Below are 144,179 nucleotides of genomic sequence, written 5' to 3'. Positions count from 1 at the left end.
AGGTGTAAAAAATATGATTAAAACTACAACAATCATTCATGGAAATGAACAACTAGCACACAAGTATATATTGTTTCAACTACACTCTTGGAAATAATAGACTAATTGAAATATTTATCAGCAAGGTACCGTAGACTAGCACTGAATGCATTCTAAGCATGTTCTTATTAGGCCATTCTCCAAAATAATGTTGCAGCAGTGTTCAACTCGAAGTCCAAGACACAATTAACAGGTGTGATATGCTTTTTCTACAAACAGACAGTTGAACTCAATAAACAGTATCTAAATTAAATGCCAATTAAAGCATTTCATGTTCTTGTCTGCTATTGGTTGCCTGCATATTGCAATGTGGGCAAAGTCCCCAGGGATCAGACAGCTCCAGAATCTTAAGATCAGTCTCATAGACCCATAAAATGTTTAGTAACAGTACCCAGTGCTGACCAGAGTAAAATGTCTTTGTGATATACAGTCTTTTATTACCACAAAAAAGGAAAAGTGCTCTGACATGCTTGTGTCTGCTGTCAATGAATAAGACTATGAAGAGGGAAGCCCACACAGTAGACACCTACTGGGCCTTTAAACACTACAGATCCGCTGAACACCCAAACTGCGTGACGTCACAGACCTGTGCGAGCTGGGACACACAATATGCGAATACAATCAGATCCGAAAGAGTTTTGCAATCTAACCGCACCAAACTCCGAACGAATCAAATCACTAGCGGAACGCTAAATACATTAATACTATATTTAAAAACACGAATGAAACTCCTTAGTTACAGGGAATGGATAAGAGTAAATATTTCAAGATAAAAAGATAACAATACCGCTCGGGTATGAGCTTGCTTGCGTGTCTCCCAATTCACACAGGCTTCACCGGTGAAAACAACTCTCGAACACAGCCAGATGCGTGTTATTTAAAGAGCCGCTTGGGTATCAATCAGTCGCTCATTGCGGCCCACAGCGGCCGCACGCATACTTGTAATCAATAAACCACTCAGTGATTCCCAACCCAGACAGGAAAGACAGGTAGGAGATAATTTCAACCTAAAACAATCACGATTACCTTAGCGGGTTTCAGCGGTATATCAATCATTTTCGTTGGGGATGTAGATTCTATAAACGCTTACGATAAACAATTATTCACACTCCCATTACATTTATCTTGTGTTGTAATCAGTACAGTTAATATTTTATTGGTGGTTGTTTCATTTCAGTTTACTGAGACGTGTACTGTACATGGCTACCATAACAGGGAACAAATAGTCTTCCAAACTGTGTTTGACGTACATCTCAACTATAACATGCAACTATAACGTTTTCATGCATCTCTCAGAGAACCCGTATTGACCAACGGCATACTTTCTTGACAGACAGTCACGTAACTTAGCCTTACATAATGGAAGTACACAAAGGGGCTGTCAAAGGATGCACTTGAAATGAGGCTTTTATCCAGGTATTATCCACAAGCTGGTCTGGACAACTGCGGCAAAGAGCTCAAAGAAAATCCCCCAGCTGTTGTGGCAAATCCTGGTGTTAGAACTTTGCTGATTAAGTGACAAATTTATTCATAGTGTGAGAAAAATACAGATGGCACCTCCACTGTGCCTTTGCTGTGCTGCTCATCACATCAATGATGCAATGTGTGAGCTGGATTCACCGGAGCAAATGAGAAACGTGTCAGCTTTCACAGCCAGGAGATGTCAAAGAGCAGGGTGGCTAATTTACCTTTTTAATGCAGATAGGAGGAATTGTCCCTGATCTTGCATTGACTCGGGAGATTTCAAAGCCAACTGGCATTTTGGCAGTTACTAGATTTTTAAAATCAATTTATTGTTGTTTTCTATGTAAATCCTCAGAGGTGAGGTTGTAATGATGGTCATTTAATTCCTCAAACTGTTTTTGTTGGCTGTTTTGGAACAGGATTAAAAACAAGTGTTGCTAACTTGTCTTTTGTCTTTGCTCCCTGAGATGCTACTGGGGTGTTCTGGCAGAGAATCAGTGGCTTTCTAACAGTAGAGTTTGTCTTTCATTTTTGACCTTGTGTAGCATCGTTATCGACAGTTAATTCTTTTGGGAATGCTTAGGAAAATCCAGTAGAATGGAAGAAACAAAGATCACAGAAAGGTCAGATAAGATTACAATCACTGCCATGCAGATGGTAAACATTTCCATCCTAAAGAAAAGTAACATTGTACAATTTTAATGAATGAACTGTTTTTTCATACAACTAGTATTGTGACACTATGTTTGAACAGTAAATGTAATTTTCTGTTTGAAGTAATACTTTTACATCATTGTGGTAAATACATATGAATCCTTTCATGTGAAACTTTCAACGTACTTATCCTGTAACTGTTGATCTAAGCCTCTGTTGCCAAAGTTATGTCATTATTGAAATGTCTTTTGCAGATAGCTTTGACTTTCAGGAGCTTTCTCCCTCACGGCCCTCCTCTCCCCTCATTTAATTTATGGAGCTTAGTTAGAAACGGTGAGAGAAAAACAATTAGAAAAACAATCATCTCTGGCAGGATTCCCAGGTGCATTCTTATTAGGTAACCAAAAAGATTTGTCCGATTTGGGTCAAGGCAACATGTAGTGTATTTTATGAAAACTACCCATGACTGAATCTCCCTCTAATCTTAAATGGCCGTGGTTCTGATGTCGGCTGTTGTTATTTTCACTGTGATTCATATTCACTTTGTCATATGGTGGTCAAGAAGCTCACAAAGTGTGGAGGCTATTAGCATTTTTACCTGGGAAGGTTGTATAACAATAATCCATCAATAAGATAGAAAAGTCACAGATCAATGAAGTACAGAGAATCCTGCCAAGAGATAGGCTCAGTCAGGGCACACAAGGGTGGTATTTCAAATGACAATGGTTTCTAATAAACCAGTAGTGTTCCCAGTTTGTTTTGTACACATATTTACATTTCAACCTCGGACCTAAAACAGTGCATGCACCATTTTGTCCACTTGTGCAATATATGTATGATCAGCTCCAATTTGTGCAAACAGTGGTCATTACAAAAATACCAAAAAGCTGCTCTTTTTGTTCCCTAAGTGTTTGGTGTTTTTTAATGACTCACTGTCATACAGTTATGCCATAATTCCATAATAATAAAAAGGAAAAGACCATCTTCATTCAATATGCTCCTCTGACAGCCTTTCAAAATAACAGGTTATTCAAACTGCTGATCAAGGCCTCAGTAAAAACCAACAAATTAGCATTTGACTCATAACTTGTAGTTAATAGAGGGTAGTTTATATTTTCACAAAATCATTCATTAATATAATTATACAGTTTTGGTACATACATTTTGATACTTCCCAACATAAATTATTTTATACATTTAGCACATTTTCTCTTTCACAGAAGAGCTATGTGCTGTCAGGTTAAAGGGTAATTCCTCTTAAACTTCATGCTATAACAAAAATTAAGCTCATGGATCTGTATAAAGACTAATGTAAGAGTTGTTATTGCTTACAGAGCATAATTATGTAGTATAAAGATGATAGATCCTCTTTATCTCTGCATAGTAACAGGGAAGTCACATTCCACAATGAATCAATGCTGTGGTATATTTACATGCATGTACGCAATTGAGTATAACTTGCTTTAAAATGCCAGCTATAATTAACGTGGCAAATGTAACAAGAATACTACAGCACATTTTTCTTTCTTTTCAAAAGCCCAAATATGTGAGATTTAGCATCTGTTCTGCCATGTCATGCCTCTGGCACAATATCTGTGATCTAATCTATTGCTTTTTTAGATTATTTGAGGAAGAGGGCCTGGAAGCCAATTCAATTTCAGCTCTAAAGCAGAGTGCAGACATTTGAGGTGCACCTCAACTGTTTTAGAAGTTGGTTTGATAATGTTTGAAATGCAATTACACAAAGATCTCTTTTTAGATTTCAGTAGATCTACAGAGGAAAGTGCCAGAAGGTAGCTAGCTAGATTTAAAACAACCCAATAACAAGTCTGAAAAAAAAAAAAACAACTTTGTGATTAGGCGCTTATGAAATTACACTAATTCTCCTAGCACTGTTCTGTCAAGGCAGGCCACCTCAACAGAAAACAGTGATTGCCATAGCTACACTGTTTGTCCAGTGTGCAGCTGTTTCACCTTCATCTTTGTGATCCTCTTTGTGGAAAAAGGCAAGTATACATATTTACTTTCCTTTCCCCAGATCTGTAAATCCAACAGTGCCCCTGTTTGGAGTCAGAGATCTTAATCATTCTCAAATATGATCGACATGGAGAGCATTGTGTCAGGAAAGCAGTAGTCACCTGTAGCATGAAAATTGGCAAGGTGGGATGATATGCTCAACCATGAATATAAACAAGCTATACTACCAGCATTAAATAAAGGACCACCAATTTATGTGCAGTTAAGGTTGTGCTTCTCTAAGTCTGTGTGTGCACCCTCAAAGTTCATTCAAAGTATAATAGCTGGGCTTGATGACATTCAAATTATGTATTGGTAATACATATAATAGGTATTGCTTCCAACCTGAAAAAACTTACATGAAAGAAAACTAATTAGATGATGTTGTCTGATAGGGGACAGTTGCTCCCTTGTTACTGCCAGAGGGGGCCATGAGGCTGTTCTGTTGAATATAACTAAGGTTTACTCACCTTGCTGGAGAACTATTTCAAATTCAGCACTGCACGCTTGTAATCACGGAGTTACACTCACTAATTAGGAGCTGTTTGTCAGTTGACACTTTTGAATATCACCAAAGCAGTAACAACATGGACATTGAGATGACGGCAAGACCAGAAGGAGAGAGCTGTTGCTCCAGATAATTTGCTCCTGAGGATTCTTTTGCTAACGCAAGTTAATTGCTTGATCTCTTACAAGTTAGTGTACAACTTTTTAGTTTGATGAATGTAAGACAAGTGGTCTAGTAAATGGAATCTACCACCATGCCCGCTTCCACTTCTGTGTCAGTGTTGAGAGTTGAGAGTGTGGTTGAGAGTTCATAGTCATATGTATAATTTCTTGATGTCTATTTGAAGGCAGTGTTATGACAGCTATTATTAGGAGTATATGGTTGAAGATGACCAGCTGTCATCAAGAAAAATGACAGGCAATAGTTGTCATTGGGTCTGAACTTGCCTCTTGAAACACTTTCCTCACAGTACACTGAAGTAAAACTGTATGCAAGGTAACACTGCATGCACGTTAGAGGCCTTGAACCTGTAGACACTGTAGTGGAAACTGTCAGGTTCAACTTCATGTGACTTGAAAAAGCCAATGAAATTTGCCAAATTGTTCTTAAAATTGGCAGATAGGTCTCCAACATTATAGATAATGCTGAATCCTACTAATGGCTTATTTCTGTGCATGATGTCAATTTTATACCCAGTGAGATATATATATATATATATATATATATATATATATATATATATATATATATATATATATATATATATATATATATATATATATATGTATAGCCTTAATTCACATGCAACACTGAAATTCATATTTGGGAGTTATGACCAGTGGCTCCTGATTTCTTAACTCTAAATCAATTCTAGGCTGCAGGTAGTCAATTTACAGCATTTCTGTTTACATCATTTCACTACTTAGATATATGTATGAGTTGCAGATTTATGCTTTAGAAATTTAGAAAAACAGCTTATGAAAATCGGAAGATGTCCTGGTATCACTTTTCTCTACACAGCATGACAGAGTGTGTTAGATGTGCTGCTATGCAGCACCGAATGTGGAATAATCATATCTCAGTGCTCCACTAGTGAAAAGGCCACAGAGAGCAGCCTCTGTAACAGTGAAATTAGAAGTGTTAAAAAGGATTCAGCTCAGGCAAATGTGTGATAGATATGAGTGAGCACCTCACTAACTGCAAACCACAGTGACAATGATGTCTGGGGAATACAGATGAAACTAAGTGTGACATCATCAAGTGCTACCAGAAAACATATGTAGGAAAGACAGCAGGTTATGGACAATATGCACAGACTTGAGTGAGTGAGTTGTGGTTATGAGGCTAAAATGTAATGGAACATATTTGTCATAATAAAACTATAAAAATGTCCTGTAGGTGTTTTATGACTTCATTCAAGCTTACTGGTTTCACAAAAAAAGACTAATGATGCTAATTGATTATTCAGTTCAGCCTTTCACTCACACACCTTTTAACCTTGTAGGTTAGTAAATCAATTAATTTTGCTCTATGTATTGTGTATTGTATGTCTGTTTCTCTGTGCAATATTCAATTATTTCAATGCAATCTTTTGATATTTTCAATAGTTCTGCAAATTGTGGAAAAATAGTATCTCACAGGAAGATGACCTTTATTTTTAACATTGGTTTTAAAGGAAAAATGTGTTTTGATCTGAGTTGTTTAAATTTAAGTCATGATTTCACCTTGTCATAACTGTAGGGCAACCTGCAAGGTGATTTTTAGAGATGTAGAGGGACTGAAAACCAAAAATTTCACATTTGACCATATGGATTCATGACCTCCCTAGGACTTGGTCCCACAGCCCTTCTGTTCAACCTTATTATACCTTGTATACTATACTACTGTATTATCATACTGTATTATGTTTACCCTACTAAGCATTTGCACCCTGTAATATCTTTACCTGTGCTATTTTGTCATACCAAAACATGCAAAAGTTTTAACCCTTACGCTTTCCCCATACAAAATAAGTCATGTAATATTGGCCAATGTTATATTATAAACTTTAGTATATGAATTAACAGAAAATATCATACACAAAAACTGAGATACTTAAGTGGTCTCACATGCAAATAAATTTTGATGAAACTTTACCAGTCTAGTTGTACACTGCATTGATTCCAAATGACATATTTAATCATACATCATTTCTCTAAAAGGGGGTAGAGTTGACATTCTCAAGTTTGCTTTGTGTTAGCATCCCAATTAAAACTGGTTTGGTAACCATGGAGAAGAGTTCTTTGACATTGAGAGTAGCAACTGAATTCCTTAATTGCAACTCCTTTCAGAGGCAGCCTATAGGCTAACAGACTGAGGACCTTGAACAATCACAAAGTCTCCATCCCTATAATTAGCTTTGTAGCCCTGATAAGAGATGCACATCAGGCATTGAAACTCTATTTACCATAGTGTTCCAGGCAACAGTGATGTCTCAAAGCATAATTGCTAGTCTCCAGGTAATTATTTTACAAGGCTTACACAATGTTGCTGGGCTTTATAAAAGCAAGGCAGTGCTTTTCTTTGGCATTAGCACTTTATCAATGACTAATTGTTAGATAACCTCTGTCAGCTTGATCAATGTGAACAATTAAAACATTGCCAAATGAACTTCTGCCGCATTTTGTTCCCCATAGCCACCGCTATAACAGGCGTGCAGAATAACTGTCTCAGATCAGTCAGAGAACTGTCATTTGATCTAATGTGCTGAAACACACAGTGAAACAGCATCCAACCAGCTGTTTATCCCATTTATACTTTGCAACACTTTAGGTGTCCTTTGGTGTATGCAGCAGAAAATACAACAAGCCTCCAAGGGGGTGTTATGTATTGCTGTATAGAATATTATGGTAAGAAATAATTCAGTATGTCCTTGCAGCCTTTGGTGTCCTTATCATACAGATGAAAGATGTGTGCATTGCATACACCTCTGAAATGCAGTGGATCAGATTTGCATACACCATATTCATACATTGATGCTCCAATGTCTAAATGTCAATGCTTTATGCAACTTATAAAATGAAAATATACAAAGAGAGTTCTAACATGCTTCATTTACAATCCCATCTGAGGATGGTAAACAAAAAGGTATTCCACAAGCAATTTTTTGTTTATGGAATAAATCTGGTCCATTGAGAACCCCAGCTCTCCCACAGTCGGAATACTTCCCATATATAATTGACAGCATAATGAATTTACCCTCTTTCCTTCTGTAACAATTAAGTTCATAAGAACAAATGTACAGGCCCTCGTTTCTCACATAAACTGATTTAGTGCTGCCCGCTTAATGGCTTACAACCATAGTGGAAACAATTTTACTTCACCTTCAGAGCTTGTCTCACAGATTTTCCTGCATACATTCTGAAAGTGATGACTAAAGAAAACTACAGTCATGTTTTGTTTGACCTTTTTATTCTATAGGACAAAAGTGCATAAACTGATGGGACATGAGCCTGGAGCATGGCACATATTATTCCCCCATCACTATGAGTAAAGGTCTTACCTGTGCGAGCTGATCAATCAGCAATTTATGAAGATTTTATTGAGAGGTGGAAGTCCAGCTTTTACTCTTGTCTGAGACACTGACGTCTCTGCATCTTTACAGTAAGGAAAATGACTATTGACAGGAACTACAGGAGTATTTATCTCTGTAAGGTTTTAATGTAAACGTTACAGATTGGAAATTCAGCAATATCACTGATGTTGGAAAGCAGAGTCTCCCACTCCTGAGCAAATTCAATCAGACTGCAGACCCAATCCTTCTGAATTAACTTTGACCTGTCGTAGGAAAGCATTGCTGCTGCAGCCTCTGATGTTGACAGACACAGAGAGACACAGAGAGAAATTCAATACCCTTAGGGCTCAGGTGAAAACCGCTACAGTCAACTGATGAAACTTGTAGCATGAAAGATCGTGAATCAGGAAATGCTGAGACTACGAAGATTTGAGTCTCTTTTCGTGGTGCAAAATCCAAAGGAATCCATACGTCAAACATAGCACGCTACCCATGAGTAGAGGAGGAGAAGGGCATGTACACACTCAACAAGGTATACTTAGAAAAATGTTTAAGTGCATATTCCATTTTGGCTGTCGAGCTTTCCCCAGTGCATGCAGCCACAACTGAGGTAAAGTCGATATAAACTGCATCAATTATTAAATGAAGAAACGATCAAGCAATAAATACATCAATGCAATCAGATCACATTACACTGTGACACACAGTGTGGCTTTTTCATATGAGTAATGAGGTAACCTTTGTATAGGAATATAGTCTAGATAATATGAGTATTTTTGTGAATTAATAAAAAGAAACAGATGAAGTCTACTTTGTTTTGTATATGCATGCCCTTGTCAGAAGAAATAATTGTTATTATGTTTTGTTTATGTTATCCATGTTACAACCAAACACTTCAGGTCCAATCACAAAACTTCCCCAGAAAAATAAAGACTCCCATGTGGAGGGTTAGTAAGGCTGTATTTTTGGTATTAAAGTAACAGAAAGAGGCACAGAATTTCATGCATATTCAGTATATCCTTCCAAGATGAAAATGTTCATTCGAAATTGATGCCTCAGAGGAGTTTTCCCAGGATGGTTGAAAAAAATACATCCCTTATTTATACAAAACATGCTCCTAATTTTCAATATGCTCTTTCATTTTTCTGTTGTTGAACATAAAGGAAACAAAGTTTCCATGAAACATTCCATGGCAACCCTCTCATATATTGCAAATGTATTATATATATATATATATAATATATATATATATAATACATATAATATATATAATACACACACATATATATATATATATTGCAAAAATATTACATTTGCCCTCATGGTTAACAAGTAAGACACCTTTATAATAGTAATAAGCTATATATCCATACATCCATCCATATTCTGCAGCTTAAATTTATCATCTGGATGCAGTATCATGCTGTAGATTCCTGCAGAATTTTAAAATTTGATTTTTTGAAATGCAAATTATGAAAAATTAAAAGAAATTCTAACAGGAGTGGAAATATTGACATACTGCTTTATTCCTGGTCTTTTTGTAGAAGGTAGAACTAGGATAGTTACATATTTCATTGTTTAATCTGATTGCAAGGGTACTCATTAACTTGTTTCAGCTTCAGAATCTTTCATCTTGGTGGTAAATGTTTACATTGATTCATCACAAATGAAGCAGCATTTTGTGTTAAGGGGAAAGAAAGAATATCATATATAACCATAATTAGGAATGTCTCTAAATCAATTATTTGAATGCAGAGAGAAACAGAGAGAAAATCATGGGTATCAGACTGTTACTGACACATACATTGTCAATTGTTAAAGAATTCAATTAAATAGGGGTACTTTTGACTCAGGTACATATGATTCTAACAATTCTAACAATGCTTGTGTAACTCTGCTTGTCATATATTTCAATCCAGCACCTATCAGTATCTAACTATCTATATACAGATATAGATATATACATGTATAGATAAATATATAAATAGAGCGAGAGAGAGAGAGAGAGCAGAAGAGTTACAATTGCATTGTTACAATATGCTTAGATAAAACCTCAGAGACCATTTGGAATTTGTGGTGGTAGAAGAACTGTTAATATCGATGCACATTTATATTCAATGCAAGTGCATTATTCACAAAATGTCATACAAGAAAAATGGCCGCAACAGTGAGGCAGAGAGGGAAGGTGCAGTAATTTATAGCATAAATACCAAAACCTGTAATGAAGAACAGTTTCACCATAAATCCAATAAAACTAACAGAGTGAGCTGAAAGTGGAGAAAGAACAGTTTCATTACTTCATGTTACTCATAATGACAAAACTGCCTGAACAGATCAGGTGAGTGTGACTTGTGTAAGAAGTTGCAACGTAAGTTTAATATGGTTTAAAGGTCAGAGTGACTTTAAAGTGCAATGAGAAATTAAGCATCATCGTGGTCATTTTCAGAGTTATAGGAACTCTTTACAAACACCAAAGGCATGTGCTGGATCATAGAGTGAGAAAAGGACGCTTGAATGCCTAGTAATGAAATAAATTGTTTCAGTGCAAAAAAAAATGCAAGTGCAAGAAGAGAAAAGGCCGTGTGTTTCCTCCATGCTCTGGAGCCCACTACAGAGAGGGAGACATTACGCTGACAAAAGCCATTCCCTTAACGACAGCGTCAAGTGCCGCAAGCAGAAGAATAAATCTTGCTACATGTAAATCCATAGCTCGAAGCGTTGGGGCAAACATCTGTTATCATCCTGTCACAAAATGGAGCAGATTCTTTCTGCTGTTAATGAAAATAAAGCCTTACATCTTGACCATGACATGGTAAGTCTCCAGACTGTCTGAGTCTAATTCCAGTCTACGTATTTCCTCTAAATACAGTTTCATACTGAGTTCTATTAAAGGTGAGGTAAAAGGGGTTATTTGAAAGGTGTTACAGAGACACACAAGCATTTATGTTTCAGTGTTCACAAAAAAAGTGCCACCCACACAGAAAACGCAGACTTACTGCAAGTATATCCCCAGAAAATGTGTGAGACGTGCCTTTTATAAAATGAAGGCTACACATGTGACCACACTGTCTCCTGTTGATGTCATCCTCAATCAAGGCTCAGCTTTCTCCCAGGACCTCATGGCAGGGATCCTCACTTTGCACTCTCTTCATAAAATACAGAACAAAATGCAACAGCCAAAGAATTTTGCTGTCTCTCAGCACATACTCCATCAATGTCCTGGTACTGGTCCTAGTGCATCATTCTTAGCCTTCAGTAAATCTTCCCTTTCCCCACCTATTCCCATGTTTACTCTCTCCTCACCTCTCAGCACCAGCTATTGGTTTCATCCTACAGCATGGCAGTTCTGCTGTATCGTTACTTTTACTCTGCTCCCACGATAAGAAACGTCATCTCTCTCTACATGCCTGCCTGCCCCCAGAGCTCCTCTGTCAGTACCTGTGTACCCGTCCTTCACTTCTGCTTCCCCACAGCAAGGGCGCTCTCGTTTTTACCTCATTCCCCCTCAGCGGAGAAATGAGCTTCCTTCTGAGTCCCTCGCCCCCTCCCATTACCTTCTGAAGATTGATCTGTTTACACAGCACAGTCCTGTGCCTAGGTTCCCCTGACGTGAGCTTGTCCTGAAACAACATGCTTGAACCGTGACTTGGAAACCGCATCACCGAATCAGCATTTACTGTAAAATGAGAAATGGTTGGTTTGGGTTTTAAGAGCTGAAGGGCATTACAAGGAGTTCTTAAATTGGTTTGGTTATTTTGCATTTCATTACAATTTGCTGTGTTCGGCATTTAACATACATTTGATACTTCACACTTGTATCTACTTGCGCTTAGTATCTACTTTTACTCTGTAAGTCATCCTAGAGTTTACCACAGAAACATTTTAAAAAATTAATAGACAAGATCATTATTGGAAATTGATGCTTTTAATAATTAAATAGACCTCTGTGTACAGATGCACCCAAATTATTATCATGGTGACACTGACCTAAACATGTCCAAAGACTTTGTTTTAGATCATGAATCATTTTTATCATGGGAGATATAAAGGTGCTGAGCAGTGACATTTACCACCAGGACAGGATCCTATTCAAGTGCCCGCTGCCCTCATTTCCTGGAGCTCGATGGGATCGCCATCCTATGAGGAAAGTCACATGTGCCCTGGCTAAGAGGAAGCCTGCCGCTGGTATTGGTACATCCATCTTACTTTGACCGCGTGGCCACCACTGAGTGATGGGAGCGCTGATATCGGCACAAATGGATGGGCAGGTCTCTGATGAGCTCCAGCAATTACTGTCTTATCACCAAGGTCCCGGGAACCCTGCTAGTGGATTTGAACCTGGGTTATTTCCCTCTGTCCTTTACCTCGGCCCTCTTAGCAGGAGGCAACAACGAAGCGTTTAACATCAGGGTAATGACTCAGTCAGCAATTGACAGGAGAGTGGGATGTTCAGGGAGCTCCCCTGAGGATGTGTTGTGAAACGAATTAAAAACCTATAGCAGAACCCATGTGGTTAGCCCTGTTTTATATGCGGGATATATATCTGTGCCTTCACTATTAAATGTTTGGACCTCTAGATCCAAACACTCATCTGGAAGACCCAGAGGCTTCATTCCTTAATGAAAACACAAATTCCAGGTTTCTCCCCTGTCCTTGCGGAGTTGTCCAGGTACAGTTTGCACCACCTCATTAATCTTCCCTGTGCAGTGTCTTTTCACTGCCAGGAGTAGCTCTTACACAATACCACTTCATAAGAGATAATAATGAAACTATTCAACTGATTTATTTCATCTTACTGGGAGTGAGACATCTAGGTAAACATAAATGTATGCATTTTTAAAAATATTACAAAGCAAAGCTTTGTGAAGTGAGGAATGGAACAGTTGTAGCCTATATGATGAACTCTTGTGCCAATAGAAATGGTTTATTTCTTTTTAATTTGAGGAAGAATAGGGATTGTCATTTCTATCGGTATCAAGGGATTGCAGTAAAATAATACAATAACATTCCTAACAAACTGAGGTAGGATTATTATATGTCTGCCTGCTTCGGTTTCCTGCAATCTCAAAAGCATCAAGATAATTACAGAAATAGTTAAAGATATTTCATTTGAGAAACCAGAAGATCTAGGACATGCTTTTCCCACTGTTTTCAAAGAACGTCACTCCTGTACAAAATAATGTAAATTACTGGCAACAGAGTTGCCAATAAACTGCTGTATGTTTTTCTTACTATGTCCCAATTCTACTGCATGGTAATACAGTATAATTACTGTGTTTACCAACAGTTAATGATACATACTATACTGTAACTTCATCCAATACCTTATCACGGAGGAAAAACAAATGCATTTCAAGGGCTCAGCCCATCATCAGCGTTCTCAGGTATAGAGTTTATCTTGCTTATACACATTACTGTCAAACACAAGACCCTTACAAACTGCTAAATGAAAGGTATTATGCTTTTCTTTTGAATACAGTGACATGCTTTTAGAGACACTGAGGAATATGCAGTCAAGCAAAGGTACCCAAGGAAAGTGACAGTGAAATGAGAGGGTGCACAACACAGGCGATGACAACAAACCCATCCCTAAACAATAACCCCACAAAAATACAGGCAATGGTAACATACCCATCCCTAAACAATAACCCCACAAAAACACAGGCAATGGTAACAAACCCATCCCTAAACAATAACCCCACAAAAACACAGGCGATGGTAACAAACCCATCCCTAAACCAACCCCACAAACACAGTGGACAGTAACACATCAGTGCAAAGCCTCAAGGTAAACACTTTCAGTGATGACCATACCAAAGAATCACCATAACATGTTATTTGTAATATATATAGTACACACATAACCTATAACATGCATTGATGTCAAACAGCAAACAGCATTAGATAACCATACTTTAGCTTATCACGTGTGGTTTTAGTCCAAATTACCACAACTTTACCAAATAACCAGTAAATCTCCCGAGAGTGCAATGTAAAGCAGGAATAGTCTATAGCTGTAAAACTTTAGTCATTCTTCAAAAATAGTGCAAATTTCCTTCTCGGTGATCATTTTCTTACAATATAGTGCAACATGTGTCATGCTTTCTGTAAAAAAAAAAAAAAAAACTAAAAATGAATTTCTCCTATTCAAACACTATCCTTGAATTACGGAGTACATTAATAAAAGTTCATTCTACAGCCTTACTCTTCAGCTGCAATAAAGCACCCAAACAGGTATTATTTGTGCAAGACTTTGAATCATATCAGTCCTATTATATAACATATCAGTGAATGAAACATAAAGTGTTCTTTGTGCTGGACTTTTATTAACAGTTGTGAATGCTGGATTCACTGGACGTGAAACATTACCAAATGAACATTATATACCTCAACAGGTTCAGGCAGTGACACTATCACTGGTGCATGAGTTGGGTGTTTGAACAATCTTACTCCAAGAAGTTGAGGTGGCAGACTGTAAAACACCTTCAGAAGACCATAGATTCAATATGGCAACAAATGGACTGATTATGGCGCTTTGACCCTTCTTTGAGGAAAACAGTATTTTGTTTTGCCTCAGCAGAACAGTTTATCACTTAAGATCCTACATTGCATTCAGCTTTATCACTGTGGAATCAGTTTTCTTTAAGATGAATGTGAGGACCGCTCCAGATGTACTGGAAATCAGTTTACTTTATCTATATCCTAAAGTATTAAATCCATACCTTCTAAGCACATGGAAGCCTTAACAACCACTGGAGAGGCACAGAGTTTTTTCTGTGTGGGGTTGAGGCATCTGTCCCGCTCACCTGAAACCAGCACGACTGCAGTCATGAGCCTGCATGAGACCAGAAGCAGCGGATAGACCCGCTAACAAATGGCAAATTAAAGCAGGATGCACCTTTTCTGGTGGCGTAAATCTGTGCTTTAGTGATGAACTGCCATAGCTCCGTGGGAGGACTAATGTGTCTTCCTCGTGTGTGTGCAGTCGAGCCTTTCATTAACTAGAGCTAAGCAGCGAATACACAAAAGTCCGGTGTGAATGGGGAGATTGAGCAGGTGCAGGGCACGCTCAAGTCAGCTCGGATGGCAGCCAGATAGATGGGCCTGTGCGCAACTGTACTTCGGGCAGCGTGTCGCACAAATGTTATTCCTCCAGTTTTTATTTGTTTCATCTGCCAAAGCAGTCAAAATGTTACCATCAGCATAAAGCAGATGGATTATTCACTCATGTGTATGCATGCCCAAGTGTAAAAATAAGGGAGGCCAAGTTCCCTAAGCTGCAAACTCTCTTTAAATTCATGGACATTTCGATTGCTTTTTTTTCCGCGTTGCCTGGTCATTAATAATTTATTTGGTGTTTATTAAGGTGGTAAATAAAGCATGCTGCATTACATCGAATAAGTCAACATGAATGAGGAATGTTCAGAGAAAAGAAACTCGGTTTTGCAGCGGCAATGGTCATTTTTAATGTTGCAGTGAAGGCACATGGTTGTGCTGAATGAATGGATTCCTTCAAACAACCACAACAATCTCAATGCATAATTACTTACTCTTGTACTTTGTCACAGCCACGCAGTCACAGCACTATTAATAGTTCTTTGCCTTTTCATATCTGTGTAATTGTTTGGGAATTAATACGTACACATTTTTTTCAGCAATGCAGTAATGATAGAATGAAACTGTGAACAGAAGGGCATCCCTCTGGTCCCATTATCTACGAATGTATTAATCTCTCATGCATTTCTATGATTACGTGCATAATGTGTCCATTTATTTTCTATGCATATCCTATAAGTATTTGCTTTTATGGTTTCCTTTTTTGTTTACAAATATTTTTTTCCCCCAAAGAAACTGTTTGTTTCTTCTTATACAATTTGGAGGAGACGTGACCTGTGAAATCTGTAAGCAGCCCTTCCCTCGACTACAGCTGTCACGCTGTGTCCTGGATGAACCCTGCTCTCAGTGCCGGTCACGGTGTCACCAACTGACAAATAAATACTTATGCCCTTCCAGGATCCTGTGGAGGGATCTGCCACCCCCTCAACCCACCCCACTGGCGTCTGCAGAACCAGCAAGGTGACTTTGGGAGCGCCTCCCGAAACCATCCGGCGGGGCGCTGCAGCACAGGTGAAACGAAGTTCATCTCCGACGCCTCTCTTGCCGTGCTGTTCCAGGGTCAGCACATTGTCCACGCTGAGAGCAGGGGGCAGCCCTCTGTCTGCTTGGCTCGGCTGATCCTGGTCGTCCCTTTGCGGAAGGGCAGCGGGGGAGGGCAGGGCAGCTGCTGGGTAGTGCAGGTCTCACCCCTGCCTGTCTCCTGCTCTTAGCACCACACCGCGGCCAGAGTGCATCTGGAGGCTGAACGGGAGATGATGAGTCACCATCAGCGATCATGTGGGCAGGGATGAGATTTAAACAGGCCGTGACAGATCCCCTTGTCCAACATAGCACATTGTGTTTTTCAGTTGTGCTAACAAGAGGCAGACATTGCAGGCAGGAGAGAGTGTATGACCCAGTGCAGGAAGATTCTGTCATCATTATATTCTTAAAATGCTGTCTCATGCCTACAGTAATTGTTGATGCTGGTTATATTTTATTTGGCCACCTCTTCTAGCAGAGACAGGTAAAGCATAAATATTCATGCCCAGCATTGTCTCTTCTTCACTCTAAGCATGTCCCTCATCCCTCAGCCTGTTTGAAAGATTATTTTAACCCAATCCAATTAATCACTTACATATATCATTATCGCTGTCAGAATGAGAGATCATAAATCCTAGAAACCCTGCATCCATCACTGAAGGCATTGGACAGCAAACAAATTGTAATTCTTTTCTTTGGCTAATGAGGATGGAACTTATCCAATCCTGAAAAACATCAGTAACACAATGAGAACAGCATTTGGCAACAGTGTCTCTGCTAGAAGGCAAACTGCCATTGGTTGGTATGGGTCTCCTTTCACAGTGATGTGCACAGAGTCTGTGCAGAGGCAGTGTTGACCCCACAATACTGACAGATCACACACTTTGGCCGAGTTTTCGTTATAGTGTAAATTGGATTATTGTGCTATTGATTGTACATAGCATAAAGATGGATCACAACAATAACAATTTCTTTATAGAATTCCACACCTAGTCTTCAAATATTTCATGAAAAGTTGTGTTGAGTTTCTCAATAAAAATGTTGTTTATTAAGTCAGTTTGTGAGCACCCAGAGCAGGATATTTGTCTAAAAAATAATCACAAGCTGACCATACTAATATTTCACATCCATATTACATACACTGGATGTAGAAAGTTTATACACCCTTTCAAAATTTCTTGTTTTTATTGCCTTGAGGCCTGAAACAAAAACCCATTAAATCAGATTATTTCCACTTAAATTTAGACATGGTATCCCACAACATCAAAGTAAAAAGAAAAGGCAAAACATTCAGAATTTAGGTAGAAAAGTAGAAAAACAAACACACCTTGAATGCATAAGTCTACACACCCTTTATAATGGGAGTTGTAATTGTGCTTAGGTCTTACTGTTCACCATCAAAATCATGCCCAAAGCTAAATGACTTCATCTGTGACCTGCTGGGGTGATTCTGATTACTTCAGGATAAAGTCAGCTGCTCCTGCAGGTTTCCTTGTATCTTTGTGCAAACCAGTATAAGGAAACAACTATGAGCAACAAGCAGCTGCCAAAACATCTCTGGGATTTAAATATTGAAAGGTACAGATTAGGAGGGGGTTCTAAAATGATATCAAAGGTCTTACATATATCATGGAACACAAAACCAAAATCATGAAATGGACTAAATATGGGACCATCATGACCTTGCCTAGATCAGATCATCCCTGCAAGATAGATAACTATGTAAGGAGGGAATTTCATCAGGGAGGCTGCCAAGAGGCCATCAGCAAAAAAAAACAAAAAAAACAAAAAAATCCAAAAAAACTGCAAGACACCATAGTAAGGACTGGCCACAATGTGCACAAAGCAACAATTTTATGTGTTTTCCATAAGTCTGAGCTGTGGGGTAGGGTGGCAAGATGGAAGCCACTTCTCACAAAGAAGAACATCCAGTCTTGTCTGAATTATGCACAAAAAAGACACCCTGAGCCTCCTGTTGCCATATAGAAAAACATCTTGTGGTCTGACAAGGCTAAGGTAGAACTTTTTGGCCTCAATTCCAACTGATATTTGATGTGAAGCCAACACAGCCCATCAACCATAATAAGTGGTTCCCTTGCAATTTAAGTGAAAGTAAAGGTGAAAAGTAATTAGATCTAGCTGTGAAATTTTGGTAGAGACTTGTAAAAATAGACTCACTGCAGTTATCAAAGCAAAGGGTGCTTCCACCGAGTATTAATTTAAGGGTATGGAGACGTATGCATCAAAGTTTTTCTTTTTTTTTTTTGTAAAACTGAGGAATTTGATTTTCACTTAAATATTGTTGGTTACAATATGTAAAAAAAAAAAGCTAAAAAAAAGTCTTCACTGACTTCACTTGTCTTGAGTTCAGCCTTTAAGACACCAAAAAAACATTTTGAAAGGGTATGTATACTTTCTAGATCCACTGTGTATTAGAAGTAATTTGGTAATGTATTAATATTACATGGGAGGAAATATATATTTGAGAAGTCATCCAAGTAACCATATTTTATGCATTGTGAATGTCATTTTTCAATTTAGTAGTTCATATGATTAATTTGTGACCTCAGCACGGTCAGAACAATGTTCATATCCTCTGATCTGGTTGAACTCCATAGCTCTTCAGTAGATTGAGGTGACCCCTACTGGTGCCATTGTCTCAATCCCAGTTTTACCTCATGGATATTGTCTCTGTTTTTCAAATATGATCCCCCAAGAGAATGCCAAGAGCCTCAGTAGTAGAATAGATTTCCTTTGGAAAACAGGCATTCGAGAGGTTACTCAGACAAAAAGAGACAAGTGGCCTTGTAATGATCTAATCTACATCTACATTTACAATTTCTCATTATAGAAAATAAAACAAACCAGCCACACTCACAAATATATCACAAATGGCATGAGAAAAGGACAGAATTATACAAATAGTCTGATGAATACAATTCAAAATAACTCTTCTAATTCCTCTAGTAAATCTATACAGCATAAATTTATAAGAAATACCATATTTATCCTCTTTTTGGAATTTGTTTTTTTTTTTGAGAAAGGAGTGACTGGTATTCTCCAAAATTAATACACTTAATCAAAGCTGTATAAAATTGTATTCCTCAACATCAATTAAATAAAAATGTAACATCCTAAACCTCATTTGGGGTTAAAATGAGACCTGACCAATATACAGATTTTTTAAAATCTGCCAGTATTTTTTTTTTTGCCACTTTTTCCATCCCTCATTTTGAACAAACCAACCAGGCAAGATGGAATCTCCATCCTCAAGGGAGATACATATTTTTGTGGGACTGGAAACTAAAGAATATTTCGTAAACTGAGAATTATTTCTGTGTGGGTCTTCACAGATGTGGATGTGCAAGGCTGTACACAGGCAGGTCCCTTGTGTGCATTTTTCTATATGCTTCGCAAACAAAAAGGAACAGCAGATAATACTCTTCAGGGCCTCCAAAGGGAGTCTATGAAACACAAACTTAATTGGAGAACAAGGGTAGATGTAAATGGTGCACCTCAAGGACTGCGGCAAAACATGAGTGTAGTGACAGTCAGTTTTATAAAATGCATCTAAATATACATGATGGAAGTTTCATTTCTAAAGTAACACAAAGAAGAAACATTCTTTCATAAATGTTCAGTTCTTTTTCTTGAAACAGTGTTTTCGTGGGAGCAAAGGACTGAAGGTAAGGTTGCTATAGTTTTGTTGTTTTCTTTTCAGTATGAAAGGCTGATCAGATACATTTTTCTGTTGGCTTGCATTGCACATTCGTTGTGTATAAAATGATTCACTTTTCGCATATATCCTTCATTGTTTTGTAAATGGCATTTTGTGCTGAGTTATGCTTTTCACATTCAAAATGAGAGTTAGATATCTATTCCTTGCAAATTGATGGCAGCCACACACCTGCCAGGTACCCCAAGACCATTGAGTATATTGTGAATATTTGATGTGCAAACATCTGAAATACAAAACAGTTTGCCTTACAATAGCTTTTTCCCCAAAACCATGGAATCACTTGCCTCACCATGTGAGGTAATCAAAGACTTTCTCAACATTTAAATGTAGGCAAAAACAAACAAGAAAAATGTCACTTTTCTCTTTGTAACAGTTAATAACCTCTTTTCTCCCATAGAATGTTCTCTCTTTAGTCTTTGCTATGCTGCCAAGGTTTAGTTACTGCCAGGGTTCCTATAGATCACATGTTTAAATGTGAGACTATGAAACTGTGTTACACCTATTCAGTCAATATTTACTGCATGGGGGCCAGTGTGTGCCATCTCTCCTTCTGTTTGTCTCCCTCCAGTCCCTTACTGATGTATACCAGGCAATCCCCTAAACTATAACACATTTCACTATCTCTAACCAACAGAGTAAGGTGGAGCTGGGCATCATTCATTGCATATACAAATCTTTTCTGATTAACACACTTTACTCACCACATGACTCCTCATGGAGGTTATAGAAGACATCTGTTAAAAACCAATATATTTGTATGCCTTCCTGATGATGTGCTGTGTCATCTGGTCTGTGTATTTTGCTTGAACATTACAGTACACGGGGAAGCCCTACTGACTCACAACAGAGTGTTTTCTCACGGCCACAGAATGCGGATGCATAAATATTTTTCATAAAACTTAAAAAGAAAATGAAGAATATCCACATTCATCACAGGGAAGGCAGTGGAATTGCTGGATTAGTGAAAAATGCCAGATAATCTGTGTCATTTATTTGAAGATTTGTTTAATCCTACTGCCAACATTCACTATGGAAACTCTTTGAAGGCGCCTATGTGGGCACGATTTTTTCATAATTAGAACTGAAAACAAACAAGTATATATTACTCAATATGACCGCTGTGATGAGGAATTAAGATGCATTGACCGTGAAATTATTTGTTTGTTTCTTTCCTGCTTCATTCCTCTTGTTGATTATCCATATTAACATGTCTGATATTCTAAACACTTCATGTTTCATTAAAAGTATTTTGAACATTGACAGAAAAAACGTAATTCTCCAGCATGGTAAATTTCATTGTATTGTACACAGCGCTGTGACACTGAATGTGTGCTACGTTGTATTATTTATAAAGGACTCCTTGCTAAAGTTCTACTGCAATGTACACGCTGTTGAAGGTGAGCGCAGCGCTTGTCCTGGGAGATAGGGGAAGAGACTGATTGAGGTAGTCTGTTACATTGCAGCACACAGTCTTGTTCCTAGTTGTAAATTAATTTGGTAAGAGACAGATTTCCGGAGGTAAATGGAAAAGCCTCTGCATTTGGAGAAAAATGCTGCGGAACTTAGTCTGAGGGCGAGAGCATTGCTCGTTTTCAGATGAAAGACCTTTGGGTCTGTTTTGTTAGTCTCCACTTTGTTTCGTGCCTGTATGACAGTGTAAATTGTAATAGAAATAGAGTTTGGAACAATGCATTTTGACATCGTATTAAGGGAACAAGATAAAGCCTCTGCTTTTCTCTTGTGTTTCTGTGATCTCTTTTCAAATGAACAATTCTAGGAAACAGCGTGATTAAAATGCTTCTCTTTTTTCGGTTAGTCCTCTGAAGATGTAGAAAATGAGTGCATAATGGTACAGCATGCGTTCATTTGCCAATGAGGTGGTGTATACACCAACATTCACTGGGAATATCCCTCCTGGCACAAAAGCATGTGTGAGCATGCTTTCCATTGATAGCAGGTTCGTGCTCCATGACAATAAGGGGTAATTTCTAAAAATTTGTCTTTTGGAATATCTGCTTCAGTGATTAAAAATGATACACAGTCATTTACAGCTGCTCAGGATGATGAGTTAGTTTCCATAGACATGAGGAGCAATGGGAGTTCGTGAAGTGATTATTATATTGTTGTACATACTACATTGGTATTCTAGGATTGCACTGTCTCCCATTACCTTATAAATAATGATGTGGCATGATCCAGACACAAACATTTAAAAGGCAATGTGGCACACGTTCTGAATGGCTAGGGCACAGACACACCTTCAACTCGTATGGCATAGCATAATTTATAAAAAATAATGTATAATCCCATTATTTTTTTATTTATTATAGTTTAAATGTATCAAAGTACAATCATTTTTAAAAAAAACAACCAAAACAAGTTAGCATTTAACAAAACACTTTCTTTTGAAAAAAAAAAAAATCCTTTTGAAAAAATATTTCTTCAGTTATGCTCAGTAAGAAAAAAAAAAACAGTGGAGAAAGTCAAGCGCTTCAGCCTTAATTGCAAGCTCTCATTCCAGCTACCCTGTGATGATCTCAGTGCTGTAAATATTTCTCTCTCTTTTGGTTAATTATTTGACACCTATTAACAGAGGAAACATTTAAAGAGACCACATTTAATTAAACATGTCCTCAAAAGGTGCAGCCATGAACAATGAGTCAGCCAGTACATTCACAACAAAAAAGAATATAATAATAATAATAATAATAATACATCTGATTAAATAAGAACTACTAGCTTGGTATAACAGAAACATTATCATATTATTATAATACATTATTATATCTTCTGTCAGGGATCCGAGAGAAGGATCCAGATGCAAACCAGACTTGTGGAAACAAAGACTGACAGGGAAGAACACACAGAGCAGAAGGACCTCAGTTGGAGGTCCTGACCATCTTCAGACTTGGGTTATCTAATGTGGGAAAGGGGAGAGTGGGCTATTCAATTCTACTGTCTCTATAACATTATCAAAATGATAGACTGAGATGGATAAATTTCAAAGGTTTTTGTACTGAGGATCACAATTGTATAAAGCCTGCTGATACAACAGTGTTTTTGGGCCATTTACATAACCAGAGAGCCAGATGTCCAAAACACTACCAAAGTCTTCCAGACCATTAGCCCAAGTGACCTGGACCTCCAAATGTTACAACCCCTTTTCAGGGTGAATGGGTATTACACATCTAGCATAATTCATTATCTCATAAACTACTTGTCAAGAGAAGTGCAGCTTGTCACTGTCAGTTTTTGTACAAAATACATTTGATAATCTTTCCTTGTTGTCAGTGAGCTCTATTTCAGATTGTGTATAGTATGTCAACCATGGATATGTTTTGTCCATAGTATTTAGCAGAAGATTAAATGTAAAGCAAAACTGTACAGCATCTATACAGTAAATATTTTGTAAATACTGAATTTGCTGTAACACATATATCAGTAACATTTGTACTCAAGTCATATCCACGTGGATGCCTCTCCCAACCAATCCAAACCTCAAAACAAGAGGTCATACCCAGGGACGTTTCTAGCTATTGAAAACATCCAGGGCGAAGTCAAGTTTGCCTGGAGCTTGTCTTTTTCTTTGAAGGGAGATCGGCATCAGTAGGCTGGGGAGGTTATATCTACCTTTATAATAGATAAATATTATCACACCTTCGGACGCTGCAGGTCAGGTTCCACTCTGTTACACAGTCTGTCTGTTGTTTTGCTATAAACACCTCCTTTTTCAGGGCGAAAATATTTAGGGCTAGGCTTAAAATATTTGAGGCTAAAGCCCCGAATTATCGGACCTAACGATGCCACTGGTCATACCTCTGCTGCCCCCCTCAGTGCAAGTGCTTAAGAAAACAAGAGGCAAAACACCAAATGCCAACACAATCCCTACATGCTAATATTGCACTAATCACTTGAATTTCATTACCGAAACTTCTTTTGGCACCCCGTGAACAGGGCTCATCGTGTTTATGCCCCAGGTATGCACCGATGACAAATGTCTCCCATCATTCCTGAAGGAGTAAGCACATACCAAACTGCTGTAATTTATTTATTGAGTGAATTCTAATGAAACACTCCTCTTGCATGAATATCCGGACACATTATGTGCATTGTAGAGCAGGCCTTTGAAGAGGATTCTTTTCAAGATTCATCAGGCCTGTTGATATCTTTCATTCTTATTAAGTTCATCGGGGATAACAAAGCGCAATGTGCTCAGACGTGTTTGTTGGTCTTTGATGTGACTTTGATAATCATTATGCCTGCAGTTCTGGTTTTCATTGTCAGTCACTCTTATCTTCATCCACCTTGTCCTGATACAACACCGCTGATTAGTGTAATATTCCTAAACCCCATTCTAAACATGGCTGCGAAGTCATTTCCATTACAAAGAATAAAAGGCACTGCAATTATTCCATCGATACTCATCTTACTCGCTATAATTTCATATACTCCTGTAGCACGGGCTCATGGCTGAATGCACAAAAGCAAATAAGCAAAGAACAGTCATTCTTCGGAATGTTATGAGGGGCAGGTGTTGTCACAAGCAGTGTGGGCCTCATAGATAATGACCCACTGCCTTTTTCTTTTGTGAATAACTCTGCTGCTGTTGCAGCCCATGCTATCTGCCTTTAATTGCCCCAATTATAATTTATTTGCATATCTCCTAGCAGTGTCACTGCCTCTGATGTTTTAAAGGCACAGGGATTGTGGCTGGTGTTCCTGAAGTACACCAGAAGGTTGAGTTTGGCATTCTCAGCTCCCTTGATTGTTACTGCAGAACTAATAAAAGAATGACTCTTCTATACCCAGAGGCTACAGCTATGAGAAATTGATGTGTGGGGAGTTGCACCATCATACGATGTGGGGAAAGAAGCGCTGATTGCAGTGATTTTTCAATGATGTTGATTGTTTTTTTTTTCTTCCTGTTGACAAAGAATAAGAGCAAATTTGCTGATACAGACACTACTGCAAATACAAGTAATTCACTCCAGTGAGCCTCCTTTATCATCAAAAATTGTCTCATTAAATACTTCTTTAAGAATTACAGAAACGTTTCTGTACATGCTTTTGGATCCTAGTTGTGAGATTGTGGGGTTATATAAAACAAACGAAAGGTAAAACGCCCCACTAGCCTTTTGGCATTACACGTTTAATGTGACAAGGGTCTTTAGTGTTGTTTGCCCGATGGCCTTGCAGACACAGAAAACGTTGTCCACATTGTTTCTGGCTGTGCGATTGTTAAATCAATACCTTCCACGAGCAACGTTACTGTAAATTCCCCTCGCCAACCTTCAGAGGTCTGCCGTTTCCTGAATTCCATCTTTTCTGCAGTAATTGAGAGAGGCCGAGAACATGTTCTTGAAATTGTGAAAAATTTCAGCTGTAACTGCCACGTTGCCCATGGAAGAGATGTGTCTGTCCCTGTACCCTCCAATTACCTTATGTTTACATTTTCAGTATGAGTGCAGCCTTTTTTCCCCCAAGGGGAATCTATCATATAACTCCAGAGCAAATGCGTAGCCCCTTTAATTTATTCAGCCCAGCACCTCGCATCTTTTTAACTCTTTGGGATAAAGGTTCCTTGAACCATTTTTAATTGGGAATCTGTAATTTAAAACGTAATCCATCCTCCTTGCTCGGCATCCATTATCAGCTTAATATTTGCGCCTGCAGAGCTGCAAGCATTCCACTGTCCTGGTGCTATTTTTCAGGAGAGTCGTGGGCATACAAATAGCCTGGGCAAACAAAGGTTGTCAGAGAGCGATGCCATTGCAGAAGTTCACACAAAAATTTACTATGTGCTCTCTGTCAATGACAAGACCCAATTTAATTAAGCTGGGCCTTTTTTTTTAAACACGGATAATTCATTAAAGTTTTCGGTCATTTATCAGGTTTATGTTCCGTTTGTGAATACTGAGTGCCTGAGGTTTGCCTTTGGAGCGCTGGAGATTCCTCCCATGTGCAGTTCTGTTTCGCTGCCCCATTTTTCTCAGCACTCAGGCTTCATCTTACGCCCCACATCTTTACAGAGATATTAGCAGGGTATTTTATTCCTACATGACTGAACTGTTGAACGATGCCGCAGTCCTGAGCCTCAGAAGCCCCTGGTTGTAGACTGCGTAGCCTATCCAATCCTCAAATTGGACCATTCCATGCCAAAATAACAAACCCGGATGGTCAATGATGTTGCAGAATGAACTGTTTTTTCATTCTTCAGGTATGGCAACTAAAAAATACATGAGTGTGTGCATGTGCCCAGGATCACAAAGCATTGGTTCCGCTCTTTAGATAAAAGCATTTCTTCAATGTATAAGTGAAGGATGGCTAATGAAGGATTTCATTGGTCTGCTTTTCCCCCTACAATCCAATTTCTACATACAGTTTATTGGCAAGTGCTTGTTCATTACATTTTGCTGACTTTCCTGTGAATGGTCCAGTTAACAGACTCGGTGTATTTGGACAATTCTGAAACGAGTATATATGTTTTTGGAAAATCTGGAAATGTTTGCAACCGTATTTTGCTTGTCGTTCCAAAGCATCCTCTCATAGCTCATTTTCTTTGAGCAGCATTTTTCTGGCCTCGCATGTAAGAAATAAACAACATTCTCAGAAGAGATTGAATCCTCGGAGCGCTTTCCAGTGTGCATACTCAATACAGAAATCCTCCAATCAGCACACTCACTGTGGAGGGAAAGGCACCTTGAACGATTTAATTACAGATCTTTAATTTAAAACTCAATCACTTCTAATCACTCTACATTCATTACCTTCACCGCTTGTTTTATCTCATGGTGACCACTTAGCAGCCTCGCCCCTCATGTTCGCTTTAGCCATGGTGGCAGTGAGGATCACAATAATCACTGCACCCTATCAAATGCAGACTCCTTCTTGAAAGAGTATGCCTCAAAAATAAGAGTGAATTTAAGACTATTTACAACACATTTTTGAGGAACTACTGGTAATGTGAGCCAGGACACTGTTCTCGCATAGTCAACAGTTTACTTCTGAGAAGAATAGTCCTGTTGCAAAAATATCATTGGTTCAGATACGAGAAGAACCAATAATGTATGGTCATTCATCTTAAATGTTTCCCCACCCTAAGGCTCTGCTGTGAACACAGCTCGATTCATGGAAAGTTTAAACGCTCTGATGTCATAGACAGGAATATGTTTCATATTTCAGATTCTACTGTACAATTTCTGTCAGGTTCAGCGGAGGGTAAAACAAAGAGCTACACCAAATTGCTTTTGAAAGATGATTTATGAAAGCCAGTCAATATTTTACATTTCAAAACATACAGAAAGTGAGCAGATGTCACATTTGTATGAGTCTTACACAGCTGAATTGATTTTCTGGTTATACAGAGTTTCAGATTATTTTTCCAGGATCGTCTTTTCCTTCGTTCTGAAGAGCAACAGAGTGGTGAGAGGGGCACTTGAGAGGTCAAGGGATCTAAATCATTAATCTAGGTTAAACAACTCTGAATCCATTAATAAGTTCAATGCAATCATTGTAATGAATTATTGATGCTATTACTCAAAATAATATATATCACGATTCTTAAAAAAAAAAAAAAAGAATCAGGATGGAGACATTTCAGGAAGGCACCAACACACCACCCAAACAGATGAATGCACAACCAAGTGCAAAAGTAAGGCAAATAGTTGTTCCTTGGCGAACCTCCTTCTCTCCGTCCTGTAGCCAAAGTCAGCAGATACTGGAACACACGTAAAAAGGTACAGTGGCAATAATTTAGTGTGCATAGTCTTTGCCAATTTCAAATTAAAACAACTGCAAAAAAAAAGAATGCATCCCTAAAACAATTTTAAAAATGCCAGAAGGTGTTGCTTAGTGTCTTGCTGCAATGCGTCGCCGGCACCGGCATCAGCTCCATATGTCCTGCAAATAACGTCTCTCCTCCCGCAGTCCTGCCAGGGTCTTCATGGCCTCCAGTTTGTCCACCTGTAGCTCTTTCCCCACTATCTCTGTCAGAGCGTCGTTCACGTCTTTCGCCATGTTCTTGGCGTCCCTGTAAAGCACGACGTCATTTTTGCAGCTGCTTAGGATGTAAAACACCCGGGTTAATTAAAGGCACTGCAAACAAGGTGTAACCATTACTCGGTTGATGCAACATCTAGACTTTTACTAAACCTGAACAGTATGTGGTTGTTCCTAGGTAAAGGAGTATAATGCCTCTGCAGCGCATTGTGGTGTGGAGGGACAAGGCCGGGGCTCTTCGCCACTCACCCGCAAACATAAAAGCAGCCGCCTTTCTTCAGCAGGATGTCGGCAACGCGCTGGGAATGCAGCAGCAGGTTGTCCTGCACATACTTGGGCTCGGGTTCAGCGCCGGCCGGACGGTCTCGCGAGAAACACACTTTCAGATGGGTCAGCGTGCCACTGGCAACAAAGCCCTCCAACTCTTCCCTGAAAGCAGTGAATGTGCCTTGTGAAACCCGTTTTAAAAGCACGTTTGTGAATGAAGCTCCTGTTGCTTTTATGGCATTTGATGAATGTAATAAAGCTGCACTTATTTTAAAGTCAAATTTCACACCTCAGATTCACTTATCCCAAGTGCAGAACTTCTGATGACATCTTTAACATGAATGAGGTTACAAGATTAATTTTATTTCCTCCAAATACTGAGATGGAAATGTGTTTTTCTGGGGGGAATTGGCAAATTCTGCATGAAAAGCAGACTCAAAGTCTTTGGTACTGCATTTAATATTTCTGAGTAATGGAAAAATATGGATTTAATAAGGAAGGTCAATTCTCTTACAGCTAGAGTCTTACTACAATCAATCTTCCCAGGCCTGCTGTTCTACGTAACCTTGCTCTTTGTGAAAATGGTAACCTGCCAGACACCCACACTTTACCTCTGCCTTTTTCACGGCCTTCAGTATAATGGCCTTGTTAGGTTTACTTTAACTCTCTGCCTTCAGAGGCAAAGGATAAGGAGGCTCTATTTAAAGTGAGAGGGGGAAAAAAAGAAGAATTCAACTGAACCGGACTGAGTCCCTTCGGAGGTGAGCTCAGAGTTTCACTGCGGCAGGCAGACTCCCTGTGTTCCACAGCCCGACGGAGGAGTCATTAATATTCAGGTTTATTCTCAAGGTTCCGCCGTGCCATGTGCGGTGCACGGTCGCTTCCATGGCACCGATATGCTGTTTTTCCTTTTTTCGAGACATTTGATCTTTTCAGCGAAAACAGTTTAAGTGACGCTTGACCTTTAACAAGATCCCAGTGACAAGCTTCCCTTGCCGACTGAAATTCAAATCTCTGAAAAACTTTCGCAAACAGCAGGGTAACTGGTCTGGCTGTCTGAAATAATTTTGCAGACTCTGGGTCATATTGATTTCATCCCTTTACACAGACGTCTACTGCTGGTGTTGATTAGGGAATTTTGCAAAGAAAGTTTTTTTTGTTTTGTTTCTTTCTATTGATGCCATCATTTAATTATATCCATTTAAGAAGCAAGCTCTGAATGTGATTATTTTTGTAACATCAAAAGCACATCATGACTTAGCAATTCTCACTTTGTGCCCTTGATACTTAGTTGGGCATCACACATATATTTAACAGGCATGCCTATGAGGCATATAATTGTATACCCTGTAATACAGGCTGCACATTTAAGCAATAAATCCTCAGGTTTCAAACGCTTTGCAGGAATAGTAATGAACTTTCTAAACCTTCTGCGGTTAATCTGTGTGTGTGTGTGTGTGTGTGTGTGTGTGTGTGTGTGTAAATACACACTCACATATTCACACACAGACACACACAGGTATGCGCACAAACACACACACACCAATACATCTAATATTCCTTAACAGAACCTGTTCTTATGCCTACGTATGGACAAAAAAAAAATAAAAAAATATTTTTGACTACTTTGAAAAATCTAAAATATAAGTTTTAATTTAAACATCACTACACAATTCCATTTGTATTATTTCATAATTTGATGACTTTACTACTATTCTAAAATGTGGAAAATAGTAAAAAATAAAGAAAAATCCTTCTATATGTAGGTGTGTCCAAACTTTTGATTGACACTATACATTCTACAAACAATCAATACACGTTATAACTAATAAGGAAACATCTCTTATTCCACACAAACGCAGCACTTAATTTTTTTCAATCGGTTGTTCCAGCACCATTTCCCTGCCCAGACCTGTGTAATGGTTCTACTGACTGTATTGTTCTGTGCAGCACAGTCCCGGACTGTGTTTCTCCACTCTGAACAACAGTAACACGGCTCAGCCCCGCCTCTGTGCATTACTGCTCCTGGTCTGGGAGTTTCAGACCCTGACCGTGTCAGGTAAAGCCTTTTTTCATACACTCGGCTTTCTTCAAGGGAGTACTTTCATTTCATTACACTTTCATGCGCCACATTCAAGGACAGCCGATGTTATCTGACGGGGGCTGTAGTCTCAGGACCTGTGCCTGTGATCGGCAAGACGTTCGTCACCAAAACCAGGGGAAACATTCAGGTCACAGGGATCGGTTGTAATCTTGTAATGTACATGCAGGCTGGAAAGTGTGCTACTCTCTGAAATACAATTACCTGAAGAGGAACTCTCGATCTTTGTGACGGCAGCCGAAGAATAACCAGGTCTCTCCAAATACAGAATCAAGATTTTCTTGCCTTTGCTTCTCCCTGCAAGAAAATGCAATCATGTCTGTATATATCAAATCAGAGCTTGAGACCCAGCCAAAACAAAAAAAAAAACAAAACAGTTATAGACAAGATAAGAAAAGATCACTGTGCAAAGGTAAGGTAAAATAACACCATTAATGCAGTTACTAATTATACCATCAAAACACCAAGTGCACTAAACCAAGTACTGCATCTTATTAAGGCTGGTGAAACTAGTGTTACTAATTTAGTTACAGATGTATGAGAGTGATGTTCAGGAGAAACTCTTTGGTAAAAGCAGAAATTTTAGAAATGCTGGGCAGATTCTCAATGCTGTTAATGAAGTTAAAACCTACCGTGTGCCTGTGTGTGTACCTGTGTGTGCTTGTTTGTGTGTGTTTTTTTTTTTTTTTTTTTTGAGGGGTGGGGGGGGGGGGGGGGGGGGTTGGGGGAAGTTTTGTACCATTGATTTCTCCTGTGGTGAATGCGTTTGGCCCGGCTCCCAGAATTCCTCAAACCCGATGTGTCACACAGGCTGCACACTGGGCACTATCTACTCACCACACCTGCTGCCTGATGACAGCTCACCCCAGACAAGATAAGTGTCCTCTGATCTTTAACTTTGCATCAGTCAGGTGATACTGCTAACATTCTAGTTAGCCTTCTGTCTAGTTAAGCCAGTATCCCATCTCCATCTATAGTGAACACCAGAACATCTACTATGGTACACATAGTTTGAGAGCATTCCACAGTCCTTTAAGAGGCAGTCAAACTGCCTGTCTGCAACTCTGGCAGTCAAAAAAAAAACAGAAAAAGGTATTTTCATTCATTTAATGATTCTAGTTTAAACAGTCAACATTGTTTTGGACAGTTTTTCTGTTTATAGCAGATGTGACTGGAAAAAGCATAAATGTTTGCGAAATGGTGTTCATGTTTAAGGGAATATGTGATGCATACAAGCCCGTAATGCTCTGCAGCTGGTATACAAAAGACCACAATCCTTCCACCAGTGACCATAGAAATATCGGTCATCACTCTTTCAGTATCAGCAATCTGTTACTGAAGTCATCTCTGCCCTTTGGTGACCCATCTCAACATACTTTCATCCTATAAAGAGAACCTGGCATGCACTGTACTATGCTACCGCCAAAAATAATGTGACAATGTCTCCTGTGAATATCCTATTGTTACCTCATTCGCATAAGGGCTTTTAAAAGCATTCTGGGTTCTTTGCATAATTATCTATTGTCTACACCTGTGAGGGTTGGACAGAGTAATCATGTTGGCAAATAGAATTTACCAGCAATGGTTCCTCCATTCATGAAAGGCCAGCTCTGCTGGTAAGACAAAGTTTCGTAAATGTGTCAATCTCATTAATTACCCAGCCAATCATCTGATTCCACTCTGTCGAGAGAGATCATGGAAGAATCTAAATCACCCGCTATTGCCGCTTTACCTAACACATCCTGACAGGCACAGATTCTGTCCCTCCAACACGAGAGTAAATTAAATGAGAGATAAACCTTATCCTCCCTGCACTAAAGTTCCTTGTATTATCTAAACTACGTATAATCTAGATAGCTTGGCATTGAAATTACCTTTGGAAACACGAGCTGCCCAAAGCACCACCATTAGCATCTGGGAGCTCAGCATCCAATCTGGAAATGGCCTCCTATAAACTAGGTTTAGTGGGTTTTATGCTGCCCCAAAGGGATCAATACCAATATGAAAACCTGGATTCCATTTTGTAACACAAGGCAGACCAAACTGGCTCTTCCATGAATACAAATCAAGGCTGCTACCAACTGGCAGAATAAAAGCCTCAGAAAAGTAGCCTTGGAAACAACATGTGAATATAGGAAGATATGAGGGCCCTTTCCCCCCTTCAGTGCCCACCCATGGTGCACGCATGGTAGGGTGGCATGCTCAGAAACGGGATTTATAACCAAAAGGTTGCATCACATCTAGAATGGAACACAGTGTTAAACAAAAAAGAATCTTTTATGATGCGATGATTTCATTTCAAGTGAAGACATTAGCTAGTATGCACAGAAACACAGGACAGGCTATAACTGCAGCCCTGCAGCCAATCATTTAGACAAACAACCATACTAGACGGGAGCATTCTGCATTCAATGCAAGCACATGTGAGAGAACAAGATTCAAAAACCGGGAAACTGTCAGCGGAATAGCTGCAACCTATTCGAGCAATGCTCCTCTCTTTCTGTTGAGTGAGATATGAAGAAACAGCGTGGCGAGTGCATCCACATCGCTCTGTGGGAGAACTATTTTGGGCTGCCTTAGAAATGGCAGAGCCTGCCAGCTACTCTGGATGCGGTTAAAAAAAAGTGTGAAAAGGGGATGAGTCGGAATGTTCCCGTACTGCACGTGTTAATGTAGTATTTAAACTGAGAATAAATTCCCATGTTTCCCCTAAGAGTTTCGAACAAAGCAATACAAATGAGGGGAGCCCGACTTTTGCATCTGATATTTCAAGCATGCCGTTACAGGATATTGTTTGACTGTTTCAATTTGGACATGCAGCTGTCTTCATTTGAACGTCTGCTCAGATGAATTCCCCCTTGTCCCCCTTGAGGTTTCTTGTGCCACAAGGTACATCTTATCTAATGAAAGCCTGACAACTCCGAACCTGCCACGTCACAAGGAAACCAGAAGACCTCAGCATTGTGGTAAGGTGAGAATGGAAAAGTTCAGACATGTTTTAAACAAATATATGTGTACTATGTTCCAACAAGATTCTATATAATTTCTGACAAGCTCTTAGAATCAACAGTTCCGGGTTCAGATATTCTTGCTTTCAGATAAAAAAATCTGATCACGTCTACCTCAAGGCATTAGAGAACTTAGTGAATGGGGCAAAACCACCAAACATGCTACAGAATGGAACCATTATGTGATGAACATACAACACTTCCTCTCCCAGACTGCCTGCTGTCTTCTGAAGCTAAACCACAGTTGTTATTATTCAAATTGAGACAGCGGTCCTATGAAATTCACCACACATGCTCAAGCTGTGTCTGACCTTTAGCGGCTTTCTATCAGTTTCCCCTGGTTACTGAAGCGCACACGATGCCACTGAAAGTGGGCAGACTGCACAAAGCGCTTTCAAAAACACAGAGATTGCCATCGATTGGCAGAGGGGGAAATCGAAGTGGACCATGCTGTTCCTTGCTAAAAGGGAAACCTTCAGCTTTGCGTCCAGGACAGCACCCTGCTGACAAAGTGGCAATTGTTATCTTTTATCAAAGCAAGACATCGGTGGTAGACGTGCCGTTTGGAATCTAAAGTTAAACACTGTCAGGCCTCCTAGCAACAAGGCTTTACAATCAGACTGCACAATAAGCATTACAAAGGAGAGAAACAGCAGGTTCCTCGATAACTTGCTTTTTCCATTGTTCACGCTACGAAAGACAGCATCATCAGAAGTGTTTGAAGAGATAACACTCTGCAAATGTAAACAAAAAATGGCATCTTCTGCTATTTCTATTTCTATGTTATGAGCAAAAATGAGAGAGAAAACTTAAACTTCTGCCCTGACAAAGTAACAACAGTATGTGTTCAATGCTCTGGTGCATCAAAGCAGAAAGGAGACAACTCAAGTGAGCAAAACCCCTGCTGGTGATTTACACACTGACATCTGAGAGAGTCCATCTTAAGAAACATCTGGAACATATACAAGAAAGGTCCAAAAGGAAGCAGCAGCAGCGAAAGCACAACTTTTTCATAAAAACGACACCAATTCAGAAGCGATGTATAGAGAGTAACTCCGCACGACCGCTTTGACCCTGTGGGCTTCTCAGACGTGGCAGTCCGTCAGTGGAGTCACTCCCCGCAAGGGACGGCCCCTCTCCTGAGCAGCCCTTTCATGGGCACCCATGGTAGTCATCAGCTCCATTCAGCTCCAGCACAGCCGCCACAGATCACTACGGCAACATCGCCTTGATGTGCGCCGCTCTGACTCTCGCTTCTCTGGCCCCAGCACGCGACTGGAAACAGACAACCAACAGTTGCAGCATGGACACCCGCTGAGAGGGACAGAAACAGTCTCTTTCAAGTACGGCGTCTCATTCGGGTTATTGTTTTGGACAACAGACTGAAATGTGCAGTTCCAGTCCCTGCATATCTAACCTCTCTCTCTCAGTATTTGTCATTTCAAGGCACAAACGTCTGGTTCTGCTGACTGTAACACGTGTATAGAGGTGGCCAATTTTTTGGGTGCTGTAGAATTTCTGTGAATTTTTTAATCTTCTTCTAACCCACTTTTTTTCAGCAAAATAATATATGGCAGTTGGTGAAAGTTTTTGATACGGTCAAATTTTTATTTGGAAAGGAGCCTTTTGAAATATTGCCAGGTTTACAGTCGGATAATCTGGGAGGTCCAGGTCAATATCATATTAACACCTCACAACCATTTATAGCCTCTGATTTATATTTATGACATATTGACAGATTCTTGGGCTTTTTTTTACGTGGTGCCTCAACAATCAATATCTCCCCCTTCTTCCCATCTGACCCATAATGGTTTGTTACAGTCAAAGTCATAAAAGCCTGGATTCAAAGTGCTGAAATTATTTCCTGCACAGTGTGAAATATGTGTGCTAATACCAGCACTGATCAGAGTTTTGGCTGCCATATTAATATCTTGGAGCAAGTGGTGTCTGATCAAGACTGCTGTTAACTTTAATGGAATCCTTCAACTGATTATGTAAATGAGGCTCTCTCAGTCCTGACAGACAGTGTGAGTATGAACGGAGACTAGTTCAAAGGACTTTCTTTTAGGGAAACAGCTGGAATACTATTTTAAGTCATGGCATGGGGGCTTTAAAATGACATCAGACATCAAGTGACAGAAAGTTAACTGTTTAAGATTCACAGCAACATCAAATGACATTCTGTCACCAATGCCAATCTGCAGGCAACTTTTTTTCCTGCAAGAAAAGATAGTTGTCAGCAACACCACACCTCCAAAGCGCTAACACACTCCAGGATAAGTGAGGGTGAGTCAAAGCCAGGGAAGTCTGTCACGCATTCTGAAACCAGCGTGACAACAGCTTCAGTTAGAGGCAGATGGCACCACTCACACAACAAGCCAACATAATACAATGCAGCAATTATCACCCAAAGCTTTTCAGACCTTCAGTCTCAATACAGGTGCGCCCAGCACACCGACAATCTCACAGCAGCAGTTCAGAGAAGAGGGCGTAAGCCATGGATGAAGGGGTTTGTGTTCACTACCTGTGCTGGAGGAAGCCAATAAAGGGGGAGACTCCAGTGCCTGGGCCCACCATAATGAAGGGCACTGCTGGGTCCGAGGGCAGGTGGAACGTGGTGTTCGGGCGGAGACTCACAAACACCTAGCGGGAGACCACAGTATAGGCACATCATACACCACGTTCAAAAGTGGCTGTATCTTGTCTGCATCAGCTGCAAGAAGATGCAGACAGCATGAACCTCAGCACTCTGACAAACTGTTCTTGTTCACCTTTGGAAGGGAGGGGGCACTGGCGCTCCCTGAAGGGCCCTCTGATGTCCCCCGGGGCTGAAGGAGAGGAGACACCAGGTTCGACAGCCATCCCGTACACACCCCTCTTCTCGCCACAGGCCGCTCAAGGCATGCTGGGAACTCCACCACGTTGAAGACGAAGTGAAGCTTTCCAGGGTGACAGAGGCTGGAGCTGGGGATGGGGATAGCAAAAGGAGGAGGGGAAATAACTGTGTGTTCTGCCCTGCGGGTCCCCTCCATATGTGGGCCTGCCAGCGGTCGCCACTCCACTGATGAATCCCCCTCACCCCTTTCCTCTAACTCAGGGCCTCTGGAGACCCCTGTTGACCACACCATTCAGCACCACATAATTCATATTCATAATGCTCTTTCTGCTCTACTGATATTGCTCCCGCTTTTACATTCAGACTAAGACACAGCTTCGCCACTCAGCTCCTTGATTGCAAAAGAGATCATCAGAGAAGGAACGTGTGACTGACATGATTTTGAAAATTGTATGTTAAAAAAAAATTGCTGTTGGCAAGACTTTGAGCTCTCTTCTCCCTTGATGACACTGTTAAAAACTTAACACCTGTTCAAATTCTTTGTGAGAATTATGGATTTCTTCACAGACTCCCACACAGACAAGAAATGTTTATATCAATATACATTTCAAAACAACTAGGAAACACTTTTTTAATTAACATGCTTTGCAATTTAGGGACACAGTTTGAATTAAGGGTTCATATGTAAATATATCTAATAAACAGTTGGTGAATATGTTGTTTTTAAAGGCAAAAACGCTGCTTATAAATAATATTGCCAGATATTTAGAAAAAAACAGAATATGTGTGCGGTACACATGACCTTTGACCAAAACCAACTTACCTTGCTGCGGAGTAAGATCTTGGCTGCAGTTTTGGTAAGTGTTCTTAAAGAGAAAGAAAACATTGCAGTTAACAGTGCATGACAATAATTTCCACCTCCAGAAGTCATAGAAAGTAAATAATTTCCTCAATTAAAATAGGCATTGCTCTTTTCCCAAATAACGTACGATATCCTTCTTTGAAATGGGAAGCTTCCATTTTATGTTTTCATTTGTTTTTTTCTAAGATATGACAGTGGAGCAACAATTGTTGATTTGAATGTTGACTTGACTGAAATTGTTCACTTGAATTCACGTGTGCTCTTTGCTGGCTGGATTAAATGAACCTGAACAAAAAAATGTTGGAATAAATGGCCTACCCACAAACACAAACAAGCAAACATTACACACCCTCACTCTGATACACAATGCAATCATTAAGGAAAGCACACACAGTGCACCTCTCCCAATAAATCAGTTAGTCTTTGTGTTATTAATTACTGTAAACCAAGTGCTCATATTTTGGCTTTCAAATCACTGAGATGGTTTTTGTCATTTCTGGCTGAGTTTGTGGATTTTAATTGAGAGGCTGAGAAAAAGTGACACTTAACATGAAAGCGGCAAAACAACAGCAGCATATGCTTTTGTTTACGGTTTGGGAGCTCATATGGAAAATAAGATGTTGAAATATTTTCAAGAAGCTGTTGATGAGTCATCAGTAATGAATGAAATAATTCAACAGAGTGAAAGCTTTGACAGAACTGGGAGAGGAAACACATTTCAGCCAAGGGTATCATTTAGATACCAGTACCGAGTAACGTATGGGCCCGTGTGATGTGGGAGGTGAGATGCAGATAATTCAAAGGGGGGAAAAAAGGACTTATTTGATCATAAATGTTTGTTTAAGGATTACGCTGAAAGCGCTGGAAACTCTTCAAAACTGGTTGAGTGAAGGGGCTGCCAACAATCTGAGGAAGTGAAATGTTAAAAGATATTTTCAGGTTCTGGGGATGATGAAAGCTGAATTTGTTCGGGAGCCATACATTTACTTATCCGACCATGCCGACTCATTCGCCTTAAAGCCAGTAATGACACGGGGGTACTATCTATTTTCAGCAGGCCCTATTTGCATAGCACCATACACCATTAAAACACAGACTGAAAAAGGAAACTTAACACATAATTAGAGTGACATTTTCAGTACAGTATATACACAGTGCTATGGCTGAGAATGAGAGGTATTTTTGGATGATTTTTTTACATCATGTTGCATGAAGCATTTTTTGCATCTTTAGTCATTGTGCAGAATCAATGGCTCAAGCAGATTGTTTCAGTGGAAACAAGTGTAGCATGTCCAGACTCCATTTGTACGTTCTCATAGCCTTGAAATGAAACATGCTCAGGTTCATGATGCAAACCATGAACCTGTGCTGATTAAAATTCTGTTGATCTGGTGCAGTGGTATAGACAGGATTTGTCTGGTACATATTCTTACAATTAGGCATAACGGATTGTAGAAATAAACTTGGAACTGAGTCGTGTGACAATGTGTAATCATTTTCTACATCTACCATTTCAAAGAAGAAAATGTAAAATGTGTTCAGTTTTAGGGCATTTCGATTGTGACTCACTTCCGCATGCTCTTGTGTATCAGTGAATATAGATGGTGTATAATCATCAGTCTTCATTCCTTCATTCAGCCTGAGGTAAGTGATCAATGATCAGTGCAGTGATGTTACTTGCCTAACTCCATTTGCCTTTGATCATCTGACATGAACAGGCAAAAAGGCCGATCACTGACGTTTTCAGAACAAAAAAAAAGAACTAAATCTGCCAAAGACAGCAGAACTGGTACAGAAGGAAACTAATATAGATCCCTTGGCTGTCATCCTCATGGAGGTTAGCGCTGTCACATTAAACTGCACTCTGTGCGTGCTCACATATCCTACTTGTCCAATCACTTGATAACTTGCTAGCTATTATAATCTGCTACAGACTGCTGACACACAGCAATTTCATGACCCTGTGTGGCTCTATGGCATCTAAACAAATGGAGCTGCACCTACTGCTTAAGTGTTCCTGACCCTGAAACATCGTTCGCGCTGACCTTTCTGAGCACTCCCTAAGCCTGTCTGTATCATTCTTGTAAATAACTGCCGCCAGCAAGTGAGGTCTCTTACCATCTTCAGTAGTTGCTACCCAGCCTATGATGGCAAGTAGAAATGTTGATGTTTGAGCTTTTGCCATTCGGATTTTGAAGAGACCACAATAACAAGACTGCAGTAAATGATGGTGACCATATGAAGATTAGGTACACAGCTTGGGAGCTAGAGTGTATAACTTCTACCCTAAGCTATGGATGACCTGGGATGCTGTGGTAGTAGTATTTGTGCGTTTGTGGCTAAATTTAATGTGAAAATACTTCCAGGTAGTCTCGGACATAGCCGACCTACAACTGAGGTGCATCATTGGACTTTCGACTTTCGGACTTATATTAATAAGGAAAAGTACATTTATTACCTAAATTATAATAAAGACCGATTAGAATGTTAATTTGAAGTTATATGCCATTTTTTAGTTTCATCTATTATAATTTTGGTGGATTGGACAAAATCTTGTTTATTTTGAATGGATATTATCACAGTCATTAATTAACAACAACGCAAACATAATAATCAGCACGTCATGAATAATTATTCATAAATCTGAATCTGAATTAGTAATATTGATTAAAATACAAGAACACTGGAGCCTTGTAAAATTATTTTCAAAATAGGGGAAAAAATCCAAGGCATTGTTGCAGCAGACAGCATCTCGTGAGAAAGTGTTAAGTTCTGTTCATAAAAGTTATGTCCACTGTTGTTTACAGAAAGACTCAGCCAGTGAGATCAATGGTTTTAAAATTATGGCCTTTGGCAGTGGGAAGATCTACCCAGACTTATTTATGGCATTGATACTAATGCCCCAAATAAGGCTGAACACCAGAAATACTTATAAGTAATGCATAAGTACACACTTCAGTATTGATAGCCTATAAGTCACCGTTTGCCAGTTGGTGTCCCGGGCTGCAATGTGTTGTCTACATATTTAATTGCTTTATAGGATGGTATTCTTCTTGTGCAAAAAATAGTTTTCTTGAACTCTGCTCAGCAACCATATGTGGAGCATTTTAAATCCCATGTCGCGTCTACAAAGTGTAGACTGCCAAACTGACCTCATTCCAGCAGCATAAAAATGAAGACTCTCCCAGTCTCTAAGCAAAGGCTTAATTTTAAAAGGCAGTTTTTGCCCTTGTACTATGTCATTTGAAAGGTTGGTAAAAGATGTTCTATTGCCTTCCCAAGTGTCTCTTTTTATTTCCTTGAGAGTGCATGAAAGTCAGCATGAAACCTATTTCAAAAGGCATTTGTCTGCAATTGTCTATACAGCCAATAGCTACAATGAAAAGGAAAAAAAAATATTTATCAAGAGTTGGATATGGTTCTATCACTTCCTTACATATTGGCATAGTATGCAGTCAAATAATCTTCTGGGTATTCAGACACATATGAAAGGCCACTAGGACAACTTGTGGAAAAATACAAATTGAATTTCTCTCAATAATAGTTTAAAAATAATTTCATCAATTAATTGAACTAGAAATTTGTTTACATTTTTTACAAACGCTTTCATTTCGACCACACGAACTGTGCAATGCAGTAACACTTAATGACTCCAATATGTTTCTTTAGAAACATTTAGTGACCTCAACAGCTGTCATAAATCAAACTTTCTTCTCTGGATAATGAATCCATTAAAATGGCACATGGTGGTACAGTAAGAAACCACTGTGTCCCCTGTGTGTCTGCTAGTTCGATGAAAGATTAAACATAACGATTAGCGATTACCACTTGGCTGTTCGTTATAGAATGGCTTGAGGTCTACTAAGATAGCCTGCAGTTTCACTGATCACAAATGAAGGCAAGTTTCAAACTGTCTGGCAATCATGCCTCTGAAATCCCTTAAACCTTTATCAAAGGGGAAAAACACAGATCACATTATTCCTACTGCAAGAACATATATGTAAAAACATTACAGTTTCATCTCAGTATAATATTTGTTGCATTATGCTGACAGGTGATTCACAGACACAGTAATTAACTGTGTAATGACAAATGTAGTATATGCAATAAGGTGTTAAAATACACCAGAGAAAGGCATTAGACAGCGTGAGTTCTGTTTTACTGCAACTATGTTAAAGTGAGATAAGAGAGGCAATCAAAAAACAGTTACAACATCTGTTCGGCAAAACTGCAGTTTAGAACTATGGTGCAAGAACCCAAAAATCCTTTTCATATTTGTGATAAATTACTAAATTAGTTTGACAGAGCAGCTGAGCAATAAAAAGCAATACTAATTCAAAAAATGACAAAAAAAATTACACATTCTAATCCTTCAAATGACACCTCTTTTCAATTGTGTCTCATTTTTAATACCTGAAGAATCGTTTTATGTCCATCATCTACTGACCTGGCAAAACATTCACCTATCTCACAAAATCAGAACTTCTATGCTGATGATCAGTGGGATCAGCGGGCCTATCTTTCAAACTCTAGGCCACATGTGGCTCTAATGGCACATCAAACACAATCATCAGAGTAATAATGCAGCCCTCCTGTATTTTTGCCATATCAACAGAAATTGCAATGGTTATACTGCCCTCCACTGGAGGATCTATGCATTGTCAGAAGCAAACTGCTGCACATTCATGGAACAACCGTCTGTCAATCAGTATTTATGATCAAAATGTTGTTTTTTCCTGATGATGAACAATTCTCAGGACATAAAATGCAAACTTGCATGTTCACTAAAGTGATGTTCTGATCCTGAAAGAAGAGCTTCTTTTTTCCCCCTCTCTCAAAGGGTGATCCCAAGGCCCCCTCCTTGTTTCCCCTGAAAACACAACTAGCAAACCACGATAATCTTGAAATGCATCAATCACTGTCAATATGGAATATTCCGGTTTCGTGACTGTGTTCCAACAACTAACGTCTCGCCGATACTCAGAAGTACTATTTAAAGATTTAAAGAACAAAGCTAAGTGAAAGATCTACTGATCAGCGCGAACCCCAGATTTCGTGCCACGGCTGCTGGATAAAAGAGGCCCACTGACCTACGAGGAGGCTGAGAGGAGGCGAGCAGGAGGCGAAGGCGCGCAGCAGATCCAGCAGGCAGAGGCTGGGATCCCTCACGAAGCGGTTGTAGTCTGCAGAGCCCTGCTTGCTGCACAGCTCCTGGAGGCGCCGCCTCTCCGCAGCGTCTGTCGTGTGGTCCACGAGGGCCCTGAGGAAAGCCTGGCAGCGACAGAGGGACGGGCAGCCGCATCAACAGCAGCGCAGCGTCTCAAACATCTCTCGGGCACCGGCGCTGCCGATCTGCAAGCCTGCCGGGGCGCTACGAGAGTCTTGAAAGAATTTTTCAAAAGACCTTCCAACGGTCTTCAGAATCCTCCGCCATCAGAGCACAAAGGATGTGGGATGTTTCAAGAGACACTTACACGCACGGAATTATGTACACCTGAACTAGCTCAATAACTAGTTTTGAATCTGGAGTGACCGGCTTAAATTGACTTGGCATGAGGGGGTGTTTGTCTTTTATCTGTTTTATTGATCTTTTTGCTTCAGAAAGGCAACACGGTGACCGGCATAGGCCCAGATCACAAACAAAATGATAAAGGTATAATAACACAATGTTCATGTTTTGTCCCTTGTGCATGATGCCTTCGTGAGTCAACAAGAAAAATCAGAAATAAAAGCAGAGTTTAGTGTCTGTTCAAATGCCAGCTTTCCTATTCTTTAGTGTAGAGCATATGCAACAAATTTTTGCATTTTGGAAAAAAAACTCCTTCTCTGTAAACATTTTAGTCTTTTAACAAGATGAAATCTAGCAAGCCTCTGCCAGAAGAAATATCAACATTTGTATAGCATTTTCCTGTTAAATGGCAGAAGCCATTTGAGAAGTGGGGCCAGACTTCATTGGTACTTGATTGGGAGACCCCCTGGGAAAACCAGGAAGACCCGGAAAGTGTTGCTGGTCTTCCTTCTGGACGAAAGAAGAATACCAAAAAGAAGGGACACTGTGCTAGGAAGTGACATTTTTCAGATGAGTCTTTAAACCAAGGTAACTTGGTTTAAAAACCTAACTCACTATTATCATAAAAAATGCCACATCCCCCCAAAAATGTATTTCCCCAGTGTCCTGGACACAATTCCCCAATCTGCCTATCTCAGCCTTGCCAGTTAACCATCCCCAGATTACATCAGATGGGTGCTACTCTTTTGTGGCAGTTGAGGCAAGTCATTCTACTCACTGTAAAATAATTTGAGATCTATAAAAAGTAGTTATACAATTACATTACTATTATTTTTTTTACCTTTTTTGGGACACTCCTGATCTCTAGACACCAGGTCAGGAGATACTGCAGTGTGCTGCTCTCCGGGATGTAAGAGGGAATCTGTGCGGCTGTTGGGAGGGAGACGGAGGGAAAGCTTTAATCTCAATTCACACTGGAGAAGCGTTACTTAGATAAATCCATTACATAAACTCTATACTCCACCCAATGAGGAAAAAAAAGCTGACTCAGCGAGAGATTCAGTGACGTTTACGTATGGTCCTGATTAACTACGCTACAGTCAATTTAGTTTCCTCTCCAACGGAAAGACACTCAAAGACAAAAATGGTTCAAAACGCTGCTCTTCCTCTCAATAAATGTCAGGGGGAACTAATCTTTGTAATGCATGTCACTGATGAGCCTACCCTTCTTCTTGGTGTCTGTGCGTAGCTGCAGTTGAACAGTGAAGTTCTTCTGCTCCTCCAACCCCAACCTCTGCAGAAGCGCCTCTACCTCATCCTCATTGTTTGGGCAGAGCACATCAAAGGAGTCTCCAGGCTTATAGGAGATCTGCTGCTCCTATAAACAACAACCACACAGTTTTGAGAATCGTCTTCATTAAATGCTGTACAACCCATGTAATTTTTTTAGTCATGTACACCCACATAGTGTACCTTTAGATGTTTTTTTTTTTTCCGGGAAAGGCTAAATTCCAAGCTTAAAATGTACTGCTGCTGTCATTTGTGGATTGTGGTGCCCTGAACACTTATTTGTTGAGACTCACTGTGGGGGGTTCACAATCAAAAACACCAAGTGATTTAAGCTCTCATGCATTCAATAATAAGAGTATGGAAATGGAAGCATGTAACAGACATTCTTCCTATAGCTCAACATAAAACAAACTTAAGATGGAATGTTCATTAGGTTTAAAACTGAAAACCATAACACATCCAAATTATCCATCAGCTGCTTTAACAATTATTTTATATTAGATGTTAACAGAACGGTAATTGACCATTAACAGATACTGCTGTTCACTTAATAGGTTGCTGAAAGGTCTCTTCTGCTTCTGTCTTTACATGGTAACATGACACCACATCAACACTGATGTCAAACACATAGCGCTTCTCCTGCCACAGCTCAATATGTTTCTCCACATGGATCGTCCCCTTCAATATTATTGTTAATTATGATAAAGTTGACATTGATCTTCAGTCTCTACCTGCTACTAGGAGATCTTATAGAGTGATCATCTTCACACTTCAAGACTATGCAGCATCAGACACAGAAAATTCCGGACATGTCAGACCGGACAACCAAGACTGATCAATAACTCACCATGGCAATAATCAGAAAGTCCTCAACCCTTTCACACTTATCAACCCAAGACCCAATCCTGAGCTGCAGTGTCCACATTTAGTTATGAAAATGGCCTGGTGGTCATTTGCCCAAGTAAAATCATGGCACAACTGTACAATTCCTGCTTGGAAATAAATATTAAAATAATAACTTAACATGGATTAAATTGACTCACTGAAATATCTAATTCCAGCAACAGGGCTCTTTTCACCGCATCCTCTCGAGTGAGCTCAGCAGCTTTAGAAATATGCACTTGATGAAAGCTTCCATTAGAAGGTGGATCATTGTTCTGTGGAAGAAAAATATATAATTACAATCCGTTTTCTTAAATATAAAAACTTACTGCAATTGTGTTTTTGTTGGCTATCATTTCACTGTTTCTGTTCTGTCCTTTTAATCCTATACTCACTTACTGGAAGCACTGGCCCTTTCACTAAGTGGCGTTAGACAAAATACCTGCTCAGTAGCGATGTCCAGAAGCTTGACACCAATGTATGGAGGAGGAAGTGCAGGGACATTCAGTGTGGACTCTGACAGAGGGGGCAGGGAATGTGTCAGAGAAGGCTCCAAGGCAGCTGGTGAACTCCCTGCACCCTCCCTTTCTGGCGCTGTTCTGGGACTTTCGGGACTCTGTTCCTCTTCATTAACCCTCAGGAGTTGGATTTTCAAGTCTTTCACTGTAGCCTCTGTGTTCTCCTTATGACTACTTCCGAGTTCTCCGTTCTGGACAGCCGCGGCACGCTCGGGTCTTTCTTGGTTTGAGGCTGACATTTCTGCTAACGCTTTCTTTACTGCCTCCCACAGTCCTTCAATCCATGGATCCACCACTAATTCCAACCTAAGCAAAAAAACACAATGCCAATATTCACAAAATCCCAAAGGTCACAAAACACCTGCAAAACACTTGCTGATGCTACAATGATTATTCTAAAAACCACTCAAACCTGTTTGAAATAATAAAATAATAAATACCTGGGTTGCAATTTCAGCGAATAATGTGTATAATTTGCTTCCCTAATATTTATAAAACATGTCACACTGACAAAAATGTACCGACTTACCCAACACCATCATCTGCATGTCCTGTTGCATAGAAATGTTTTGCTCCCAGTTCTTGAAGACGACTGTCAATAGTTTTCCCACAGTTGCAGAAATTTGTATAGTTTGTGTCACCCAAAGCTTAAATGTACATACAAATAAGAATAGCGTTATTTTTACATTGTAGACATACCTTAGAATATATGCAAAAAGACATATAAATGAATGGAAACAATGCAGCTACGAAATATGCCAAATAACTTTTTTTTGGGTAACAATGTCTTGATATTGCCAATGCGAGTAATACTTAGTACCTAAGAGTGCATAGCGCAGATGGGCAAAGTGATCACTTGGCAAAGTCCTGGTTTTTATTCCTTTGACAAACTTAATGGCAGTGTCTGGAGGATCCCCGTCCCCGGTGGTAGACACAACGACGACGACAGGCGCCGTTTCCCTCTCCAAGTTATACTTTAAAGATAATGATACAGAAGGAAGAATAAATCTCGCATTCTCGTTTATGAACGCATTCAAAAATACTCACTACAACTGTGTCTCATTCAGTGTCTTCATTTTATTACCCTGCATTACACGAAAGATGCAGCTAACAGGCTGAAGCAAACTTGCAGTGTCCAGAAAGCTCGATTACCCTATCTCCTTGGCTCAGGCAACAGATATCAGCGACAAACCCATGTTCCACGGACTGGTCACTGATTTCCTCAGCTATTGATTTGGCTTGTCCACGCTGTGAACCGTAGAGCAGCAAGAAGCGAGGCTTTACTTCACACGGCATGACAGGGGTGCTGTTGAAACGACAGAACAACACGTTCAGCAAACTAGCTAGCTAGCATACTCGCAATCTTGTCAAGAGGATCGATTCAAAACTTTGGAATGTGACATGCCATACAAACGTAGCTAGCACGCTAGGCAAAGAGTCACTGAGAATATTTTGATATTTCTAGATCTAGCTAGCTTACAAGCCGATGACCTTACTTTCCATGCGTATGACAGCTTCCTGACTGGTAAGCGCCATATCTTTATACAGCTTGTTTTGCCGTGAGTTAAACCGGTGCTGTTTTACATTGAAACGGCTAACCAGCTACCAAACAACGACAAGCTTCAAGGATACAGTACGCAATTGCGCACACTTCTCAGTTTAGTGGATGACTAGCACACAAGGCTGCTCATCCTATTTTCACAAGCTCAATGCACCACTTCATATTCAGTTGAACGCTGCTACTTAGAAGTAGCTAACTGCCTTGAGATCATTGCATGTCTTCAGATACAAATTGTCATTACCTGAAACTTCCAACAGCTTCCAACCCAGCCCGACACCACCAGTCCATACGTTGTGTAACATTATGGAGCACACTTTTTACACATACCACGGTCCAGAGGGGTCCCATGCACCGGAAATTACGTAGATTACCAACATGTGATTTTGCGCAGGTCAAATTGCAATACGCGAGACACGCCGTTCTTTAGTTTGTGATTGTTTTCCGTATGTTAGGCTAGTATGTTAAACTTAGTTGGCTAAATAAGTGCGTTTATACCCAGTATTGGTTGGCTGAGATAATAATTATGCAGCTGCTTCGGAAAGTGAAATATAAACCCGGAAACCTTGGCTAGGGCTACCAGAGGGCTCGAGAGGTCCACTGTTCATGCCTTTTAATGGATTTTCTCATGCTGAAACCATTCCTTAAATTAGGAATGACTGACTGTTTTGAAGTAGCATGATGTATCCAGCTCACATACAATGATTCCATCTTTTACAAAATATAGCATCTACATACATTGCCTGACTTACGTACATGGCCACCCAGCTCTGTACACAAATTATCATCGAAATGAAGGATATCACAATTTTTTCCCATTTACATCTTTTTTTCCAGAAAATGCAACGATAGCTAGCACAAATTTAAGTATGTAGATAACTGATGGCTATTTTTAAGTTGAAATATATGGTAGCAAATTGTGACAGTGTCTTGCTACTTTTGATACCCAAGTACCCATACTGGAATTTATGAAAGATAAATCATGAAATAGCTAAGTACATATTTCGTTCAAAACATTATAGCTACGCGCTACCTTTCAATTTTAAGCAACGCCTATAGTTTTGCCGGTAGCTAACGTTAATTTAAGGTGGTTGGCTAGTTCTTCGCGGTGAGGTGGTACCAGTCAGCAGACACCCTTTCATTACCGGCGCAGTTTGTACAGGGAACTTCACACAGGGGTTGACACAAGCTTGTGCCGAAAGATGTCAACTTTGGGGACCTTGTCTTTGATGAATATGCTTGGCCATTTATCATTATTAAGCATCAAGATCAAGTCTCGATGGCCGGTCTTTGACGCTCTGAAGGTAACTGTCTAACGTTAGACATCTAGATTCAGTGAATTAGAAAGTTAGCTGGCAATTTTGCTTTTTTTTTTGCCTGTGTTGAAATAACAAAGTGTTCTGTCATTGTATTCTTTGGGAATGTGTGATCAAACAATTGGTTCTGCCCGATTCAAAAATGGGGTAAACTATATTCATTAATATAAGGTGGTTGCAAAAAAACTGTCAACATTATTCATAACATTTCAAAGACAATGGGGCCAACCTAGCCATTTGCCAGTGGAGTTTTGATGCTGAAGCCAACCACTTGTTACTGCAGAATGAGCTACCTGCCATCCATTGGGTTGGCTTACCTGAAATTGACCTGACCCATCAAACTGAAATGTAACATTTTCCAAACTTTTATTTTGCGTAATGACACATGAATGAATAAACAGGCTCAGCACTACATCTTTTGTATCTCAGAAAGAGGTCGCTGTCTATGTTCCCAGTGATAATAATCCTAGTCGTTGTTCTGCAGTTTATTGCACTCAGGTGGTCACATTGTTCCCAGGTTCTGTGAACTGACCCCTGAGAAGCTGGGATCTGCAGGGATTTTCAGGGAGATCTGTTTCACCACTAGCAAAGACAGAATGCTTGTTATTGACAATTTTCTTTGCATTAAAATATGAATACACTCCTTAATGAATGTTTACCACCTTTATTATCTCAAAAAGAATATTTATGGTAATAAAGCAATGATTTTCTGGGATTCTAGTCATGAACGATTTTCAGTAGTAAAAGTTTATTGGTTGGTTTATTTTAAAATATCAGGGGCCACATGCTTTGTGGTACAGATTTTCCACATTGCACAGTTATTAGGGGCACTATAGTGACTTGTGATTTATTAGTAGGGCTATATTGAGAAGTGCACTCACACATTTCATGGGTAATCTTAATTGGCATGTAAATGTAGTTGTATTCGCTTTTTACCACGGGGATTCATAAATTCATTTATACTATACTATTTCTGGGCTGCTAAACAGTGTGAAAATCAGCATAGTTCATAATCACTTTTAGGATTGCTTGGCAAAGAGTCACATCTGAGATGTTTAAGATGCAATATTTGACCAGTGATGCTCTTCAGATAAGCAACATTGTATCTCTCCTTTCATAGTCTCTGAGTCATGTTTATTCTGCTTCCCCTGATAATTAGTTGTGGCAAGAAGCTACAGCATTTGATGTAGCAGCTAGACTATTATCACCAGTCAGTGATTATGCATTTTATATCTGTGGTACCTTTTTTATTTAAGGAGCCAACTGCAAGAATAAGTAATGTTTTTTTTCTTCTTTGTACATTATTGCTCGAACTTTTTCAATCAGTGCATGATTGCAGCTAAAGATATATGTGAGGTTATTAGGTTTATTCACATGAAACTGTAGAATATGCAGTATTACATTAATATTCATATCATTTTTCACTTCATGCAGTGGGAAACGATTAGACCGTATTATTATTCCAGCCTGCCTAAAATCCTTAAATCAAGCTGCATGGCAGTTGGGCATGATGAAGCAGATTATGTTATACTTGTCATCAAATTAGTGCCAAATGCTTAAAATACTTTGCAGGATTTTAAATATAATGCAATGAAGCTTTAATATCCTGCAATGAAAAAGCTAAAATGTGAGAACTTGGAGATGTCTGACCAGCTGCACTTGTTCTTTCTCAGATATGAAGCAGCAACATGTGGTTGAGACCCTGATTGGGAAGAAGCAGCAGATTTTTCTGGCCATGCAGGTTATGAAGATGATCTTGAAAATCGATGACATCAGAAGTCCAGGAGAGTCGGAGGACTGATGAGGGCTATGAGATGTAGTCTCTGTGATGTGCCAGGTCTGAATCAGCTTGTGTAGAATCTGTCCAAACTTTTAATATAATTATTTATTATTTGATTCCATAGCAAACAGAAATTTCAATTTTTAATTGTACTGAGGTCATTAATAAAATGTTTTGTCATGGTGTCATTTTAAACTAATTTTGGATCATTGAGTTGCAGAAAAATCTAGTGATTCCAGTTGTGCATATTTCTCTTTCTATTTCAAAGGTTGATTCCAGCATAGCATCACTTGTTGATATTTTACAGTTCAACAAAACACCTGTTTAGGTAATGGGAATTTGTAAAATAATGATGTTAGATGTATTTATTCAGCCAATTCAGCATGTCCATTCTGGCCTCTTCAATGAAGGGTTTGTCATTTGGATTGATGTCTTCCCTCTTGCGATGAACAAATCCATGGGTTTGGCCTGGAAAAATTTTCACTTGAAAGTCCACAGGACATTTTTCTTGCAGCTTCTTCTCAAGGACAGTCACCTATATAAACACAATAGGGATGTTTATTTGCACTGGAAAATGGCGTTGAGAGCAACATTTTTGCCAATATTTTTAGGAGTAATGCTTCAGTGCAGCAAAGCTATTATATCACTGTTCTCCATATGGTCATAAAGTAATGGAGGTAAACTAACCTGATCAAGTGGTATTACGTCATCCTTCTCGCCAAAAATGAACAGTGTAGGGCTTTTTAACTGATACCTGTCATCAGTGTCTCTGATTATTCCTGTTGTAAGACAAATGCATTCTTCAACACTTAAGAAAGGGAAAAAACACACACTGTACAGTAATGTCCATCTTTTCACCAAAGGGGTAATCCTATTTACATAATAAAGGAAATGAACTGAGCCGTTATTGAAATATATGGCCATCAACATCTCACCGTAAACAGAGACGCCAGCTTTGATTTCTGGATACTGCAATGCCAAGTGGTGTGTGGCAACCCCTCCCCAGCAAAATCCCACAGCAGCTATCTGCTTGGCACCACGCTGCTCCTTCAGGTACCTCAGCACTGCATCCACCTCTCTAGATTAACGGAAATGAGTGATTAAGACTCTGAGTGGACTCAGAACATAACGCAACTGAAGAGCTGATGAGGTTGAAGCTTTGGAGCAACTGCAGAGTTCCTCGGCTTATCTGAATACACCGTTTACTTGTTTATATGCGTCGCTTTTCTGTCTTTCAGCCACTCTTGGAATGTTGACCAGTCTTGATTAGGGTCCCAAGGCTCCTTTCCAACAAAGAAATCTGGGCAAATGGCACTGTAAAATACACACAATTTATTAATATTTTTATGTGATGCAGGAATATAGCAGAGTTGAAATGACCGCTCCGAAAAAAAGTCATTCCAGGTTTTTGTTTTTTTTTGTGAGTAATTTATTGTTTTACAGAGACATTATGCACATATATTAATTGTAGGCTCAAAAAATAACAATGCAAAACCAGGAAAGAATACCTGCACAGTGCTATCATGCTCCCAAGTGATTAACTTATTTGTTAGCTCATGGGTAAAATAAAAAAAAAATACTTTGGAGTGTAATAACAGTCTGCGGGTATTCTTTGAAGATTACATTTCAACAAGATACAATAAATACAACTTTGAGGTCAAAACCTCACACATCGATCCATACACCTGAGCGCTGACTTAAAATTGATTTACTATATAATGAAAATATTTTAATGAAATCCAATTACATGTATCCATTCGAAGCAAGTAAATCGGCAATGTATCTGGTATTGGGGAGCTTCCATCCATAAATGTCCTGGATAACAATTATGGCTTTTTCAGAAACCGAAGACGGATTTACGACGTATGCCTTGATGTGCTCAATCTCTACTTCCTCTCCAAGACCTCCATATTCCATCTTGTCTCCAATGTCGCAGGGACATGGCTTTGCCTCATTTGCCATCTTAAGAGGAACAGATAGAGAATAGCATGTGTTAGCTGTCTGTAATGCGCTATGGATTAAATTACTTTTAAACAACACCGTATGTATGGATACGGACTGCTTTGCCACAATAAACAAATGAAATAATGCATGCAACTTAAATTTAGTGACCGGTCAAAGTGCAAACACATTTGACTTCAGTAAAACATTTCGAAATGAACATAACGTTGAAACTGAAAAATTGAAAAGAATTGAAAAAAGAAACATTTTCGCGTAATCGTACGTTTTAATGACGCTAAGTATAGCTAGCCATGTTGGAAAGCGATGCTTCGAAGTTGAACTAATGAAAATCATTATCCCTTAAAAAAATAATAATTATAATAATATTAACTCTCACCTTCAGATTTTATCGTTGGTTCTTAAATGAAAGGCCGTGATTTGCGTGAATTGCAACGTCCAGCTCCCAGTCCCGGGATGAAAAAGAAAAAATCAATACAGCTAGCTGACTATTTCTTAGTGGCTGATTGGAGCTACGCCCCCCTGAAATCGTATTACGTTGACCGCAACACGTCGAGTACTGACTGTTCGATTGTATTGGACTTGTCTATTCTTGCCACTAATATGTGAAGGATACATAAAGTTAAGTCAATGTTTTCGGGTCGAGCCACAAATGGGTGACGACTTTGGAAATGTAACTTATCAGGGGGTGTGGTTTGAAGAGGAACCCGGAACGGAATTTGATAGCGAGGGATTGCAGTATGGGTGTGTGGTATGATAATTTTATGAAAACAAAAACGATTATTTGACAGCATAACCAGGAACTGAAGTTATTTTTCCCAAACAGTTAGTTTCTGTGTACAGCAACCGTATGCCTAATAGCAAGATGGAAACACATGATTTTTACCAATGCGGTTCATACATTTACTTGTTTGAACGGAATGCTATGGACAGAGGTCGTTGAGAAGAAAAGGCACCGCTGGGATTCGAACCCAGGATCTCCTGTTTACTAGACAGGCGCTTTAACCAACTAAGCCACGGCGCCGTGATGCATGCAAAGGTGAACTCTAACGTTTTTAAAATAGTATATTAAATAATGTAGTATTTTTTTAATGTAAGGTAATTACATTCCGCACAGCTAAGCAAATGAAAGTAAAAGCACATACAATATGTAATATAATATCTCCATACACAGAATGACTTCTAGCCAGCCAACATATACTATGAAATTGTGTGTGTGTGTGCGTGTGTTAGCAGTCCCCTTTTCCCAAATCTGTGTTGCAGAAGTTCTTCAAAGTGCTTGAAACAAAGCCGCACCCTTATCAACACGAGAACCCTCACAGCTGACCTTCAAGTGCAATTGCTCACTGTACCACAAGATGCCAGTACTAACAGCTGATGTGAATTTAACTTGGCGTCATTGTCTCCGCCAGATGGCGTACATTGACGGTTGTTTACAGCCGTGAATACTTGCGAGTTCAAGCCAAGTAGGTCCAAGTTACCGCCATAGATCTCGGAACATTGAGTCCGCAGTAGGCCCAGGTCTATTAAGATCTTACTGTTAAGATCTATCACGTGTTTTATTATTATTATTATTATTATTATTATTATTATTATTATTATTATTATTATTATTATTATCATTGACACGTTGGTAACCACCATAACAAAAATCGTGTTATACACATAATATTATATTATATTCCAAACACTGAAGTTGGATTAGCATCTATGTAAAGACACAGTAAAAAATTGTAATAAATAAATAAATAAAAGAGTTTCGGTAGCCATCAACAATGTTGAAAGATTTTCCATCGCAGCCAATTAAATATCAGGCTTTATACACGTTGCATTTTAAATCTTTCCTGTGTCAACTAACGTTCCATTACCAAGAAGACTATGGATTCAGTCAGCGACCGGAACTTTCAAGAAAAGAAAAACACAGAGAGTGTGTAGTCTTATGGCTTATTGAGGATCTCTGGTTGAACAAACGATTTCCGGTTATGGAACGTTCCATTCAACAACCGTAGACACAATAACCGAGGCACATATAGCCTAATAAATTCTGTTATTACTACGGTACTTCTAAGAAATATTTGTATATCCAGTGTCTGGCAGCATCATTGTTTTCCACAGATGTTGTTGTTCACAGTCGGAAAACGAAACAACGGTCGTGCTCATTTAGTGCTGCCATAATTCGATGTGAAGTGTCGCAAAAATTGGTGTTGCTGTGCGGATTTTTTCCCCTTAGCAAAGAGGGAATGGTTGCAGTTAACTAGCCATTTGAGCTAACATGTTTCACGTTGAATAAATACATTTGACCCCACACCCACGGGGATATCGACGATAAATAGAACAACAGTGTGTCACGCAACCAACTGAGAAAGGTTTAATGTTCGAACGGGGCACGAATTTGGGGATTCAATGTTTCCTTTATGAAGGTGTTTTCATCGTCAGGCACCCAGACGTTGCGTTGATGTGTTGACTGTGGCTTGCTGAAGTGTTACCGAGTGCAGTGCGTCGCCATACAAGATGGACACCGCCGAGGAAGGTAATGAAACACGACCTACCTTTTATGTAAGATAAAATAATAGCCGTTTGGCTAGTATGTAGTAATAATTACTATGCAGCGAGTTAACGATGTCAAAGGTCTTTTTCTGGCCGCCTAGCTGACCAGTCTAACCAATTAGGTATGGGAACATTAGCGAGCTGTGTATCTGATGTTAGCCAGAGAGCCTATGTCAGTGTAGGTAATTTGGCTAACACATCAGGAAGGTTGGTTGCTAACGTAAGCAAACCTGTCTGTTAGATTAACTGTATTAACGCGGCTATCTTATAAATTACTGATGTTAACGTTAGCCTAGCTAACGTTATATGGAACACAACAGTATGTTCGTGCGAATTTGTTTTGATGATTGAGCTTGACAGATGAATGCAGCTAACGTTAGACCCGTCGATGGGTAGTAATAGTCTTGGTAGTTTTAGTTTTACTGAATGATAGCAGTGGAAGCGGACAATAAACAAGCTAATGTGTTAGCTGGCCTGTGAAGTGATGACTTTGAGTCCCTTTAATGTTTGGACAGTCAGCTAGCGAGTTAGCTAACTAAGTAGGCATCTTTGTCAACATACAGTAAGGTCAGCCGGCACCATGACATGTGGTCTAAGCTAGCTAGCTAACATGCTTCAAGTTTAATACATACGCGTGCAGTGTGTACGTTGCTAAGTACTTTGCTTTAAATTAAAGGTTAGCTGGCCAACAGCTGTGAAGTTATTCGAAATTAAGCCCGTGTTAACATTCAGAACTGCATTAATGCCTTTGTGTATTCTGTGGTTTTAAGTATATCTACTAGTAATGGCGATACATTTACGGGAATGTTGGTCAACCGCCGATACACGCATATTACTAGATAGCTAACAGTATGAGTACGACTACCCTATATGCTGAGAGCTGTCGTGGCATGTAGGTAACTATGGTAGATAACATTAGCTCTCTATCTTATGTCGTGCCACCGATCCGTCAGACACAACAGTGCCGGTGGGCTTCATAAAATTTGATTTTAGTTGTCATTCAATTCATGAAGTAATCTGCAGTAATTTTGTGTAGATAGCACTGTGATACAAACATTTCACGTCTATGGAACGTTTTGATCTGCGTCTTGCGTAGAGCTGTGTGTGAAGCAGGTCTTTACGCTACACATGTGTTATTGAATAAGTGTGGTCTAATGCCGCATAATGAAAAGCGGATTGCTTTAAATGAAATCAACGTTATTTTTAGTTTGGGTATAAATGAAAAGGAGATCAAAGAAATTATTATTGAATGAGGAGAAAATCTGATACGAACATGGTGTAATTGATGCAGTTGAAATTTGGCCTTGGATAGAGGGATATAAGTTTTAGTTGATTTTCTTGAATTTCACAGTCAAATTTAAACAATGGGATGAACAGGCCTGTTTTATTGTAGTAGTTGTATAATTTGAGACACAAATTCAACAGGGATTACTACCACATGAAGTCATCAATTCCACATAACTGTGTTATTTTTTGTAATAAAATCAAATATTATTTTGTGTAATCATTTTTAGGCTGTATACATTTTGCATGGGTGGAATACAAAAACCTCATTGGTGGATACACATTCTTGAGAAAATTGACCAAGTTCTCAGACTTGGTGAATGTTCTGAAGAATTGTGAGGTGTTTGGATTACATGTCATGTTTCAGAATTGTCATCTTCATTGTTATTGTCCATGGGATAGCATCTTCAAATGTCAGTTCACTTGTGTACTGTCAGCATGTGGATCACTTTGCTACTGACTGTATGTGTGCCCACCACATATGTTTACTGGTTGGTCTCACAGTGTAGCCAGCCATTGGGAGGTGTGGATGATCTTGAATTCTGTCACAAGCACACCATTCACCGCATTTACTCTGGGTTTTGGTCTTCTGCGGTAGGGCAATAGACTGATTTATGCCTTTGTCTCTTACAGCTGATATATGCAGGGTTTGCCGGTCTGAAGGAACTCCTGACAAGCCACTTTATCACCCCTGCGTTTGCACCGGCAGTATTAAATTCATCCACCAAGAATGGTACGTTCATCTGCCACCCATTTGCAGCAGTCCCTCATAGAGTGGCCTGATCGGGAATAGCTGGGCACCTCATTTCCTCACTCCTCTTTCTTATCCACATATAACTAGAGATTTTTTTTATTGTTACAGCACAACAAAATGGACCGAACAAAACTAATAATTGAAGCGTTTCTGTTCATGCATAAGCTAGAAGTAGAGTTTTGGGCAATTGGCCGTCCACCCCTAAGATATCATAATATATGTTTGTGGTGAATATCAAGTACAAAGACACACAAAGAAGCTGCAATGGCACTCTTACACAGTGTCGTGATTCTTTTTGCATTGCCAGTTGTACTGAATTTGAAATGGAAAGTTCCAGCATCCAGACCCTCATCAGCGTACCGTTGTGCATTCAGTTGAGTTAGCAAATAGACAGTCATTTCCAGACGATCACCCTCGGACCTCCCCACGGATTGGTCTTTTGTACACAACAATTCTGCACGTCTGCTCCACAGTCACTGGCATCCATCAGGGTGGCCTACACAAAGCCTTGATTCATGCTCTAAAAAGGTCTTGGCTCTATTGCTGTCGGCAGTTCCACCTGAGGTGTTGCTGACACTATCTCATTCTGTTGTGCTGGTGACCTCTGGGCCTCTGTGTGGTAATGTGGTCTCCAAATGATGGAGCTGCCTCCTCACGGTTGTACCACCGATCCGGGGGTTGTGGTGATCTGGCATTTTTGAGGCAGGGGAACTTGCAGTGCTAAAACAGTCACAAATGGAGGCAAATTATGTCTTTACATTGGCAAGCCTTGACTCCTGGTGTTAAATTCTGTGGCCTGTCATTTATGACTGTTTGGCCACAAGGTCTTGCCAGATTAGGAATTGGTGACTGTGAACACCCCAGACAGTGAGTAACAGAGCACTGACTTAGCCCAGTCTCCATCATAGAAATGGCACTAAGATACTGTTCTCTTGATAAATGGGACATATCGGTCCCTCTTTGCCTTTAGTGTTTTCCTCCAGGCACGACACCGAACAGTTTGTCACCTCATCACCTGTACCCAGTCACGTCCCTGACTAATCAGGTGACGCCACGCTTACGCAACAGTCATTTAAGTGTATCCCAGTCATGAATGATCGGATCACTTAATCAAATTGCAAAAAAAAAAATTAATCAGGATCCGTAGTCCACGTACTTAATACTTCTAAACACCTACATGAGTAAAAGGTGACACTTTATTCTTATGTTCAACATGTTAAAGCTTCAACCAGTAAGCCTGGCCTGCAAGAGTAAATTAGGAATAAGCGTTCATGGGTAAATGTTTCAGTGCAAACAAAAAAAGTCACTGCATTTTATGCCATGTTCCAAGTTCCACGTTTCAATGAGTAAGTATTATGTTCCATCCGAATATTTTACTGAGTTAAATAACATTGTGGGGTTATTGAGTAAAGCTGTATTTTGGTAACAGCAGAAAGCAGACCCAGCAATTGTTCCTTAAGTCTCTCTCTCTCTCTCTCTCTCTCTCTCTCTCTCTCACCTTTGCTCTCTTCTCACTTCTGTCAGCCCTCTAGTCCTTAATTTCTTGTTACTTCTTACTCTGTTCTCTGTCCAGCTTCTGTCTTTCCCTCTCTCCCTCCCCCTTTCCCCCAGCTCTCTTAGTGACTGTGTTTGGATCAGTGAAAGTTCAGTGAGTGGCACCCTTTGTGTGACCCTTGTCCCAGCACTTTAGGCCAGAGCAGAAAGACCCTGTCACACTCCCCCTGCGAGCCAGGCTGCAGCCATCCCCTGGCTCTGAGCACTGACGCTGAGCCGCGGGTCAGCTGAGCGCTCCTGTGCCGCTGTTGACTTAGAGGTCCAGCACTGGGTCAGAGAGCTTGGAGCCAGGAATGTGCTTAAAGACCAGGAGGCATTCTCATTCTCGCTAGCCCTGTCGCAGCCAGTGTCTTTGAAAAGCAGGCATCTGAATAAACAAGGCTCAGGTGGCGGTTTCACATACTGGTCACATCAAATTTGAAACAATGTGGACAAAATTTAAACTCTTTCATTGTATCTGGAGAAATGCTTAATAATATCCGAGCCACACTTTTATGGGTTGGCTTGTGGGTGCATCGCATTTTTTTAATCCCCATTGATTCTTTTGTGTCAGCGTATGGAGCAAATCAAACCCATTGTTTTGCCGCTTTTAATGGACATACAAGAGTAGGAGTCACTCAAGACCAAGTGAAAGAAATGCGGTTGTGTTATGATGTTATGTGAACACTTAAAAGTTATTGTTATTACCTAATTCATAATAGCTGTTGTTATGTAGACAGTATGTTTAAATGTTTATGCAACATTCATGCTTAACCAGCATTTGAAAACTTCCTACACATGTAATAATGGAAATATATTGAAAGACAGGACAGGATTAACTTGAGCTTTCATTCACTGGGCATTGTGAAAGTGAACTGAACTGGTGACTGATAGGCCAGGGCCTCCTCAGCACCCATCCATTTACAGGACAAAGTCTGACCTATGAGAAGGCACAGTGTAGCAGGTAGCTCACAGTACTGTATTTTCATCATATTAGGCTCTCAGGAGAATGTGTGGCTGAATGGACTTTGAACACAAGCTGCATGCACTTATTTGCTTTTCGTTATAAGACGGCTTTTCCCTGTTGAACCCACCGCTGCACGTGTCAGGCCACGCTTTCAGTAATTAGGCCTCTTTGTTTTTTTACAGCTTGGTTCAGTGGCTAAAACACAGCAGGAAGGAGTACTGCGAATTGTGCAAGCATAGATTCGCTTTCACACCAAGTAAGTAGCTCCATCTCATCGGGTCTCACTGCGTCCTTTGGGTGTGTGCAGATGCGGTTGCATTTTGCATGCAAAGTTGCTCGTTGCATTTTACAAGCTAGAACAATAAATATACAGTGTCTTAACCTGTTTTGTTTTTCCCATCTGATTGGGATTAAGCAAGATTCTTGTGGTATATGTGATAAATGTTGGTGACATGTAGAGCCCTGTCTCAAGAAGGAATGGCCTCTTAATTCTTTTCTCTCTCAAAGAGGTTTGAGATGTTTTTCATTTGTTATTTACGGCCCAGTGAATGCATCCAGAAATTTCCTGGATAGATATGCATTTCAGGAAAGCGTTTCCAGTGTTTGTCATACCAGCTCCTTTCTCTGATAAAATGTAATTGCCTCGACTTCATCTTTCAGTATATCCGAGATGCATTATGCATGTGCATAATGTCTCTTTATTTGACAGGACATCTTCACAAAAGCCCATTTTAATGTCAGTACACTTAAGATCCATGCATCTCAACAGCATTGTGTAGCCTGGGATGAATGGACATGTTTGTATCCAAGAATGCAGTGAAGGGAAGGGTGTTGATGTTGCCTCCTCCTTTCAGTTTATTCTCCAGACATGCCTTCTCGGCTTCCGATTCAGGACATATTTGCAGGGCTGGTGACAAGTATTGGCACAGCCATACGATACTGGTTTCACTACACACTGGTGGCCTTTGCCTGGTTGGGAGTTGTTCCTCTCACAGCATGTAAGTAAAGCATATCCCAGTCTAAATGCGCATTACCCTGACTTTGTCACATACCTTTCATTACGAAGTGGCCTGAAATGATTCCTGAGAAAAAAATTATGCCTGCTGATTTTTTGAAGTGAAAATAAGTTAATGCCAGCTAGCCACTTTCATGTATTAAAACGTAATGAGTTTGATTGAATTGTTTTCTGTATTTTTTTTTTACTTTCTGGAAATGAATCTGCTAGCCTGATAAAAAGGTTTAGTTTTTAGTTACTACCTCCAGTGCTGACACTTTCCCTCAAAAGGCTGTTTGCTGCCATAGAAAACAATATTTGGTAGTCAGATAGGGCAGTGCTCTGTTTATCTGCAGTGTACAGCTTTGTAGGCCCAAGTCCCTGACACAACATAGCACTGAAATTGATGATGTGTGAGCAACCTGTGAATTAAACAGGAACACCAGATGCAAGGGTGTTGGAGTCTGTGAAACACAGAGCTAATGTTCCCTCTTTCACCCCCCCCCCCCCCCCCTAACCTCCCCCGCCCCCCGCCCCCTTCCACCCCGTCTTTCCAAAAGGTCGCATCTACAAGTGTCTATTTACTGGCTCCGTGAGCTCGCTTCTGACGCTGCCATTAGATATGCTGTCCACGTAAGTTCCCCCGTCACTGTCTGCGCCGCTTAACAGCTCCTTTCAGTAGCAGCCACGATGCTTCTCCACCTCCTCAGACACCATTGATTTTTCTCTGTGAGCGTGCCTGCTGTATTGCCTGCCATTTTCTAAGGGTTCCACGTTTAGAAACAGAGGTGTGAGATCACACGAATGAACACTGATGTTATTCAAGCCTAGAAAGGCACAGGTTCTAGGGAGAGCTCTCCTTTGCTGTTTTGAATTGGCTTATTTTAATATGTTTGTACTATGGAGGCGTTGTAGCTGGAACAGGCAAGGGGCACCCCACACCACTGACAATTGCTGTAGCTGATATGAACGGAAAGAGCAGCTTGCTGTGGTTACATGCTCATTGAGATGAGCCCTTTGTGGAAGAAGATGGCTAGATGGATAACTGTCATTACACATCATTACCCACGAGACATTCCCAGTCATATGGGTAGAGACCTCCGTGTCAGCCACTGTGGCACTTTGGGGTTGGGTTGGCTGTACCGCACACTGTTTTAGCTGTGTCTCTCTCCATGTTTATACAAGCAGATGAGCTGGCTGTCTCTGTAAGTCCAACAGGAAATGTAAGGGATTTCACACAATAGTGGCAAAAGACCTGTGAACTATATTGCAATTTTTGCAGATTTCCAGTTGAGATATTTGGTTCAGTTCGCAAGTTAGTCTTTTATTTTTCAGGAGAGATGGAGAATAGCAAACAACCAGTGTTCAGCCTACAGCTGTGTCCATAGTGAGACATTACTGGTAACAAATGTGGAAAAAAAAGCAAGGCAGCATGAGTAATACTTTTGTTAATAACTCAAAAATAGAAATGTGTAGCCTCCTCACTTGAATATATTTTCTTACTGTCAGTCCATCTGATATCCTAGTCATCGCTGTTGCTGCAGGGAAAATTGCATTTCCTTTACTTAGAATGCTTTCTGGTGGGTTAACACTTTTGTTTGGTCTTTGCTTATTTTTTGAATGAACCCCCCCACCCCCCAAAAAAGCTAAATCCTCTCTGCAGTTTGACATAATGGGTATTCTTCATGTGCAAAATGAGCCTTGTGTGTTCCAAACCCACAAACAAAATTTATCAAGACAAGAAAAGTTGAAGTGCAGGAAAAATGTCTGATGATTATGTGGCTGATGTGGGTGTTGCTCTGTTCTGTTCCAGAGAGAACTTGCTGGCAGACTGCTTGCAGGGCTGTTTTGTAGTGACGTGCACCCTGTGTGCGTTCATCAGTCTTGTGTGGCTGCGCGAGCAGATAGTCCATGGTGGCGCCCCCCAGTGGTTGGAGCAGAATCAGCAGCAGCCCCCCAACGCAGCAGGGCAGCCCAACGAGGTAATCCCCGTCTGACAGACATGCTCACTCTCCTCCCACGTTATTCCACCCCTCTTCTGCATACACGTAATACACGTTAAGCTGCAGCATCGTGGGGAGATGGGGTGGTTGAGCGTTGTGCTTCTTCTCTGAAAGGCCCCTGGTGCTGGAAATGGGGGTGCCGAAAACCAGCCCGCCCCAGCACCCGCCAACCCCCCTGCTGAGAACGAGGTGGTGGCCGACAACCCCGACATCCAGATGGACCCAGTCGAGGACATGGAGGTGGACAACGAGGACGAGGACGATGCGGGCGCAGAGGATGCTGCGGACGCCAACAATGGGGCGCAAGGTACCATCAGTCCAGATTAAGGGCGTGCGCTGGCGTGTCTGCCCGTCACATTTGGCTGCTCGATGTATGATGACGTTGCTATGGTTTTAGCAGGCAGTGGGGAATGAGAGCAGCGGAGAGATTAACGTTTTAAACCTGATTGATTGTCACTGTAGATGATATGAACTGGAATGCGCTTGAGTGGGATAGAGCAGCAGAAGAACTCACCTGGGAGAGGGTACGTGTGCTGTCAGCCGTGTGGCGTCACACTTTCTGCCAAGCATATGTCTAGCCAATGACTTAACTGACAAATTTCTCACTTTCTCACAAATGTTTTCTCTTACAGATGCTTGGACTTGATGGCTCATTGGTTTTTCTGGTATGTAAATCCGCCTGATAATTGAAGTAATCACAGTTTTGGAATATATGGGGTTATTGGAAAGATGTTTTTGCTGCAGGAAACAAAGATGTAAATAAGGCTCTAGTTAAAAGGTTTGACCTTTCTCTTTCCCAGGAACATGTCTTCTGGGTCGTCTCACTGAACACACTCTTCATACTGGTGTTTGGTATGTTTCTCCATTTGTTTAAATTAAACGGATGAGTATGTACCATTGGTAATATTTTATATTTTATATAGCTTAATTCACACGTTTTTATGTGCTGTTCCTTGTCTTCAGCTTTTTGCCCCTATCACATTGGGCACTTCTCTGTTGTGGGACTTGGTTTTGAAGAATATGTAAGTATTGCCACACTGGCAGTTGTCATTAATTTTGAGTCTTTTGTAGAATGTTTAACTGTGCTAGAATAGCCTCCATGTCTCAGTGACCCAGAAATTACATTCTAAATAGAATGTCTGTACAGGGGAATAGCTGACCTCTCTGTGGGTTTACTTTGTAATTGAAATGTCCCAGATACTGCAGACCCCAGCCCTGAGGCCTTGACGAGCAGGGAGGAAATCTCACCCAGATGTTTGATTCTCTCTGAGTAGAGATGTTTTCATGTTGACATAAGATTTCAGAATGCACCAGAGTGTACGTGAAGAAAAGCTGGGGTTTGTAGAAATTTTACATGTGTTTTCCCTTCCAGGTCCAAGCCTCACACTTTGAAGGCCTGATCACAACGATCGTGGGCTATGTCCTCCTGGCTGTGACATTGATAGTGTGTCACGTATCCTTCTGTCCTGTGTCCGTTGCCAAGCTGACGTGACCGCTGGGTGTGGCACAGCTGCGCTGGCTCATCCTGACAGGGACACCGTGCCAAACTCGCACTCTGAGGGCCAGCCTGCTTTTTCAGGGCACGCTGGTCACCACCTGTATGAGTTCAAAGTGCATTTAATTAGAGGAGTAGATTTATAAAGCCACGATGCCACTGTTAACCGATCTTGTTTCTGATGCTATGTCAGTTTTTGTTCTGTGTTCAAGGGTAGTAAAATAAGCAGTCAGTGCACCGTTAAGATTGCGAAATGTCAGTACATTTACTGGTGGAGCTCAAAGAGACTTAACATTGATATATGTTTACCATCTTCCACACACTTTTAGTTTGATCTATGTTTAGAAATGAAGAATTCTCAGCACAGGGGCTATATGGAGGCCATGAGATGGGAGTAATTAAGATTCTAATCAAACAGAAGAATTGAGAGAGATGATGTAATATGACCCAAGAGTAAATGAATTTATGCCAGTTTATGCATTTTTTCACCATTTCCCCCCGACTAATAAGTACAAATATGAAGATGTTTCCTGTTGCAATTGTAATGTCTACCACAGCTATTTCTAAAATAGCCTTGAAACAGTTTGACTCATTTTTTAATGCACCACAGCTCCAGTCTGAAGCCTTTTGTACAAGAATGATGCTTTGTTAGTGTTACTGCCTTCGGTAATGGGGTGGACCTACAACAGCATGTTGTTCCTTAATGAAAATACCCAGGGTTTAGCAGCTCTGGTGAGGTTCCAAAGATCACGCCGCCTGCTAGGAGTTTGCTACATTGTTGTAAAGGTAACTCATTTCATGTTACTCTTTGTGTGGTCATTGGTCTTTCATGTTGCAATTTTGTTCTGTCCCAGGCTAGTTGTTCTTTTCTGAACTGTAGCCAACATCAGGCCTTCGATTTTTAATCTCATTCTACATAGGAAAATAAAGATTGCTACTGGCTTTTATACCAAAAAGTCTGCAATCATAATTGGAGCTTACATAACCCTGAACAGGAAATGATAATCACTGTTGTCTATGGAAAGGATTTTTTGCTGTGTTTGTTTGATATATTAAATCTCCTAGTATTGTTCATCCTGGAGAGGTAAAATTGTAGTCGTGTTGGTGACATGGAAAACAACACAGGTAAAAACTTTATTTAGGTCATTAAAGAACTGAGGGATTTCACCTACAAAAACAAAGCAATATCTGACACAGTAAATTCAACTGGAATTAATCAAAGGTTTTCAGAATTTCTTACACAGGTCATGTTCAAATACATGTTGTCTGTTTTGTTGACATAAAAGCATAATTCATAAGAACATGGTTAATATTCCTTTTTAATACTCTGTCCCAACCTTACTGGTGTTTTTTTGAAAAACATGAACCATTGTCCATACATGTCCAAGTTAAATGAAAGCACTTCGCCAACAGCTGCAGGATTATTTCCATCTAATTTTCTCAGATACACAGCAGAGAAATACCATTTAAAAGTCACGATGTAGTCAGTTGTTCTGGATTTACATTAATAAGTACTGTAAATTTTGCCATTTTTTTGCTTATTTTGCCCTAGTCATTTTGGCTAGCTAGTGTAAATAGATATATAATTGTTTTTGCAACTTTAGTTTTGTAAAATAATATTGGTTATTTAACTACTGAGAGATACTTGTGTGGATGTGTATTCAGATTTTACCTACATCACCAAGATTTTGACTTGGGTACAGAAAAGATTTTTTCCTCTTCAGAATGTGAATCTACAATTAGTACTGGATTGCAGTTAAGACTGTGGCCATTGTGGTTCATTTCTGTGAATTTTTTACATGCCTCAAAACCATAGAATATGTAGTATTATAATGCAATTTTTTAAAATGCTGCCGTAGGAGAAAATGCTCTGCTTATGCCAACCTGCTTAATGTCCTTTAATTTGGCAGCACTGCAGGGGGAATAATAAGGTGGAACCTTTATGCCTACTGTAATGATTATTTTAATTTTCCACTGATACACTGGAGAGTTTAATCCAAAAATCTTCACTTTTCAGGTTTCATTGTTGGTGGTTGTGGAGATTGGTGTCTTCCCACTCATTTGTGGCTGGTGGCTGGATATTTGCTCCTTGGTATGAAAGCTATTTACTAGTATAAGAATTTATCATTCCTGTAATGAGCAATAAATAAACACATTAAAGTAGCTTAGTTTTAATGTACTTAGGAGCCATGCCTGTAGTGATCACTGACATAAACAAAAATAATTGTGTAAAACACCTGCTGAAATGTTTTATCCACATGAGGACAAATTCAATTGCAATAAGACCGAATGTGTCCTTATTGAGTTTTTCCACGTGTCCTTTCTGTTTAATAGCAAGTAAAAATACGTCAGCTGTTAACATACAGATTTAACTTTCTTTTTGTAGGAAATGTTTGATGCCTCTTTGAAGGATAGAGAGCTGAGTTTCCAGTCTGCCCCTGGCACAACCATGTTCCTTCATTGGCTTGTAGGAATGGTCTATGTCTTCTATTTTGCATCTTTTATTCTCTTACTGCGAGAGGTAAGACATTGGCTGTCTGTCTGACTTACTTCATCTGATCTTATGTTTTGTATTATAACATTCTGATTGAAAGATTTATTTCCGGTGTAATGTAAACATCTAAACCCCATGTGTATTTTGGTGCACAGCTAAAATACATAGTTCAGAGTAATATTTTGCTTAAGGTCAATGTTGTCATCAGTGACTGACAAGAAAGTTAATATAAAGGCTAAGGAATAAACCATGTGATCACTGGCTTGCTGGCCAATCCTAATGGCAAAAATAATGCTGTTTCACTATCTCACTTTCTCAGGTGCTAAGACCTGGAGTCTTGTGGTTTCTGAGAAACCTGAATGATCCTGATTTTAATCCTGTACAAGAAATGATTCATCTGCCAATATACAGACATTTCAGAAGATTTATTTTATCAGTGGTATGTAGAAACCTGTCTTTGCTGTCACAGATATTTTTTCTAGGATTGCTGCTGTAGGATACATGGACCTGAAAATGTTTTTTCCTTTCCCTTGCAGGTTGTTTTTGGTTCCATTGTCCTGCTCATGCTATGGCTTCCTATCAGGATAATCAAACTAATATTACCAAACTTTCTTCCATATAATGTAATGCTCTACAGGTAATTTCTACAGGTTTATTTGGTGATGTGTTTTCTAGGAAAAGCTAGTTAATTATGTTTATACTAATGTTAATACTTCAGGAGTCACACATAAATTTAGGGGGGGAAATGTTTCTGTCTAACAGGGATCCAATTCAAGTGCTCTTTTCTTAATAAATCATATCAGTGTTTACTGTTGTCCATGTGCAGATCATCTTGTCTCCCCAATGCGACATGCAACACTGCCCTCCAAGTGCAGCCTATGCTGTATAGATTGTTATGGTTGAGGCTGACTTGACACCTTTGCAATACTTTAATTTCCATTGCATTATTCCTTTGCATTCCATTATCCCTTCCATCTGTTACTGATGAGGAAGTTATGTTAGGGAGGTGTGCTGATTGGCTGATCTATGCCCCTCCTCCTAGTGATGCACCAGTGAGCGAGCTGTCTTTGGAGCTGCTACTCCTGCAGGTGGTTCTGCCAGCGTTGCTGGAGCAGGGTCACACGCGCCAGTGGCTGAAGGGCCTGGTGCGGGCATGGACTGTCACTGCTGGATACCTACTGTGAGTACTGGGACAGAGACCTCGTCTCTCAGGGGACCCGCGTGTAATCACTAAACACGGGCTTGCCTGGTGTTAAGAGGGATGTATGGTTACAGGGATGATTCAGTAAATCTCTGGCGTGGTTGTTCCCCTGTTCCATGCTAATTAATTTGAGAACAGTCTGTACTTATTACCCAGTCATATCTGTGCAAGTCATGGATGTGGTTGCTTGTAAAAAGGCTGTGTGCTTGCATACAAATGTAACAGATGTCGTTTATGATGGTCTAATGCTACATAATTTGTTGTTTTACTCCTAAATTTAATTGTATTGTCTTGAATATATTTCCATGAAGAAAACTGCAGTTGTGACATTTGTGTTATGTTAATTTAGTTGAAAGACATTTTAATTTGCTAAAGTATATTAGTTGATTGTGTACCGATGCATCACAAACACTTCTGTGAGTATCGGGTATTTCATGAGTTATTAGTTTCCTGATCCAAAATCTGTTAATATCACTTGACAGAGACCTTCACTCTTACTTACTGGGTGACCAAGAGGAGAATGACAACAATGCAAACCTGCAAGCTAACAACAACCAGCAGGCCCGCAACAACAACGCCATCCCCGTGGTGGGGGAAGGGCTGCATGCCGCTCACCAGGCCATACTACAGCAAGGTGGCCCTGTGGGCTTCCAGCCCTACCATCGTCCCATGAGGTTCCCCTTCAGGGTGAGCTCCGCGTGTTCATTACCACCTGTGATTCACAAGCAGTTCTCCTGGCTGGCTCACACACAGCTGTGGTCCTTTTTAGAGTAACAAGTAACATTCTGAGTTTGGTGTATGTAGCTTTACCTGATACTGTAATCAGGAAGTCGAACATATATGAATAAGTGCCACTACTCAGTAAGTGTGAATGCTTTATGAGTTTCCCTGGGCACAAATAAATAAATACATTTTACATATACATGTCACCTTGAATGATGCTGATGCAATTGCAATCTGTGGCTTTTTTTGTAGATTGTGTTGCTGATCGTGTTCATGTGTGTGACCCTGTTGGCGGCCAGCCTGGTTTGCCTCACATTACCAGGTGAGTTGTAGACACACACCTTTTGTTACTTGCATTTGCTGTGCTTTTGGTTTGTCCCCCTGTCTAATTCCAGTCTCTCCTGGGCCTCGGCAGTGTTCACCGGCCGCTGGCTGATGTCCTTCTGGACGGGCAGCGCCAAGATCCACGAGCTGTACACTGCAGCGTGCGGCCTGTATGTGTGCTGGCTGTCCATCCGGGGCATCACCGTGCTGCTCGCCTGGATGCCTCAGGGCCGCACGGTCATCCTCCTCAAAGTCCAGGAGTGGTCACTGATGGTAATGTGAAGTGTCCATAAAGCTAAACACAGGATGCTGCTCCTGCATGTGCATCTTTTGCACATATGTCTACATAATGGTGAAACGTGAAAAATGTATACGTCAATCTTTGCTATTCTCTTGGATTATGTGAGCCATTTGCAGCTTTGACTCCACATTCTAAACATATTGCCAAAGGACTTCACCTACTTACAACAGTTTAAATTTTAAAATTATATTTTAAAATTCTTATAATTTAAAATTTTAAATGATGTATCTTTTTAAAGAAAATGATTTTGATAGTTTATCACTTGAATCTAGTAAGATTAACTCCAGTATATTTCTCCTAATACTGGACTAAATAACTGTTGAACTAGTATACCTTCCCAAGGATTGTTAGCCAGATGTATTAAATTAAACTGGTCTTGAAAATTAAGTTAGGGTATGCCAGTAATTGTTCTTATCTATTTGTTTATTTAGTCTGTGAGCACCTTTCATACAGCGTTCTGGTGGACTTTAGTAAAGAGCTCTTTAAAAATTAAGGGTTTAGCAGTTTCCATTATAAAACAGTAGTAAGATGAGTTTTACCTTAACAGCATCTTTTTTTTTTAACAAATACAATGAACCAGGACAGGAATTAGATATTTTAATTATATAATCACTTCTGACTAAGAGGTTTGTCAAAAAACTCATTCAGTGGTGGCATAGTATTTCTAGGAGCTTAATTTTTCGATTATCATAATCTTAAATCACAGTTATTTATTCTGCCTGTAGCAGTTAATGTAATTATTTTTTCTTTTATCTCCAATCTCATCCAAAGGTCATTTTGTATCCCCATGTTAAATGTAATTTATTCAGTGCCAGGAGACCATACTAACAAGGCCTGAAGGCTTCGTTGTCAGTGAGAGCACCAACCTTTGTTTCTGTGAAAGATTCACATTAATATGTTAATGATGTCTTTCTAGATCATGAAGACCCTGATAGTAGCAGTGCTGGTGGCTGGGGTGATCCCACTACTCCTGGGCCTGCTGTTTGAACTGGTCATCGTGGCTCCCCTCAGGGTCCCCCTGGACCAGACACCGCTCTTTTACCCCTGGCAGGTGTGTATCACTGGCTCCATGACCAATGCCACAGGGTCACACCCGCAGTATCCATACCTCAGAGCTACTCATGGACCTCAGCCAAGCGAATGTGGTACCTTCTGACAGGCTGTCAGCATTGCCTGTGTATATCTTTAATGTCTCGAAAAAACGGATCTAATATGTAATGACTTGCTAAAGTATGCCTTTGTAAGAGTAGCTTTTACTTTCTACATTCATGTTTGCAAGCGAAGGTGTGGCTTATTTTCCATGTTGTGTGACGCAGGACTGGGCTCTTGGAGTGCTCCATGCCAAAATCATAGCTGCCATTACTCTCATGGGTCCCCAGTGGTGGCTGAAGACAGTGATTGAACAGGTTTGTGGGCATTTATAGTTTTATGAAATAAATTGTATGAACATCCTGAGCCACCTGATGGACTTCTGCTCCTAACTGGGACACTGTTTTTTCCCTTTGTATTCACTTAAGGTGTACGCAAATGGAATCCGCAACATTGACCTGCATTTCATTATCCGCAAGCTGGCAGCTCCAGTCATTTCTGTCTTACTTCTGTCCCTCTGTGTGCCGTATGTCATTGCAGCTGGCATTGTCCCCATCATAGGTAGGTTTTATAAAAGCATTCTGCATTTTCAGGAACAGTCTTAACATTTCCTCTTTTATCTTAAGCGAATGAATATCGTATCCATAAGAGAGTTACGTGACAGCCTAGTCTGAGCTGAGATGTGTACGAGGTCACAAGGATAAATTGAAATAAAACCCTGGACTGTATACGCGGATTGTGCATGAAAAAGAGGGTGGACTGCACACGTCTGAGGCATTTCGTCAACTAACGGCACACGGCCATTCCTCTGCAGGGGTTACCATGGAGATGCAGAATCTGGTGCAGCGCAGGATCTATCCATTCCTTCTGATGGTGGTGATGCTGATGGGAATCCTCTCTTTCCAAATCCGTCAATTCAAGCGCCTTTATGAACACATAAAGAACGACAAGTGAGTCCCCTCTGTGTTCAGCAGCACAGCTGTACTGCGTTTGTGGGCCTGGACCATGCTTTAATTCAGTTCAGCAAAACCATTTTCCTCATGGCTGACTTTTTTGGATGTTATCACTTTTTTGGAAATTGTCAGCTGCCAAGTGCTTCTGAGTGAATAGTGATGGAATGTCCATTAAGTTGTGCTGACACATCCTCTTGTGTAATCCTCTCGTGAATGTGGTTTGTGTCCCGTCATGCGTATAGACCAAACTTGAAATGCATTTAAAGGTTTAAGGAACAGGTTTTGTTGATAGAAATAAGGTTCTCCCTGACCATAGGCTTTAAACATAGAAGGTTTTGAAACTGTGAAACAAACATCATATGGATAGTTTGTATGCCAGTGCATTTTATAATATCTGATCTGATAGCAGAAATCTAGCATAATGTTAAGGACAAAAGGAGTTGTTCACTGGTCTGTCTGTGTCTTCATCCAGGTACCTTGTTGGCCAGAGGCTTGTAAACTATGAACGCAAGGCTGGTAAAGCGAGCTCGGCACCACCCACCAGTTCTCCTCAAGAGTAGAGTCTGCTGTGTGAAACGCCAGTCCTCGGCTGACTGCCTCACTGCCCCTCTCCCTGGCCCCACCCACCAGCTGTCTTCAAGAGTAGAGTCCGTTGTGTGAGACGCCAGTTCTCAGCTGACTGCCTCACTGCCCCTCTCTCTGGGTCGCTCATCACATTTCTGTCTGTGGCTTCTCCTCTCCCTGACCTTCCCCTTCCCTGCTTGTAAGTGAAGCTTGAGAACTGTACATGTGTAAATATTGGGAAACAATTCCAAAAAACATCACCTTGGATGAAAAGAATGAGCATTGTACATCTTTGGAAAAAAAAATGTATTAATTTATTAAATCATTGTCACTTTATCTTTTGGACTCCTGTTGTTCAGTCTGGAAATAACCCAGTGCCAATGACTAATTAGCCCATGTAAAGAAATGTAATGTTGAGATTAGCTCGGCTAATCAGGTCACCAGCCATTGTGCTGGAGTACGCTGGATAAATGTACTGCTGAGGTAAATCTGTCAGGTGATGTGTTCAGGTGTTTGCACAGGTAAAGGACAGAAGGTAAATATTTGGTCATGTTGCTTTTTCTTTGAGGGAGTGTAATGACATTAAAGTGTGAAGACAAAACTCACTACTTAGGTGGACAATCATGGGTTCCAAGGCCTGTAACATTTGCTTGACATCCTGTGTCCTTGACATCCATCCAAAAGCACACACTAACTTGAGTTACATCTTTATACAATCACATGCGGTTTTTTTGTATTCTTTAGAATTACTAGACCACTTGATCAAGAAAACCTGTGTGAAACAAAAGTTGAAAAAAAATATATATAATGGTTAAGAGAGTAGAAATAACCTAATTTTAGATTTGTTCAGTGATTCTCTGTACTGTATTGTTAAAGAATTACTTACAGCAAATCCCATTTCAGACGCAGAGAAAGGTTCATCATCTTATTTTGCACACAAGCTACATTTCATTTTTTTCACATCATTGGACATGCAAATACCGTCAGCTTGAACCCTGATAAGCACTTCAGAGTATGGAAAGAAAAACTCCTTTCATTTAAAAGCTGTTTGTTTTATAATGTAAATAGTTGGTCAGTCATTCCTAGATTTTTATTGTTAGTCTCTACCATCAGGGGCAATTGTGGGAATGCAGAGAAAGCTAAAACTTAAATCTGCATTAAAGTATTACGTAAAGTTGCACTCTGACAGAAAATGATGGCAACACCAGTAAAGCCAGATTATTATTTCAAGTTCTGGCTAAAATTAATAATAATAACAGTGCTGGGAGGATCACATTGCACCAAGTTGCTGTATTGTCTTAAAATACTAAGGAGTGAAATCATCGTCTAAAATGGACATTTTCCCCTCATTTTTTTCTTTTGGAGAGGGGTATATTTTGTCATGTTCTGATAATTTTGAAAATAATTATTTTATTAAATGAGCAATCTTAATGACAGCATAGTTTTCATGAAGTCTTGATTAAAGCTTCAACTTCAGTCTTGTTTGTTTTTACCAGACTGATTTGAAGTGGCACATGACTTATTTGAATGCAAATTTTCTGTAAGTGACCTTATATCATCTTAAACTGTACAAACCTGAGTGATGCTATTAGCCTGTTGGTTTTGTTTGGCTTCTTTTCAAGCAAAATGTGTATTCTATTTTTATATGTATATATAAATGGCATGGCAATTGTGTTTGTATAAGTCTTAACATAGAATATGTTATGGTTTGGTGAGCTGTGTACATAGTTTTGTTACCTGAATCACATTTCTGAACAAAACCATAGCTTTTCATGGGCATGCTACGACAGGCTGGGGTGAATACAATACTTGCAGGTGTTCAAAACTGATGCTGCCTGATAATTGTGTTGTCAGCTCGTTCCTCCCCTAGCATGCGTGAGAGGTGTGACTGTTTAAAATATATTGCTGGGGAGGCATTGACCATTTAGGTCAACATTGTTGGGGAATACACCTTTTTTAAAAAGTTCATTACAAATATTAAATCATAGAAATAATGTGTGTTTTGTTTCTTTGTTTCTTTGTTTGAGAAATGATTATATTCCAGGTCTGCATCATACCCATTCAATTTAACATTTTTATTAGGATCCTGCTCCAGTTGTAATAACCAGTAAAATGTATGTTATTATAATTTGGCATTTGACAACCCATAACTGTGCCGGGCCATTTTGAAAGTGGCTTGACTTGATCACTCTGTGATTATGTAAACATTTGTTAAACGTTTCCTTGCATGAGTACATGTAAATGTAGCGATCTGCACAGGTTACAAATATCAAATTAAGTCCAGTGTGTAAAATGCAACTAGAAAAAATGTTAATAAATGCCAGCAGGTGGAACAATGTCCTCATCTTTTGGATAGATGGCAGAGTTTAATACTATGCCAAACCTTTCCCTCAGAATACCAGGGATTTCCTTATCGGTCAGATCCTGGGTGTGCTTTGTTGTCCGTCCTCCTCCCTCAGTGGGGATACTGGTTACGATCAGCTTGCGTCCCATGTAGCTCACTCTTCCATTGGGCAGCAGAAGTGAGCAGAGAGACTTGCAGTAGAAGACAGAACTTTGAGAGCTCTGATGGTAATGACACATGGCCTTGAAATCCTCCCGCTGCCGTGCCTGAAGGGTGAATTTGTACAGCTCAGTCCAGCCCCTACAACTGTTCTCCAGGTTCATCTCTATCCCGTCACCTCTGCACGCCAGCAGTCCCTGACTGTCCGTCTCTCCCAGGTCTTCCTCTGCAGTCTCCAAAAAGAGGATCTCCCCTTCATGCCTGATCCTGAATACTCCGTGACCCTGCTTCTGAGGCTCTTCTGTCTCAAGGGACATGGGAACTTCGAATCCTGCCCCAAAGCCCACATCACAGAGCCACCGGTGCCCTTCCAGAGTCACCATAATGATCATGTGATCGAACGGTGGCCCATAAACACCGGTGATGCGGTTTTTGACTTGAGCTGAAAGGAGAGTGACCTCAAACCCCAGCTGGGACAGAAGCCAGGAGAACAGGCCATTATTCTCAAAGCAGAACCCTCCTCTGTGCTGATGGATGATTTTGTCATAAAGCAATGGCAGCTCCAATCCGACCTGCCCTCCACTGTGAATGGTTAGGTTTTCAAATGGTACAGACAGTAAATGTCTGTGATGAACATGCTGCAGAGTCGCCAGTGTAGGCATCATTGGTCCAGAACAACCAATCCTTAATAAATATTTTGCTACATCCATTCTACACAGAACACTAGTTGATATAACTGATCAGATATTTAAGATCAAAGAAAATAAAACAGTAAGACACTTGTTGAATATATTGCTAAGTAGCTGACTATTCATACGCAGAAACAACGCAAACTAATGGTAAAACTAGGTAGCAGGCGAGCAGTACCAAAGTGACGACGTTTTCTTAACTCACATAGCGAGTTGGGTGGTCGTTAGCTCGCTCTTTCGTGTCCAGTACTACTGTTTAGAAGCATTCATTTGGCTAATATTAACGATACAAATCAGTTAGCTACGTGCGCTGTGACAGTAACGTTTTGCTTGATATATGAACGCCTTGAGCAACTTTCATCTACAAACCTTTGCAAGTTGTAGACTATGAACCCCGGATAGTCAGTCTATAAATGACGTTTGTCATTTCCTGGTCATCATATATCAAGCTGCAACCCACTGCCACCTGGCGGGGTGAATGGCGTAACGTTACAAGAGGTGAGAAATCTTGACGTTTTATGTTTCATTTGCTGATCTACTTTTGAAGAGTATTCTGTTGGAGAAATTCAGAGGATTTAAAAGGCGTTGTGTGAATAAGGGCCGTTAAGCGACACCCTGTAAATCTACTTAGTTCGGCAGCTGGTGCAGTTGTGGTCATGTGGTTTTGGAATATTTGTAGCTACATAGCTAGTTTGTTTCTTTTCTTTCCTTAAACGTTAACGTATTTGAAGTTGTTTACCTTATGCCGACAAAGCTACCTTGCGCCCTAATGCACAGTGCAGACATAATTACTTCGATGGGTAATGTTAGTTAACTGGAAGGCAGAAACTGCAGAAATACTCGGTTCTTCCTTGCTCCCCCTGAGTAAGATACTCACAAAACAATTTACACAAGGAAGACCACGTACTACACATCCTTTCTTGGCAAGTTCCGGTTGTCATTTTAATGTTGTGCAATGAAGATCCTGTTTGGTCAGGTCTACGTGCAATGATGCTGGAGCAGAAATAGTATTACATCTTGGTAAGTACTCACTATAGTATTTCTGACAAACTTAACGTTTCGGCAGTTGCTAGGATCACCATTCAGCAAACATCCCGGTTGCTACGACACTGGAAGCTGTACTATTTTACGTTACATGTGTTGATAGTGCCAGGTGCATTGAACATCTTAACTTGAGCATCTTAAGATTTTGATTCGTATATTTTCAACAGGGCTTTTCTGATATTTACAGGTAAACGCCAGTTGTTACTGTTGCATGTATAGCTAGTTAGAAGAGCTAATGAAATCATACCAACGTTGATGACTGAATGAATGGATGCAGGGAGTTTTCCTGATGTTGTTTCGAAATACTAGTTATAAATTATGTTAACTGTAGCTACCAAGCCAGCTAACTAGCGAAGAACAAACTTCCCTAGTTAAACGATAAAATAATTATTTTCAAACGATAGCTGCAGGCTTGACAACTCTAACGCATTTATTAGCTTCAGGAATTCCTGTTACACATGAATACGTGAGAATTAGCGACTTTGTAGTTAACGTTTACTAACTTGGGGAAGGTTTACCACCTGCTGCTTTTTAATAAACCAGCCATGTGTCCCATTACATTCTTATTTTTGTTAGCAGCGAAAATGCCTCTTCCAGATACGATGTTTTGCGTCCAGCAAATCAACATTCCTCCTGAGCTTCCTGACATCCTGAAACAGTTTACCAAAGCTGCCATCAGAACGCAACCACACGACGTGCTGCAGTGGTCGGCTGCGTAAGTTATCTTAGCCAACCTTACAGCATCTGATAGCAACGCAGGGCTGTCAAGTCGGAGGACCCGACAGCAGCGTTAACCACATGAGTTTTTTTTTACCTGTCAATGCCTGTCATAGGGAGTTCACTTGCTGTAGTCAAACCTCAGCAAATTCTCAATTCATAGATAATGTTAAGTATTCTCTTTATCCCTGTTGCAACTGCTGTTTTAGATACATACATCAAAACGCATTACAATCAACAGTGCGAGGTGCTGTCATTTACAACAGGTTTCTAAAGAAGCTTGCATCTTTTTGTGTCTTACTTTCTGATGAATGATAAAATATTATTATTTATTATTTCGTCATTAGGTACTTTTCTGCTCTATCGAAGGGAGACATTCTTCCTGTTAAAGAGAGACTTGAGATGCCCGTTGCAACACAGAAGACAGATACAGGTCTCACACCAGGGCTTCTGAAGACTCTACATAAACAGGTGCCTCAAAAACTGTTATTTAACTAAATTACACCAACTTTGTTAACTGGGAGTACTCCAGCCCTGGGACATTTCTACTGTAAACAGTTAAGACACATCTGCCTACGTCACCATTTTTACCCGGTGTTGTGGTTGGAGTTTTTATTCATTGAATTTGGTTTCCTCTCTGTGGGTGTTGTAGCTTGCACCAAAAGAAACTGTTACGAAGGAGGAGTTATGTCAGAAGTGGAAAGGTCTTTGCCTGCCAAAGGAACAACTGGACAACATTCTGGCTCTTGGAAACTTTGCTACCAGCATTGACTGGATGCAGTTCTTTGCTCTGGGTTGCAGTGCCTTAGGTGGGGTGAGTGTGCAAAATAAAACAATACTGTTATTTTTGAAATTAGCTGTGTACTCCTAATACTGCAGCTGAATAGGTTTTTTCTCTGTAAATAGTACAGCATTACAGTTTTCTTCTTACTTGCCCAGTTGGGCTAGTGGGTCTGAAACCTGCTAAATTTCTACTTGCTCAGATATGGTATAGTTTGACTGTAATGTAAAGCATGTGGAAATGACAGTCTGATCAAATGTGTGTTTGATTTGTGATTTATTCACCCCATGGACAGATCTGTTGGACCTTACCTGGAGTTGTTGTGGCTTTCTGTGTTGTTTTCTGTAGTTAAACATGCAAACTCTTCTCAAAATGACTAATGTTAATGTATTATATTCTTTAAACTGAACTGTCTCCTATTTAATGAGACATAAGCGAGGGGATGAGTTGTTCCAAACTGGAGACCTTAAGTCTCACATTAGGATCAGCGTTGCATTGCTATCATTGTGCTGCTTCTGTTGGTGTGAGAAATAAACATGGAACAAAGGAAGTTTTTTCATAGGGAAAACTTAGCGTTAGCTACTGGGGGAATGAAGTTGAAAAAACAAAACAGAGTGCTGTGAAAATCAGTGCCAGAGTATACCACAATGCGTTCTGAAAAGACATCATGAAGCCATTCCTTATTGGGTTAATGAAAGAGTGCTGTCCTGGAATACACTTCAGACTTCAGCACAGTCTGATCACATTTGGTATTTTCTGGCCCTTGGAGGAAAAGTCACCCTGACACATACGGAGTTTACAGAAAGTACTGTCAGACACAGAGGAAAAGGAAGTGGACGCAAGCAGCAAAGTTTCAAATTAGAAATGGGAGCTGGTTAGAAACCGAAAGGGCTGCAAGAAGCTGTAGGGGAAATGCATTATTTTATATCATTCCTTTAAATATATTCATAGTCCTGCATGCATGTCCTTTTCATTCTGACACTAGTTCCAATGCTAAATCTATTCATTTAATTGACAGGTAGAAAATTTAGACCAATTCACACATTTTGATTAAAAAAAAAAAAACTAGGCAAGGTTAAAGTAATATCTTGATTAAATACCTGGTTTGGGGATAGTAAATCTTTGTTCAGAGCTGATTTGTACAAAATGATCACACTTTGTAAGTCATAATAAATGTAAGAAGGTGCCAGGGGGTATTTGCAGTAAATTACAGTTTGCTGTTTGCTGTGGGGAGTAATCCATCAGTGATGAATTCCAAACAGCAGTGAAAGAGATGTAGTTCTCCTTATCCACCACACAGTGGTAGTGCAGAGCTTCATCTGACAGGCACTCCATTTTCTACATAGAACATTTAATGCAAAACCTTTTTTTTTTTTTTTTATACACAAGACAGTCCAGTATAACAATGAGATGCACTTCTCATTTATGTTCTTACGCAGACATACCTACCTAGAGCCAGTGTCATAGTCATATGTACTATTTATTTATTTATTGCTTGTGAGTGCTCTGTCAATACATTACCTTCAAACCATAAAGATGAACACCTGTACATTTTTTGATGTGAACCAACACTGTTCTACTTCAATGCATTGTAAGAGGCCCCTGGTTTGTGACTCATGCTGTGTCCTGCTTTGTGCCTATTCTCTGCAGACTATTGTCAGTGCCATGAAGCAGGCCTGTGAAATCCTCACCGAGGACCCAGAGGGGGGTGCTGCTCGCATCCCTTATGACACCTTTGTCAGTCTCTACACCTATCTGGCACATCTGGATGGGGAGATTCCCCAGAACGCCATTGAGGCTTTCCTAGCTGGCCTGCAGGAGGACGTGTGAGTAAAGTGCACCTGGGGGCCACAGCCCTTCTGTAGGGATCTGATGCTTGACTCAACCATTGTTTTTCACAATGTCCCTGAGAGCACTGTGTATCTGTCTGTCTGTGTATTTAATCACATGTAATTCTCATACAAAAATAGATAATCACAAAGGGCTTCACAGAACTTATGTCATCACAGAACCCTATATAGAATATTATAATCTAGTAGAATTTCTGAAGAGCAGGAAACAAAATGAATTTGTTTACAGTGTTGCTATTATTAACTCATAATCAGTGTTGGGGAAGCTACTTTGAAAGCATAGCTTTGCAAGCTATCAATTACTTCACACTGGAAGAAGTTGAACTATAGCACTATAGAACTATAGCTACCCTAGGGAGAAATGTAGTTTGGTTAACTAAAGCTACTTAGAAAAAGTAGTTCAAACTACTTTGTAAAAAAATGATCAAATTGACAATGTACATGTGATACGAAATTATAACAAAACATAACATAATTGTTGTCAGACGAACTAACGCTACAGACTTTATTTAATTAGACTAACCTTAACGTTCACTGAATTAAATCACTTGCCTGTATGTAATGTTACAATGTGGCTAACTTATCTAAACTTCGCTAAATTGGCTAGCAAAGTCAATGTTAATACACTCACCTTTATATGTGTTCTTAGATTTGTGTTTGACGTCTTTGCAGGAGAGAGTGTATTTACTCTCGGCTTGCATAGCTCACAAGTAAAAACGTAGGTTTTGTCGGTGGAGCTAGTCAGTGTCATGCATTTGCTTAAGTATGGCCATGGGGATTCCTCCTCAGGCTGAGATTCGGGAGGTTTATCCATGATGACGTTGTCGCTGTGTGAGCACTGAGCAACGGCCGCCCTTTTGCACATGCACTACACAAAGGTCAAGTGTGCAGTGGTGGCTGCCTGACTGCTGGGCATCCCTTCACAGCAGACAGGATGAAAGAAAAAGGGGGCGGAGCTGGTCAAAGGGGGTTCAATTACAGTAGAGAAGCAATGGTAAAATAAAAAAAAATCATTCCTTTCCTTTATGGCCCAAAATTGTTTGTAGAATTTAGTGGTTAACTACACAGAAATGGCAAAAAAGTAATTTGAATCACTATACAAATATGAATGTAGTTGAACTACCAGCAAGCTACTGCGAAATGTAGTTAAACTACTAGTTTAATTGCATGTAGTTCACTACTCCCCAACACTGCTCATAATGCTGAGTGTCAGCTCTGTTATCACGAATTAGGTTTTAAACACCAGCATCATTTTCAGGACCCATCTGTTGTAAAATACCCCTGAAAACATGTTTGAAACATGCTCTCAGGTTGTTTCAACTCCCTTAATGCTATGAGGGCTCCCTTAATGCTATAAGGATTGGTTCAATTTTTATTGATTTAGAAAAATCAGGTCCTGTGTTTCATACCATCCTGCAACCAACAATCCTGTATGTTTTTCCATTTCCCAAAAGATGTAAAACAGTTGCTTGCTGTTTTAATGTAGTTCCTATCCTCAACAGCATCTGAATTGGCTAGCTACCTGCTGATATTATAAGTAGTGACATGTACAGAGATTGTGGAGGGTAACTTGTCATAATGGAATGTCAACTGCAATATTGTCAATGGTAGTATGTTGCTTTGTTTTTTAAGCCCGTAAGCCTCTTTGTGCAGGCCAGATTCGTTTTAGCTAAACCCCGGATCCTGCAGTGGGCAGAGTATTTTCAAGTGACTGTGGAAGACGCTCAAAATAAATGGTCCACGGGTGGTTTAAGTATTTTTAATTTTGTAATCAGATGAGGTCCAAAACAAATGTGCAGCAAGTCAGGTGCCGTTGAATAATTACACGCTACATATTAGACTGTAATTTTTCCAGTGAAAGCTGTAAGGGTTTCTCCCACTCCCGCTAGTACCCTTTTTAGGGTCCTGGGTTAATTCAACACCAGTCTGCCCACCCTGCAGCCATGGGTCCTTTTCAAGGCTGGAGTCCACAACAGTCGTCATTTTTTTGAGCTGCAACCCAACTAAGCAAATTGCTTAACTAGCTTGCTTACTCTGTGTCAGCAGAGACAAACTGTGCTATGTGGCTACCATGGAAAATGGAGAACTGCAAGGGAAGGGAAGGATTTTGTAAGAGACACGCATCTGGGCTTTGTGACTGTGACATGTTCCCTTGGAGGCAATTATTGTTTGCAACTGTACAAATATCAACAGGAGATGTAGCAAGCTAAGCAACAGTATTAGATATGACCTTACCTTAACTTCTTAATGAGTGCTCCTTATGCTTGTGTTCAACAACACACCTTAGGTCCCATCAAAGGAGAAAGTGTGAGCATATCCACTTACTGACAGTTCTTCACATTTTATTAACTTAGACTTTCTAGGTTATAGGAATCTAACAACATAACTGGTGGTAACTAACTCACTCCATCATCAAAGCTTTTGCTGGAGAATGATAATAATCCCTGTACCAGCACATAGACCTAGCTGACGCAGGCTTTGAAAATGAATTACATTGAATACTTTTCCCTAAAAACATGGAACTTGTATCATACAGGATTGAAGAATACAAGATAATTACTAAATGTGTGTGTAATACTGTGTGCATGTGCCCCAATTCTGCATAGTACTGTTATATGTCTCATTTCATCACAAAATGCTGCGTTAGAAGAATAAGAGGCTTACTTGAAATTAAATAAGTAGCGGTGTTATTTGTGATTATAGAATGAATTGCTGGTAAAAGTTGACTCTCTTTAAAGATGTCTGCGTTTGTGTTGTTTGATGTGATTCACGGGGTAAAACAATGGTGCGATTCAAGTGGCAAATGGCTACAGTTTTAGAAAAAGTGACTTAATAGGAAGAAAATGAAACCAATGAAATGAAAGGAGATCATGACAAACAGGAGAGAAGAGATAAAAGAGAGCAAAGGAAGTCAGCAAAGAAAGTTACAAGAGGTGATAAGCACCTGTGAAAAAGATTGCACAGATTTGTCGCTCCTTAGCCCATTTGAAATATTCCCCAATAAACCACTATATGGGCAAAATATAATACAAAATACAAGAAGACTGAAGTATAGGACCTCAACAATAAAGCACGTTGTGATCAGTGCCATAAAATGACCTAATCTGGTGTATTTCCAGGGCATTACAAAATGATGAGGAAATATCCGTCTCTTGTTTTATTGGACCAGCACAATTCCCTAGATATCCCTGAAGTTAATGCCATCAGATATTTCACCTCGTCTGTTTTGTGGCTGGTGAGGTTTTCTGGCAGCTCATTGTTTAGGAACAGAAAACAGATGCAAATGTTAGAGTGTTGCTTACATCAACAGCATTTTTATGTAAATGCTAAAAAACAGCTGAACCACTGAAGCTATCTAAGCAACAAGTACTACTCACATAGGTATGTGTCATGATATTTTGTAGTATATGGGACAGGGTGGGAAAAAGCTTATAATACAAGGATTCCTTTTTGTGAACAATTTTTGTCATAAACAAAAAAGTCCACATGCCAAATTATCGAGGTTAGCAGCATGGCCAAACTGACTCACCAACTGACTCCATGTGTTGACATCACTATCCCTCTCTAATGAACTCATTATGCTGCAGAGCCCAGTTACACAAGTGGTAGGGTCTGTAAGTGGTTGAAAAAGAGTTTGAGCTTTGAGATGTACAGCCTTGTGTTTCATGAAATCATCTCTATTCTTGATCAGATGTGCAAATTGCAGGCTACCTGTAATAAATTAATGTAAAATCTGTAAAGAAATTATACTGTGGTTCATTAAAAAAAAAAAAGAGGTCAAGCAACCACCCCACATGGAAGGGGTTCTTGTCTGCCTTAGAGTGGTTCAGGGCCCCAGTTGGTGTTCTCTGCTAGTGAATATCAGCATAATGATGCCTCTAGAATGATAGTTTAAGTAAATTCAGTAGGATTGCTGAGAATTTTGAAATTGAGACTTTGCTTTGTTGCTCGTTGTCTTGGCAGACCACAAGCTTCTTGGCTGCAGGCCATATCTTCCCCATCCCTCATTAAATATTTCCCCATCTGCCATCTCCATACTGTGTTGGTAGTGTGATGAATATGACAGACTCTTCAGCAATCACCATGCATACAGTGCCATTAGTGTGTTTATGATGTGATGCAGCGTGATGTCAGCCAGACACGTTATACTTGGTTGCATGGCATATGGATGCCGACATGGGCCTCATGTATGTTTGTTGTCGTCTAATTTGTCATATAGTATGGCAGTGTTTGAAAGCAGTGATTACAGCCATTTCTATAAACCAAACCATGTACCAGGCTTTAGTTTGTCTAGAGTCAGCATGTAATTTCTTTAGACAGTTCTAGCCTTGAGACCAGGTAGTGTTCAATTTGCATTACATTTGATCACTAGGAAAAAATGCTGACGGTTTTCAAAATCTGAGTGTCATAAAGCATAAATTCATATCAGAATAACTCACTTGATGAGAGTCCATATTCTTAAGACTGCCCTGTACCCAAGCTATCTCCAATGGGAAAATGTTTTTTTTAAGTAAGTAAAACAATAAAATAATATCACATATATAGAAAATGAACCTTTTTCAGTTGGAAAAACATTCCTCGTAGCAACATTTATTGGTTCCAGTAGCATTACTACAAATACAGTCAAATTAACTCTTACTAGCATTAAATGCTAATAGCATAATTTTTTTTTCCTGTCTAAATTTCTTTTCAGGGGGGTTCATCATTGTTTTGTTTTATTTTTGAATTTGCTAGAACTTGTGTTTTACACAAGTATTGCATTAAATCATTGAGTCATCTGCTGGATGTTATTATGCCTTCATGGATGCACACAGTTGGCCTCTTGCTCTGTTTTATAAGAATAAACAGTCTGTTGCCATGTTGTGTGTGCTGCAAGTCAGGAGACAGAGCAGGAAATGAGATCAGGGGATTTTGTGTTTCCTGGCTGTGTGGTGGCGGGTCAGCAAGGAGGTAGGTTAGCAGGCTGCCCACTGACGTCCCGCAGCCCCAACTCCTCTCGGCTCACAGCTGGCCACTTCTCCAGCAGTGCTCAGTTCACCGCATCTGCATGCGATCCGGATAAATTCCCATAACCGCTGTGGAAGCTGTCTCATCCACTTCTTCTTTGCCTTCATGTCATATTCATTAGCCAATTTAAAATGCACTTTGCATGCCAGACTTGCCAATCCGTCTTATCTCTTCCTAAGTGCACTAATTGCAGTTCACTTGAACTGAGGGTTACACAACAGGTTGTAAATGTGATCTTGCTCCAGTTTTGACAAAGGAACGGCATGTCCAGAGAGGAGATGGTAATGAGAAGCATGCTGTAGTATGGGAAATGTCCGAGTTGATGTTCCTGTAGCGCTGAGTTTGGGAAATGAGAGTGCGGAGCGATAAAGAGCCCAGTGTGGAGGAGGGCTGAGGGTGTGAGTATGAGAGAGAGAGAGAAAAACAGCAGATCTCTGACGGCTCCAGGGTCGGTCACAGCTACAGGCCAAGTGAGGTTCTGCTTGTTTTTCTTCAACAGCTTGAGTACAAGTGTTTTGGTGTTCCTGCCGTCTCCTGGGAGAGCTCATGAATAGGAAATTGTTGAGCATGGCAGAACACCTCTCCAACTTGATCCATTTCCAGATATGAGTTTAATTGCAGCCATTACTAGTTTGCTTTCCCCGCCTAAACCCTAGAGATAAGCAGGGCATCAACGATTGTTGCCATTCCCACACCATCCTACCAGTGACTTCCTTCACACCTTATTTTCCAGAGGAGTTTCGTAGACATGCTGTGTGCACAAATCTAACTTAGATTGAGTCTTTATATAGTTATTGATATGCACTACTATATCATGCTATTGCTGAGTTGACTTTTATGTTTCTTCTTTCAGGGAACGCCAAGGAGGGATGGTGCAGCCAACAAACTTTTTTGGTCCCAGACGTGTTGAAGACATAAAGTAAAGCCTTACATTTACATTTTTCACTGTCACATTTATCAGATGCTCCATCTGAGGGAGATTGCATTCATAAGTTCTTATCCTGCAACGATTCAAAGTCTTACGTCACCAAAATCTGAAGCCATCGACTCATATGGACAGCGCTGTATGTTTGGCCTTAACTGACAGTAGGAGCAGAGCACAGTGCTCATGACCTGAGGGTCCTGAGTTTTAATTTCAGGTGATGCACATTAATTGTGCCCAATAAAAAAAATAATTTATTATGAATGCTTTATAGAATTGCTGTTTGCAGTGTTGTTTGAAATAGAATCGATTATAAAATGCTATATCAAATGCAAGTCCACTTATTCCAAGCAAGGGTTACAATTACATACCATGCAAGGCAATTTAATAATGTATGTTTTAGTTTGTTACAGAGCATATGATTGAAATGAATCATGCTGCTAATGATTTGTCTCAGAAAAGGATAAACAATTGTTTTTCATTCTGCACAATTCAGCATTGGTATTGTATGTACATAATGCTACTTAAAAACTGAGTTTGGTTCTGCATTTCTTGAATTTATATATATTGAAAATGTTATTTTGATAGTATCATTCTCAAGCCATTTCCCAAAAGCATTAAAGAATATTTGTGAGTTACCAAATGGATACATTGGATTGTCTGAGTTTGTTGAGTGAATTTATGTAAGCTAATTGTCCTGCAGTTATGCATGCCATGACTGTGGGTTATGTTGTGTGTACAGTATGTGAATAATGTTTCAGGAAAGGAAAACATTGTCTGGAAAGAAATTCCAGAAATTTTGTTTTCGGAACAGTCATATAATGTTACTGAAAAATACTTTTCTCTACAGTAAAAAGACAACCACTCAAAATGCATGGGTTTGAAGCAGCAGTGAAGGTGCTAATCTCCTATGAGATTTCACAGTTGGAGATGTGAAGCCACTGGTCATACCCAGATAGCCCACTAGCTCTGTGAAGGGTGGTGTGAGTACTCTCAAGTGTTGCAAAAAGTGCAAAAGTGGAATGGGATTACTTTCCCCTGTGTATTACATAATGGTATTGTAGTAATCACCTCAAAAACTCTTGTCAAAGCCTGTCAAAGGTAGTGAAGACAACTAATAACTTCCTCCAAAAACCAAATCCGCTGTTACACTGGGGGCTCGCTTTGCTAACATCTCTGTAATTCTTACTCTCAATCAGGCTACCAAGTAGAGTTCTTGAAATCCCTATCCACCAGTCCTTTTCCTGAGCTTGTATAGGAGTTCCAGTTGGTTGTGGAGACGCATGTTTTTGTGGGTGTGGTTAGAGGAGACACTATCTTACACATTTAGGGAGATATTCCATCCCTGGGCAGTGGGGAAAGCAGCCGCTACCACTGGGATTATACATGAAGACACTGCAAAATACTGGGACCACTTCTATGAGGAGAACTGTGTAGGAGTGGTGTGGGATAGGTGACTTTGTTGTCCCGGCACTGTGGTTCAGAGGTTTATGTAAGGGTTTGTCCACACTTGGTAACTTGATCACCACACTTAAAGGGTCCCTGGCCACTATTTCAGAAGGTTTCCCCATAGGAGAGTTGTCTTCTGGAAACATGTCACAGCCAAGCAGTTTTTCAGAGGAGTAGGACATTCCTACCCACAGAGAGGGGCACAACTCCCAATCTGGCAGTTAGACATGGCATTAATAACCCTCTCAGGCCCTCTTTGAGTCCCTGGACAAGGCTGACCTTAAAGGATGTCTTTGAAGACTGCATTTCTCTTGTCGATTACATCAGCCAAGCGAGCTGGCAGGCTGCATACCTTATCTGTCCATGTGGACTGTCGCAGGTTTAGACCAGACGATTCAGGGGTGGCTGAGGGATCGAATCCTTCATGCCAAATTAATCAATCCAACGTGGACCAATCCATACACTTGCCTCTTTCATCTTCTTTCCCCTAGCATCAGGTGAGGATCATCATATGAATCTGCTATGCCCTGCCTGTGAACTTGTTGCCAGTATAGACTGTACCAAAGCACGTGGGTCAATGGATCAGCCCTTTGTTATAAAGACTGAGCTCCTGGGTAAGCCTCTTTCAAAAAGCAAGCTGTCCTGCTGGATTGTGGCAGTGATCCAGTTAACATGAGAGGAGGTTAGCTCACCTCTCCTGCCTTCAGTGATCACACATTGGATCTGGAGTGTGGTGGCTTCACAGGATTTTCTCCACAGTGCCATCTTGGTAGCTACAGGCACTGTAGTTATGTACGCCTCACCACATGTATTTTCCAGATTCTACCAACTGAATGTTGACACACCCCCTTTCTTCTACAGTATTGTCTAAGGTGCTTGGTCCCCTGCCTTTTAAGAATGCAGTGTAGGGGTGAATGCTGACCTCTAGGTCTAGCTGTGTGTGTTGTAGATAGGGTGTTAGGCTGAGTTTCAATCTTTGACAGTACCTGTTTGAGTCTGCTCAGTTATGTATGTGGCATTATGTAAGACTTGACTTACCCAACTGGACTTTCTGAACACAGCTACAGTCTGTCTTTTGAGTGTTCTGTTCTGGGGAATTCTAGTTCCTCTGTGAATATGTTTGTAGTTTGTAGTTATAGCTGCAGTATGTGCTTTCACAGGAGTATGTACAGAGAACTAGTCCAATTCCTGAGAACCAATGTACATTGTCCTTTGGTCCTATATCATGATGTGTTATCTCAGTATCTCAGTAATAGGCTCCTCCTTGTTGCATTTCATATAATGCTACACTTCAACAGCCCAGGTGCTGTCAATTAATCTTTTTCGTTGAAAGACAGTCACTGAACTTCCTCATCAATCAATATGGGCGGATTAAAAGAAACTGAGGATGAGTGCACATTCCTTTATTTGATTTGCAGTTGTGCACATGTACACCTCTGCATGTGAGCTTGACTTACATGAAAAATGTTCATTTGTAGCTGAGGCAGCAACATTGCATTATTTTATACAGCCTAATGTCTTCTACTCAGAGTACAAGGCTACTTTAGCTAGCCTTACATTTTTCCTAGAGCATGTAAAGGATGGACGATGTCTAAAAGCTTAGCTAGTAAGTAAGGCTGCATAATAACTTCCCAAGATAGTACAATAATCCCTCTCAAAGTCAAATGTTCTTTGCTGTTTACCCTAAAATATGTGACGTGTGATTCAAAAAAGGAGTAGATGACTTCTTAGTCTCATATTGAAGTGTAACTGATGCAAGATAGATAACATGCATGTAATAGTGTACCTAAATTGCTAATATTTCCATAAATGGTTATTCTAATCATCCTTCACAAGGAGCAATAATTTGACATGAACACTTACTTTAATCAATAATCTTTTAATGTCTGCCATATAAAATTAATAGTTAAGCTCAATTGTACCCTACAGTCAGGATATGTTACACAACACTGGGTTTGTTTTGAGTATAAATGAAAAGCACAGCAATCTCCATTGTGGAAATATATACCCCCGTGTTGCGCTATATATGTCCATTCATCATGTTTAAATCCACTGCTGGTCTTCCCTTGTGCTGACTTAAACCCAGCTCCAGCACAAACAACATGAGAACATGAACTGAGCTCTGGAAATTCCATTATTTTTAACCTAGTTATCTCTCACAATCCCATTACTCCTGAACAGTCCACACACTCCATCCCGCAAATCAAGCTGTGGCAGCCATGTCATAGTGGTTAGGGAACCGAACATGTAAGGTTGCACGCTGAGCCACAGGGATGTACTGCTTTTGTGCTCTTTTCAATAGCACATTTGCTACAGTAGACATGCACTTGTACACATGAGTATTGTATAAAATACAAGCTGTGTAGATTAGGGTTTCTCATAAGGAATCAAATAATTAAAACTTTTTAGTATGTGACCTGGTAATGCCTGACAGAGCCTATGAGCTTCAATCCCAGCTCACAAAAGGACTGTTTCAGCACTGAAGCAGTAGGTAATATATGATGTCACAGTTTCTATTACCTTTACTTTTGAGCTATCTATAAACTTGTCCCTTTGAGCCACTGCATCTTTGTCCTTCTGAATATCACCTATACTTTGCAGTCATATTCTCTTCTTCCTCCGTTACGATTTAAAATGGGTCTCGAGAGTTCACTTACTGAGAGTCGCTCAGACACGATAATTTTATCATACTTCAGAAGTCTAATCTCCATGGTTAAAATCACAACCCCATGTGGTGGTGGGTCACTCACTACACCAGATATTTTCAAATAAAGGAGTATTAATATAAAATTATTAATATATGGAGATAAATATAAATCATGTATAGCATTACACCTATTATAACAATGGCCCTGTGACGGAGTGCCGTCACTACGGTTGAGTATGCGGTCTGACTGTGGGATGGCTGGCTGCGAGGCCATCGGAGGCGTGCCCGGTGTTTGAGCCGTATGAGGGACCCCCAGGTTAGGTTGACCCCGGTGTGACGGACCCCAGAGATGGGTGAAGCACTGGTGAATGGGGCACCCTGGGATGGGAGAAGTACGGCAAGAGAATGCGAGAGGGACGCCATGGTGCGTGAAGCGCATGGGCGTGCTTCCTGAAGGGGAGGGCTGTGTGACGGAGTGCCGTCACTACGGTTGAGTATGCGCTCTGACTGCCATACCAATGAGCCAGGCTCTTTGGTGTTACGGTCAAAGCTGCAGTTTGGTACCCCGTAGACCTGGGTTCGAGGCCGGGTGGGGCTACTACTCTCACCCTTTGCTACAGGCCCATACTTCTTCCATTACTAATAATATTATAACTACTAATGATAGAAGGATTTCTTTTTACACCCATAGACTGGGTGACCTACAGAACGTGATTTGTTTGCATCCCTAAATATATTTATATATATGCCTGTGTTGTGGGGTCTTTTTCCTGGCAGGTCAAGTAAGTAAAATTAACCTTAAGAATTGGCACTGAATGAATAATATTTTTTTGCAACTTTCGCCCTGTACTTAAATTTACCATAGTCCTATAAGCCTCAGCTGACTTATTTTTCATTTGGCAGCTCTTTATATAGCACAATAAACTAATACCACCTCCCTAATATAGACTTTTAAACCAGCTATGGTCATGAAGAGATGCCTTGGTAATGGTTTAAAGTGAACTTTGTATGCTCTTTCCATATTGGTGACCCAATTAAGTACACATATACACAACATATACACATACATTAGTGACACTGATAATGAATTAGTGTTACGAAGGCTTCTGCTTTCCCCTCCTTTCAGGATCTCTGCCTGATACCTCTCACTAGTTGATTTTATAGTTGGAGTTATAAATGGCGCCTGTGGTAAATGGGAGGAAAACGCTTAGTGATCAGAGCCCATTAAGTGCAATTCTGAGGGTTGAATAAAAGCTATTGAATTATTTTTATTCGATAAGCAGTGCTCTGTCTTTCCATGGGTATACATCTGAAGGTCAGCCTCTCCATCCTCCCGTTTCTCGCCAGCCCCGTCAGCAAAGGGTGATTAACTGATTGACCCACAGTGTTAAGTACCATTAATTGAGCCATAATTCACTACAAACAGTGTCTCTGACAATAATTATTTATTTTTTCAGCAGAGAGCAGCCTCATAAAGACAGTGTCACAGTTTACTTGCTGTCTGTAGAATAGAACGGGTCAGAGCCCTTAAATGTAATTGACTGTGGCCTTTTAAACGGAACACTAAATGAGAAATACATGAGGAAGGAGAAACAAACGAGAAAATGTCATTTTGTGATCGTCGCACAACTCAGATAATGACCCTTTAAAATAATACACTCTTGTAAAGCACAATTATCTGCTCACTGACTAAAAATGTGTGCGTGAAAATATATGCAAGTTATGTATATTGTAAGTGCTGTTGCTTTTAAAGGCTTACTTAGCACATTATACCATTGGAGTTTGGAACATTCACTTTAAGCACAAAGCTTAAAAATGGATTTAAGTGCCATTTTTGTTGGCATAATGTATGCATGTTTTTTATCTCTGTGCTAAAAGGTCATCCTGGGCACGCAACAAGGAAGACTTGCACCTCTGATACTGGGTACTAAAAGACTTTTTGTCAAGGATTAATATCACTCACAACATGTTCTTAGTGGGGAATGGAGGAAAGGGCCTATGAGTGCTTTTGTTCTAGTGAAATGTGATGTTGCCTGAACTGGTTGATGGTAGGAGTAGCGGAGGGCTTAAAGAAAATCAACAAGCTTCAGTGTGGATTTTAAAATCCTGTTAATTTGTACAATTTGTCAGATTGTATCAAATTTTAATAATGTATTGTAGAAACCAAGGGTTATAGAATTTGTTTTGTGAATTGACTTTATGTTGCGTGTTTAACTATGTAAATGCTAATTCTATACATATTTACATTCAGTCTAGAACAAGTGTGGCTAGCCTGACCCAGAGTAAAACAAATTGGCCAATATTATTATCAAAGGGCCAAGACAAATTGCTACATACTGGCAATATCACATTAATTCATTATACTGAGAACAGTTACATGTTTCTATCATTCATCAATGTACTTCAAAACTCTTAATTTGCACTATACATGAGAGGGAGGTCTCTCAATTTGTGTTTGCCAAGCATACATTTGAAGTTTCAATGGCAGCATGTCACCAGTAATTTTTGACCAATTTTTTTTTCCTGTGAAGCTCTGAAAGGCTGCAGGGTGGCCTCCCCTGGTCTAGTACCAAATGCTGTAACCAGTGTGCCACATATTGTCCATATTCTACAGTCCCCTACAGAGCCAGCGCTTCTCAGATACCTCTGTGCCACATGACTGCTAATTTTGGTGCGATTGTGGTGAAGTCTTCTCTGATCAGCTCTTTTCAAAATATTATTTATATGAGCTGGACAGTGTGAAGTATGGTCTGCTCATGTGATTGTGAGTATATCTGAATATACTGTGAAATGTGAGCGTATTGCCTCTCTATATATTTTGGGTGGAAGTTAAGGACCACAGTGTAGGCTAAACTCTGTCATGGCAGATTATGATGCAACAAGATATAAATGTTTAGTTGGGATTACAGTCCTGGATCTTAAAAATCACAAGACTGCAAACGACAGTTTGCTGCGGCTATGTGTTTACTGAGAGGCCTTCATTAGCTCCCAGCATACAGTGAACAACTGACATCTGTCATATCATACTATAGATTACATGGGAATGCACCTGCACGTGACTAGAAGGCAGGTGCAGAGGTGAAGGGGTAGCTGGAATCCAGCTTTGTTTAAAGCTAAGTGGCTTACTCATTATTCGTACCCCTTTCTCTGAAGCTCTTAAGGGGAAAATGTATGGGTGGTCTTGGGAGATGCTAGAGGGGACCAGAGGGATACTATTTAATTATCTGACATGTGGCTAAACTATAGCAAGATACTGGCAAGTGATTATCAACCATACTCCCCCTTTCCACTATGCCCTTCAACACTCTTTGACACATAACATAGCAGGTCCACTGCCAGATTTAAGTGGAACTCAAATGCAGTGGCAATGATACAGATCACTATGTTTTGCAGGGTTAGGTGATAAAACTCTAGCCCTTGTTCCAAACAAAATGGTCAATGAATAGAGGTTACCTACAGGTGAAAGACACATGATTGCTGGCATTTCCCTTGATTCCTTTTTCAAGCCTGCTTATCTCAATGTGCAGTCAGACACAAGCAAGGGATATTTACAGTGGTAGAACAGCAGACAATCAGGTCTGTGGTGCAAAGCCTATTAATGTTTTGGTGCTGTATGTGGGGCAGTATGACTGATTGAAAGACATTGATGAATGTATCCGAATTTAAGCCCATGTAATGACTGCTGGAAGAGGAAAATGAGAAAATAACCTACTTAACACCACAAGTCATTTCTGCTGGATCCGATTATCTATCTGCTAATACAATGCAGGCTGCAAACTGTGCCAATGACAGATTAAGGTCAAATATGAATAACCGCCAGAGAAGCTCTGTGTCTGGACTTTTACACCTACATTTAGTATGTAGTGGTTTCTTTGTGCAGAACTTTAACTTCATTTTTTGTGTTAATCACTCACCCCCTATAAGAATGAAACTCAACTGCAGCAATTCAAAAGGGCAACACAGTGCTTTTGGCTTCCTTACACCTATAATATCCGCAAGGTTTTTAACATCATGAAAACACGTAGCAGTGTAGCATAGTGGTTAAAGAAGCAGGACTTAACAATGGCCGTCAGTTTGTTTTGAAAAGTGCTGGGGACAAGGACGAGTTTGACGTGTTCACACCTTTTTAAAGTGGTGGGGACATGTCCCCAGCATCCCCAGCGTAAATGAGGCCTATGCTCGTAACTGAAAGGTTGCCGGTTCGATTCCCCACAAGGGTACTACTGCTGTAACCTTGGGCAAGGTACTTAATCCAATTGCCTCAGTAAATATCCAGCTGTATAAATGGATAACATTGTAAAAACCTGTAATTGATGTACGTTGCTCTGGATAAGAGCATCTGTTAAATTTCAATAATGTAATGTAATAATGTAAAACATCATGAAAATTCCCATCACCAGTTAGCAACCTGTGTTCATATAGTGTGTACTGCTAAAACGTTTCTGCTCAGTCATCACAATATTCAGCCTTTGAAACATTGATACACAGGTATCAACATGATCAATTGTAACTACTAGTGAAAGTCATGACAAGGCAATAAGGTGAAATGACTAGGTTGACTATCATCTTTGGATAAGAGTGATGAAATTAAATGTGCTGTTGTGAATTTTAATTTTGTATGTTGTTGCAGGTATGTAATATGTTAAAAAAATCCTTTCAACTGGCCATAGTTTCCAAATAGAAACTAATATCTGCTATGACAATAATTTACTAAAACTGAAAACTGACAAGTCTTGAATATGCATGTTTCAAGTAGTACAGTGTGGTTCTGTATAATGTGAACTAAACAGTTACGGACACCAGTAAAGAGAAGTGTGGTCACATCTCCATGGTTATGTGAGTCATCAGTGACTTCAGCCTTGACTTCGCTAACATTAAACTCCAGGTTCTGGAGTATGAGTACCCTTGGACGTCTGTCTGTTTTCCTTTACAATGGTAAAGTTATTGGAGAATTAATTAGTGACACAGCATTCATTGACCTTGGAACACATAATATTCCCTTAACATTTGGCAGTTTAGTTCCCCCATTATGATAAGGATATCAAAGCCTGTTTCTTTGTATTTGCTATGCTTCCCAACTATTTTCATTATATTTATAGAAGTACTGATAGTTTAGCTGATACATGACTGACGTTTATGCTCACCAGTAGAGTTTGCTATTACAAGATTAGAGTGTCAGGAACAGTGACTGTGCTTTGCGCAGAATGTGGATTGTTCAGCTCAACTCTTACGCATACAGAATAAAAAGGGAGTAAGTACACAGACAAATCAATTCCTCGTACTTAATCTACATTCTATGTGCCCATCACATTGTGTGTACATCTCCAAAATCACTTCTCAGAAGCTCCGTACACTAAATGATAAAAAAAAAAAAACCAACAACAACAATTGGTGGTATTTTGATTTGAGGCTGGTATGAATTTGTGCAAAGTATGGCGAAATATAACTGTTTAACACTCCAGGGGGCTGTACAAAACATGTTTGTAAGTGTACACTTTGTACATTTTAATGTGTGGGATCCACCGAATATCACACTGAATATCATTCTAACAATCAGCAGCAACCATGTTGCCTACAGGAGGCTGTAATTACAGAAAATGGCTGTGAACGAACTCTTTATGAAGAACACGTGCAATCGTAATAATGTAGCCTACACTAAATTGCACATGTACATAAGTAAATGTAAATGTCAATATAATTACAGTGGAGCAACTTACGTATGTCACATCATGAACAGTGCGAGCCCCACATTGTAAACAGAATGAAGATATGTGATTTCGTAATTCAGTTTGTAAAACTACCTATCCTGGGGTTTCCTCGACAAAGAATGAGTCATGTTGTTTGTTTCGATTTTATGCGGACTTTCCCACCTCAGTCATAACTTCATGGAAGTTACAATGAACAGTCATCTCCTATTTTAGGGAATGAAATCTGTTGTACTTTCGCTTCAAATCCAGTAATAACCAAAAACACCAAACATTCAAATAACAAAAAGAACGCCAATAGCCGCAACAATTCGTGTTCATGTCAAAATGAACAAAATGAATTTCCACACGACATACTATAAGAGTTTGTTCGGCAAAATCTGGCTATTACTACATTATTCCTGATGTCAACATTTTAAACTGGGGATTTAATCCTCTCAGAGAGAGAGGGAGTGAGCAAGAGAGAGACAGACAGTGGAGGAGGGAAGTAGAGGGAGACTAATCGGATTATGGAGCTACAGTTTTGCAAATGCCTCTCTTTAACGGCCGTAGAGGATGTTGCGATTTTACTTTCTATACGTTTTGAAATATTTACAATAACGACAGGAGTTCAGAAAATTGCTCATTTTTAAACTTTTTTTGTTTAATTGAAGATGGTCTTTCAAGAACTGAAGTTGGATTCTCTTCGGAAAAACAGAAGAGGTTGGAAATGTTCACTTTGATATGATTTGGTAAATTACAACGTGACTGGGACACATTTCATTCCAGGACTTTTAAGCATACAAAATGAATTTTAGCAAGGGCGAACCTCCATGGATTGGTGTCATTTAGAGTTAACTTTGGAAGTACAACGGTGTGTATTATGCCATGGGGTTTAATAAAAAAAAAATAGCTTTTTTCACATTCCAAAGATAATATGAGTACAGATTTTTCGGGAACACCCATCTCTCACTGGAGTTTAAGCAGTATTTGCAATGCTCTATTTAGATTGGCTTTTTACGCTGCAGTTGTACCCTGTGTTTTTTTACCTGATCTTGATGTGGGCAAACAGGTCCAAGGAGTTTGGTATTCAAGTGCAATATTCGTACTCCCGGTGTATTTTTACCTAGGGAGTTAAATGGTGCTGATAACAGACGACAGGGATGGAGGAGGGTCCTCTCCTGTCAAACTCAAACAGGTTCAACAAAGTAAAAGTAGAAACGATGCGCAGGTTCATCCAGCGGAAGCCACGGAGAATTCATATCTCTCGGAAGAAGACGAATATCTGGGGTCTTGTGAAGAAGACGACGAAGATGACGATTTTGAGGAATACGACGAATTCTCTGAGTTGCCCGATACCAGAAGTATCGCATCGGATGACTCCTTTTATCCACTGGATGACAGTTTCGCGGACACCGAGAGGACACCATCTCCTGAAAGTCCAGAACCACTCTCCTTCTTCCAGGCATGTTGCAGCAATAATGCTGTCATTGTTAGGATCATGATAAGACAAGGAGTAACAGAAGACGAAGTAAGAGAGACGGATAAGAACAACAGGGTAAGTACAATAATTAACCGAGTTGAGTGTCGTTCTACATTGCATGTATTCTCCTACGTTAACTTATTCATGGATTATATTGCTCGGGCAATTTCATTCATTGACCGATCTATGACCTAGCTGTCTGGGAGCATGTCCTTGTTTGTGACTATTACATCGCATCATTCTAATTGATTTTACGTGGTTGTTAGCCCATATAACCACGAATGGCATTCTGTTGACTGGGGTTGTTCTCGCAGTTTACCCTTTTGTTCTTTTTATTGAAAAGTGCTAATTCCTAACAAATCCGATGGACGCATTAATATATTAATTGATTAAATATCGACACAATTAACGATGTAGGTGAATGCAAAAGCAATTGTGCAGCAAAGTTAGAGTTTTACAAAAGTTTGGGAAAGGTACCTATAGGTACATACAGTAGGTGGGATAAATGTCATTTATTTAGGAAAAACTGGGTTTGCAGTAACCACTTAACTAAACGGCCGCCTTGTCCAACTGTAGAAATAAAATTCGCCGTGCATGTCTTTACTGTAGCCTATCAAAATGCATATGTATCGAGATAGTGGTTATTGGAAGGTCCCATCATAAAATTGTATTATTTAGTTTTCTGACCGTTAGAGAGGTAAGGTGGTGTCACTGTGTATGTTGGCATAATAGTTAAATTAGTCAATCAAAAGACAACTCTGCCAGTTGAGTTGGCTAGTTAGTATCATTTTTTATTATTTGAGGGAAAGAAGCTATATATTGTATATTTGACTATTAAAACACTGATTCACCAATATAAAATAAGTAGCACTTACTCTGTTGGCCACCATAATGGATTCATACTTTTGGCAATGTTTGAGGTGGGGTGGGGTGGGGATTTCCCAGATGTTGTAGCTTCTTGTTGTTTGCTAAGACCTTGTCTTTATTATATTTTTTTCTTTTGACTGTGAGCACAATACTAGCAATTAATACACAACTATTAAACTATAACAGTGGTTGCATAGGTACATAGGTGCATGTAAATTTCAAGTTTCTCTGTTTTTGTGTTTTACATGGTACACCTACACTGTCTGGCATGTTTCAAGAACTATGAATGTTTAGATCAGGGCCTACTGGCAGCCTGTAAAAACAGATGCCAGTTCAGATAGTTAAAGTCCAACAGAGTAAGCAAAGGATTTCAGTTCAGTACAGAACAATGCACAATAGGTCAATGAAATTACGTTGCCGAATGCTTACTATAAAGTTGAATATTGTAATTATGTTACAGATGGCCAACATTTAAATCTTTACAGCTTTGGAAATCGTGCGCTTGTGTACAGCATTTCCATTGTACCCAATTAAAAGGACTGGTGATTTACAGATGTTCCAGATTTCATTAACACATGATCCCAATTTTATGGGGAGCGTCCGGTGCCTTTTCCCAGTGAAATTGATTTTAAGATGTAGGTTTAAACTCAGAGGTCTGTGCAAAGGGTTGATTTATGTTTTTGGAATGCTTCCCATACACTTTCCCATTGCAAGAAGGGCACTGTCTTTCAGTTTATGGTCTGTGAATCAACTGCATTTCTCAGGACTGTTTCAGTTAAAGTCCTAGAGTACTGGGTATGATTAGGCGTTCTGTGGTTCATCTATATTGCATAATATGTATTTCATCTGAAAAGCACCGTGTATGAGGTCCACATAGTACAACTAAATGGAATTCAGTCTTGATTACACAGCAGAATTTAATCAAGAGCAGAAAAAACTATTTGCTGGAATTCCATGAGGCACTCCTCCACACTATGTTTATGTAAATACTGTTCATGTTTCCTATTCTGACAACTAGACTTGCTTCATTTTTTTAACTGACACTGAAATAAGGCTAAACGTCATGTCCAGTATTCTGCTCCAATGTACTGAAGTTATGCTGTTCTCTGTCTAGAATAGCATGAACCTTAATTACAGCGTGAAAACACAGAGGCGCTCTTGGGTGCTGGAACAGCCAGTCCTTGTGTGTGAGTGTACACTTGAACATGTGTTACACGGCAGTCACTAGTCTCTATTTATTTTAATGATTTTGCCACTACAACAATTAGGCCTAGGTGAGGCTATCTGCACACTCATACCTTTGTAACTTTGTGGAAACTATAATTTGAAGTTTAGAATGCCTAAATTGTACACACTACATGTTGTCCAAAATCACAACTTGTCAGGTGGACAGACCTAAACCAACTAAAAGCCTGCTGTGCTTGAATATCCAGTCATCACCAGACTTACTGGTACAACAGATGGTCCGTATGTAGTCGCAGTTGGTAACAGGTTTTTATCATAGTGAAGAGATCAGACATTTAGTGTAGGAATAGCATGCATTTGACCTCATAATAGAACAAGGAATCAATACAGTTTCTGCAGTAGATGTAACTCAATGTTATTCTCAAATTATTCAGAACTGTGGCATTATTTAAATGTAATTATTTTTTATAAACCTGTTTTATTGGTTTGTATTCTTGATTGATTTTGATTCAGGGTATGTGCTGATGTTATTGCTTGAAAATGTTAATATTTAGAGTACCAGTATGCAGTGTCACAAATCTATAACATTAATTAACATTAACCCATGGAAAATAAAACCAGACAAGTACAATGGAACTATATAAAATGCAGTTATTAAATATAATACAAAAAAATTATAAACAGCCATGCCAAGATATATAATAAACAATACAAATTATTATACCTTTCTGTTGTAGCTGGCACATGTTCAGAGATGGCATGTGATGAAAATTGTTGCCCTCCTCCCTTATATGTTGTGAGTGGACACATGAAAGGCATTATTCCTCTTTCATTTGATCTTAACTGTATAAGTTCAGGGCATGATTAATTTGCCAGCATTACTCTTACTGTGATGTAAACAGCTTTTTTTACATGGAAAGCTAAATGCTATAATGTGTGCATGTACTGAATAACTTACCCATCTTTAAGGGATGCACTGTGTTAGTCACTCTGGAGTAGAGTGGCTACTAAATGATAATAATGTAATGTAATGTGTTACATTAAATCCTTTTCTACATTTTCTACCAATTTATGGAACAATCAGACAATTAATTCTGTCAATTAAAAAAGAAGTCTTAGGCTCTGAAAATGATACCATCTTATATAATATCTGCCTCCGTGTCAACAGGATGATTGTATTATCCATGTATTGTACATATCCTCAATAATCAACAATGAGAAATAGACTTGCTGTATTAAAAATGTAACAAGAGGGTCTCACACCTGTAAGTGGTATTTTTTGGTACTTCTGGCATGGGTGTCACTGACAAACACTTCCTGTAGAGTTTTATTTTTGAGTTCTCTTGCTGCAGGTCCTTCAGATCTTTTGGTTTTATTTGTGAAGTGCTTTCTTGAGTTAAAACCACAAATATTCAATTGAAGTAAGGTCTGGAACTTGAGATGATCATTGAGAATGTTTACCTTCTGATCAGTTAACATTTTCTTTCAAGATGTGTAAAACTACACTTGGGATCACTGTGATGTTGGAATGTCAACTTTCAGTCTTGGCTAAAGGAGCCAGTTATTTGGCCAAAATGTCTTGGTACATGTTCAAGTTCATAGTTCCCTCTGTCTTAATAAGGGTTTGTGGACCCACACATTCAAGACTACCCAAAAATATAAGAAACCTCCAACACTGGCAGTGAGCATGGAACCTTTCTCAACATAAGATGCATCTTTTTATGCTAAACATAAAGCATGGAAGTAGAGCTCAATTTGCATTTAATCTGACTATGAGACATTCATCAAATTATTGCAGTTTGGCATATTCAAGTCTGTCATTTTTTGTGGCTTGTTTTCAAAGGAGGCTTCTCTCCCCCACCCCCACCCCCACCCACCCCCAAACCCCAGCCATGATGCATGCATTCAATGTAATGTTCGTACAATATTCATGCATGCAATTACGCGTGACTTTAAATGGTTCTTTTTGACCTTTTATAACAAAAAGATGCCAGTTTCTTTGGGAGATCTCCAACTGTTGCCTATGGATTTAAAGTTGCCTTTTGAACTGCTTGTATCACAGACTGTGGAGGCAAGGTAGACAGACATGCATTCTCTTCTTGGCAGCGATGCTATAGTACTCATAGAATTTTCTTTAGATTTCCTAATAATGGTCACTAAGTGGTAGGTTTGGCTTTTTGTGAATTCCTTTATAGCTATCTTGTAACCTGAGGTCAATGACCATTTACCTGCACTCTTCAGATGGCTGTGTGACCTCAACTGTGATAAAGCCTGCTTCTGATTGATCTCTTCTGTATAGCACAAGCTAACGGTGAGTCTTTGAATGCCACTGTTTAGTTCCAGAGGCTTCCACTGAACTTCCATTATAAAGAATGATGGTGCAGATTTGTTCTGACAGTATGTTCAGTAAGATACTGATAATAGGCAGCCTGATGCCCAGTTAATATCATATAGTGATTATTATATAATAACTAATAAAGAAATGGCCTTGAGGGAGTAAGAGTCTCCTGTTATCCATGTGCTAGTCTTTAAGCATCCACTGTTTTCTGGGAAACTTTGTCCTTTTATAAAATCTTTCATGATATAACATCACCTGCTTACATTGCATTAATACTTTTGGGACTGAACATTGTTCACTGTCATGCAAAGAACATTTATCTGTGATGAATTCCTCCATGTCCATTCCATGTTATGTCTTAGTTGTTTAGCTATGTAGCACACTTCTTCCCGAATGTGTCATACTGAGAAAGCTGTCTTGTTCTATGTAACACCCACTAATGACACTCTTTTTTCAGTGTCTACAATTCTGCAAATGACAAATAGTTATCAAAACCATTGCTTTAGAGCTCATGGAAACTGTTAACATGGGACCAAGCATTGCTAGCATTGTAGTCTATGATAGGCTGTAACCAGGGCGTGTATCTTGTTAACATTAACTACAAGTTCTGTTTTCTGTTTCTGCATTGTTGAAGGAGTTCTGTTCTCAATATGGTTGCCTGTGTTATCACAAACAATGCTTGCGTAGCAGGAAAGGCTGCACCAAAGACAGTCCAGAGCATTGTCGAAATGATCCATCTGAGCTGCATACACTTCCTGAAAGTACACACTGTTTTTGTGTTTTTCCCCTGACTGGACATGACCCTGCTATAAAAGATCATTGCGATTTTCCTGGGAACTTGGAAGAGGTCGCACGTCTCGCAGACCCTGCAAAAAAATGGGTCGACCCAGAGGGCTAAGCTCTGTAAATGTATCTCTGATGGGAGACAAAGAAAATGTTTGATTACATTTGCCCTGCTAGCATAAGCAGAGGGGGAATGAGTATCTTTACCACACAACAACAATGATCTTTCAAATAAAGGATCTTTCATAAAGTGAGGGATATTTAACTGTCCTTTCAGTACAGACTCATATAGTAAGAAATGTATTCATGTTCAATAAATTCATGTGTGAATATACAAATAGATATGACATCAACAGCAATGGCAACTGAACAGTAGTAATTGTAGTGTAACTGCAAGCAAGCACACTTGCTTATACTTAGAAAGATAAAGTGAAATTAGGCTTAGATGAGTATCTAGATAGAAGAACATAATTCAGAGTAACTACATAGGTTTATTTTCCTCTTAATGTAATACTTGATCAGGTTTACCCTTGCCAGTACTTAGTTTACCTCACATAGCTAAAACCACTGACACAATGCATTTTATCCTGCAATCAAACATCTGTTGGGCTTGAAGAGACATTGAGATATTGGCTGAACTGTCATTGGTGAACATTATGAATAGGACTACATATATATATATATATATATATGTATGTATGTATGTATATGGTTATATGTTGTTGCATGCAGCAGACAGTACAACTGCGCAGACAGTAGCACAGTGTAATAATTCATGTCGGGAAAGAAGAGGTAAAAACTAAGTAGTTTATAATAGTCAATAGTAAATAGTTTTTTTTTTCCTTCATTTGCATAAATGCAAATGTGCATAGCACTGTGCTGTTTTTATATGGGTGCTTGGTATTGGTGCAGCCTTGTGACAGAGCAGAAAGCAGTACTTTACGAGTTACCCACTGACCTGGTTTGTCTGTCCCATGTTTCATGCACACCGAGACACTATTACCAAAATGAGGCCAAAACTCCCTGCTCACTGTTTTTTTTTTTTTAGGACACTAGGCTGGCATGTGATTATGCAGTGCCCTGCCCATTTTTATTTTTAAAGCTGTAGGATCCAATCTGTGTATGACTGCAACCAGCAGTATTGTTAAAAATGTGATGTATTCTCTGGGCTGTGCATGCTGCAGTTAGAATAAATATCCAAAATTCAATACACATTAGCTTGAAATATTTTACTGATTTCATTTCCCTATGTTTTTTTTTAATATTGCACCATGAATTGCAGCTACTTCATTGGTATACAGTTTCAGTAGATGGTAATATAATTCTGAAAACAACATTGTTTTGCACAAGCTGCTTACTGTTGACCACCTCTTTTAGCAACTAAAATGGAAATAAGGGGAATTATGTATCAGGATTGATATCAATATAAAAGGCTCAACTAAGAGCACAACACTTTAAAAAATACAGTGTATACTGCTGTAATGTTTGTTTCAGTGTTGTAACAGAAACAGAATATTCAGAGGCTGTATCTTTGAATATATATCTTTCTTGTCTGCTCTCAACACGATAAACTCCTTCACCTGAGAATGTAGCGGATGTGAGGGGTCCTTTGAGTGATAATCATTGGGGTTAATGCCTACTTTGAGTTTGGCTTATGATTGTTTACTATACATGGCGTACTATACTATACATTATTTACAATGCATGACTCTTATAGAGTTGCTATTGTTAAAGAGAGTCACACTCCACAGGAAAAGACTTTTTGTTTGCATTCTTCTGTTCTGAAGATTTTCACTGTTGCCATCCCAATCAATCTGGACACCCCCAAATGACCCAAACAATGCTTTATTGGAAGAATGCTTTTGGACGTCAGTATGTTGTATGCTTGACTCTGGAACATTGTATCAATATGTGAAAACAGCTAGAGGAGCATTTGTTTTTGGTTTAGAGTATTCCCCTTCCAAATTCAGTGTAATCAAAAACACCTACCTGTGAGACTTATGTTTAGTTTTTGAAACACTGAATATTCCTTCTATTCTAGTGTTTTAGTACACATTGTGCTCACAGTATTGGACCAGAAAGCAAATACAAAACAACTTTACTTGCAATCAATGGCTTATCCTTTCTATTTTGGGAATAGAATATATTACAGATTACCCCACAGTGAGACTCCTCTTAAGATGCAGATGAGAAGATTTGATAGGTGTTCAGCTGAGAGATTTGGCATCTGACCCAGTTGGCTGTCACCTAAATGTACACTGGCCTGGTTACATTCTGATGCCAGAATCTTATTGTAGTGGCAAGTATACAGTGCAGTGTGGTGGATATTCGTTTTGTTATTGTGTCCGCACTAATTTCATTCCATAACACATCAGTAATACCCGAGAGTACTTCCACAGTGAAGCAATGCCACTTCATCAAGTATATTGTTGCCATGATAGACAGGGTGGGTTTTTGCCACTGTAAATCAACGGGAGCATCACATCCCAGTCCAATACTTCATACAAGTTTATTGAAGTGTATTCAACAAAAATATAGGCATTATCAATAATTATTTTTAGATGCAGAACTATTGTAGTAGTAATAATAATAATAATAATGGTATTATTATGTATTACTATGGGTATTACTAGTGGCTTCATTAGTGTAATCTTTGAGTAGTTTTTGAAAGTCATTATGGATTACAGTGGCAGGCCTTTTCTGCCACGGAAGGCTTTAAAATTGCAATTAATTCCTCACACAATAACTGGAACCTTTAATCGATAATTACTTATATTCAGATATTTCTCTAGAAAACTGAACACTGTAATTAAAGTAAAAAGCTATACCAGGCTAATGTTTTTTCAAACACCAAATAGAATATAGCTGGAATCCATGTAGTCATTCATCCCCTTGACTTTTAAAATAATTAAATCTTTAAATATTAACTTCATATTATGCCTAGATGGACTTCATATATTTAACTCCTGTGTTAATATAGAGACCCATCGTTTCTTAGCATGGATTCATTTGTTTGAGAAAGAGCATCACTATGAAATGGTTAAATCACCATGGCCTGAACATGACTTGAATACTTGTCACTAGAGTGCTGCGTATCTCGCGTTAGCCTGATTATTCGCTTGCGTCTGCTGTTCCAATCATAAAATTAGAGATCAACAGGCAAACAGTGACCTGAAAGAAGCTCTCCCCTTAATTGTTGCTGCAGTGCAAAGTAGTGTAGTGGGGAGTTATATTTAGTCGGGGCCTGCAGCAGTGTACTGTATCATTATGAGGAGAGCCCCGTTGCCCAGTGCACTGCAGAGTCACCACTCTGTGTGAAATAGGGCAGACACTGACTGGAATGATAGCTGTAGACACCCTGCAGGGAAAAACAGCAATTATAGAAGTGGGCTGTAAATGTCAGGGGTGGCAGCAGATGAAAAAAAAAAAAAGTTTAGACAATTTATTGCTCCATGCACAACTGTCAGTTTGAGGTGTTCAGTGGTCTTATGATGACCTATCCTTTCCATCTTGTGTGTTTCCAGCAGAAACAGTAGATCTGTGTGATTTAACATAAAAAATTATGTGTTTTGCAAGTATTGAGTGCAATAAAGGGTGCCTTTTGTCTATCTATTTGTGTGCAGTATGCCACATTATATTCTGTTATCATTCATGCTATGTACTCATATGTCTGCTATTCTCCAGACAGACAGGCTTGATCAATATAAGATGTTGCCTTGTGGAAATCGAGAAATTTATTTTAAACTGGAAAAGGCAATACTCTGGTCAGCCTAACATCATGAAAAATGAAAGATTATTAAAAGCAGATCAAATCATCAGTGATGGGATTTGGGATATCTGTTGCTGAACTGTATGGTTTATTATAACATGGTAACTTTTAAAAAGTGGTCAAGATCAAGAATGTACAGAAGGCTTAACACAAGGGTCATTCCTAGGAAAAAAAAAAGTCCATTAAGCATTTCTGATTGCGCCCCTTCCTTCCCTTTCAGTTGGAGTTAATTAACTGCTCTGTGTGACTGCTTTTCTAAATGTAGCCCTGGGAAGATGTGTCAATTATGAAAAACAATCAGGCATAGAGTACCAATCAAAGGTTTGGACACACACACACACACACACACACACACACACACACACACACACACACACACATACGCACACACACACACACACACAGCATGTCCAAACTTTTGACTGGTACTGTATATTTCTTTATTGGGTACCCATTGAATTTTTTTGATCATGGCCAAGTTTAATTCATGGGTTCATAATTCCCTTTGTGTATATTTTTTAAATTGTTTGTAATAATTCATTAAGTTTAATTGGTAAAGGGTTATTTCCATTTCTATTGGACATAGGTACTTTTACATATGCACTTCTACTATTTTTGCAATCATTTAAGCTGTGTCACAGTTCTAGTTGTGATAGCTAATGAGACATTAAGATGATATATCCATGAGACATATTTTATCCTGTTTTTTACAGGGTACACCTCATTAGCCATTTTCCATAATGCAGCACTGTTTGAAGTATCCCTGGTTTATTTATGGGCAAACAGTTTTGCCCATTTGCAAGTATGCTTTACTCTGATAAATACTGTAGCTGCTCCTCACTTGATAAATAGGGAGCAATTGACCACCACATGAGTTGTGGGGGAAAAAAAGCCGTTTTAAAACAGCCTTCCAATTAACATGTGTGGGTTTATCTTTTAATTAAAGCCGGCACTAAGCCGTCTCTAACAGCGTCTGAACATCTCAATAAAACATGAATGGAAGATATGCCATTCCAGCTCTGCTTTTTGTGTGATGCAGTTCATTCTCCGTTATATTATCTGTGTAGTAATGCAATTCAAGGAAGTTCTGGAGGCTGCTGTGCTTTCTAATGCTGTGAATATTCATTGAAAATAAGAGAAGCATTGTTTTCAGTTGTACATTTCTCAGATTAGATTGCAAAAATATTACATTTTTATAGTGTTGTGTTAGTATTTGATTAGAAATACACCCCAGTTTTAAAAAAAAATAGTAAGGTTTCTGTCCTTCATGTAACCTATTGGGGAAATCTGCATGCATTCTGAGATACAACCCATGTAATGGTGTTATTTGTAAATAAAGAGCATGATCCAAGTTGGAATGGCTCCTGTCCTGTGGGGAACACATTAACAGATGCACATTCTGTGGATAAACACTACATGAGAGTTGGATTGAGTTGTGAGGACGGCTACCGATTATCTCTCATTCATTATGATGTTGTTAGAACAAACTACCATGTGTAATTGGAAACAAAGCTCCTGTAATTGTTAGAAAATTGATCGGTGGCCTGCTGACCAAGAAAGCGATTCGTTTTTTTTTTTTCCTTACTGAAGTGTGCGTATCAATGAAGTTATTGAATGGATGTGGTACATGCTTAAACTTGTATAAATGAATCCCCTTGAAAACAGTTGACAGGTATAGCTGTGTTCAGCTTTCATGTATTTCATCATCTTCTAAATGGACTTTTGTCTACACTGATTTGATATGAAGGTAGGCACCCGAGTTCTGTTGGCTCTCCTAAATACTATCCTGTTGCCTCAATGATGGCAAGCAGGAAGCAAAACAATTTATATCGGGCCTGGAATGCAGATTGGAACATCTGGGGGGGGGGCGACAGTGGTTCAGGAGATAGAGCAGTCGACTGGGGATTGGAAGGTCCCTGGTTTGAATCTGGCTCATCCTAGCAGAGTGTCGAAGTGTCCTTGAGCAAGACACTGAACCCCCAACAGCTCCCAGTGGCCAGTTGGTAAGCCTGTATAGCAGCCTCTGCCACTGGTAGGTAGATGTGAGGCATATAACTGTAAAGTGCTTTGAGTACTCAAATGAGTAGAAAAGCGCTATATAAATGCAGACCATTTAACATGCAACTTCTACTAGATTTTTTTAAATCTTTACACATTATAACAAGTTTGGAGGTTAATAATTTGCAAAAAAAAAAAAAAATAATATGTGGTAAGATCACAATGGTCGCTCTGGCATATATTTTGGAATGTGTAAGGGATAGTGTCATTGTTGATGCTGTGTTATTGTTACTCACTGAGTAGCACTTAGTAACAACTTAGTGGCTTTCAACGTCTTAACTTGCTTACAGCTGTCATTTCTAAATAATAAAGTAACCATGCGTTAGAGAGAAAAATAGATATTAGTGATTGAGTCGATATCCAGAAGAATACTTTCTCAGCCATTTCAACATTGGAGGATATTTTGGACATCTGGTCAATGCCACAAGGACATTTTTTCTGGCAAAAAACAACTTTGTCATTTCTGCTAATATAAATAACATAAGCATGCAAAAACAATCCACTCTAGTTCTAATGAATTTGTCATTTAAACGTCTTGACAATGGATCACTGATTTCCAGGCGCAAATCAAATATGATACTGTGCCAAAACAGTCTGTTAGATGCCATTATTATCACAGCTTCACCTTTCGGCCACACCACAATGGTTCATCTTCAGACAGCAGCACAGCTCTTTGTGGATTACGCAGTACATATTTAATTGATGGGGGAGAATCTAACCAACATGTGTGTGTGTGTGTGTGTGTGTGTGTGTGTGTGTGTGTTACCTAGCAGATGATCCATTTGAAAAGCTATATGTTGTTGTTATCCTAAACATATTTCATAAACTCATGAGAGGAATGTAGCTTGGTGTAATTATCAGTATCTAAAATATTTCATACTATGCAACTAGCCTTTTCACACATGTAATACATGGTTTTATAATGAATGCATCATGTATATTTGAAAAAAAAAAAATATTAGGTGGGTGGTTCCTGAGTATCTTGGTGGTTAAGATGCTTGCTTTGAACACAAGCAGAGCTCTGTGACCCAGGTTTGATCCCAGCCATATGATCAGTCTGCAATGGCTGTAAGTTCATGGTGGCTGAAAGAAATTGCCTTTGATCCACTGGGGATAGTGGTAGGTATGTTGGTCAGGGTGTTCTTATCTCACTACTTTCAGGCACTCTGCAACTCATCAGGTGCCTATAATTTGCTTGAATAATGTGTGCAGAGTGGTGCCTGTCCTCCAATGAGTGCTTATTCTGCTCCAAAAATAGCTGTTTGCTTGATTTCATACCTTGCCTGAAATTCAATCAAAATGTGGAGCCACCTGCTTATTTTGAAATGCACACTCTAGGAAAATCGGTGTTCGTTCAAGAGATAATGATGCTGATAAAGAATATGAGGCACAGTTGGTTTTGGGTTATGATTTTAAAAATAATGGGTCAAGGTTTTTACAGGATCATGTCTAATCTTCAGTGACTCAAGAAATTACAGTAAACTACTGATGGTCTAGCTTGTGTGTCTCACACTGTAGGATTATACTACACTATGCCATGCTGTCAGCAGTTTTACCAATGTCACAACTCTATCTGTAATGAGGAAGAGAGTGTGGTAAACAGCTGGACAACAGGAGAAAGGTTGTAGACATGCTAACATGTACAGAAGGATTTTAGAGACCTGTAATACTCCTGAATACTGTAACCCTCAAAGCTGAGAGATTCAGTCAGGCAGGCAGGCGATTCAGAACGTCTGAGTCAGGTTGGATCATCTGCTCATGTCTAGTTGTAATCATAAAATCATAAGGACTGCTGGCTCTTCTTCTGTGCTTGAAAAATCTTCCACAGTTGAAACTGTGTGTAGATGCCAATTACAGCTAACGTTCATTGATGCTCCAATCAAAATATTACCACATTTACACAATTTATTTTTTTTAAATTGTTCTTTTATAACCCAGTAAAGATAGAAAGTCAGCTGTTTTGTACCCTTTACTGCCATCATATGGCATTAATCTGATTGGATTCAAGTAGTTGCAAATGAGTGAAACCTTTCCTGTCCTAAAATCATTGCTATGTGGGTTGTAACACTTTTCTGGCATACCCCTCAGTAAGGTAGTACGACCTTAAGTATTAAAATTAGTCTCATACATGACTCAAAATGAGTCCAAAATGTGTTGAAGGTCCTTTTAATTAAATGTTGCAATAACTTAAATGTTGTTAATAACTCCAGATCTGAAAAGACATGACAGGCTTTAATAGGTCACAATTCAGGTTTTTCCATGTGAAATTCCATTTCTGGGGACTTGCATTACTTTGTACCAATTTTTGTTAAATGTGTGATATACAGAGGACACAGCTGCTTGGATCTGTACAGAATAAATCAGCAGCAACAATGAAAGAAATGCTGACTCACAGTGCAGGCCTGTGTAGCTCTTCTCAGCACAAATTATGTTCCACAAAGAAGCTTTGCAGCTGGGTCAATATCACTAAGGTCAGCAGTGATCGAATGTGGCCACCTCCACATCTAAACTTAACAACATGTTTCAAAATATCAATATTCTTAGGCTGAGAGATTAATTTGTGTTGGCTTGGACCATTCTCAAGGTTATTAGGTACAGCTAAGATGCAGATGCTTGATTTGTATCATCACATCAAATGAACATATTTTTTTTCTAGCTTCCGGACATATAAAATATATAAACACAATTTATTAGACCAGTAATGGCTGACTGTGTAAACAAAGCTTGTGCTTTATGAGCATAAAGGAAATAGAATCACAAACATGGTTCTCCCATGCTCCCATTACTTACTTTTGTATAGGATTGAATCTTGGTAAATCTTGTAAATTTGAAACCAGATACAATTTTACTTGAATATTTGTCTTTCAAACTTATTTAGAATGGTGACTCATATGTACTGTTTCATTTTTTTTTATCAAAGTACCTTTTTTGAATAGTTACCTGTGGTTAGAATGAAAGTTGTTAGGGATGTTATTAAAAATATATATGTACTCTTTTACTTTGCTTTGATGATTGCACTCTTTAACTTTGTGTTGCAAACTAAGGATCAGTATTAAGCCAAAAAGTGCCTACAATTTCTGATTCTTAGCATGCAAAACTCCACCTTCAAATAAGACAAATACTGGTCAAGTGATTTTTTTTTTTGTCGTTGTTGTTGGAAAGCACGAGCATATCTATTGACAGGTTACTTTGTTCAGCACAGTCCAAGTAACAGAGCAGAAGAGGCGTTGTGGTGTCCCAGTTGGATTCTCAGCCTTACTCACCCTTGCAAGTTCAGCCAACCATTGATCTGCATGGCCTCTGTTATATTTTGAGGTTTTCAATACTTTAGTCTCCAGCATCCATTAAAGAACTCACTCATGGGAACATTCAGACCTCAGAGGATGTTCAGTTAGTTCACTGTTGAAATATTCTGAGGTGTTCTTTGGTACTTTGGAGACTTTGGGTCCTTTATATTCCATCCTCTGATACTGTGTTTTCTTTCTTGCCACTTATTCGTCCAGATTATTGGCTGTGCTGATGCAGTGAAATAGCCCAGGGGTAACTGTTTTGTGATTAGCAACATTGTAATTGTTTTCTGGGATTTACAAGTGGTGCACGCTCTTTACAAGCATGCGCCCAGCATGATAGCTGCCATGATTTTCTAACACCTTCCAAAAGTCCCCTCAGCATTTGCTATGGCCAGCTATGTGAAAGGCGTTCTTTTAGCACACAGTTAATGTTTTTTTTTTATATTTGGGAATGTGTAATATTTTACAAGTATGTGGATAAGCTACTGCATAAAACTGGGGCAAAGGTTTCATAAACTGAAAGGTAGTGAATATATTGACCATATTTGACACATGTAAAAATGTCATATATTGGCTTGTATTTCGAATAATTTCCATCAAACACCTTTTCATGTTTCAGTTTTTTACATGGAGCAATATGTTTGAAGTTGTTGAAGGGAGAGTATTTCTATCACCTTAACCCCCCCCCAAAAAAAAAAAAAAAAAAAAACTAAAACTCTAAAACAAAAGCCCGCATAATGGCATGGTTTCCATCTCATGTTTATTTTGCAGACAGGATTGATGGTTGCCTGCTACCAGGGATATGTGGATATAGTCATTGCCCTTGCTCATTGTCCTTACATTGATGTGAACTGGCAGGACAATGAAGGCAACACGGCCCTCATCACAGCTTCTCAAGCAGGTAAGATCCGCTGTGCAGTGCCACTGTGTCAGTGCCACAGAGTAGAAGGTAAGGAATCATTTCAACTCATTATGTACATATTACTTAGATTAATTAGAAAGGAAGCTTTCTGTGAAATAACCATGTCACGAATAAGCAAATACATAATAAAGAAAGGCACTGTACCCCCTGTGTTCAATGCTTAAGAAAAGTCTACTTAATATTATACTACATCATACATCATGTATACATACCAAATTATTCCATACCTACATAAAGGATAATTCTGGAATGGAGATGTGATACATTCAAAACTATATATCAAGTAATTTCATTCATAGTTGACAGTACAGCAGAACTGTATCTCATAGTCCACAGAACTTGACCCTCTGACTCTGCCAGGCCTTTAGAGTGAATGTAGAGATATACACCCCTGAAGAAAAAAACACTGCTTTTTCAGCAAATAGATCTCCGATCACTTAAAAGAATAGGAATCATTTTGATTTTTCAGCGTGAGAGCTGTCAATGGTGACTATTCTATTGATGTTCTATTGACGCTGACTGAAAGGCATGCCAGCTTATTCCTAAAGTTTGTTGAAAGAATGGTCTATGGTTGAAAGAATTTATGAGCATCATGTCTAGATTCCTTACAGTTACAAACAATAAAGTAACTCTGTAATGAAATGTTTTGTCCTTCACCATACTAGGCAAGCATACAGCAAGCTGAAGGTTAATTCTGACTTGCTCACTGATTGTATGCCCTTTGTGACCTACAGTAAGTGCATGACTTAAGAGAAACCTTGAGCTCTTCGCTGAACACATATATAATTTGCTCTTTAATGTCACCTGACCTTTTCTGCAAAAAGCAGCTATACATCTGAAAATTAATCTCACAGAAACTGTTTACTCACATATACCATGTGCACAAAGGTATGAGCCTCACAATGCTGACTTGTCGTGGTACTTCCAATCCAACATTTCCCCTAGATTTTATTCAATCATCATACAGTCTCAGGTACGTTATGAATATGGAACCTTTTATTTCAGCATAAAATAAATTGTTTAAGATACGATTTTAATACTTTCCACTGTAGAGCTGAATGTAGCCTAGCTCAAGCTCACTTAATTTAGGTTCTGTGTTTTGCTAAAACTCAGGAGGTGAACATGGCTGGGCAAAGGGAGCATCTACCATTATTTATCACATCAATCAACCTGAAGAAGATAGTTGTATATTGAGATCATACTCTAAACCATGGATCACAGTGCCAGCGGTCATCTTTATCTACACCTGAGCAGCGCTCAGTGCTACAGCCTATTTGTATATACTTGCAGGTAATGTGGTGGAAAATAAATTGCACTTTCCAGGGGCAACGACTTAGCCTGGTACCAGATCTACAGTGGAAAAGAAATGAAGGTTTCAAATGAAAATTAGTGGGTACGCATATGACACCATTTTAGAGGAAAATTTCAGTATTGCAAACAATTATGTGCTCATTTTTCTCCACATGCACAGGACACATAACAATCTGCAACTATCTGCTGAACTACTACCCTGGCCTCGACATCGAGAGGAAGAACTGTCATGGCTTCACGGCTGTCATGAAAGCGGCTATGCAGGGCAGAGCGGAATGTGTCCGAGCTCTGATGCTGGCAGGTGTGCAAGTCTCTCTCAAATCCACACAGATGCTGTCCCAAAAGTGTTTAATTTCTTGAGTGATGAGTTGTAAGACATGTTCAGATCCTGGCAGCGAGCAGAAGTTTACAAAGTAGGCTACGATGAATTGAATAAAGTTGGCATCATATAACTGGCATTCGAATGGCGCGAAGCTATGCTGTAAAATGCTGTTATTGGGTTAAAAGGCTCAGTGTGATGTGTGAGCCATCTTGTGTTGCTTTTCCAACAGGCGCAAACCTGGACGCCCAGGACAATGGGCGGAAGCTCACTCCAAGGCAGTGGGCTCTCTTCACAGGCCGCTACGAGACCGCTAACCTCATGCTGCGCCTGATGACCCAGCCCTGTCCCGAGCAGTTCAGCGACTCCTACAAGCCTGAGTGGCCCATGCTGCCGCAGTTGGTGGCCAAGGCGCAGCGGCCCAAGGGCTGCCTGCAGAAGATGTCTGAGGCGATGCGCAATGCCTTCTCCTTCAGCATGAACTCAGAGCCAACGGACGGCGGAGTGATGGATCACATGGTGCGCGTTACAACCAGCCTTGGAAGCCCCTTCATCGCCACAGCCTGCCGGACGGTGTGCCCGAGCAGCCCGCCCTGCGTCGGCAAGAGGCGCTATTCCGTGCAGGAGATCCTGAGGAAGCAGCGAATAGACCAGCTCAAGAGCCTGGGCCCGGAGCGGCTCAACAACTACAAGAAACTCTTCCAGAACTCGCGGGTTACGCTGGTCCCCAAGAAGAAAGACAGACGGGCGAGCCTGCAGCCGCAGAGCCCCGGTGACACAGTGGCCGAGCTGAGGCGGGGCAGCCTGGTGCCTCTCAACATGGTGAGGAGGAGCAGCGTGCGGCCGGGCATCGTGGTGCCCAAGGTCAGGGTGACCAAAGCCCCCACGCCCACGTACGAGCCGGAGAAGGTCCGGAGGAGCAGCAGTAAGGACGAGAAGTTCCTCCAGATCCCCAAGTGGAGGTACAAGGAGCTAAAGGAGGAGAGGAAGAAGGCAGAGGAGGAGGAAAGGAAGAGACTGGAGGCAATCACACGGAGACACCTGTCTACAGGGAAAAAGAAGTGACCCTCCCTGCGACCTTAAAGCACGGAGACATGCTGAATTGAGCCAATGACCTTGTTAGGACTTCATACTTGAAACATTATATACGATATTAATTTATTTTCATATTTATCGCTTTGTAAAACATTATTGCTTTTTATAATGTTCAGTTCTTTGATTCACATAACCAGCAAACCAATAGGGAATTCCCTTTTTCTTACCTGCAACAAATACTGTATTAAGGATATTTAAACATATGAAAAGATGAGAGCATGACATTTTCTTTCCATCTCTTTGGTTACCCTGACCAATCTCATCTGATTGTAATCCAGTATTCTGGGGGCTTTAGAGATCAAAAGGACACATTTCTAATGCATCTCAAGATTCATAAGGGTTGAGTTGTCTTGAGCTTTAAAACTGGTGACAGGTGACAGGTGCTAAATATGACCTGTTCAGGGAAACAAGGAAAAAAGGAAAATAAGAAATTTGAAGACATAAAAATATGTCATGGAGCTTGACTTCCCATAATTGCTAAAAAGTATGCTTCTGCATTATTTTGTTCAGTTTCCAATGAAAAATAACTACACAATAATGTTTTTTATTAGCTTGAAAACCAATTACATTAGCAAGCTTCAAAAGCAAAGTATTGAATGTATCAGGAGGAAAGTATCTCATCAAGTGGTTTATAAAACAAACAAAAAATGTATGAATTTGTGTAAACCTTGTTTTGAAAATGTGACTATTCTGAACCTGTAAAATTACAACTTCCTCATTCCACTGTGAAACATGGCAGAACTGGACAATGAGCTTAAAGTTTACATGTAATGAAGACTAGTTTTGTTTCATTGCAGAAGCTAAAATATTGTTTGAAATATAGCTATACATGTTCTTAGTATTGAGAACATGCAATAGACAGGCAGTTGAATCTGTTGACAGCAGCAATAGATGGATTCATTATATAATACAAGGTACATGCCATAAAAACACAATTTTAATGTGGGTCAAGGAATGAGGTGCTATTCTGACGATATGGACGATATAAAACACTAAGACAGTAACGTCACAGATAAAAACATGATCTCTAGCAAAAATACTCATTGGCATTAACATTGGCAAGGCCACAGCACATTGCAGTTAATGTCACGACTAGCACATGAATAAAACATTCACCAATATGTCTCTGTCTGTACAACAGCATAAACTAAATAGCATTATTAAATAGCAATATGAAATGTTTTTCCTGTTCTGATGGACCTAACTGAACAGTCTTTATCTAGAGAGGCATACTACCAGCTCCTAACCAAAGAAATATAATGTAATGTAGTATTAAGAATCTACATGGATTCAAAGGTCAAAGAAACACAATGCAAAAGTCAGTTTCCACAGATCATTTTACTTGGTAAATATACTGTATAAACTTAAAAGCCTGCGTGGGAACTAATGATATAATGCTATTATAACATATAGAAATGCTTTGACTTTGATTATGGATTTCTCAATGCAGCCGATTTAACTGTGCTACAAAGATGGAAACATTTTCATATCCACAAAACAAACACAGGGTCGGCAATAACACGTTCCTCCACAGGGCGGTCTTTTGACCTTAAATCAAACCCCCCCACCCCCCGCCACATATCGAGAACAATCTCATCTCAGGGATGTCGTTTGTAATCGTTTTCTTTGAGAGCTGCACTGTGCCTGGTAGACAGTGAAAGGAACTGCTGCCACGGCGGATCAGTTCTGGAGTAGAGGAGAGCTGCGGCACTGAGCGGAGGCGGCGTTTTTTGACGCCTCCAACACGTCAGGTCTCCCCATGGAGGCCGGGATTCCACCTCTCCACTGCACCAGCGTGCCTCTGCACAGCCTGTTAAGAGCCACTAAGTTTTTTTTTCTTGTCCTCAGTTTGTCTTTTTCTGACCGTAACCGCTGTGTGACCGCTGCTTAACGCTAGTTTAGGGTTCAAGATGACTTAGTTCTCCAGCCCCCAAGACCCAGAGGTTTGGGGGAACCAGTAAATAAACAGGTGAAGTGATGTTTACACAGTTTGAATTGTAAGGCAACCTAGATAATGGCTAGCAATACTTGGGGAAGTTTAATACACATGGGTTTTTTTTTTTGCATTGTGAATAAACACTTTTTCAATTCCAAGCTGTCATTTTGCTTCTTATGTGGTATTTGTACATGTGAATGACCAGGAGATGGGTTCAAATGCTCCAACACACCTTTCCCACTGTAGGACTGTAAACAAGCTAAGCAAAGTTGGCTGACCAGGAACAGGACAATTACTTTTCACTGCATTTTTCACAACCAGAGCTGTAGCACATGAAAACTGGCTGCTACCCAGATTCAAAGCACAGACTGGACTTTGTCAGTTGTTCCAAAACACATGGTTTCCCAAAAGAGACTCCATATTTCTTCTATCTACATCTAACTATTGGCTTTGATCATAACCGGTGGCAACTTTCTTTTATCCCTTCCCTGTATCTCACATCTATCTCAGTTTTTAAGATTATATGTGGTTAGTTTGCTGAGCTGGCCCAGGTCAGCTTGACATGAAAAAGAAGAAAAAAAAACAAAATGTAAAAGCACTTGGAACTAAGCAGCCTTGCCGAGTTCCACTTCTGTAGGGGAAAAGAAACATTAATATATCCAAAAATATTGAGATATGGTTTTCACCAATGAATAATGCCCTCATTTGGTACTTGATAAATTCACGCAACCATATCAATTCTTATCATCAGCAATTTCAACAAATCTTGGACTTCAGTGCCAACCACACTTAACAAAATAGGTACACACTGAAGTAGACAGGAACCCTGATATGTATGACACCAAATTAGAGTGAATCAGTCATCCAAGAGCCACCCCTCTGCCGTTCCACCCTCGGACAGCTGTTTTTGTGTGAAAATGACCCTTAACTAAAAATTAACAAAACTTACGGCTTGCTCTGCCCTCCCTGACACTTTGAAGTTTACCTTCGGCAACAGCTGGCTTAACCAAAATGCTCTGCTCCTGACAAGAGCTGCCCTGTAATAAGTGACCCTGACTATTTTCAGTCCAGTACAAGGAGAGGCTTGAGGCCTGAGCATCTGGCCCAGGCACTTAAAACACTGCGCCAGGGAACAGCTGTATACTCAGAGCTCACACAGAATAAAGGCAAATTCTACCTGGCAGAACACCTGGCCGCAGAGCTGTGTAAAGTCTGGAGACCCAAGGAGGTATGCAAGCTGACAATTATTATACAACATCCCATCTGAATTGCAAAAGTAGGGCAGAAGTTAAGTCCAACTTTATGCTGTGCTATCAATTTAACTTTTTTTCATGTAAGCTTTGTTCCTGTGAACTTTTTTCATGCATTGTTTAATCAAGCAGGGAAAACCACACTTTCATTTTGACACTAGTTTATTCTGACACCACAGAAAAACGTGACAACCACACTTCTAAGAAAATATTCCAAACTAAACAATTTGTACAATTTACATTATTCAAGAAATAATTTTAGTAAAATTACATATAATCCCTTAAATTATTAAATTAATCCCAGAATTTGTCTTTGGCAGATTTTCTCATTTAAACCTGAAATGGATCTTTGTAATCAAGAGCACAAAGGAAACAAGGATGACGATCCATTCTTCTCGCGTGATTTCATGGCAAGCACACACTTCCTGGTGCTGTGCTGCATCCTGTCTCAGTCTCCCTGGTAACCTGAGTGCTGGTGGGTGATTGGTGTGGTATTTGCTGGTGCACCATGGCGACAGTGCTGATGGAGCTGGAGAGGAGGGGCTCACTTGCGGGGCTGGTGGATGTGCTGATTGATATGGGGACCCTGGTGAAGCTTTTCAACAGAAGGCTGGGGTTTCTGATGGGCCACCTGAGCAGCTGCAGGTGGGAAGTCCTTGTCCCCCTGAGGATCACAGTGAACATTTCTAACTATGACTGGGGGAAAAAAAAGCATTCTTCATGCACTGGTAACACTTCTGAATCCTAAGACTTGACTGCTCATTCAAACTGCTTTCCACTGCCCATTTCTGATCTCAAAGGACTTGGTCTGTTTGTTACATTCCATTAGTTTTAGAATGTAGTTAAAAATAAAAATACATCAAAATGTGGCCCAGTTTTAAAATCCTTCAGGACCTTATTAATTATTGTAAAAAGAAAATACCCAAGCTGTGGTAATACATTGTAGACAAAACTAGCCAATGTCCACTGAGATAGAAATCTGATATTCCAAGAAAAAAAATAAAAATACACATCCTCCTATCCACTTTAATCTGTCACAAATGAGTCTCTTGTAGTAAATGCATATGAATCCTTTAAAGCGGATTACCATGGGGAAAGACCTAAAAAAGGAGAGCTATAAATATAAATGCATGGTGGTTGGGACAAGGAAGAGTATGGCATTTGACTCAAATGAAACAGTAATTTCTTTGTAAAACATTTCTCTGAAAATCATGCATATAGGCAATAAAGTTATGGTTCACTCATATCACTCAACTGAGGATTGCATAAGCTCTCCTGAATCCTGGAAGCTTTCAGAGATCCTGCAGGTTGAAAAGCTTAGTAGTGTTCTCAAGTTTTTAACATGCAGATACACATTTCCCCATGAATACCATGATTACATCGCCTGAAAAGCCCTGACCTGATGCGCTCTGGGCACAAATAGCTCAAACAGATCAAGCGATGGCTAGAAAAAAGGGGCCAACTGGAAGGAACTGGAGGGAGCTGCCTAGGCCTAAGGAAATTATCACTGCGGGCTCTGTGAATTCTACAGACATCTCGAAACAGCTTTGCTTGTGTCACTCCTTACTTCTTCTGTCAGCAATACAGTACCTTCAAGATGTTATCAATAAAAGTGTTTTTCCTGAATGGTTAAAATTATGTTGGGGAGGGGTGTGCTCTACACATTGATTGTGTAGCTACAGCATTCAAAGCTTGAGTCATCGTTAGTTGTAACATTTTATTTGCCCCCATACACTAATGAATAATAATAATAATGGATTACATTTATATAGCACCTTTCAGCCTGTCAAGGTTCTCAAAGCGCATTACAGTGAAGGGGGGGCTCACCAAAACCATTAGAAATGTAACACCCACCTGGGTGATGCACAGCAGCTATTTTACACCAGAGCTCTCACCACACATCAGCTGAGGTGGAGGGGGAGGGAATTATTCAGCCAATTGCATTAGCGGATTATTAGATGGCCAGATTGACGGAGCCTGATTGGGAATTTAGCCAAAGCACCAGGGAACTCCCTTCTTTTTGTGAGAACTGCCATGGGATCTTTAATGACCGGAGAGAGTCAGGACCTCAGTTTAACATCCCATCCGAAAAACAGCGTCTCCTACATCACAGTGTCCCCATGCTGCTCTGGGGCACTCGTCTCCTGTAGAGTCCAGAGGGAAGACTGCCCCCTACTAGCCCGCCAACACCGCTTCCAGCAGCAGGCTGTTTTTTCCCCAGGAGGTCGCCCATTCAAGTACTAACCACAATCATCCCTGCTCAGTTGTAGTGTGGTCGCTTGTGAGTTGCTTTGGATAAAAGCATCTGCCAAATGAATAAATGTAAATGTAAATGCAAATGGTTTGCCTGCTGGCAATTAGCTACTAGTCAAAGTTCAAGCTCCATGTTCTGATGTTTATACAAACTACTGGAAGAAACCTTTGTGTGTTACTCATTTATTAATGGGGAAATAATCAGAAAAATGTTCACATTATAACTAAATGACAGAGGTTGCAAAAGGATTGCAAAAAGAAAATTATAGCCTGCTATTGGCTTGCATGCAATAGTGATGGCTGTATACTTCCTGGATAATAATACCACTTATTCTGTGACAGTGGACCCTCAGACAAAACATGATCATGGGTCATGAGAGGGAAGACTTGAAATGAGCTACTTGATACTTAAAGAAAAAATATTCACTAACTGCTAACAAACCTTATATTATTGTCACCCAATAATCTCTTGCTTCTCCTTTAAGGAGGGTGTGAAGTTTTCTAACGGAAATTTTCATCTGCAAATGCAACCCTGGACTCCATGTGTAAACTGAAGACCGTCATTCTGCTGGAGATGGCCTTTCCGGGCGGTTAGAAAACTGTGACCTTGAGTCCGGTTGCATTCATGTTCAAAGGCAAGGTTGATACCCCTGTGCAGGGGCGGGGCGGGATTAAGCCCCACGGTAACCGTCTCTCTCAATCTATCCTCTTCCCTGGAGGATCCAAGAACGTAAACACAACAAGCCAGATTAGCCAGGGCCTAATTAATAACACATTCTGGCTCAGAGTGACTCACAAGACTTTGAATAAATAAAATACGAAATCCCCTTAAATGTACGAGACAGCGCAATGCATCTGAGCTGCTCTGAAACAAGGGACTTGCAATAGGGCCGATTCACAGGAGAACTGCAACTACATATATATGAAACATATAGCTGTGTGTTCGCATGTGTATGTGTGCAAGACAGACTGAATGAACTGTGCAAGTCTGAGCACTTGAGCAAACGCAGAAGTTAATCTGAGAGGAGATCCTCTGTTGTGCAATGTTTATAAAAGCCTGCTTTTTATAGGAGGGGATTAGTCCAGATTAGACCCAAATTAATTTGGAAATTATGTTTTGATTTGCTGGTCCGTTGTGGCTGAGCAGCTCGAGCGCGGCTGGGGCGCCGCATGCAGCTGAAGCAGGTATTGAGTGTCCTGGAGTGTTCAAAAGCAATTTAACACGGTTATTGTGTCATTACCAAGGGATCCAGATGCCTCGCGTTTCCTTAAGACCACTTTGCAGGCAGACAGTAAGGCAGACGCAAGCAATTCACCAGTCTTAATTGCACGATCAGGATGGGGAGGGAATTACGTGGAGGATTTAGCACACTACTGATTGTTATATTTAGCCGCACGCACAATCTTGCAATCAACCTCAGCCATATACAACAGCCTACCAAACAGTCTTTCCGACACACGCTGGCCAGCAGGGTACATTATCCTGGGACCCCTTTAGCACAGGTCAGATTTAAACCACTGGATATCCGTAGTGAATCTGACAGTATAAAGAGATTAAGGTCAACCTTGGCCAGAAAGGAGGACAGCTGGCTCCTCAGTGACTAAAGTGACTAACACAGGGAAAACATGTGGCTTTGGCGGTGATGCTGCATTTGCATTAGACTATTGACACAGTTGATAATACCTTGTGAGAAAAGAGGCACTTGAGTGTCAAAGCAAATTTCTCCCCCCAGTGAATGAAGCGTCTCTCCTTCAGCCTCTGTGAGCGTTCCTTCAATCATGGTCTGAGAAGACATGTTTCTGAGGACCAGTCCTATTAATTTGGAGGTGTCAGGGCAATTCGGCTGGACTCAGGTCTCCTCTCTGTGCTCACTGAAGAGCTGCAGTTGCCCTGCAGCAGTTTGTGTGAATCCAAGGGTAAACAGCAATCTTTTTGCAGAGCTGAGGTTTACAATCTCAGTACAACATGTTCTTTGTACATAGGGCAAACAGGACTGCTGGAGCCCTTTTTGACATTCACGACGAGTAATACGCAGAGAAAAAGAGGGGCGCGGCATGAGTGATGGCTGAGGTGGTTTTTACAGCTACACCTGTCTTTTATTCCAATCTACCTTCAATCTTTGTGCCCGCACCACACATTCAAAATTTTATTTCCAGTTCCAACTCTTCAACAAACACAACAAAAAATGACAAACAAATGATCCTGGCTCAGTTACACCTGCTTCAAAACCTGCTTCAGAGTGCTTCCTGACCCTTAAATATTTGTTCCAGGGCTGGACACTGATTGTTCTTTTTGGATGTAACACAAATTCTCACCAATCTGTGTACTGCAGTTCCTCTGACATATTTCCTGTCTCTAGCTGCTCCAGCGAGATTGTTTCATCCTCCGCACGTTTGACAGAAGGATGAAAAGTCACGCTTTCCTTTCATCTGAGCGCTCGTCTCTCTGGAGGCTACGGCAGAACCACCTCGGCCTACCTGTCAGCTCTCCTCAAACTCATTCATTCCCTACAGCCAGCGCAAACACTCATAGCAACTGACAGCAGTTCAAAAGTAATACAATGAAATCGGATCCAATTACGTAATGCGTACAATTTGTAAACATTTGTCTCTAGGGATCATTTAAAAAAAGGTTTTATGTGTTTATCTTCTTGTAAGGATCAAAGTTAAGGTCAATGTTAAGAAGGGACCTTAGATGTGAACACTGTGAGCATAGACGTTTGACCAATTAATTTCTTTTCAATTAAATATTGCTACACAGCTTGCATGACCACCATCAAACCACTGCAAATTCAGGCAGTTTTATTCAGTTACTCATGCCCTTTTCTCCTAAACCTGAAATCCTCTACTCAAAGTTATAGAAAACCTTCACCGGTCCAATAAAACATGTGAGAAGAGACAATGCTATGTTGCTTACCTTTGTGACTACTCCTGAGACCACAACAGTTGGCTTCGGTGGGCTGGAGAGAAAAGGGAATAATTGAGATGTGAAGCGGCTGCATACAGATGGAAGCAGATGCATATAGATTTGACACAGCTACATTTAGATTAAAAACATTTCCAATTAGATGTGAAATTAAAAAATTCAAATGAGAAGCATATGAATTTTCATCTAAATTTTAAGGTACATGATGCAAATATGACTTAGGTGTCATATGGAAAACCTTCATGTGCAAAATTACTTCATTAGTTCAGAGTTCAGAATTTACATGATATATTATCAGTTGAAAACACAGCTGAAACAGTATTATTATTTTAAAACTTTCTGCCCTTTCAAGGCAATGCTCAATCATTATCTTCAACACTTACTATAACTAACAGTGAGAGAGGCAAAAACTCCCTCTTTATTTCCAGACAATACCAAATTCATTTCGGATTTCGAGGGGAATTCAGCAAGGAAATGTACTCTCAACGAGGCCAGCCTGCTGTACATCAGAAAATGACATGGGTAACGCTTCCCACGAGCGGCTGCAATAAAGCTGCAACACAGAATTTATGCCTTTTCAGGGATCCAGAGACTGTCTGTTAAATATTGGCCTTGTCAAAGATCACATTCTTTTTGTCTGCTAACAGGTGGGGAAACCCTATAATGTATTCAAGTGTTATTTGTAGTACTGCCTTGAATGATAACCCAAAATTGTTTCTGTATAATGCTGTATCAAAGCATTAATGCATCCAAAATTGGTATTCATGACACTTGTTTTTGAAAACTGTAAATACATTGGAAGTAATACTGAAAATAAATTCTCAACAGCGTCTGATGCAACTCAGTATGAAAAGAGCTTTACTATGACAAGTTTCTCACCACCACCAATGGAGCACCAGTTACAGTGCCTTAAATAACATCAGCATAGGCACAAAAAGTACCTAGTTTTGATAAACATAATTCAAGGAATACCTTTGAAATACGTGCATCCGTTCTAACCTCAACAGGACAAAAGTGTACATAGGAGAAATAAAATGATGAGAGGTTCATACCAGAGTCAGGATGATTTCACACAAAATGACTCACAGGTGGCTCGTAGGTTGGTCTGGACAAGCAATTAATTTCACAGTAGTATCTGCTGTAATACATAGCTTAATACCAACCTTGTGCTTGCCAGTGTCTCTCATTAGAATGAATTCCAACCCTTCATTTACATTTGACCTTTGTAGAGCATTTGAGCCATCTAGTTACCGATATTTATTTTTCTTGTGGCGTGTTCCCGTGGGATAAAGATATGACTGATCCGGGAGCTGTCACCGGGAGAAGCTCTGCACTGGCTTCGGAATGAAGATTTAACCCTCACAGTTTAAATCCAAATTTGAAACAAACGTCCATGCAGTATTGAGCTGAGGCAAGCACTTACCAACTAAAGCCTGAATATAACAGATCGGCAGACTGAAGCCTGATATAAAATAAAAAAAAAAAAAACTTTGCAAAGTTTGCTGAAATATTAATGTGCTCAGTAATAGCTACCAGAAGACCTGAGGGGAGTCTACCACCACGTACGGGCGCTTGCTGTACGGTGTGTAACAGGGCAGGGCAGAGCACAGGGAGGCCTGACCCCGCAGCCCGAGCCCTGAGGGTGGGAAAACACTGCAGATTACTCTGGATGCTTGTCACATCAGGAGCTGAGAGCGGAGCGACAGTGACTTAGTGTCTCGTGGCTGCCGGTGCATTAATCTCCGGAATAAGGCAGCTCCACCAAGATAGGGAGGGGATAACTCATCCCTGCGATGTTAGGCTGTGCTGTGTCCACAAACAGCGACCAGACGCTTGTGCAGGCAAAAAAAAGCACACAAAAGGCACAAGAAATATGACACGCCCTGTCTAACAAGGCCCCACTGCCATCGTCTCTGCCTGCCTGTTGAACATGACTGGAAAAAAGTTAAAAGGCTTTACGGCAGGGATATCAAACGTTCAGGAAAAAAGCTAAAAAGTGAGACATCTTTTGGAAGACTTCCAAGAGTGTTGTTTAGTAGTGAACCGAAGCATGTCCATGGGGGTCAATAAATACCAGCGCCCCCCTCTATACGTCACCTGTAATGGGTGTCACTGCCCGGAGGCTGTGGGCTGATGGCACAGAAATGAAAAATGGAGCATTGTTTTAGGACCATTTACAACCAGAGAGAGGGAGAGCCAATTTCACTGCCCGTGCAGAGGATCGGGTCACACTCTGACCCGCTGCCAACAAGAGAGGACAGTGTGACAAATTACCCTGGACTGAACATAAGCATTCCCTCTGCACGGACCAAAGAATACTGACAGACGCCACAAAACTAATATTACATATTGAAACGCTACTTCTGACCATGTTGCACAACTCATTTTTTTAACAGCGTGTCACATTGCATAAATTGTATAAAAGATTACTGATCACCCCATACTGTGCTCTTATCTGATTGGACGAGGAGACGCTGAATGCAACATCTTCATTCTCCTCAGGCTTTTAATCATTTCGTGAGGACTTGGCACTGAATATTCTAATTCTATTCCTGTTGTAAATGGATCTTTCTCCTTAGCATTTTTTCAACCAACTATAAACTATAAAACAAAAATAAATACAAACATCGCAAAGAAAGTGGCAAGCTGGTCTGACAGCATTGGTCATGTGAAAACTACCTGAAGGTCATGTGTGCACAGTTCATTTAAACCTACAGTACATAAATACTGGTTGAGAGCTAATTTTCACATCCTACAGATTTCACTGTTTCATGTGAACTGTAGCCAAAATCAGATATGAGGTTTAAGAAAGTGGTGAAAAGACTGTTAACTTAAGCAATATAGGGAAAGACCCATTAACTATTTCTCTCCTCCATAATCAGTAAAATCCTCCAAAAAGGGCTCTCATAAAAGTCCTATGCATCTACTAAATATCGAATATTAATGCATTTAAAAACACAACTACATTAGTAAGAGGAGCATATAAGCAGTGGACTAACAACAAAAAAAAAAGGAAACCAAAGTCCACTAACAGGACCAAGGTCATCCAGCCCTGCTATCACACACCACGTCTCAGTCTAAGACCTGAATCAGAGATTTTCCACACTTTGCTCAGAGTAAATTGCACCGCTGCCATCGTGGTGGTTGGAGAGGGGGGACAGATTTGCATATTTTATCAGTGTAAATAACCTGTTATCCGGTTTGCATGCCAATGACGCTCGGCTGACAGCTCTATCTCAAAATATTCACTGCAACATTTTCATCGGAGACCAAAAGAGCCCTTCAGTGACTTTATTTTCATTATTACATCTATCATTTTAGATAAAGAGAAAAATAAACATTATTTGTTTTGAAAAACTGAAAAAAATTACCCCGAAATCAAATAAGTACTTTTTTTTTATAAGGGTGAAACATGCAGGCTTGACAACTCATTTTGTGCTACAGTTATGTGCAGACACCACAGTAATCAGAAACTCTAAGCCCTACCTTTTCTAGGCCAGGACAAGGAGGACACTGAGAGAACCTGGGGACACGAGGGGCACACAGGACACAGAGGAAACACAAATTACCGATATCAAAACCAAACCAATTTACAATAACAATTTGGCCGATAAAACCTCAACCAAAGAACAAGCACTGAACAAGCACTATTCCAAAGCAAAGCAAATCAATGTTTCCACAATTCCTTTGTGCAACTTGGCCCGATGCCTTTTCATCTTACCATGACATGTGTTTTTGTGTGGAGATATAATTTCTGTTTGAGCTGTAGTGGCTAGAATGTATGGGTTAGAATTATAATTATAATTTGCATGTGAATGCACATAGTGTAATATAACAGAAAGATGGCAATGTTGCTCATCAATCAAGGTGTTTAGTTATATGACGCCACCATAGTGTCTATAGAGCCATCTATATATAAATGTAATTTATGTAATCGGGAATGTGAAGGCTTACTTACATGTGTAAGTATGTATCAGTATTATATTTGGAATGACTAAGATGCTTTACATCTCTTCCAGGCCCTTGCTGTTTCAAGACCTCTCCCTCAGTCTAGACACTACAAACTATTTCACCGATAGCACTTCCACTGTCAGAAGCCTTGGGGTTATCCTTGGTAACGAACTGTACTTCTCCTCACAGGCTGCGGCTCTGAGTCGGACATGCAGATTCTTTATGTACAACACTCAAAGGATTTGCCCCTACCTCACTGTATATTCTACGCAGCTCCAAGATCAGGCCCTGGTCTTCTCATGACTGGACTACTATAACTTCCTCCTTGCTTGTCTTCCTGCCTGTGCCATCAAACCCTGCAGCTAATCCACAATGCAGCTGCACAACTTGTCTAAAATGTCCCTAAACACAGTCAGAGTCCCAAAGCTCCCTAAAGTCACAGTCCTCCTTACCTTACTCCACTGGCTTCCAGTTACCACTTGCATCAAGTTTAAAACCTTACTGACAGCATACAGAATAGTGAATGGTACAGCCTCCTCATACCTCTAATCAGTCTTCAAACTGTAGGTACTGGCCACATAACCACCCTCTGAAACCTTGGGGCAACTGACTGTCCCCTCCTTACAGGGTCGCTTCTCTTCGCCATGTTCTCTGTCTGTAATGGTCCTCCAGTGGTGGAATGAACTTCCCACAGGTGTCAAAACAGCAGGATCACTGGACAACCGCTGACACAGACTGAAACCCCACCTCTTCAGACTGCATCCTGGTTCCACCTCAATCCCCGCCCCATAGCGCCTGCTACTTGTATTACCTGTACTACTTGCTGCGTATTTACTTGTAATATTATGATACATTATGTATATTGCGATCTAGTGACACTGAGATTTACGGTAGCGTATGTACTTGACTTACCTTAGTTGCCGAGGCTGTCTAGGTTTATATTACCACTGTAAAACGTTAACTTGTGATAATGCTTGAATGTTGTGCTCACACTCACTGGTCTGGAAGTGCTACCCTGGTCTGGCACTGTTGCTCATTTAACTTAGGTTTACACACTTGTGTTCTCTTGTGCTCGAAGCTGCACATCTCCTATATTAATGTAACATAACCTAACAATTTAATGTGATGTAATAAATAAATATATAAACATTACATTTAATACAGAAAAAAGCAAATGATCAATGAAAAGAGACCCCCCACTAGTTGTACTGTACCAAAATGACCATAACCACATTTTATTTAGGCCATTTAGATATGATATGAATTGTGAAGATCATAGCAAAAAAAGATGCTTCTCCATCACATACAGTTCCAGAATGTTAGTTCTTTCTCCCTGCACTTGCTGCAGATTCACGGAAGGGTGTGCCCATTCAGTATGCCCTGGTGCATCTTGGGACTGCGACGGAATGTTAATTAGTCTAGTCTATAAGAAACACCAATCCCAGCTTGCCTCAGGCCATCGAGTCAGTGTGTAGAGGCCTTAAGGATGTTCCACCTCATCTCTAACGGACACAGACTGCATAAATTCCATATCACTGGGCATATTTTGAGGTAGATGATGTAATTACTATGTTCTGCACAGCAAATCCAGAAGCAAAGTGTAAAATATTTGGTTTAATTTCACTCTTAGCTTCATGCTAAATGAGAAGTCAATCCCCTCTTGGGGCTGCATGTTTTATAGAACTGCATAACTGACAAAGAAGCTTTGGCAAGTTGTAAAAGTAGGGAGTTTTTACTTTTTTCTTGCACTGCTTATTCTGCCAGTTGACATTAAATTAATTATTAAATTACCAAGACTCAATGTTTTATCTGTAATTTTCTTTCAAAACCTTTTGATACTTTTGAAGATACATTTACTAGTGATTTGTAAGTATCTGGAACAAAATTTAGCATAATCATTAACTGCATAAAATTCATGGTTCTGGTACAATGAAGAGCATGACTGTTACACAGGGATGTGGCACTGTGCTTCTTTTTCTCCATCTATGCTGCATTGTCCGTTAGAGAGACAAGTGCAACATTAAAAGGGTTGACATTAATCTAATGCTCAGGGTTGACATTAACCTAATGCATTTATAAGCAAGACATCACATCCAGAAGTTTGTCAGAGTAAAGCCATTTGATGTCAAGTCCTTAAAAAACACACTAAATCTGACCTTTAAATGTCAATCTATCAATTCAAACCCTCAACAAATCTGTGTGTGACCCAGCACACAGAAATTAACAATTGTAATACCCAATTATTCAATTGCCACTAAACTTAGAACAACTTAGAACTCATTCTTGTTCTATAATAATAAAAAAAGCAAAAAACTGGCAAATGGCATATGACAACTGACACTGACTGACAAATTCAAGAGTATTTATCTCAGCCAAAAACCTAAACTTAACTGCAGTTAGCATAAAAAAACAGTGCTTAATTAAAATGCTGGTTTATTTCATTGTCTCGTTAATGGTGAGCTTAGTTGGGCCGAATGGCCTGTTCTCGTCATAATATGTTCTTACGTTCTTATGTCTCCCACCAGATGTTTGACCATTGAGATTTTGGCAGTTTCGGAGGAGGGACAGAGCACTGCTAATGGAAATGCTTAACGCAGGGGAGCCAGTTAGATGACAGCCATAGCCAACGCAATGTTAAAACTGAGAAGAGATACGAATGGAAAGCTGTGACATTCCGCCATGTCAATTTGACTAGCAAGGGAGAGAATCCCTCATTTTAACTAAGCACAGTGCAGCAGCTTGAACCATACCAGCATTCTCTACATTTCAGGCACGCCTTGAAGTTGACTGTGCAGAGTGGGAGGAAATAAAATTAAAATCCACCTGACACAAGGACACTAATTGAAAACATGCAGATTCTTCGCGAGGCATCTTGTTATCATCTGCATCCTTTGTTATTAAGATAATATAAAACTGGGAAAGGATAAAATGATTGCATGGGCTTATTGTGTACTACATTACAATGTTGTGCATTACATTAGGTTTCCTACATTAATTTCTTCAACAGATTTCATGGTTTATTCATTGATCTGACTTTCACTGATTGTACAAGTCTCTTGAATGTCACGGTGGCAGTACTGAGGTCAAAATAAAGTTAATGAATAACTGAATGAACGCAGTATCACTGATAACACCAACAACACTGTGGATACACAAGTTCTGTCCCATTTTGTATTGCAGGGAAAGCCAACATGTCTGGTGCCTATCCACAACATTGCCACAACACTGCAGCAAAGTGGCTCTGCAGGCAGCTGTATGATGAAACTGTCTCAGTGTCACAGCTTTTTAATGAGCAGACTGTGCAAACCTTGGATTAGCTGGCTGAGTTTTCATTGTTTGTGCTGCGTGTCTTGAAAGCCACACAGAAAATAAACATCAATACTCTTGAGATTAATTTCCTTTTTTGCATCCTACCACCCCTAATCTCACTATCAAAATCGATGCCAGGAAACAAAGCAAGCATTCAGACTTGGGTAAACCATTATTGTGCAGAGTGTCTTACACACTCCCAAGTTTTCATAAGGTGCCAAGCTTGATGGCTACATGTCAACTGACAGAAAAACTCAAATAATTACGCTCCAAAGAATTTCTAATTAAATTAAATCATGCTGGCCAACATTTTGGCCATAAAGATGAAGAAAACATGTTTTAAATGCTGTCCAAAGTGCTGTGCATTTGAATTAGAACTTGCAAGAAGCACAACTGCAGGTGTCAACGTGCTTAGTTGTATTTTCCTTATCATACCATATTAGGTTTGGTTCAAGTGTTACATCTCCTGCTATGATTTTGAACCAGAGAAGTCTTTGCTACATCATAATGCCATAATGTCATGAGTAACACGTATCAGTCGATTTCAGACTCACCGTCTAAAAAACAACACAGTCTCCAGTAAAAAGAAACCGTTATCATATGGCTTGTATTTCAAACTATAATTACAACTGAGCTTGTACTGGCTGCTACTAATATTTTTACTCTGCATACATTGTGTACTCTGACCCCCATTCACTGCTTTCATTCAGCAGAACCCGTGTATGTCATTTCATTACAGCCTTGGCACATATGAATTACTGGCACAACTTCACTTTTCAGCTGGCATGGCTGACATTGAACTACCGTGGAACGGCCGGGCTTTGATCTCGGGGAGCACCACTATGACACTGCGCCGCTTTGTTCACAGAGAGGTGGGTAAAAATTTTGGTCTTCCTGCACGGCAGGAATGGATGTAACCACGCAGACCTGGTCACTCCATTTCTGCGGGTCTAAGCGCAGGGCCTGAGGCTGATGAGCACAACGTAGCCTGCAGAGGGCAGCAGAGGACCTGACTGCTCCCAGCGCAAGACGGCGGAGAACCGAGGATGATGGATTCATTCTTTATATTCTCCAAGGATTAGAACTATTTGTGATTTAAAGCGATACAATGAAATATTTCATGGTGAGAGTGAGGCACAGCTGCCGTGCAACATTAATCCTGGCAAACGCTACGCAACATTGTGATGGATTTTCGGAATGCGTATTTATGCGTGCTGCTCCCACAGGTGAAAAACACATCTCCTCCCACTTTAAGCGTCCCGTGTGCTTGGATTCATATGCTGATTCTGGAGAGGACGGAAGCACAAGGCAGTTAGCGTGTGCTGAAGGGAGGAGATCAAATGCCCACATGCTACATTACATAATGGGCCTTCTGCTCCAGCGCGTGATGTCATGCGGATGACACGACACGAGCGGGGATTCTGAGTCAGGGTGCAGGCTGCGCCGATCCTGTGCTCTGGTACATCCTTAAGCAGCACAACAGGCCGCGGCCTGATGGCTCCCGCAGATAAAGGAGAGGTGTACGGGGCGCTTGGAGGGATGGATTGGGCATGCACCCCCAGGCTCTACTTTGGGGAACAATTCGTTTGCGGCAATTAGTGGCAAAGTGCTGACGTTCGCAGGCTTTTTTTTTTTTTCCTCCAAGGAAACTGCTTGCCGTTGCTTTTATTCACCATCAGCTGGAAAGACTCCCGAGTAAAATCGCGGAACTACAAAGAGGCATCTCTGCCGCTGTGTAATAGAGGGTCTCACAAAGCTAAATTGGATTGAAGCAGTAAACCCAGCGCACGCTTCCAGAGCTTTCACTGAAGCACACAGGGTGGATTAGATTAACTTGTATTGATGGCAGTGATATATTTGTTATAGTGGAGAAATTTGAGCTATTTTCCCCACAGTAATTGTGAATCACACAGGCCTGAAGGTTTCACGTTGAAAATGAAAGACAGGTCTCATAAAACTCTGGGCTATCTACCACAAAAGCTCACTTGTTACACATTGCATGAAATGCATGTATACAAAACCGGAATGTGCACACACAGATATTGGCCCTTTCACGCAATAATTGACATGTACAACATTCCAACAGTTTTGTTTCACATTTGCAATGGTGCAGTACCCTAGTGGTGCTAGAGAGATACAGTATCTGCTAAATTTAAACACATTTAACTGAAAACCATGACCCCTACTCCAGTTTCCTGCATCAGGCTATTAACTTAGTGGAAGAAAGTAGGACAGAAATAACTGTCCTCAAACTGTCCACTTTTTCCTTTGTCTGACACCCCACCTCCACATGTATGATGAACTCTTCAGCTAATGTGTCCAAAGTTGTCACTGATTATGACAGCTACAGCATTCTAAAGCGTTCCTTCCGTTTGGCTGGCTCTTTGAATTATAGATGCAGATTGTCTTTTTCTTGCCCGGTATTAGCAGGTGTGGAATCCCATCATTTCCAGTCGAAGAGAAAGCCCTGTTCCTGCCACTCTTCATGGTGGAAAATCATCTCCCCATTAACATAAACGTCAGCACTCTTAGACGGCTTCTCCTTCTGTGACACAAGGTTCAGTAGTTTGCTCAGCTCCAGGGATGAACTGCAAGCTCAGAGTTAATGATCTTACCAGCACTGCCACTACCCATGTCTGCAGCAGAAAGCTTCTTATCCCCTGTGGGCCACACACCTCCGTGGGGCCAAAACCTCCAGTGTTTCCTGCACCTCCCATGGTAACAGACCATTTCCCATCACACAGATGCAGAATTAAACGCACAACAGGTGTATGCCGAGGTGTATGCCATTCTGCTTTTTTTCACCTCCCATTCTATTCGAATCTTGGAGACATGCGTGGATGTCATCGGTCTTAATAAATGAATATTCTGGGAAACATCTTTATGCACTGAGCAAATTGGAACCCATCAGAACAAAGTGCCATCTTCCTTATGCTGCAATATTCAGCTGTTAAAGGCCTATTTGGGGAAAAAAAAACATTTCAGAGTATGTGAAACTGACACTGAATTCCAAGTATTTAGAACATTTAAGGACTAATACATTTCACATATTTCAAAACCATATTTTATTTTCTCACAACGAGGGAGAAGCACGTGAAAGATTAAGCCAACCAAAATACTTAATTGGAATCTGGGATAAAGCAGTGACAAGTAAATGCTTTGTGGCATTGGTCTGATTTCACTGTTTGCAAGCAACACGTCAAGATTGCCTCTAAAGTACACAATCATTTTTCCAAAATGCAACCAACAGATTAGCATTTTTGGTGGCAAGAGGCAAATCTCTGTTGAGAGAAATGTCAGCTCCATGGAGAGAGAACCCCTTCAGCTATATTAAATATTTATAATGCAGATACTCTGAGACACAGCACCGCGTGCTACGGGGCCATATGGGCAAGATGCTGGTTCATGCTTGGATGACCAGGATACAGTCTAAACACTTCTGAAGTCTAACAGAAGAACATATGAGTGAAGAAGAGGGTGGGGGAAAAAAGCACAAACTGTACCAGCTGTTTATTTATAAATCCCCTCACTCCAATTTAAGAACCCATCGTTTGGAAATGAAAATATATTAGGCTTGTCTCAGTGCAACAACCACTGTACTGGGTTGGGCTCCCAGTCACTGGCTGCTGATGACACAGCTGGGATCAAGCCTGTGCCATAGAACTTGGCTCGCTCTCAAGTGAGTACCTTAATTACTGAGCCACATGGGAGCCCATGTATAGGCTGTTTATGAAGAGGTTTTATAGTGTGAATCTCAACAGTGAAGTTCTCATCATTGCTCTTGGCTCATTAATCTTCCTTCTGCAGTTCACATCAAAAAACAATCACTAAATGCAGTTCCACAAAGTGACAAAAGTGACTCAGAAACTGAAGTAAACTACACACATTTTCAAGGCCTCTTGATGTGACACCAGCTACTCAGGTGAATGGAATTTAGAGGAACGGAACTCTTTATCAGCGCCCGGAATATCTGATTTAGTCTGATGGCACACATTTAAGTCAAACGTGAGCATATACTGGCATAAACAGTACACTCATGTACATGTCACAGTACATGCTACTGTAGGCCAAAATGTACTTTTATACAGAAGACTGAACCGAAATGTACAAGAATGTTGTCTGAATCTGAATCCTTTGAGTCCACATTCAAGTTGCAATGGGTTTGTGACCTCCTCTGACATCACCAGATACTTGCTGCTCAACTGTGTCCGAACATAGATGGACAAATCCATAATTAGTATCTGGGACGCGGTGTTATTCCTGACCTCCATTAAGATTGCTGGCGGCAGAGAATCAGGAGAGACGAAGGAGAGGAGACAGACCCACTCCATCACCACCTGACGCGGTTCAACACCACAGGCGTTAAAAGGGCTGTGCACGTCACTGAATCGGGCCGGCTCTGACCTCCAGGCCCCTCATCCCAGGCAGCGGCCTGAGCTGCAAGCCCACTGAAGGGCACAAACTCTCCAAAAATGAGTCTCCCTTGCACGGGTGATCCGTGGTGCCTCTCCGGAATAGAGGACTGATTAAGAGCAGAAGATGAAATCATGGAGGCAGAGACGGGACGCCACGTCTGTGGGCATACATCACTGTTGCGCTCGCCCCCGAACACGCTGCTCTCTCAAGCCCATTCCATTTTCAAACGTGAATCCATCTGAGGAGTCCAAATTGCATTTGACAGGCAGTCTCCAGACAATCCCGCTTGACTTGCTCCAACAAATGTGCAATTTTTCCAGCAGCCACCTGCTCACCGCTCTTTGCGAGGTGCTCTGTGTTTTGGGGAGAGAGGAGGATGCTGGCGAGGGCTGCGCCCACGTTGCAGGCTTGGGGTGTCCACCGTGCAGCCCATGAGCATGGCAACAAGACAACGGCCCTGACAAGGATGGTTAGCACAAAAGAGGCAGTAGAGAAAAGCTCATGTCATGCAGACAACAGCTGTCCCCAGGCAGATGTGATGTGATCATCCCTGGTTGACATTCCGAATAAAGAGCTTTGCTCTGCAAATCATTCCCCAGAATACCTCTGTGGGTAAGGGGACGGTCTGTGCTCATACGCCTCAGAGATGTGTTCTACAATGTACTACACGGACTACAGAGTGTGGCAAAGACAACACGAGACACAGCACTCAAAGGTTACATTACACACCTCAGAATGCTCTGCCTTTTAAGGATCTCTGACTTAAAGGCAATATCCTCACAGCATCCCTAAAGTGGTCCATCACACCCTAGATTATCCAACCCAATCCCCCAATCAAAGGACCAATTTCCTGTGGTGTGTCATCACAGCAGGACAGGGAATTCTGGCTCTGCAGAAAAAGCAAGAGTGACTGCATGGGTGATTTGTCCTCTTAGTGATTCCATCATTTGTGGGGTCTTCAGAGGGAGATGCTGGCACTAGTGGATGTGACCAGGTGGGTGGATGGTGATCTTGCATAGTTGCAATGGCAGCTGGAGTTGCCATTTTACTGTCAACAATCTTCATACAATGGAGTCCATCATCTGCATTATTCTGTATCTGGCCTGTTTAATCATTACTTCTTCAGATGTTCAGAATATCTACATGGGAATCTTTAAATCTGTGTAACTTCAAGGTATACAACCTCAAGTAAATTAAAGCAGCATTTAGTTCAGTCATAGTATCAAAACCATCCTTGAAAGACTGCCATGAAATAAAGACTATTCAGGGTGAAATCAAGTGTTCCCTTGTGTTCAGTGGCTGCAATTTATGTTTTAATAAAAATAAAATGCCAGCTCAATGGATGACTCACCAACTTCCAACGGACAATGTAAAAAATTCTTTATTGTTTAGGTATCCCCACTTCAAACACCAAACAGATGTTACCATTAACACAACTACAGTTATTGGCCAGCTGGACCTGCTTCTATAGTGATCTTAACAGTAGCCTATATTTTTCTGACAGAGACATTAACTCCAAAATTATGGTTCATAAATAAACTCAGTAAAAATACACTGCTGCATTCAACTTTGACTTAGCGACTAAAACCAACTGACAAGACCCACATCAATGCAAGATCCTGGTACAGCTGTGCCTAGGATCCTCTAACAAGTGCTAACTTTTATTATTAACACTAAGGGCTGCTTTTAGGTATGGGTCATTGTTTCCTTGCTTTCCTGTCTTTCCACAACCTCTGTGGATTAATGCTAAAGCTTGATTAATGACAGTAGGCGATGCTTCAAGTTACACTGTTCTGTAAGAGTTCTGACGGATGCAGACACGGAAGCGATAAGCAGGTTTGGCATCGCCGCTAGAATTACTATATTTAAGACCTTGACATTACTTGACGATAGTATTGCTGCAATACAACATGCCCTAAAAGGAAAAGAAAATAATCCTTGGTTATCTACAGGATACCAGCATTATTGCTACCCACAGCTATAATGGAACCTGTTGCTAAGATTTTAAGAATACAGAGACTGACTGCAGCCCCTTTGCACAGGAACACTTGAAAAGTTCTATGCCATCCAGGTTCTGAAGAATACCAACACCAATATGCAGGGGGGCATGAGTCAGCGTCTAAGGGGATTGGTTTTGCATTTCAAACCATCCCCTTTGTTTCCGTGCTGATATTCTCAGACAACCGACTCCAACACAGCAGTCTTCTGCGGTGGTGTAGGAAAAGCTGCTCTTAGCTCGGCTGATACAGATATCAAGATTTCTTTCGGCGGCCTTATGGAGCTGTTCCAGCAGTTCAGCGATAACGTTCAAACCCTGAGCCCCGTTCGCCTGCAGATGGGAATCAGTAATCAGGTGCTGGTGTTGATGGAAATTAAACTGGAAAGGTAGGCCTCACAACCCTGCTGGAGGCAAACAACTAGGCCTGTGGGCTCAAAGGTTAACAACACATCAAGCTCCTATGCATTTGATACTAGGTGGAAGGAAAAAGCTATATAAAACTAGTCAAGCAGCCAAGATGTGGTATACAACTTTCAAAAACACAAAAGGTCAAAAGAGTGTGTAAGGTCATTTAAAGCTTATTGAAGGCTAGGTTGTTTTAGTTTTTCCTTAAATACCAGGTGTGAGCACCCAGCAAATGTAACTGCTTACTGGCCATTGGAAAAGATTGCCAGAACAAGTAAATATATAGTTAATAATATCTCTGACCCTGACATTAAGTTCAGTATTGTATCCGTGGTGTTTTTTTAATGTTCTGCAGTGACTCACATATGATGTTTATACCTCTACCACAAATTTCACACAGGCTCTTTTGTGGTAGGCACACCCAATCCCTTTTCACTGTGGTACGACACTGAAAATACTTGACCCCCGCAACAAGACATCTGAAATGTGTCACACCAAATTTTCCCAAGAAAGTAACGGCATACCAAACCAACACATCTCAATACTGCTTTTACAGAAGTGTTATAATTTCACTACAATGGGAAAATGTTAATGTTTGACTGAGGAAAAACCCAGGGACGTAAGATGAGGAAACCAAACTGATGAGAGTTATCTCCAACATTCCCACAAGGTGTTGGTCTGCTGGGAAGCACCCACCTGTCTCGCTGTTGACCTACTAGCTCAAGGCCCAACTCGAGACACAAAACAAACAAGTGAAGTAAACCAGAAAAATTAATTGTAAATATAGCTCACTTATCGGTCTTGGAAGGTTGATGTAGACTTACAGAGATTATAATTTCAGGGATTGATTTGAGAAATACCATTTAAAAATACCAAGATTATTTTTAGTCACTGGCTTTAAAGTGCACATAGAGATGGCAGTAGGTTTACTTATAAAGAAACTCCATTTACTAAACCTCACTGAAAAAAGGACAGCTGTTGAGGTTAATTCCATATCTATGATTTACGTGTTCTTTGAGAGAAGGAAGCAGGAGCTGTCTTCTCTGCAATCAGAACATCCTTCTGGATGGAAAAAAATTGATGAGTGACATAATATACCATATACAGGCCTACATTTCCCTGTCACAGAAGTCGGGTGAAGAAAGCCTGAGGGGGCTCCCTTCCGCCCTATTACCGGGTGTAGGAAACTGTCAGTGACAGGTATGTACAAACACACATACAGTACATGCCTTCCTCTCCAGCAGAGCGCTGCCAAGGGCTTCCCTAATATGTGCAGATCAGTTGCTGTGCCTCCTTCAGCCACCTCAGAACAGATTTCCCTGGGTTTCATTTCCCATGTGTTTACCAGGAAGATTTCAGTTTGGAAATCCTGAGACGAGTCTAGCCCCCCTAAGCCTGTTAAGTTCGCCGTGTGCTTGTCTTCATATTAAAATGAGTCCTCCACTGTCCCAGTTATGATGCGGTGCCAAAACGTCCATGCTGCTGAGTTTACTCAATCACAAAAATTCATTTTGACTGTCAAAACATATACCCTGGAATAATGCTGTCGTTCATAACCTGTTAGCGCCTACATTGCTATGTCTCCACTAGTCTTGTCTCCTGCTCCACAGCAGTGAATTTAGATACCCACAAAAAGTAAAATTGCAGTTTCTGATTACAGTTGCTTTCCATAACTTCTAAAAACAGTGCCTTTTTCTTCTGCAATGCTCTTATTTTATGTAATGATTCAGGAACTGGGCTTGTCACAAGTCACAGGCCACAGGTTGAATTTCCATGCAGGGCACACCTGAACGAGGTATGTATCTACTTTTCATGTAGTATCTTACCATATTTCAATGATAATTCAATCTCTCACATTTTCAATTTTAGCATCCGCCACTCTTGCAAACATATTTCTGGTTTGCGATTCTGTTGACATTTTATCTACTGCGATTATGCCAAGATCTGAACATCAACCCAGAAAAGTATATTTGCTAGATTACACAGTGCCACTACTAACCTTACACTTCTACAACCATCCCCTTTTGTTGTCTGTGATTAAATGGATCCTGGGAATCCGTCGCTTTCAACAGACACAGAGATAAGGTAGGATTCCCATCTTGGACCAAATGGTGGTCACCATTAAACAAATCTCTTGCTCTACAGATATTCTAAAGAACTTTTTCCACATCTCAATAGCTAGGTACAGCAGCAACAACAGCTGTAATACACAAACCTTGTAAATAATTCTAACCACAGCTACATACAAAGAAATGCTATTACTGCAACTACACATAGATATCACTCAATCACTCACACAAATCTTGTTTTTGTGTTTTCCTCACCTTTTTGACACTCATCTACAACTTCACCCTCGTTTGTCACCATGATTTCTATTTCCTAAGGATCACCATCTGTCCTTATGCACACTGAACATGACTTACAAAAACACAGGTGATGAGAGTGCATGTATTCATTATTATTAAATCATTGCAAAACACATATTTAGATTACTAATTGCTTACATTACAACTTAATTACAAATAATGTACTGAATCTAAGTTGTTAATGAATTTACTGAATTCTTCTTTGGCTGTGGCAAAGGTGCCTGTTGTGTCAGGCTGCAGCTGGTTTAATGTCATTACTGTTACATTACTTACATTTTAACGGGTAATTATTTGTTACCAGTTTTACTTATTTTAAAATACAAACCATCAGATATATATATGCCTGCTTTATTCATACATATGTATATTGTTATGTTGTGCCAGCCTTTCATATACAGTACGACTGCTTTGAACTGCCCTGAGAGAGAGAGAGAGAGAGAGAGAGAGAGAGAGAGAGGGAGAGAGAGGGAGGGAGAGAGAGGGAGGGGAGGGGGGGGTCTGTGATAACGAATAGTTTGTATCTTGTTCTTTTTTGATTGGTCAAAGTTGGAAACCTACCTACTACTCTCGAACTCTTTGCTGTCCTTGTCCTTCTGCGGAGGTTCACCGGTTCCCTGGTGTTTCTGGACTATCCTCATCCCACCTGCCTTCACTGTCACAGGGAAAAATCAATCAGTCTCCATCAAAAACTGAATTTGATCCTCACGCTGTTTTTTTTTTTTTTTTTACCGCTTTTCATCTACTTGTATGTACACCCGAGCCATTAAGAAACTGTCATTACCAAACAAAAACAGGTTTTTGACAACAGCACCTAAACTTGATTAAAGCGCCATTTTTGAACAAGGTAACGCTGCAGGCATGACTCATGTCAAACGTATCCTCAAATGTCACGTCCGTCAGATACTCATGTAGCCAGCTATAACTACATGCTAAAATCGTAGCTAGTCTACTTCCTTTATTCTTTATATGTTATGTTCTTAAAGGAAAACCATAAAGCTTCAGATAATAGCCCACTGTGGCTAAACTTGAAGACATACTCATCTTATTTGCATTTCCTATCTATTTCATCACTTACGCATAAATACGCTGCTATATGCGTGCTTATTACTACGTCGGATGTGGTTGTTAGCTCGCTAGCTAGCTAGGTAAAGTGGTTCACTTCCTATATATCTAGCTACGTAAGAAACTACTAAGCAGGTAAAGCATGAACTGTTGATAGTTAAACTGAAAGTATTAGCCGTAGATACAACAAAACGTCCATCTACTTTAGCTGTTTTCCACGTTACTAATTTAAAGTTAGTCTATCTAGTCTAAGTCAGTCTATCTTGAGGTAACGAATTTGAATAGCGGCAAGAACTGATTGAATGGGAAATGTGAGCTGGGAATACAGCATATAAAACACAACTAAGTGAGGAAAAAAATATATATATGAAATGCATGGTCTGTCGTTGACATTCACACACCAAACATCTGGTCAATCTAATTCATAAGACAGGTTTTCAACGTTATGTTAAAACAACGTTAGTTAATGTTAAAATAGTAATACAAGAATAATACCAGCAGGAAGGTGTCCAGCTTTTGTTTCTATTTTCTCTTTAGGCGGCGAGGACATGTCAGCTGTTCTAAAATTTACGCTAATATGGTTTAGCTAGCTAGCTATCTAGTCCGTCTTCCGTACTTTTCCTGTAGTTCTCCAAGTTGCACTGCAGACTTCAGTCTTCAGATTCGTAAACGTGGCTTTCCCTTAACTTACCCGCACAGTTTGGCATCAATCCCAGCGTGATGACGCCACAACACGTCGCTGGCAGATTGAGCCTGGATTGTGGTTGACCTTGTGACTATGTTTCAACAATGGTGCATCGGTCATTGAGAGCGCAGCACAGTTAGTAACGCAGCCTGGCAAGGTAACGAATGTGTGAAAAAGGAAGAGATTTTCATGTTATTGCTGCGAAGAACGTTATTAGTAATATTAACAATGACACCATGGCGTTTGGATTTTGACATGTCTTTTCTTACAATCATAAGAATTTCACTGATACATAAAGTGAGCCATCAGGGTGTTTGCCTTTCAACTTCATTTTATTGACAGCATACATGGAGGGAATAATCTCACCTGGAATGTTTGGCAATTTAAGTTCCCATTAGAAAAACATCTTAAATGTCCTGAATTGGAGCAAACCATGGAACCATATATTCTTAATGAACATGATTATGTTATGTAATGGAATTCTTTTTGCATGGCACAGTAACACCCAGGCAGGATCTGGCTAATGCAGTTGAATCAGGCTCTAAATAATACCACAGTGTAAACATAGATGCAGCAATGATCATTTCACAAAAGCACCAGAAGATCATTATCTGTGTGTGAGGTATAAGTAAATGGAAGCTAGTGAGCTTGAAATTGGGGAGCCTGCAAACTTCCCTTCAAACAGCTAGTCATCCTGAACTTGTTTTACATCATGAAAAAGTGTCAGTTTAAAAAGAGAAAAAAATGGATCCTTATTTTTTTATTATTTGACTGCGTGCAATGTTGTAGCAATACCTTGATTTCCTTCACAAGGCTGTTGCACTGACAAAAAAAAAAAGGTAGGGGAGAAGAGGAACCCTAAATGGCAGCAAAAGTGCACACATTTATTTAGAGAAACAAATTGTGGACACTAACAAAGCTACCACCATCTTTTGACTCTGACATGGAAAAGTGAGAGACAATTAGGCTGAAGCTGCACTTGGATTATCAAACAGGATCTACCTGCATTCAGAGGCCCGTAATGATTTGTGTTAGGCAGAGTGCCTAACAATGTCACTCTGATGAAATTACTTGTGCGCACTGGAGTGAATCAAATCAACTACTTGACCATTGTTTTTTGCGAGTCAGCTCTTCCAACGTTGATGTGCTCCTTGTTTTCTGTTCAAGCATCTGGCTTACCACATTTGGTTTTGGCTGGTACAGAGACCTCGGCTCCATCTCTCCAGTCCTAAGAGCTCAAAATCTTCCTCCAAGCTGAAGTACACTCCTCCTGTTATTGTCGGCTTGCCTTTTATGTGGCGCAGGCGGTCACATTGTTGATTGGGTCCTCAAGTCAATAATCTCTAAGAGGCTTTTGCAAAGGGTGGTCTGGCAATAGGCTTTGAAATGATTGTGCCTGGACCTGTGTTTTACGGTGAGAGAGGGCTTTGTGATGCAGCTTGACATTCAGTCTCACTTGTAGAGCGCCACTTTATTCTTCCCCATTGCATGCTTCATCTTCAGCCATTCACCAAGAAAGGCAATAAAAAGTTTTCCTGGACTAGAGGTCTAGGATAACAACATGTAATTGAAATGACCCCCTTTCACTTTTTACATTCTGTGCATTTGACGTTAAATGCTTCCCAACTAGGCACTTTCATTTTCTTTAAACACTACACACTTGCACAAGTAAATACTTTGATGGTTATGTAAAGATTTTTAATCTGGAAAATTCTAAATTACATCAAATTAAGTTTGGAAAGCATTTCGGTGTCATGAATCAAATTAACATTCCACCCTCAATGTGTTTAAATATGTATGAGATCATGCAAGGTCAAGATATGGAACCTATTGGTAAGCAGTGGCTCTCTGTAGAGCTGGATTACCCATGTACAAAAGGAAAGGGCTGTGCACACCCGATTCCCACAGAAGCAGGACTGGTCACAGTTATTGTGAGTTATTATGACCATTGCCCCTTCAGATGAGAAGCACTGTGGTATACAGATAGAGTTTTATTTTGGAAGATAAGCAAGTCAGGTTAAATGAGCTCAGAATATGAAATGTCATGAATGATACATTCACCAGTGCTATTAGGAGGCGTCGGCAGGAGAGAAATATCCAGTGAGGCCTTGTGGTTGCCAAGCAGTTCTAAACTTGTTCTTGTCCCTGTATTAAGGCAATGATCAAGCCACAAGAGTGTGCCAAGAATATGGCCACAGCCATGGACTGGAAAATTACTGCAAAATTACAAAGTGAGTGTAAGTGCTTGGGCAAGTGTAGAGTCTAGCAAAGGGATCTAAAGTTGTTTAAAAATAAAACAATTAAACAACAACAAAATGATACAAATGCCTTGATAGATCAATTCTCACCACTACATCACACAGACCTGTGAAGACAGACATTTCAATATAACAGTGCCAAGGCATAATTTTCGGATGCCTTATTTGAAGAAAAAAGGTTCCTCTAAGGATGAATCAGAACGTTAATATACAGTACAGGTATGACAGATGAATGATTCTTGATGAGTTCACTAACAAAGAGGAGAAATTTATCCTTATAATACTAGCATGTTATCAGTGTGGCAAAATGAGAGGATAGCATATGTGTTTGGTGTTACAGAGGTCGTATTAATGGAATGAATTCTGAGATCTCAGATCGTTACCCAGTGATTTTGTATTTTTTATTGTCTGCCTTCTGTAATAACGTCTGCAGATCAGAATGTTATAATGATGATGAATGAGAATGAATTTACAGAGTATTGTTAAAAATACAAAACATATGCACTGGTCATATTTTGGAATAATTTTTAACAAAGGCACATATGGTGATACTGCTGATATTGCCTAAATTTGGCTCCCTGCAAGAGCAAGAGACAATGCATGGTACAAATTCATGGGAGCTTTTCAATCATTAGCAGTCAGTCCATGCCTTTCAAACAGAAATCCTATATTGGAAACAAAAGTTTGGCTCTTGTGTGGCAGGTGTGAAACAGTTTTAATTTGGTCTTGCGACCAGTCTTGTCACAGCAGATTTTACACTTGCTCTGATAGATGCAAAGACTGGAAGCCCCGAGGTGCAGTCTAAGTTTAAAGGCAGTGAGTGGAATCTGGAAAATTGCCACAAATGTCACTCATTCAGATATTCCGCACACAATTTATAAGCCATTTTGGTTTCTTTCCAAAGCATTTTTTTTTATTATTGTCTGAATGCTGATGCATCAAATGCATGTATTGAAGTTATAGTCCTTTCAGGGTAGTTTTAGCATAATGATTAATTTTTTTTCCATCAAAATATCCTAAAATGTCAACAGAAAAAAAAAATAAATAAGTGCACAAGAATGAATCCAGGACTGTCATGTCACTATGACCTCCAACTGACTTTAGTGTTTGTGTGGCTCTGTTGTTGCTGTAGTAACATTTTAAATGGAAGGATTTTGCACAGGATGTGGCCAGAATCCAAGTCCTCTGAGACCGAAGCATGATATAGCCTAACATGAGAAATCACAGGTGACATTTTTTTCTGTAATTATTGAAAAATACAGTATTAACATTTTTTTTTGTTTGGATCCAGGAAATGACACACAATAGCTTAATCCACAGTCCTTTTTAATCAATTCATTACTTTTGCCACACAAAAGCATATTACATTTATTGCTGTCCAAGCCATTTTCAGGAAATGCTCCCAACTCGACAGTCTATTCTCTATTT

The 144,179-nt window shown here is 40.0% G+C and overlaps 7 protein-coding genes and 1 non-coding gene across 8 annotated transcripts; 3 read left to right on the top strand and 5 right to left on the bottom strand.

Moving 5' to 3' along the window:
• Positions 1-27,353: 27,353 nt before the first annotated feature.
• On the bottom strand, positions 27,354-47,285 carry mtrr (5-methyltetrahydrofolate-homocysteine methyltransferase reductase). Its single transcript, XM_036520710.1, has 15 exons — positions 47,186-47,285; positions 46,536-46,689; positions 46,204-46,357; positions 45,913-46,030; positions 45,308-45,689; positions 45,027-45,140; positions 43,918-44,071; positions 43,535-43,623; positions 42,275-42,455; positions 37,146-37,188; positions 36,258-36,450; positions 36,011-36,129; positions 30,683-30,775; positions 28,360-28,539; positions 27,354-28,141 (listed from the first exon to the last, which is right to left on the bottom strand). The coding sequence occupies exons 1-15, from the start codon at positions 47,230-47,232 to the stop codon at positions 27,997-27,999; spliced, it is 2,166 nt and encodes a 721-aa protein (XP_036376603.1). The 5' UTR covers positions 47,233-47,285; the 3' UTR covers positions 27,354-27,996.
• A 2,253-nt stretch (positions 47,286-49,538) lies between these two features.
• On the bottom strand, positions 49,539-52,668 carry cmbl (carboxymethylenebutenolidase homolog (Pseudomonas)). Its single transcript, XM_036520711.1, has 6 exons — positions 52,376-52,668; positions 51,785-51,999; positions 51,244-51,351; positions 50,973-51,115; positions 50,725-50,816; positions 49,539-50,572 (listed from the first exon to the last, which is right to left on the bottom strand). Exons 2-6 carry the CDS (start codon positions 51,997-51,999, stop codon positions 50,393-50,395), a joined length of 738 nt encoding a protein of 245 aa, XP_036376604.1. The 5' UTR covers positions 52,376-52,668; the 3' UTR covers positions 49,539-50,392.
• Positions 52,669-52,946: 278 nt separating this feature from the next.
• trnat-agu lies at positions 52,947-53,020 on the bottom strand. The gene has a single exon. It is a non-coding gene; the product is annotated as a tRNA-Thr (tRNA).
• Positions 53,021-54,192: 1,172 nt separating this feature from the next.
• march6 (membrane-associated ring finger (C3HC4) 6) lies at positions 54,193-73,225 on the top strand. Its single transcript, XM_036521250.1, has 26 exons — positions 54,193-54,526; positions 56,461-56,560; positions 59,264-59,337; positions 59,936-60,079; positions 60,636-60,708; positions 61,889-62,057; positions 62,193-62,385; positions 62,541-62,602; positions 62,711-62,743; positions 62,879-62,930; positions 63,042-63,100; positions 63,451-63,531; positions 64,291-64,359; positions 65,591-65,665; positions 65,960-66,094; positions 66,387-66,506; positions 66,604-66,704; positions 67,110-67,247; positions 67,751-67,955; positions 68,244-68,313; positions 68,407-68,588; positions 69,533-69,667; positions 69,933-70,022; positions 70,134-70,266; positions 70,520-70,655; positions 71,131-73,225. The coding sequence occupies exons 1-26, from the start codon at positions 54,508-54,510 to the stop codon at positions 71,216-71,218; spliced, it is 2,736 nt and encodes a 911-aa protein (XP_036377143.1). The 5' UTR covers positions 54,193-54,507; the 3' UTR covers positions 71,219-73,225.
• Positions 73,226-73,287: 62 nt separating this feature from the next.
• On the bottom strand, positions 73,288-74,598 carry LOC118772699 (arylamine N-acetyltransferase, pineal gland isozyme NAT-3-like). Its single transcript, XM_036521251.1, has one exon. The coding sequence runs from the start codon at positions 74,433-74,435 to the stop codon at positions 73,533-73,535; it is 903 nt and encodes a 300-aa protein (XP_036377144.1). The 5' UTR covers positions 74,436-74,598; the 3' UTR covers positions 73,288-73,532.
• Positions 74,599-75,618: 1,020 nt separating this feature from the next.
• On the top strand, positions 75,619-84,736 carry ropn1l (rhophilin associated tail protein 1-like). Its single transcript, XM_036555219.1, has 6 exons — positions 75,619-75,645; positions 76,035-76,173; positions 76,523-76,646; positions 76,828-76,989; positions 78,607-78,782; positions 84,667-84,736. Exons 2-6 carry the CDS (start codon positions 76,043-76,045, stop codon positions 84,734-84,736), a joined length of 663 nt encoding a protein of 220 aa, XP_036411112.1. The 5' UTR covers positions 75,619-75,645; positions 76,035-76,042.
• Positions 84,737-95,653: 10,917 nt separating this feature from the next.
• On the top strand, positions 95,654-113,923 carry ankrd33ba (ankyrin repeat domain 33ba). The gene is made up of 4 exons (XM_036522838.1): positions 95,654-96,073; positions 111,060-111,189; positions 112,682-112,822; positions 113,073-113,923. Exons 1-4 carry the CDS (start codon positions 95,654-95,656, stop codon positions 113,903-113,905), a joined length of 1,524 nt encoding a protein of 507 aa, XP_036378731.1. The 3' UTR covers positions 113,906-113,923.
• Positions 113,924-117,427: 3,504 nt separating this feature from the next.
• On the bottom strand, positions 117,428-140,490 carry LOC118773469 (death-associated protein). Its single transcript, XM_036522412.1, has 4 exons — positions 140,304-140,490; positions 139,305-139,398; positions 122,292-122,334; positions 117,428-117,785 (listed from the first exon to the last, which is right to left on the bottom strand). Exons 1-4 carry the CDS (start codon positions 140,356-140,358, stop codon positions 117,666-117,668), a joined length of 312 nt encoding a protein of 103 aa, XP_036378305.1. The 5' UTR covers positions 140,359-140,490; the 3' UTR covers positions 117,428-117,665.
• Between the last annotated feature and the right edge of the window lie 3,689 nt (positions 140,491-144,179).

The sequence above is a fragment of the Megalops cyprinoides genome, chromosome 2 (genome assembly GCF_013368585.1).
Source record: "Megalops cyprinoides isolate fMegCyp1 chromosome 2, fMegCyp1.pri, whole genome shotgun sequence".
Taxonomy (NCBI): domain Eukaryota; kingdom Metazoa; phylum Chordata; class Actinopteri; order Elopiformes; family Megalopidae; genus Megalops; species Megalops cyprinoides.
The sequence above is the reverse complement of the archived record's forward strand: the minus strand, read 5'-3'. Positions and strand labels throughout refer to the sequence as shown.

What these genes read in the sequence shown, in the direction of transcription:
- mtrr (XM_036520710.1), bottom strand. Translation starts at nt 47,232, where the DNA reads ATGGACTGGTGGTGTCGGGCTGGGTTGGAAGCTGTTGGAAGTTTCAG. An exon ending in TGGACATCGCTACTGAGCAG is followed by an intron (nt 45,141 to 45,307) that starts GTATTTTGTCTA and finishes TTTCTTCCACAG; the next exon opens with AACAATGATCCACCTTCTAA. An exon ending in TCCTCTCAGCCTCCTCGTAG is followed by an intron (nt 37,189 to 42,274) that starts GTCAGTGGGCCT and finishes TTTCTCTTTAAG; the next exon opens with AACACTTACCAAAACTGCAG.
- cmbl (XM_036520711.1), bottom strand. Translation starts at nt 51,999, where the DNA reads ATGGCAAATGAGGCAAAGCCATGTCCCTGCGACATTGGAGACAAGATG. An exon ending in CTTGCTTCGAATGGATACAT is followed by an intron (nt 51,352 to 51,784) that starts GTAATTGGATTT and finishes TGTATTTTACAG; the next exon opens with TGCCATTTGCCCAGATTTCT. An exon ending in AGCTGGCGTCTCTGTTTACG is followed by an intron (nt 50,817 to 50,972) that starts GTGAGATGTTGA and finishes GTCTTACAACAG; the next exon opens with GAATAATCAGAGACACTGAT.
- march6 (XM_036521250.1), top strand. An exon ending in ACTCTTCATACTGGTGTTTG is followed by an intron (nt 62,931 to 63,041) that starts GTATGTTTCTCC and finishes CCTTGTCTTCAG; the next exon opens with CTTTTTGCCCCTATCACATT. An exon ending in CGCTCTTTTACCCCTGGCAG is followed by an intron (nt 69,668 to 69,932) that starts GTGTGTATCACT and finishes TGTGTGACGCAG; the next exon opens with GACTGGGCTCTTGGAGTGCT.
- LOC118772699 (XM_036521251.1), bottom strand. Translation starts at nt 74,435, where the DNA reads ATGGATGTAGCAAAATATTTATTAAGGATTGGTTGTTCTGGACCAATG.
- ropn1l (XM_036555219.1), top strand. Translation starts at nt 76,043, where the DNA reads ATGCCTCTTCCAGATACGATGTTTTGCGTCCAGCAAATCAACATTCCT. An exon ending in TGAAGACTCTACATAAACAG is followed by an intron (nt 76,647 to 76,827) that starts GTGCCTCAAAAA and finishes TGGGTGTTGTAG; the next exon opens with CTTGCACCAAAAGAAACTGT. An exon ending in GTTGCAGTGCCTTAGGTGGG is followed by an intron (nt 76,990 to 78,606) that starts GTGAGTGTGCAA and finishes TATTCTCTGCAG; the next exon opens with ACTATTGTCAGTGCCATGAA.
- ankrd33ba (XM_036522838.1), top strand. Translation starts at nt 95,654, where the DNA reads ATGGTGCTGATAACAGACGACAGGGATGGAGGAGGGTCCTCTCCTGTC. An exon ending in CATCACAGCTTCTCAAGCAG is followed by an intron (nt 111,190 to 112,681) that starts GTAAGATCCGCT and finishes CCACATGCACAG; the next exon opens with GACACATAACAATCTGCAAC. An exon ending in CCGAGCTCTGATGCTGGCAG is followed by an intron (nt 112,823 to 113,072) that starts GTGTGCAAGTCT and finishes CTTTTCCAACAG; the next exon opens with GCGCAAACCTGGACGCCCAG.
- LOC118773469 (XM_036522412.1), bottom strand. Translation starts at nt 140,358, where the DNA reads ATGTCCTCGCCGCCTAAAGAGAAAATAGAAACAAAAGCTGGACACCTT. An exon ending in AAAGAGTTCGAGAGTAGTAG is followed by an intron (nt 122,335 to 139,304) that starts GTAGGTTTCCAA and finishes TTTTCTCTCCAG; the next exon opens with CCCACCGAAGCCAACTGTTG. An exon ending in TCTCAGGAGTAGTCACAAAG is followed by an intron (nt 117,786 to 122,291) that starts GTAAGCAACATA and finishes TGTGATCCTCAG; the next exon opens with GGGGACAAGGACTTCCCACC.